General features: G+C 38.8%; 1 long non-coding RNA gene across 1 annotated transcript; it reads right to left on the bottom strand.

Moving 5' to 3' along the window:
* Positions 1–92,532: 92,532 nt before the first annotated feature.
* Positions 92,533–93,886, bottom strand: LOC148676389 (uncharacterized). Its single transcript, XR_015940876.1, has 3 exons — positions 93,774–93,886; positions 93,569–93,647; positions 92,533–92,828 (listed from the first exon to the last, which is right to left on the bottom strand). It is a non-coding gene; the product is annotated as an uncharacterized LOC148676389 (long non-coding RNA).
* Between the last annotated feature and the right edge of the window lie 50,293 nt (positions 93,887–144,179).

Genomic DNA, 144,179 nt, shown 5'->3' with positions numbered 1-144,179 from the left:
CAGATGCAGCCATTCAAAATGCATGAGGTACACCACGGTACCATGCAGTGGGCGTGTCAATCCTAACGCGGCATGACGCAGTATCACGCGTCATATGACATCAAATCGGAAAGTATCCAGAATCACCTTGTAAAACTGCCAGGAGGAGCCAATAAAGCTTAACCTCTCATGTACAGCATTTGAGCTTTTAAATTTAAACTGTGTATTACAGCATGTTAATCATTAGTCATTAAGAAGTTGGTATATTTTATGAAAGCATTATTGCTCAGTTGGGCAAAAGTGCACAACCCACCTTTATCATAAATATTTTAATTATGCAGAAATATTTAATGCATCAAAGCCTTTACCGAAGATATTACTAATAGTATAAATAATGAATGACCTTGGACAAGCATTACGCTTTTCCATATTATTTGTAACCGTCATTTTAAATGAAAATACTTTATTTTTTAATCGACAAAAAGTAACACCACAGCATTTCGTTGATCTAACTAACAAGGATGGGACTTTATCTAGCCAATAGCATAAAGGAATAAATTACTTTTTTGGTTTATTTCTTTAGCACATTTATTTGAACATTTCCATCGATTGTACAAGCACTGAAAAACTGTCCAATCCCTAGTTCGTTGGGCATTTTCTTTTAGTATAACAGACATAAAAACTCCCTTGCTTTTAACAGAGCGTTTCATAATTTCTAACAGCGAAAATTATTTAAACTGCGACACTTATCATTCAACCAGAGCTCAAAACATCACAAGGATCCTCAAGTGCACAACAAAGACTGTATTAAAAGATACTTGTATCAGATACATTAGAATCCAAGCTCTTTTATCTACTCTTTCTTATCTATGCTAAGAATTAGTCTTTAAAATTTATCACACAGTAAAAAGTCAAATTTCTGGGGCATCCGTATACCAGAGATTATGGTACCGCTTCAGAAGGGTGTCAGCTAGTCAGATTCCAGGACCGGAATTATCTCTTTTATAATCGAGAATATGTAATCACGTATCTAAAGAAATTAATAATGATATTAATTTAAGGATCTAAATATCTAAATACATGTATCTATATAGCTGGTAGGATTACTGTATTTCACTTTCTTTGTAAACACGTTTTGTTAACACCCGAATCGCAGGTGGAATCTGTTTTTTGGTCTGTTATGGTCTGTAGCTCAAATCCTGCTTAACTAAAAATTAGACACAAGAAGAGTATTATTGGACAATGTTGTGAGGCTCTGGCGGAATTTCTCTGTAAACTGAACAGTTATAAAGGAGACAGGTAGTGTATCGCTTCTTTTGATACTTGTAAAAAAAACATTCCAATGTTAATGTGACACGGAAGATAATGTGGTGTATTGGTCGTTAGTGAAAAGATTTTATCATTTAATCTCTTTACTGTGCACATTTCAATCCGTTTAGTATTGAATATTTATATGGAATTTTACCACTTAAGGGAAACTTTAGTAGTTAAGCATAAAACGCAGAGGAGCATAACGAAGGTCATAAAGGTCATAAACAATATTAATTTAGGAACATAAACATATAATGTAAATTGTATGTTGCTGTTATTGGTATTTTAAAGAAAAAATACACACCAATACTCAATTTCTCCTACAGTATATTGACATTTTTTATATTTCAAAATAACACGTTCGTACCGTACTGTATGTACAGTACACAGCGGTACCGCAGGTTGAACTGTAGGGCGTAAATCCACCCCAACCCAAAAGCCCAACATATTAATGTGCATTCGCCTGGCGCTGCGCGGTTTTCATCACTCTCTGCGGGAGTGCTGGCTGTGACGAATTAAACCAGTTTCACAGGTATTTTCAAAGTAGAAGGCGGCGAGTCTTCCAGCGAAAGACATCTTCCCCCCTCCAAAACCCCTTTTTCTTGCTTACACTAGTAGTTCTTAATTTTTTTTAAAGTCAATTGTGTGTCCATAATATTGCTATTTTGATATTACTAATTGCTATTGTTACTGAGTAAAATTAAGTTTATTATTATTCTTAATATTGATGATATTCTTCCTCCCAGGACTTGTAAAATTGTTGTTGTTATTGTTGATATCCCGTAAAGCACTTAGAGAAGCATACTGTCCAGCATATTGTATTTCATTGCACTTTGACAGATCGTCTTATAATCACTTGTTGTTAGAATATCCCCCAAGAGGATATTCCCCCCAAGAGGATATAGAGGATATCCCCCAAGAGGTATCCAGGTAACAGTGAAACGGGCGTACAGTCTGGGGAGATCGCCCGTTTTCCATGTAAATAGTTCCCTGGTTCCGCACCCCTTGGTGTCTCTCTCTGTCTCTTTCTGTCTGTCTCTCTCTGTCTCTCTCTCGGGCCCGTGCTCTTGGCAGGGTTGTCTTGTGTCTCTCTCTCGTCTGGGTGGGGGAATGCTGCTGGCGGGTGGTGACGGAGAAGAAATAAAGTGCAGTTTTTAACTCCACAAGTCTGAGTCTCTGTGTTCGTCCTCAACGAACCCAAATTCATTACATTGGTGTCAGAACCGGGAGGATGGACAGTGAACGTCCGATGATGTCGGACTCAGAGAACTGCCGGTTCCGCTCCGGAAAGCCAGAAGGAGCGCTTCACCCTGCCTGCTGTGGGAAGGGCTGGCCACAGCTGGGGTTTATTTCTTCCCCGCCTCACCAAGGGCAGACCCTGCCAGGCCCTCGTCGACACCGGTTTGACCATCACCCTGCTGTGGCCTGTTGTCCTGCCGGGCACCGAGTCAGCCAGACCCCCAGGGCGCTCACCGTGCACTTTGGGGCTGTGAGGGTGAAACACCCCTTCTACCTTGCCCCAGTCCGCGAGGACTGTATCCTGGGGTTGGACTGGTTGCAGCAAGAGGGTGGTTGCCTTGACTTGGGCTGGTGAGAGTTGGTGGGGCAGGGGGAACGAATCAGTCTCGCGGTGGGCGGGCCGGGAGGTGTCCGGGGTGTGTGGGTTGACCGGAGCTGGAAGTGGAGGTGGCAGCGGCGGGCATCACCTGGGACTGTTGGAGCCCCGGGTGTCGGGGCGAGCGTGCCAGAGCTAACTCCCAGGACGGTGAGATAAGTTTGCCCCTACCCGAAGTCTGTAAGGCACTCTGTGCACTGTGGGAGGCCTTGGAGGTGAGGGACGGGGTGCTGCGACTGTGAGTCAACAAGCATACTTTTAGAATTTGAAACATGATCAGATTTTCCCTGGTTCAGAAAAAAAGATCTAAAGTGCTACACCTAACTTTCTTAATTCAATGTATTTAAAGCAGTGAACTACAGTGAACTACTGTAGGTGTAACATAACATTCAGAAATACAATCGAGAATAGTTTCGTGGTGTTTGTTTAGATGAAACGTTCCTAAAACGTATAACGTAACAAAATTAAAGACGATTAAAATCTGTAATCTTTCTTGTACTGTATGTCATCGGAAAGTTTCTGCTTTGTGTAAGGATGGTATCAAAAAGTAATCTTAAGTGGTGAGAAAGCTGTGCTCAATGTATTTAAGGGACTTAAAAGTAAAAGGAGATGCTTCATATTGCTTGACTAATTTTAAAAACTAAGTTATAAATGCAGACGCTCCCTCGGTGCCGCGCCGGGTGTAAATATCAAAATATACATTTGTCCCGGGCAGAGGCCGAAGAGCGCCCGGCTTGAGTGTGCGGGGAAGAGCAGGACATGAGTGAAAGTGGTCAGGGCGGGGTTTAGGAAGGAGTACAGTCTGGGCAGGTATAGATTACACTTTTCTAAAACGTATTTGAAAAATAAAAATGATTACAATCTAATCCTTCCACGTTTGATCCCAAAATCCCAAGAAAAATAAATCTAAGCGGGTAGAAAGCTATGCTGAAAGTTTATTAAGATACTTAGACGACAAAGATACTGTATCAATTTATGTTGCATTAGTCTGATTATGATTAAAAAAACACATATAATTAAACACGTGTTTGCGATTTAAATCAAAACACGATTTAAATCAATATAAATGTTTATATTGTAACGCATACTGTCCAGCCTCCATTTCTCTATAAAAATTTACTCTATTACACACACACACAATAGAAGCAGGAAACAGAAGCAGGGACCGTTGTCAGAAGGGAAGAAGGTGACTATTCATTGTTATCAAAAATGAATTTGATCATGTTGTGATATTTTGAAATATGAAAGTCAATTGATTGTCCATAATATTGCTATACTATTTTTTCGAAGAAATGTTTGTTAAAAGAAAAGTCCAGCACCAGCTGGATTTGAACACACAACCTGTGACTTAGTAATCAGGCACGTAGACCAGTGGGCTACAAGAGAAGTCGCATGAAGAGAGAGGCGAAACAGCCCTACACAGCCCTGTCGCAGTACACGAATATAATCATATCGTTATTAAATTCTTTAGATATGCGATTCCATATTATATTAGCAGAAAAGCTTAAAACTACCACTTTTTCACACGCTATTTCACATGTTACTTAAATACTTCGATGCTTAAAATGTTTAGGGAGAAATGGAATACCGGTGTGTATTTTTCCTTTAAGGTACTGATTCCTGGAATCTGACTGGCTGACACCCTTCTGAAGTGGTTCCATAATATCTGGTATACGGAAAAGAAAGCGTTGATAAAAAAGCCTGGATTCTCATGTATCTCATACAAGTATCTTTAAATACAGTCTTTGCTGTGCTCTTGAGGATCCTTGTGATATTTTGAGCTCTAGTTGAATGATAAGTGTAGCATTTTAAATCATTTTCGTAGTTAGAAATTATGAAACGCCCTGTTAAAAGCAAGGGAGTTTCCGGCATGACGTCAAATGACGCGATTAACCCCGTGATACTGCGTGATACCGCGACACACCCACCGGGGTATGCCGCAAAATACCCCACCCATTTTGAATGGCTGCATCTGTAGGTTGTTGGTTTGGCACCAGTCTGCAAGTTGTTTTATCTCCTCCCTGTAGGCAGTATTATCATTGTCAGTGATCAGGCCCACGACTAGTATCGTCAGCATACTTGATGATGGTGTTTGTGCTGAACTTGGCAGTACAGTCGTGGGTGAACAGGGAGTAAAGCACTGGGCTGAGCACACAGCCTTGAGGGGCACCGGTGTTAAGGGTGAGTGTGTTGGAGGTGAGGTTGCCAATCCTGACAGTCTGGGGTCTGCTGGTGAGGAAGTCTAGGATCCAGCTGCAGAGGGTTGTATCTAAACCTAGAGCCCTGAGTTTGGTAGAAAGTTTTATGGGTATGATGGTGTTAGATGGTGTTAGATGCTAAAGTCAATGAACAGCATTCTTGTATAGGTGTTCCTTTTATCCAGGTGGGTTAGTGTGATGTGTAAAGCTATAGAGATTGCATCCTCTGTGGAGCGGTTTGTGCGATAGGCAAACTGGAGAGGATCCAGTGTTTTTGGAATGCTGGCTTTAATGTGTGGAATAAGTAGTTTTTCAAAACACTTCATTATGATGGGGGTGAGTGCAATAGGGCGGTAGTCGTTCAGGCATGTGGGGGCTGATTTTTTCGGTACTGGCACGATGGTGATCATCTTGAAGCAGCTAGGTACAGTGGCCTGGGCCAAGGACAGGTTGAAGATGTCGGTACAAACATCAGCTATCTGCCAGCCACATGTTCTGAGTACCAGGCCAGGGATTATGCAGCTTTATGTGTGTTCACTCTACTTAGTGATTTCCACACATCTAGCTTGGATAGTGTGGGGGGTGGGGTGGCATGGGAGTCAGTGGTCCAGGTGGTTGGTTCAGGGTTTTGAGCTTCGAAGCGTGTGTAGAAGGTGTTAAGCTTGTTTGGAAGAGAGGGGTCAGTAGCGCTTACAGGGCTTGTTTTGCTCTTGTAGCTTGAGATTGTATTTATGTCTTCCCAAATGTGTCGTGGGTTAGCGTTGGTGTTGTAGTGGTGTTCTAGCTTGGATTTGTACTGTTTCTTGGCAGATTTTATGCCAGCTCTTAATTTTTTCCTAGCCCCTCTCATTTCTTCCTCATTACCAGATTTGAAGGCTGCATCACGGGCTTTGAGCAGGGAGCTGATCTCAGTGTTCATCCAAGGTTTTTGATTCATGAGTTTGTGTATCTTTTTAACGCTCACCAGATCATCAGCACATTTGCTGATGTAGCTAGTGACTTCTGATGCATACATGTCAATATCAGTGTGGGATCCATGGGAGGCTGCATCTTTGAACACACTCCAGTCTGTGCACTCAAAACAGTCCTGCAGCATTGATTCTGCCTCTTTGGTCCATGTTTTTACAGTTATAACTGGAGGTTTATTGCGTTTGAGAAGTCGTCTGTAGGCTGGAAGTAGGAACAGGGAGATGTGGTCAGATTGTCCAAGAGGGGGGTGAGGTACTGCTTTGTAAGCACCGGGTACATTAGTATAAACAAGGTCAAGTGTGTTGTTTCCCCTGGTGGGGCAGTCAACGTGTTGGTTGTAGCTAGGCAGAACTGATTTCAGATTTCCCTGATTAAAATCACCTGCAATAATAAAAACACCATCAGGGTGTCCTGATTCTTGATTACTAATAGCTTTGGATAGCGTTTTGACTGCTTCCTTAGCATAATCATTAGGAGATATGTATATAGCGGTAATAATGACCGATGTGAATTCCCTAGGTAGGTAGAAGGGTGGGCATTTTACTATTAAATATTCTAAGTCGACTGAACAGTGGATCGCGATTTCTGTAGTATCTCTGCACCATACTTGGTTAACATAAATACACAGACCTCCTCCTTTATTTTTAGACAGCTGTTCTGTCAGATTGGAGAGTTAAAAAATCATCCAGCTGAATGGCGGAGTCTGGTATGTTGTTGTGAAGCAACGTTTCCGTAAACACAAGAGTGCAGCAGTCTTTTATTTCCTGGTGAGTAGTGAGCCTGAGTTGTATTTCGTCCAGTTTGTTGTCTAGAGACCGTACGTTAGCGAGGAACAGGCTGGGTATAGGTGGTCTGTTTCCGCTGTTCTTTTAGTCTTATTTGCAGCCCGGATCTCTTACAGCGTTTCTGTTTGCGGCGCTCGCACTGCTTCCGCCGTCTCCTCTCCCGGCGGTCACGGTCAGGTGGCTCCGCGGCTTCCGGGTCTGCGGTGTAGAGGATGGACGAGCTGATGTAATCCAGGTCGAGCGAACTAAAGGAGAAAACCCTGCAGTTGTTTCTGATGTCCAGTAATGTTTTCCGGTCGTAGGAGAAGTAAGCTTCAGTGTTTTGAGTAAATAACGTGACAAAAAACATAAGAATAACGAACAAAAAGCACCATTGTTTGAGAGCTAATGAAGCCGCTGCGTCCATGCGCGCCGCAATCTTGTAGCCATCACAGAGTTTGCACACAGAGCAGTGTTTACTTGAACATGGAGATGCCATACTGAATAATTCCTACACACAACCATTGCAGCGGAATTTGCATCGTTTGGCAGGGCTTTGATTCATACAAGTGGTGGTGGATTAGGAGACAAAATGTATTTACATTGGGTTGCTGTAAGTGAAGCACTAAAAAGCCCAAAGCTCTACTTATTATTTTACAAGAGAATGCTCCTGACAAGCTGTACATTATGCTTCTCAAAGCACTTTACAGGGTAACAACAACAATAACAACAACAATTTACAAGTTCGGGGAGGTAAAATATGATCAATATTAATAATTATAAATAATAATAATAATAATATAATAATAATAACAATAATAATAATAAACTTTATTTTATATAGCGCCTTTAAAGGTGGCTCCTCAAAACACTTTACAGGATAACAACAACAATAACAACAACAATTTACAAGTTCAGGGAGGAAAAATATGATCAATATTGATAATAATAATAATAAACTTTATTTTATATAGCGCCTTTAAAGGTGGCTCCTCAAAGCGCTTAACAGGATAACAACCGATGAAACAACAGTGGCTGGGGGTTGAAAATACCTGTGAAACTGGTTTGTTTACAATGTACTGTAGACACAGAGTGTTACACCAACGAATTAGCATGTTAAAGCGATTCCATTGATGAGCCGGGCGCGATAATTGTTTTGTTCCTTGATATCTGATCTGCAAGGCCATTTGTCTGAAAAAATTAAAGTATTTTAATCAAGATTCCCTTATAAAATTAACGTGAAACAAAACAAAAACTAAAAATAAGATACAATCTACAGACATTCACAACATAAACATATCTTAAAACATTTATATATATTGTTAAATTATTACTTTAAATATATACTTTAAGTTACTGAAACAGCCAGTTAATAAAATTGTTGCAATTTCTTTCTTGTTTGGAGGTGGGGATATTCTGACAACAATTGATTTAAAGACAATCTGTCAAAGTGCAATGAAATACAATATTACGGTGGTACCTTTAAAGCGGAGACGACGGAAATAAAGTTTATTATTAATTTGCTGGACAGAGGTGAACATTATTATGCAGAAGACAAAGATAACCATTTACATTGCATTGCCAGATTGTGAATCAATAAAAATATTAAATTAAACATGGGTTTGCAATTTAAATGGAAATGGGGGTGACGGGAACTCTTAATCTAAATAAAAATAAAATAAATAAAACAGGTTTCAATAGTTAACAACCACTTTTTATGCGCGAAACAAGGGTGATTTTTCTTCCTCCTGATCAGTTTAGAAATCTGTGTATGCTGTAAGGTTTTTACTTCCTAATTAAACTTTTAAAATACGCGTTTCAGTATAGTAGCAGCATATGCTCATGTCTTCCTGCTATGTAGAACAGATCAGCAAGTTTTTTTTTTCTCCAATCAGAGGGGTGTCAGATGGTGTCAGCCAATCACCATTCTGAAGCCATACCGTAATCTCTAGTATAGGGGTAGCCCAGAATTCTGTCGCATTTTCATTTTAGGAAATTATGAAACGCTCGGTTAAAAGCAAGGGAGATTGTCCATTATAGTGGACATAAAAGCAAGAGTTTGCTGCGGTGTTATTGGAAACCCAATTTTAACACAAATCGCCGGCATTATATCCTAGAAGACACAGGCCGGCGCCAGTGGGAGTGTAAAAGAAAATGCAGATGAACTAGGGATTGGAAAGATCTTGTACAATCGATGGAAATGTTCAAATAAATGTGCAAAAGAAAAAAAAATCATTTATTCCTTTATCATATTGGCTAGCTAATGTCCTCTCTTTGCTAGTTACCTGTGGCTGTGTTTGCGTAGCAACGAGTGACTATATTGTATTACTGTGTTGCAGTATATGAATATAATTATATCGTTATTAATTTCTTTAGATACACGATTCCATATTATATTAGCAGAAAAGCTTAAAACTACCACTTTTATACACGCTATTTCACATGTAAGTTAAAGACTTCGATGCTTAAAATGTTTAGGGAGAAATGGAATGTGTATTTCATGGTGTGTATTTTTTCTTTAAAGTACCGAGACCAGCCATATACTGTAATACTGTATGTTTATTTTCCAAAATTAATCTAGTCTATGGCCTTCACACGCGTTATGCTCCTATTCTTTTTATGCTCAGCTACTAAGATTTCCCTTCAGTGGTAAAATTCCACATAAATATTCAATACTAGAACGGGCACAGTAAAGACATTTAAATCTTTCTACGACCGATCAACACACCACAGGTGCCCCTGTCGGTCAACCAATCACGTACCGCGGTATTGCGCATCATCACACGTCAAGATGCACGATGACGTAGCCAATTACCCGCGGTACGTGTCTGTGCCGCGCACTTTGAATGGCTGCATCTGTATATACTGTTATGTTGTACATGCAGTAATACATAATATGAAATAAACTGTAATACTCTAATACCATGACCTCCATAATATCTCTCTTGCATTTGTCTGTCTTGCTGTCTGTACTGCTAACTCTTGCTGTGAACTCCTTAGTAATAGTGTGTGTGAGGAGTTGAGGTTTGACCAGCCTGTTCAGCCTCCGATATTCTGCAATCCCTTTAAGATAAGCGAACCTTACTAAATACTTTATACGTATTTGTTTCTCTTTCTTTCATTCATTAAGATATTACCAAATTTCTGAACTTACCTGTTAGTCTTCAGGAACATTTGACTGATACTGTATAAATAGGGGCACATTTATGTTATTTGCAATGAGGTTACATTGTATTCCAACAGCACTTTCTAAAATTTTCACAAAATGTTCCTTGAGTAGTAATCTGAGGGTTGTTCATACTTGTGGTTATCTTCACTCTCTACCATGTTTAAGCTTCTTCACCAAGTCTAATGAGGCAAAGCTTTATATTTCTATGGGGTATCTTTGCAGTGCATCATATTTTGAAAAAAAAATGTAATGACTGCACATTGCTTAAACTTTGAAAATCCCTTTTTTGAGATGATAGAAATTATATTTATTCATGTTTCAAATTATACTGTACATATATACAGTATGCATCTTATTACCATCTAACAATGTGTGTTGGAATTAACACAGTTTTACATTTTGCATGATATCAATTTGACATAATCTCATCAAGTCTGCAAAGCTAAGGCTATATGAATTCAATAACAGATGCTCAACAGACAGGTCTTTTTTATGGGACTTGGATCAGATATCGACATTCCATTGTTATAATTTTATGAGAGAACAAAAAAAAAACATGAAGATCAAACGATCAGGCTTGTAGTATTATCTATCTTGTTTTTTATAATGGAATTTTACAGATGAAATGTCATTAAAAGGTCTTAGGAATTTTACCTCCAGCCCCCTTTCCCTTGGAAGGGTGTTTCATGACCTTATGTACAAACAATTGACAATCATCTTGTGACACCTTCAAATTATACTCAGGATCAACAATAAATAATGCAAATATACAACAGAGCTGGTCATACTCAGACATTGAGACTATATAAAAACACCTACCTCATTCAGCTCTTCAAAACCCGACTGTACTTTTTAATAATTTTCATCAGTTTCCTCAATTTCACTTGAACATAATGTGATATTGGCCTACTTTCATTAACAGCAAAGTTTTTTCCCTTTGTAAATTTCAATATCTGTAGACTAGTTGGCACTTTTGGCTGTTGAATAGTCATTTCAATTAAAAATATATAAAACTAAATAAATATTAATGAAATATGTGTTAATGATTCAATCTTACTGGAAAACTGTTCTTTATTAAAACAAATACATGCAAAAATGATTATGGAGTATTTATTCAAAGAACATGCACAATTTATGTGAAATAAAACAAATATATATATATATATCCAAGTGTTTGTAACTTAAAGAATCTCAGTTCTACAGGTTGCAGATGTATATTTTCAGTGGTTTGTAGTAATATATCCAGTGTCAGTTATATAAGGAGATATGAACAGATACAGCATGTTACAAAGCATTAAATGATGATGTAACTAAAGCAATGCTTTTTGCAAAACTAAAAATCAATATGTTCAAGTAGGTAGCTGCACCAGCACGCGTAGGCTGCAAAGCAACAGGTAAAGGTTTATTCCATGCTGAAAAGAGAAGGAAAGAAACATAATGTTTTGCTGAAATGTTGTTTCTTTTCTTCTCTTGAATGAATATGTTTTTTTCCCCTACAATGGGGTCAAAAGAAATTATTATTATCATTGTTTTCACCTTGAAATTGACTGTAAGAGATTTTGACCTGTTTTGTTGGTATCTATATATATAATACAGTATGTACAGATGCAGCCATTCAAAATGGGTGAGGTATTTCGCGGCATACCCCGGTGGGCGTGTCACGGTATCACGCGGTATCACGCATTTCACGTGTGTCACGTGACTAACTATCCGGCGTCGCCTTGTAAAACCGCCAGGGGGAGCTTAACCTCTCATGTACAGCATTTGAGCCTTTAATTTTGAACTGTGTATTACAGCATGTTAATCATCAGTCATTAAAATGTTGGTATATTTTATGAAAGCAAGATTGCTCAGTTGGACAAAAGTACACAACCTACCTTTATCAGAAATATTTATGCATCAAAGCCTTTACTGAAGATATTACTAATAGTATTAATAATGGATGACTTTGGACAAGCTGTATACTCAAAGTATAATTTCTTTAGCACATTTGTACAAGCACTTGGAATCTGTCCAAGCCATACTTTGTCAGGCATTTTGTTTTACTTCAACGGGCATAAAAACTTCCTTGCCTTTAACAGGGCGTTTCATAATTTCTAGCTACGAAAATTATTTAAAATCATTCAACTAGAGCTTAAAATATCACAAGGAAAAATACACACCGGTATTCCATTTCTCCCTAAACATTGTAAGCTTCGAAGTCTTTAACTAACGTGATACCGGAGTCAACAAGCATACTTTTAGAATTTGATTAAAAGGGAATATAATATGGAATCCCGTATCTAAAGAATTTAATAACGGTATGATTATATCCGTGTACTGCGGCAGGGCTGTGTAGGGCTGTTTCGCCTGCCTGCTCATGTGAGCTGTCTTGTAGCCTACTGGTCTAGGTGCGTGACTACCAACTGGCAGGTTGTGTGTTTGAATCCAGCTGGTGCTGGACTTTTCATTTTTATTTATTTATTTTTTAATCGCATAACATAAACATATTACCGTATGCAAACTGTACTGTATACAGTATGTATATGTATATTTAATGTCTTAACTGTGCCCGTTTAATTGAATTAAAAAAAAAATTTAACACGAACATTAAGCTGTTTACATCTTCCACCTGAGAACAGTCACCCGTTGCTACCCAACGCAGAATGGTGATTGGCTGACACTATCTGACACCCCTCTGATTGGAGAAAAAAGACGTGCTGGTTTGCTATACACACTGTACCAGGAAGAGGATTTCTTTCTATTCAAAACGTGTATTTTAAAAGTTTAAGAAGTAAAAACCTTACAGCGTACACAGATTTCTAAACTGATCAGGATCGTTATCTTTGTCTTATGCATAATAATGTTCACCGCTCTGTCCAGCAAATTAATAATAAACTTTATTTTATATAGCGTTTTAAACGAATAAGTAATTAGATTGCTCATAAACCTAATCACTTGCTTTTTCTTTTTATTTAGGCTCAGATTTCAACTATAGATCGTATTATTAATAACCATAATAACAACCAACCAACAAAAACAACCATATAAACATAATGGTGGTGCTGGACCTTCCAGTTTTATTTATTTTTTAATCGCGTAACATAAACATATTACCGTATGCAAACTGTACTGTATACAATATGTATATGTATATTTAATGTCTTAACTGTGCCCGTTTAAGTATTGAATATTCATATCTAATTTTACCACTGAAGGGAAATCTTAACATAAACATACAGTATATGGCTGGTCTCGGTACTTTAAAGAAAAAAATACACACCGGTATTCCATTTCTCCCTAAACATTGTAAGCTTCGAAGTCTTTAACTAACGTGATACCGGAGTCAACAAGCATACTTTTAGAATTTGATTAAAAGGGAATATAATATGGAATCGCGTATCTCAAGAAATTAATAACGATATAATTATATTCATGTTGCAAAAGAACTGCAACGGACATAAAAACTCCCTTGCATGGTTTCATTACGACCAGAATCGGTCTTGAGATATTTTTAACTTGATTTACAGTATTTGAGAGGTATGTCTTAACACCGATACTACAGTGCTTAAGTACTGCTCACGTATATGTTTCTAGGTTTATATTATGCATTTCATACGGTCAAATTACTTTTGAGCAACTAATAAGAAGCGCGAAACGGTATGTGTTTTACTTTCGTTTTGTGCTGGGACCCGTGGATTGGTTAGAGATATCAAGTACATACAAGTCATTTTTTAAATGTTGTAGTTCGTCTTGAAAAAATGTTACGAGTACATCATCTATCAACAATTACACAGGTTCTGTTTCCATATTGCGGATTTTGGTTACGTAATATTATTTTCTAGATTTCACGTTGTGAATATGATGGGATGTCTGATGGGATGTTTCTAAAAATCCATCCTCTGTAAAACGTCTTCTCTAGTTGTCCTGCATATGTATTCGCTAATGAAGCTGTGTGTTCTGAGCCTGGATCTCTACATTTCTGTATGAACCAGCTTAGAGGGCTAAAGACAGCTTGTGTTTAAATTGAGTGTAAGGCAATTTATGCTTCTAAAGTCATGGTCAGCATTTATCTTTGTACTGTGCTGTAAACTTGTTCTGTGCCAAGTCACATTATTTTATAGCGTTTTTAAAGCGTTATCAAATACGGTGTTACTGTAGTTTACTGAGTCCCATGTCACATGGTCTGTGATTGAAACCTGTAAAACCGGTTTAATTCGTCACAGCCAGCACTCTTCAGGTGTGAGGGTCTTCTGCTCAGAATGAAACGCTAAAATGTTTGTGTATATTCTAATGGTAGTGGGGGCGGGGTGTGTGGGAACAGGTTTGGTTGAAATTGCATTAATCTATGTTCTTCACACCTGAAACATTTTCTCTGAAAGCATTTTCTTCGCAATTTAACCGATCTTGTTACAGCATGTTACAGTTTACTATTATTAACCATATTAATTTTAAGTGCTTAATGTAAAATCTTGTAAAAATATATTTTCATTGTTCAAATATACATTAAGTCTGACTATCATATAATAAGTTAAATACAAAACTAAAGAAAAAATAGGGTTAAATATAATTCAAAATATTTTGCTAACAATGTTAACTGTTTATGAATAATAAAATGTATTAACTAAGGAGTAGGATGGCACAGTTGTTAGTATGTTTTTTGTTTTGTTTCTTTTTCATAAATACAACAGTAGTACCTGATGTCTCAGTGGCTTTCAAAATTAAATTATGCATGCAAACCTGTGAACTAGAAAGATAACTAAGATATCCATCCATTATATTCCATAATATCCATGAAATATATGGCGCTGAAATACAGTATGTGTGACGCATAAAAGACACCAAGGGATTGGGTGAGCTCCCATCACAAAAAAAAAACTGTGAACCTGCACTACAGTGACCACAGTACAGTATGGAGACCAAGGCGTTTTACGGGAAGAGACGGGGTGCTTCTGCCGCCCCAGCTTCCAAAGAGCGAAGGGTAAGCAAATACAGCAGACTTCATCTGAAATACGCGATTACAGCGCATATTACAAGGTATTATTGCCGTTTTGAATTTTAAATTCAATCATAATCATTTCTTCGTAGCCTGTTCTTCAAGAAAACACCGCACGGGCGAAACGATCTACCACCAGGACAGTAAAAAAGAAAGCGGTAAGACGGAAAAAAAGAAAAGTTTATTTTGACTTCTGTTCCGCGACTGATGAATACTACTGTGTGACTTTATTTCTTACATGAATAATGTTATTTTGCCACAGGCCGTGGGTCTCTGCTCTCGGCCACTGGCCAGGGTGCCAACCTGTAGAAGCAGCACCTGTATGGAGACATTTCGGCAGCAGCGGGAGCATTACGACACATTACTGGGGAGGATTGGGAGGCTAGAGTTCCAGCAATCAAACAGTTGAGCAGCTGTCTCCCGAAAAGTGCCTCTCCCCGCCGCGCAGGCTGCAATGCCTGGCGGAAGCTCTGCCCCCCGCAGAGCACACACCGCCTCAGGACACTCCATCCCGGCCTCTCAGTTCACCACCGCGCAGGAATCTGTTGATGCTGTCCCCGCCGGCTATCTCCCCCCAGGAAGCACAGCGGAATTCACAGATGCCAGTGGGACGAATAATTCTCCCAGATGTCCAACTGCTACCCATCACCCAGGAGATGGAGGGTTGTACTTGCAGTGCATCGGCATAGACGGGAAAGCAAGAGCCGACCGCTACGCCGCCCTCGTGTTTCGAAATCTTGTGACTTTTGAAATTTACTGGGGGTGGACCATGTCTGTAAATTTCGATGGGTCCAGAGGCAAAAGTGCCTTGCCTTGCAATCTCCGGGAAACCATTAGTACGATGGTGAATCGGAGATTCTCAACCCTTGCTGCGTACGACTGGAAAAGAATTCGTGATCGGATCAACGAAATGCTTCGTAGGAGGAGGCGGTCTTTTCCTCTTGTCTAACAGTCTATCCACAAACAAAACATTCCTGTTAGACAAGAGGAATTGAAAAAAAAACAATTTTGTCAATGAAAACCGGTGTGTGTGTCTCTCCCTGCTGGATGTCCCTCTCACAAACTGCTGAATGAATAAAATAATTTTATTGAAAACGAGTTTGCGATTGTCTGGTCTTTAAATTCTTGAGATACGCGATTCCATATTATATTCCCTTTTAATCAAATTCTAAAAGTATGCTTGTTGACTCCGGTATCACGTTAGTTAAAGACTTCGAAGCTTACAATGTTTAGGGAGAAATGGAATACCGGTGTGTATTTTTTTCTTTAAAGTACCGAGACCAGCCATATACTGTATGTTTATGTTAAGATTTCCCTTCAGTGGTAAAATTAGATATGAATATTCAATACTTAAACGGGCACAGTTAAGACATTAAATATACATATACATATTGTATACAGTACAGTTTGCATACGGTAATATGTTTATGTTACGCGATTAAAAAATAAATAAAACTGGAAGGTCCAGCACCACCATTATGTTTATATGGTTGTTTTTGTTGGTTGGTTGTTATTATGGTTATTAATAATACGATCTATAGTTGAAATCTGAGCCTAAATAAAAAGAAAAAGCAAGTGATTAGGTTTATGAGCAATCTAATTACTTATTCGTTTAAAACGCTATATAAAATAAAGTTTATTATTAATTTGCTGGACAGAGCGGTGAACATTATTATGCATAAGACAAAGATAACGATCCTGATCAGTTTAGAAATCTGTGTACGCTGTAAGGTTTTTACTTCTTAAACTTTTAAAATACATGTTTTGAATAGAAAGAAATCCTCTTCCTGGTACAGTGTGTATAGCAAACCAGCACGTCTTTTTTCTCCAATCAGAGGGGTGTCAGATAGTGTCAGCCAATCACCATTCTGCGTTGGGTAGCAACGGGTGACTGTTCTCAGGTGGAAGATGTAAACAGCTTAATGTTCGTGTTAAATTTTTTTTTTAATTCAATTAAACGGGCACAGTTAAGACATTAAATATACATATACATACTGTATACAGTACAGTTTGCATACGGTAATATGTTTATGTTACGCGATTAAAAAATAAATAAATAAAAATGAAAAGTCCAGCACCAGCTGGATTCGAACACACAACCTGCCAGTTGGTAGTCACGCACCTAGACCAGTAGGCTACAAGACAGCTCGCATAATCAGGCAGGCGAAACAGCCCTACACAGCCCTGCCGCAGTACACGGATATAATCATACCGTTATTAAATTCTTTAGATACGCGATTCCATATTATATTCCCTTTTAATCAAATTCTAAAAGTATGCTTGTTGACTCCGGTATCACATTAGTTAAAGACTTCGAAGCTTACAATGTTTAGGGAGAAATGGAATACCGGTGTGTATTTTTTTCTTTAAAGTACCAAGACCAGCTATATACTGTATGTTTACGTTCCAAAATTAATATCGTTTATGGCCTTCACACGCGTTACAGTCTGCTCCTATTCTTTTTATGCTCAGCTACTAAGATTTCCCTTCAGTGGTAAAATTCAATATCTACAACGGGCACAGTAAAGACGTTTACAGTAAGTCTTTCTACGACAGACCAACGGACCATGAGTGCCCCTGTCGGTCAACCAATCACGCACCGCGGTACAGATACCGCAGGTATGATGACATGGGGTACCGCTCACTTTGAATGGCTGCATCTGTACAGTGTGGTGTTTTCTTATTTAGTCTGAAATATTTATCAGGTAAGATCTGTTCAACACACATTTGTATATATGAGGGAAGAAAGGTAAAAAAACAAACCTGACATATCACTAGGGACTGATTTTCAAAAGTAGCACCCAAAGAGAAACTGCTATAGGAAGAAGATAATTCAGCATACAATGAATTCTTTGGTGTAATAGGTGCTTTTTGTACCTTTTTTCCTTTTATATTAAGCGAAAAGAAAAGCTCATGAAGTAAAAACATTAGTTAGTACAATTAAAGAAGGAGAACAAAACACCATTAGCTCTAATTCGTTAAGGGACATGTACTGTATGTCATTTCTCAGCCTATCACCAGTTTTGCACAGCAGAAAACAAAATATATTTTCTTTGGCTAGAAAAACTCAAATAAGTCATTGATTCTTATCATCACTAAGAATGAGAAATGATAATTATTTCAACCAGTAGTTATTATACATAAGGCTTATGCATATTATACAAAGTATAAGGCTTCACAAATGGTTAAACAGTATTATACTGTATAAAATAATAGGGTCAGCATACAAAAATTGCTGCTTATGTATAATACTGTATATACCTATATATTAATTATATCTTTACACAAAGTGTGTAGGGAATAACTTATATTTTAAATGGGATAGTATGGTACTGCATGCTGAGTTTCTATCTCATTTTTGCACTGGATAATAACAGCCTAGGTTTCTTGCTCCTCTTCAAAAACTGAATAAACCACAGTGGTTTCCCCTCAGAACATGAAACTTGTCATGATCCTTCACAAACATTATACTTCTTGTGTTGTCATTAATCTCATGTACAAAATTATTTTACCTGTAGTATTTTAATACTCATTTTATGGAAGAGTATTTTAAGTGCAATATTATTATGAAAATAATGAAATAATAATGAATACATATAAAGCTGATTTTTAATCAATCCATTTTAAAAGACCCTTGTGTGAAAATCTAACAATGTTATAAAATTCTGAAAACCTTTGCCATTGATCCAAAGTCATTTTTCACATTAGTACAAGTTTAAGTGGTAGACCAATCACTCTTTAAAGCAGACATCTTTTTGACAACTTATGATGACATTTTCCACCACAGGGTACATATCAATAAAAATCAAATAAATAAAAAATATTGCCTCTTCAGTCTTTCTAATTTCTTTCTTAAAGTTCTCATGCCTTTGACCCATGAACTTTTTTTTCTGTATCACTCAGCAAGATTTATAGTAGAGCATTATGTCGATGTATACAGTTAATTTTTTTGTCAGTGTGATATTGTAACATAACATACAGCCAGCTGCAATCAGGGAGCAGGGAGATCACCGGCATTATGCTTCACAGATCACAGGATTATTAATTTCAGCACAAAGCTGTTGCTAAATAATTTGCCATCTGCCCCTACTCCATAACCAGATTGATTTGCATGTTAACGATCAGTGTCTTTTTGACTTCTCATCCATTACAATACATGATTATCACCGTGTGCACCCCCCTGTTCATTGTGAAGGGAAAAATAGGCAGACACATAATCACAAGAACCAAAAAATGTCGGGAGGTCACAGATTCTTCAACCCCCAACGCCTTTTATTCCATGAGAAATATTGCAGGAGAACCCACCCACATGGATTTTAACACAAATGTTTTTTTTTTTTATGATTGCTACCTCTTTAGTATTTAAATAAACCATAACTAAATGTCTCTTCATCTGACATTCCCTCGCTGTTTCATCTTAATTCCTGTTTTGGTATGATAAAGACCTCTTAATCACAGTATTTTTCCTTAATTATAGAATCTGTAAGATATACCAAATATTATTAAAACAGCTAGAGGAATTGACATGATTTTCCTATATGAAATATTGGCAGATGCACAGTCTTTAATCTTAACACTACTAAAAGAAAAAAACAATCTATAAAAGAAGTTAGGGCTTCTTTTATAACTTGCACATTTCTTTAAAAATACATTAAAGAATCAATGGATCAGGAGACAATGACAATACTGAAAAAGCAGAGGAAAACCTTTTCTAAACTGAGAAACTGAGCTGAGCTTCTAACAGGGCTTACTGAGCTTAGATTGGAAAGCATAGTAATAAAGTTTATGCCTTTTGTTCACCTATTATTAGCTGGGTCTGACTACAAGGATTTGGCGGGTACCTTAAAGAAAAATTAGCAAGTTATTGAAAAATACATCTTAATACTTCCACATGTAATGCTGCATGTAATGTCTGTTTAATTAACATATATTTTACACCTAGGACTTTGACTAGGGTATATAAATTAAGCCTTAAACCACATTTTTTACCATGAAACCATTCCTTAAGGACACAACTGGAAAATAAATCATTGTACATTCAGGACTGAATATAGGACTTTGGAACAGAGATTTAAGGTGTAAAAGCTACCATATTATTCAAGCAGAATCTCTGTAATCTTCCTAGACACATCTTGAATGAGATTATTAAGAACAATACAATAATAAGGCACATGATCAGGTTTAAGACAGTCTTTACTAATAATTCGGTATTATTTTCAAGTTAATTATGGTTCATTCTGCAATCTCATGCCAAGCTTATCTCTCACGTGCACTCAGCCAAATGCAGCTATTCCTTGAGGCAATCCTACATGGGATTGAAGGCATTCCAAAAAGAAATGTAAATTGCTAAATTACCTTTGCTCTGCACATGGTATGGGGGAGATAGAAACTAAATAAAGTCATTTAATAATATTAACTGCAGAATTATTAAGTGCACACATGTACTTGTTTATTATGTGAATAGGTGAGATAGTAATAAAGCGAATGAAGACAGATAGGTAGGGAGTACTATAAAATCCAAACAAAATCTGTCTTTATGTTCTTTACTGCTGAGTTTTTAGTTCAGGAATCTAAGGGGTGATAATAACCCAAATAACTTTACTTTCAACTGATGGAAAAAGTAAAAAGTACCTCAGGGGTACAATCCACATAGTAAAACAGCACCTTTATGACATTTTAATAGGTTTATGGGTATTCAATTATACTCAATTCAATTCAACTTTATTGTCATTATACTTACACAGGTGCATACTATAACGAAAAGTGTTTCTCATTACTCAGGTCACCACTCAGGTGCAGTATATAAATAGGACAGAAAATAAGACAATAGATAGTAACACAATAACAATAACAGTAATGTGTAATAACATAACATAAATAACATGTAATCAAGTAATCAAAACTGTGCAAAATTCCGCAAACAGAGAAAATAGAACAAAAACAGTGCAAGGTAATTCTTGGAACAGTGCAAAAATAGTATGGTTAAAAATAGTATGGTTAATTAATAAAAATTAGGACCGGTACAGTTTTACTGGGCTATCGAGGGGACAGTATAATTTTGGCTTACATGTGTGTGTAGTGGTGTAGGAGTACAGTCATTGTGGGTATAGGAAGACGTTAGGAGAGATCATAATATGATGGGAGGGAGTGGGGGCATTACCAACTTGACAGCTCTGGGGAAGAAGCTATTTCGGAGTCTAGTTGTGTGTGACTGGAGTGACCGGAACCTTCTCCCAGATGGTAGGGGAACAAACAAGTTATGACTGGGGTGAGTGGGGTCAGACATAATTTTGGTGGCTTTTTTAAAACTCCTGGTGTTGTATATTTCCTGGATGGATGGTAATGCACTGCCGATGATGTGTTGGGCAGTTTTGACCACCCGCTGTAGTGCCTTACGGTCGGATGTGGTGCAGTTGCTGTACCAGACTGTGATGCAGCTGGTCAATATGCTCTCCACCGTACATCTGTAGAAGCTGGTGAAGATCTGTGGATGTAGGTGTATTTTCTTCAGCCTTCTCGGGAAGTACAGCCGCTGTTGTGCCTTCTTGATGAGACTGGAGGTGTTCAGTGTCCATGTAAGGTCCTTAGAGATGTGAACACCTAGGAATTTGAAGTTATTCACCATCTCCACCGCAGACCCTTCAATGTAGATGGGGCAGTTTTCCTTGTTTCCTGAAGTCAACAATCAGCTCTTTGGTTTTGCTGATGTTGAGACATAGGTTGTTGGTTCGGCACCAGTCTGCAAGTTGTTTTATCTCCTCCCTGTAGGCAGTCTCATCATTGTCAGTGATCAGGCCCATGACTGTGGTATCGTCAGCATTCTTGATGATGGTATTTGTGCTGAACTTGGCAGTACAGTCGTGGGTGAATAGGGATTAAAGCAGTGGGCTGAGCACACAGCCTTGAGGGGCACCGGTGTTAAGGGTGAGTGTGTTGGAGGTGAGGTTGCCAATCCTGACAGTCTGGGGTCTGCTGGTGAGGAAGTCTAGGATCCAGCTGCAGAGGGTTGTTTCTAAACCTAGATCCCTGAGTTTGGTAGAAAGTTTTATGGGTATGATGGTGTTAAATGCTAAGCTAAAGTCAATGAACAGCATTCTTGTATAGGTGTTCCTTTTATCCAGGTGGGTTAGTGTGGTGTGTAAAGCTATAGAGATAGCATCCTCTGTGGAGCAGTTTGTGTGATAGGCAAACTGGAGAGGATCCAGTGTTTTTGGAATGCTGGCTTTAATGTGTGGAATAAGTAGTTTTTCAAAGCACTTCATTATGATGGGGGTGAGTGCAATAGGGCGGTAGTTGTTCAGGCATGTGGGGGCTGTTTTTTTTTTGGTACTGGCACGATGGTGGTCATTTGTTTGGAAGGGAGGGGTCAGTAGCGCTTACAGGGCTTGTTTTGTTCTTGTAGCTTGCGATTGTATTTATGTCTTGCCACATGCATCATGGGTTAGCGTTGGTGTTGTAGTGGTGTTCTAGCTTGGATTTGTACTGTTTCTTGGCAGATTTTATGCCAGCTCTTAATTTTTTCCTAGCCCCTCTCAGTTCTTCCTCATTAACAGATTTGAAGGCTGCATCACGGGCTTTGAGCAGGGAGCTGATCTCAGTGTTCATCCAAGGTTTTTGATTCGTGAGTTTGCGTATCTTTTTAACGCTCACCACATCATCAGCACATTTGCTGATGTAGCTAGTGACTGCTGATGCATACATGTCAATATCAGTGTGGGATCCGTGGGAGGCTGCATCTTTGAACACACTCCAGTCTGTGCACTCAAAACAGTCCTGAAGCATTGATTCTGCCTCTTTGGTCAACATGTTGGTTGTAGCTAGGCAGATTTTCCTGATTAAAATCGCCTGCAATAATAAAAACACCATCAGGGTGTGCTGATTCTTGTTTACTAATAGCTTTGGATAGCATTTTGACTGCTTCCTTAGCATTAGCATTAGGAGGTATGTATACAGCGGTAATAATGACCAACGTGAATTCCCTAGGTAGGTAGAAGGGTGGGCATTTTACCATTAAATATTCTAAGTCGGGTGAGCAGTGGATCGCGATTTCTGTAGTATCTCTGCACCATGCTTGGTTGACATAAATACACAGACCTTCTCCTTTATTTTTACCAGAGGTAGCTGTTCTGTCCGATTGGAGAGTTAAAAAATCATCCAGCTGAATGGAGTCCGGTATGTTGTTGTGAAGCCACATTTCCGTAAACACAAGAGTGCAGTAGTCTTTTATTTCCTGGCGAGTAGTGAGCCTGAGTTTTATTTCGTCCAGTTTTTTGTCTAGGGACCGTACGTTAGCGAGGAACAGGCTGGGTATAGGTGGTCTGTTCCGCTGTTCTTTTAGTCTTATTTGCAGTCCGGCTCTCTTTCCGCGTTTCTGTTTGCGCTCGCACCGCTTGCGCCGTCTCCTCTCCCGGCGGTCACGGTCAGGTGGCTCCGCGGCTTCCGGGTCTGCGGTGTAGAGGATGGACGAGCTGATGTAATCCAGGTTGAGCAAACTAAAGAAGAAATCCCTGCAGTTGTTTCTGATGTCCAGTAATGTTTCCTGGTCGTAGGAGAAGTAAGCTTCAGTGTTTTGAATAAATAACGTGACAAAAAACATAAGAATAATGAACAAAAAGCACCATTGTTTGAGAGCTACTGAAGCTGCTGCATCCATGTGCGCCGTCATCTTGTCTTCATCATATATATATCACTTAAGCAGCTATGAAAAGATTGAGTAAAGTTTAAAGCCTCTTCTTGTTCTTAATGAGCATGCTGAATTAGTTTCCAAAAAATACTATGCTACCGTAGTGATCACAGAGGTAACCTAATTTATACTTCAGCAAGAAGTGACACAAGAAATACACAGTTACAGATGAAGCCATTCAAAATGTGCGGTAAAACCCTGTACTGTGTGAAATTATCTGCAGTTTAGCGCCTTATTCCACAGTACGTGATTGGCTGGCCAAAATGACCGACAGGTGGCACTTGTAGTGCATTGGTTGTTAGTGAAACAATTGCTTCACTTAATCTCTTTATTGTGCATGTTTAAATCCTCTTAATATTGAATATTAATATGGAATTTTACAACTAAAGGGTAATTTTAGTAGCTGAGCATAAAGAGAAGAGGAGCATAACATGTCTGAAGGTCATAAACGATATTGATTTAGGAATATAAACATATTATGTAAACCTTATATGGCTAGTATTAGTAGTTTAAATAAAAAATACACACCAAAATTCCACTTTCTTCAGAAACATTTTAAGAATCAAAGTCTTTCATTAGGTTACATACTGTGGTTAATTTGGAAAAGTTTTTACGAGCTCTTTCTGACTATATTAAGTTTATATAGTTCATAAAAAGTTGTATGTTTTAACCCTTTCTAGGAACACTTGTGCTCGTTATCGCAGTAAAAAAAACATACTTTTTAGAATTTGATTAATAGGGAATATAATATGGAATCGCATATCTAAAGAAATTATGATATAATTATATTCAAATAGCTCAAATTATTACAGTAGTACACTTTCTTTGTAAACATCTGCATCAATTTGACTCATACATCCGCGATTATTAGAAATCTTTTTGCCTGCCATTTTCAGTTATAAAGGAAAAAAAGAGGAAAGAGAACACAAAGTTTCGGCCGTGGAGCCTTCTTCAGGTGTCACACCGAAACGTTGTGTTCTCTTTCTTCTTTTTTTTCAGCATGGAATAAACCTATTACTTGTTCCTTTGCAGCCTACACATGCTGACGCAGCTACCCACCTGAACTATTTTCAGTTATAGTTCAAGTTGTCAAGTGGCACGTTAGTGTAATGGCTTTGGCGTATGGCTCGCATGCTGGAGGTCGATGGTTTGAACCCAGCTCTTATCATGAGTTTTCTATTAACAAATAAACATTTCTTTGAAAAACTAAAATAGTAAATATTATCGACACTATATTGAATTGTTTGATATTGCTAAATATCACAACACATTCAAAGTTAAGTTTTCAATAATAACTAATAATTTCAAACTGCTTGTATTTTAAAATTGTATTTTGTTCTGGGTGATTTGTCAGTTTTCACAAACTTCAATTTATTAAATGTCTATTTTAGGACAGGGTGTTCCAGACCTTTTCTATGAATACTTGCGCTTGTTATCGCAGTAAAAAAATCATACTTTTTAGAATCCACTTAATAATAATAATAATAATAATAATAATAATAATAATAATAATAATAATTGCTTACACTTATATAACGCTTTTCTGGACACTCCACTCAAAATGCTTACAGGTAATGGGGACTCCCCTCCACCACCACCAATGTGCAGCATCCACCTGGATGATGCGTCGGCAGCCATAGTGCGCCAGAACGCTCACCACACATCATATTATATTATTTCAGGACAGTTCCAGACTTCCGTATGCCAAATGATCTTTATATTCATGATTATTTGTTAATCAGTAGATAATTTAAAATAGAACATTTTCTAACACAATAATTTCAGCAATATACCAGACATTTTAAAATTGCAATTTAACAAGAGGTTACCAATTTAGATTTATAATTCCAGAATGTACAGATGTAGCCATTCAAAACAAGTGGGCGATACCGCATTATTTTCCGGTTCGCTTGACGCAGTATACCGCAAGTTACACTACACTAATACCATATATTCTCGCATAACGCCGCATGAAACCGCATGATACTGCCAATAAAATAATAGTATCCTGAATTTCCGCAAGGTGGAGCTAATAAAGCTCAACCTATCATGTTTGAGCTTTCGCCATCTAAGTCTTTACCGAAGATATTACTAATAGTATTTACAGTATAATGAATGACCTTGGACAAGCTGTAAACTCAAAGTATTGCCCTGGTCCACATTCTTTTTTTTCATTCACCTTTGTAAAAGTAACACCACAGCATTTCGTTGATCCAATCACGCATTTGTTTCCAATCATGCAAATCAAAGTACAGTCATTTTTGAGAATCTCCGATTCACCATGCCTTTCACATGCTCATAGAAGATATTGATTTAAGAACATGTATACTGTACTGTATACAGTATGTATATGTATATTTAATGTCTTTACTGTGCCCGTTTAAGTATTGAATATTTATATGGAATTTTACCATAACGTGTGTGAAATCCATAAACGATATTAGTTTTTGAACATAAACATACAGTATGTAAACTGTAAATGGCTGGTCTCAGTACTTTAAAGAAAAAAATACACACCAGTATTCCATTTCTCCCTAAACATTTTAAGCATTGCAGTCTTTAACTAACATGAAATAACATGTGTATAAAAAGTGGTAGTTTTAAGCTTTTCTGCGAATACGCTCGATACCGGAGTCAACAAGCATACTTTTCGAATTTGATTAATAGGGAATATAATGTGGAATCTAAAGAAATTAATAACGATATAATTTAGTTTCTGTCAAAGCGCAATGAAACCTATAACTTGATTCTTATGGACGCCCGGTCCCGCCAGGGATTAAAGAAAAACATGGAATCGCGTATCTAAAGAAATAACAGTATACAGTAACTTTGTTCATGCAAAAACAGTAGCATGTTACATTATTAATTTGGGTGTCTCCTCTTGCCAGAAAGCGCTAAATTGCATTTTGAGTGTGGTTTTTGACATTTTTTAAATTACAACCCATACATAAGCTGATACTGTTTAGACTTTTAATTATTTTAAACTGTATTACAGCAGCACAATGCACAATGCAACGTAAATCGCTACCTTTGTCTTCTGCATAATAATGTTTAGAAATAAGAAATAAGATTGCTCATAAATGCGCCTTATGATAAGGTTGTTTAATGACAAAGTATTGTTTATCTCATGGCTAAATAGTCAAGTCTAGCAAAAAAGAGAAAACATTGACTTTATTTAAACTCCAGCGAAAGTATTAATGGTTTTTAATTATCATACTTTTATGGTACATGACTTTACTAAAATGTATTTAAAAATAAAAACGATTACAAACGCCAGCGGAGAGAGAGAGACACACACAGTTTTTCATTGTCAAAAAGTAATTGTTTTTTACTTTGTCAGCACCCAAACAAACGCAAACGCATTTTAAATAAAATGCTTTTATTCATTCTTAATCAGACTCACATTCCCGAATTTCCCCTGCCCAAGTCAAAAAAGGGAAATTTTAGTAGCTAAGCATAAAATGCAGAGGAGCATAACGAAGGTCATAAAGCTCATAAATGATATTAATTTAGGAACTTAAACATATTATGTAAACTGTATGTTGCTGTTATTGGTATTTTAAAGAAAAAATACACACCAATACTCAATTTCTACCTAAACAGCGGGAGGGGGGAACAAGCTGCCCAGCCATGTGGAGTGCTACAGAACCCCAAACAGACAATACACACCAAATATTTGACCAAGATATCCAGTCACAGCTGTATGAGCTCCACCACTAAAACTCAAAGTATTACACTGGTCACACTATTTTTAACGACTTTATTTTTTCATTGACAAAAAGTAACACCCACCACAGCATTCCGTTGATCTAACTAACAAGGATGGGACATTAGCTAGCCAGTATGATAAAGGAATAACTTTTTTGTTTATTTATTTCAACATTTCCATCGATTGTACAAGCACTGAAAAACTGTTCAATCCCTAGTTTGTCAGGCATTTTCTTTTACTATGACAGATATAAAAACTCCCATGTTTTTAACAGATCGTTTCATAATTTCTAACAATGAAAATTATTTCGACACTTTTATCATTCAACGAGAGCTCAAAGTATCACAAGGATCCTCAAGAGATCAACAAAGACAATAGAAAAAGATATGTGTACTGTATAAGATACTGTCCATGGGAATCCAAGCTAATTTATCCACGCTAGTCTTTAAAATTTCTTCATTACACAGTTGTAGCGGCAATGCTTGTTAATAAGACAGAATTAAGCGTTGGTATGCTGTCCTAAATGAGGCCCCATCTCACCCTCCATCTCTGTGGTGCAGCCACAGAGAAAGAATTCATGCAGGCTGATTTAAGATGTTTTCTTTTGATAAGGAACAGCTCCCAGACGGGGATGCACTTAGCTAAGCCTGGCTATCATGATCAATGGTCATCCATTGGCACCTATCTGTCTAGGGAGTGCCGAAAGGACATCTGGACTGCATTCTTAAGTGTCAAGAGTAAGTGACTTATATCTCACCTTGACCAACCAATCAGGGACTGGCAGGGCGTGGTAATACCACGTGGGTCTCCAATGCCCGCCAAACTCTCAACCAATCAGCACACATCTGTGTCTTGGTCAAAAAGGGAGCGCAAGCTCAGATCGGGGCTCTCCTCGGCCATTTTCGCGCATCCTCAGAGACTATCACGTGACAACTGCTGTTGTCTGCAAAAGGACTTGGACTTTGTTCTAAGCGCGAGGCCGAGGATCCCGTACGTACTCAGAATTCTACCAACGTGAATGCTCCGCTTGATCAACGGCAGCCTACAGTTGGACCCTCGTTGACAACCTGAATAGCTTATTCAGAAGCAGCGCTGGACTGGGAACGAACCAGCTTCTTCCCAGGCAAAGGAGTGACTTGTGAGGACTCGCGGTCACACTCTGTGCATAGAGACTTTCTACTAGCCAGCCGGACTGCTACATTGCGTCTCGAGAATTCAATTGTACCTCAAAACAAGTTGTTATCAATTTAATTCATGAGTAATGTATTTACTTCCGAGTTTAGAGTAACAGTGGGTAATAACACTGATTAGCGATTTGGTAACCGAACGATATATATTGACATATATTCTCTGTTGTGTATCTCTTTGTGTTTGCATCTCTTCGAGATTATATACCTTGTATATTGATAACCCTCACAGTAAGGTCTGCCGCTCATATCCAGGCAGACTAGTATATGTTTGGTGCACAATTTATATTAATAAATGTATCTCGTGTATTGAACCCGTGTGTGTGCGTTGTTAGTTGTTTTGACGATTGATTTTCTGAAAGCCCCAACGAACAACCTCGTGATTACTGCTACAATTAATAATTGTCTCAGTAAACCCATCAAACCACTACACAGTGAAGTCAAAATTCGGGATGTGCCTATATGTACATTGGGCAAACGTTCCGAGGTGAAATTCTTCCAGCACGGGGGTACCTTTAAAGCGGAGACGACGGCACCGAATATTTTTGGTGCGCCCTCTCTTTAAAGCCCTGGCCAAATATGAAGACAGTATGTACAGTTATAATTCAAACTGAATTAAAAACTACACATCCCAGTTACCATGGTAGTGCTTGTGATCATTGCGTATAACCAACGAAACAGGGCGAAAAATCAGTCACATGACTTTGGGGCTGAGTTTCGAAAGCTTAACCTATCAGCAAGACAGCAAAGACATTTTTCCAAGAAAATTTAGCCTTTGTCACAAATGAAACCACTAAATAAAGACATAAATATAGAAATGGACAATTAATTGACTTTTATATTTCTAAATATCACAACATGTTCGAATCCAAGTCATTTTTAATAACAATGGGTAAACTGGGTAAACTATCACAAAGCTTTAGAGAACTTAACATTTTTATTATCAACAAATTGTAAATACGACGTTTACATTGGCGTTATTAATTTTTCACTTGAGTATATGGAGAATTGTGAGAGCAGGCCCCCCCTCTTAGGCTACATTTTTATTAAGAAATGGAGGCTGTATGCGTTACAATATAAACATTTACTGTCAAACTTTAAATCAACAGTTGATTTAAAGACGATCTGTCAAAGTGCAATGAAACACAATATTGTTGTTGCTGTTATTGTTGTTTTTATCCTGTAAAGCATTTTGAGAACCCACCTTTAAAGGCGCTATATAAAGGCGCTGATTCTTATGGAATGTGTTTTCTTCTTTTTTTTAACATGGAATAAACCTATTACAGTACTTGATTCTTATGGATGCCCGGTTCCGCCGGGGATTCAAAATAAAACATGGAATCACGTGTCTAAGGAAGTAGCAGTATAACTATATCCATGCACAAACAGTAGCATGTTACATTATTAATTTGGGTGTTTGGGTTTTGACTTTTTTTTTATTTACAACCCATACATAAGCTGATACTGTTTAGACTTTTAATTATTTTAAACTGTATTACAGCAGCACAATGTGCTTTTTCACGAAACCTAGAGTAACGAAATGTCTTGCGTTGTACAGCTTTTCAGCTAAATATATTTATCGCTTACACCTAACACTTGAGGTGCCTGACAAAAACTGGTTGAACAGCTCTGTTGGAGGTTTGCAGATCAGATCAGATTCCCTTCCCCCCACAGAAAGACAGACTTATTAGTTGCTATTCACTGCGCGGCAAGCAGCTCCAATTTCAGGCGTAAGCGATAGATCCCAGTTTAGCCGATCTTGTTACAGCATGTTACAGTTTACTCTTATTAACCATATTAATTTTAAGTGCTTAATGCCATGCACGAATATTCTTATGTCCATATCTTCGCAAGGGAATCAGTGCGAATTGTAATACTAATTAAATGACCGCGGGCACTTTCCACCCCCTCTGACAGCAGGAACATAACCCATTCTCAGCTCAGCAGCTCATTACAATAAAGGGTGTTCAAATCTTTTGCTGCCTTTTACTGCCTCACAAAGCTTTCGAGAACTTAACATTTCTATTATCAACAAATTGTAAATACGACGTTTACATTGGCATTACTAATTTGTCACTTGAGTGTATGGAGGATTGTCAGCTGTCACTGAGAGCAGTTAATTAAATGTATTTTTTGATTCACAATCAGACAAATGCCACAAAAATTGTTATCTTTGTCTTCTAAGAATATTAATAAACTTTCAGCATAGCTTTCTCCCCGTTTAGATTTATTTTTCTTGGGATTTTGGGATCAAACGTGGAAAGATTAGATTGTAATCGTTTTTATTTTAGAAAAGTGTAATCTATACTGAAAAGCTCTATTTATTTATTACAACTCGGTACTTATATTAATGGAGTTTAGTTGATACTGTTTAAACTTTTAATTATTTTAAATTGTATTACAGCATTGTACACATGCTTAAAAGAGGAGAAAACGCAAGCCTTCTTCAGGTGTGAGGGTCTTCTGCTCAGAATGAAATGCTAAAATGTAATGTAGGCTCTGAATGGGTTCAATTATGATTTGGGCTTGATTAAGGTCACTGCCTTTCATCCAAAATCCTGCTTGAATCTTTCTAAACTAAAATTTAGACACGAGAAGGGGCTCTGGTGAAATTTCTCTTTTTTTAATTTATCTTTTTCTTGGAAAAATCTTACCCGCTGCAATCCGGGCACAGAAGGATTAAAAGAAGCCAGACAGGCAGGGGGAAGAGTGAGTTCTAAATAAAGAGGTATCCAGGTAACAGTGAAGGTAACAGCCGCAGATGTGGCCTACTTAGCCCGCCAGGGTTACCCTACTCTCCCGGAGGAGGCCCACCGGGAGATAGCGCTCCAGGTGTTCCTCTGGGCCCTGGCGCCGACTGAGGTGCAGTGCCACGTGATGCTGGGCGCGCTGGTCCTCTTGGAGCAGGCCCTGGCTCTGGCTGAGCAGGCTGATGCCGTATTCGAGGAGACCGGTGGGCACCAACGGAGGGGCGCACGGGTAATCAGATGAGGAGGAGTGACGATGGCTGGTCATCTGCCACCGCTGTGGGGAGAGGGGACACATCGCACGGGAGTACCGGGCGCTGGAGCCCTGGGGACTCCGGAGGCCGTCAGGAAATGGGAGGGCGTGGCTTAAAGAGAGGAAGGCCGCACTTGAGCGATGCTACCCCCACTCCAGAAAGCCAGAAGGAGCGCTTCACCCCGCCTGCTACCGTGGGAAGAATTGGCCACAGCCGGGGCTTATTTCTTCCCTGCCTCATCGAGGGCAGACCCTGCCAGGCCCTAGCGACACCGGTTCGACCATCACCCTGCTGCAGCCTGGTATCCTGCCGGGCACCAAGGCAGCTGGACCCCCAGGGCGCTCACCGTGCAATTTGGGGCTGGGAGGGTGAAACACCCCTTCACCCCTTCTACCTTGCCCCAGTCCATGTGGACTGTATCCTGGGATTGGACTGGTTGCAGCAGGTGGGTGGTTGCCTTGACTTGGGCGTGAGGGATGGGGTGCTGCGCCGGGGGTGGCGGGTACCCTCCAGCGGCGAGGTCAGGTGGCAGTTTGTGGTGTTGCGGTCGCTCTGTGGGGCAGTTCTTCAAGCGGTGCCTCTACAGTATGCTTATCTATTGTAGTGCATTCGCCCCCCTCTTAGGCTGCGCAAATGATCTTTTAGATTTTTATAGAGAAATAGAGGCTGTACAGTATGCGTTACGATATAAACATTTACTGTCAACCTTTAAATCAACAATTGATTTAAAGACGATCTGTCAAAGCGCAATGAAACCTATAACTTGATTCCTATGGACGCCTGGTCCTGCCAGGGATTAAAGAAAAACATGGAATCGCGTATCTAAAGAAATAACAGTATACAGTAACTATGTTCATGCACAAACAATAGCATGTTACATTATTAATTTGGGTGTCTCCTCTTGCCAGAAAGCGCTAAATTGCATTTTGAGTGCGGTTTTGGACTTTTTTTTTAAATTACAACCCATAAATAAGCTGATACTGTTTAGACTTTTTTTTTAACTATTATAGCAGCACACTGTGCTTTTTCAAGAAACCTAGAGTAACGAAATGTATTTTTCGTTGTACAGCTTTTCAGCTAAATACTGTATATTTATCGCTTACGCCTGACATAAGAGGTGCCCGATAAAAACCGGTTGAACAGCTCTGTTGGAAGTTTCGTGAAAAAGGAGGTTTCGTGAAAAAGCTACAGGAGTGCCAATCATAATCGTTTTTATTTTTAATCTTTCAATGCAGATGGCTGGTGGCATGTTCCATAAGAGTACAGTAATTAAAAACCATTAATACTTTCGTTGGAGTTTAAAGTTGATGTTTTATCTAGGGGCTGCTCGCCTGCGTCTGAATAGCGACTTCTAAACTGTGAAAACATGTGTCTGTCTTTCCGTAGGGGGAAGGGAATCTGATCTGCAAGGCCCTTTGGCTACAAAAGTAAAAAGAAGGTGCTCGTTCTCTCTCTCTTTTGATTATTACATCCAATAATCAAAAATGACACAATAAACATAATAACCATAATAACAACCAACCAACAAAAACAACCATATAAACATAATACCAACCAAAAACATAGATAACAACCACAATACAAAATCAAATATATCAAACCATTAAAATAAAACTGTCTTCCAATTATCAACAAATCTCAATATCTTGTACGAATTATTCGAAATACAAATCAAAAACAGCCCGCAAACTCTCTCAAATTCTTCCAATTATCATAATCCCGCCCCCTTTGCAAAACCAAACCCTCCTCCCATTCCAGTTTATCCTCTTGATCATAAACAAAATCCATCTCAATTTTCAACATAAAGCATTACACAAAATCAATACCTCAACACTCCATACTCAACAACGATAATTCACAAACAGCCAGAACATGTAACTCCACATTCCCAAATAGACCTCATTTCCATAGCACCGCCCCTTATGCAAAACCAACACCCCTCCCCTGTTCTAGTCAATTAAGCTTCCCCCTCTTTCACTTCTTTTTCCTCACCTTCAACCTTACTGCTCCCCCTTCACTCTCACCATCTGATTAAGAATGAATAAAAGCATTGTATTTTTGTCTGGGTGCTGACAAAGTAAGCAGTCTCTCTCCACTGGCGTTTGTAATCGTTTTTATTTTTAAATAAATTTTAGCAAAGTCATGTATTTTAAAAATCTTAAGATTTCTATATTTATGTCTTTATTTAGTGGTTTCATTCACAAAGGCTTAACTTTCTTGGAAAAATGTCGTTTATGTAAACCATGTTTGCTATTAATTCATTTAGGGCTAGAATATGTTCATTGTCTTCCAATGAAAGAAGGGTTCCTTTCGCTGTAGTCGGGAGACATTAGAAGCTTGCCACGCCCGGACTGTTACACCAACGCATTAGCATGTTGAAGAGATTTCATTGAGGAGCCTAGCATTCTTAACTAGTAAGTACTGTACTTACTGGGTTTTGGAGGGGGGGAGTTGTCTTTCGCTGGAAATCTCGCCCCCTTCTACTTTGAAAATACCTGTGAAACCGATTTAATTTGTCACAGCCAGCACTCCCGCAGAGAGGGGGGTTGTACTTGTAGTGCATCGGTATAGATGGGAAAGCCAGAGCCGACCGCTACGCTGCCCACGTGTTATGCTCTTCGTTAATGTCTAAGCCGGAACACATTATATCTCATTTTGTATTTCTTTAAAAAAATAATAAAATCGTTTGCCCAGCCTAACAGTATTGTTGTTATTGTTTTTATCCTGTAAAGCGCTTTGAGGAGCCACCTTTAAAGGCACCATATACAATAAAGTTCATTATTATTACTATTGTTAATGTGCTGGACAGAGAGGGGAACATTATTATGCAGAAGACAAAGATAGCGATTTACGTTGCATTGTGCATTGTGCTGCTGTAATACAGTTTTAAATAATTAAAAGTCTAAACAGCATCAGCTTTATTTATGGGTTTTAAATAAAGGGGATTTAAACGCGATTTAGATCAATACAAATGTTTATATTGTAACGCATAGGTGACTATTCATTGTTATTAAAATACAAGCTGGTTGCAGCGCGGTGACAGTACAGCCCTCTACTCCCCTGCGCATAACAGGGATGTGGGCTGCATGGGCTTAAAAAGATCTGTAGCTCAGCCGGAAAAACATCTGTTGAGTGACACAGGAGACCTGGGTTTGAGCCCATGTGGCAAAGGATGCACAGGAGACCTGGGTTTGAGCCCATGTGGCAAAGGATGAACCGGGACAGGAGCAGCGAGAGCACAAGCCCAAGAACCTGACTTTGTTACAATATTATTAATAAAATATTCCATATTGCATTTAAATTGGAATGTTTTTACAAATATAAGAAGAGGCGATACACAACGTGTAAATATAACCATTTTCCCTCCTTTAACTTAAAGAATTGCTTGAAGAAATCCTAAATCGTGAAACCATCACTTATAATAAATCATCCAGATACACACACTCACACCATAGCCAACAATAAGCTATAACAGTGGACTATTTTTATATATTCGGCTATGTAAGAAACAAAGTAATTCTCTGATCGGGCTTTGAACCGCACGGGTGCAGCGCACTACATGACAGTCCATTGCCTATTACCACTACAAGGACAATAGAAGTTTTTTTGAAAAAAGAAACTAATGTCAAAATGTTTATAAAACGTCCAATTGTGATACTTTAGCTGCTTAGTTACACGATTCCATATTAATATAACTATCAAGTAATGTTAAATCACTACAACATTTATCTTTTCACAGTAACAGCAAGTGGTGTTCTTACCACGTATTCTAAGAAAAGGATAAAACATTATAACTTTTTATGACGTACAGAATATAAGATTAATTTATGATAAAGGTGGAAGGTTGTGTACTTTTGTCCAACAGAGCAATCTTGCTCTTATAAAATATACTGACTTTCTAATGTTTAATAATTAACCTATTGTAATACATAGTTTAAATTATGAACAGTCTAAAGAGTATTCAACTTAAATTCTTAATTGGAAAAAGATGGTCCCTCCCCAGGGACCAGGATTTGACACCGGGCGTTTTCTGGTGACAGCTCAAATGCTGTACATGAGACTTTTAGCTTTATTAGCTCCACCTGGCGGTTTTACAAGGTGCTTCCGGATACTTTTATCCTATTTAAAAAACCATGCGGTATATTGCGCCACGTCCACCACATTTTAACGTGGCTTACCTTGCTCATTTTGAATGGCTGGATCTGTAATTCGAAATGTTGTTAAGTGTTTATCAGGCACATTATGGTGCATGAAGCTCCAAAATATTGCAAAATCTACTACCTGTATCTACAGAACTATGTAGAAATATAAGGTTACATTAACTTTACAGTGAACACAATTTGTTAAATTTGTTATAAATGTTTTTAATGTAAATGTTTGAAAAATTAAGACAGTAATGTCATTAAGAAGTCTTAATTTTTAATTTGTTGTAGTAATTGATGTTTGCTACGTTTTCTTGTTTAGTACCACCCTTGTAATGCCTTCCTCCTCTCAAATATTCAATTCAGAAGTCCAGAAGTCCCTATGCTTGTAACAACATCACAGCTCTCAGCAGGTATGTTTAATAACTCAAAAGTCATTTTTTCCCTCACGTAAGAAAATGCCTTATTATTCTATGTAAAACGTTAATCCTTTCACAAGGGTTTGGTGCCATTGCCGGGAGGGAGAGAAATTAATATCTGGTAAAATTTCCTGCATTATAATATCAGATTAAGTAAAAATTGTTTTCCTTTGAAAAAATCTAAGTGTTCCTGGAGTATAGGAAATTTGCCACTTCATTTTCCTTAAGTTTCTATTTTGAATAGAAGTAATTAAAAACCAAGAATTTCTCAGCAATGTATTTGAAGACATAAGAGATGACAGAAATATACTAAGTTTCCCATGGCAGTGGAAAACAAAATAGTCTGGCATAAGTCAGAGTACATAAAAGGAAAATGGAAACATAATTAGGTTTCAGTCACTTACTGGAGGTCAGGGCCCACATTATTTTTTCTGTCATGTCAGAAAAAATTCCACTAAATAGGGGTCCAGAAGGTAAGGAACTTCCTGTCATTTTGTAAATAACGGTTGAAAAAGTAGAAAGGGAAGGTCAAATGGGACAGAGCTCACTTTCTTCACAGATTCAAGCCTCACAGAAGGTGGCTGCTGCTATCTGTAATTGTTAAGAAGACAGCAACATTTGGGAGTCACCCACCCTAAAACAACAGAGCATACAAAAAACAATTTCTCTCTGTATAGTGCCCACAGTTCTACTATTTCTCATTCATAATTGCTGAGCTCTGACCAGTGAATTAAATGAACAAGAATACAGAATAAGAACAATGCATTAAATGGACATCACTGCATGGTGCTTCACAGTTCAGATCATCATTTGAAAATGGGGCCAGGGGATATAAAACAATACTGTTTGGATTGAGCGAGTGTTGTCTTACAAGTATAAAGGGCACAACAGGGAGAGACATTAATAGAAAAGAAGAAAAACATTTGGAGACAACCATTGGGTAAAGAAAATACCTTGTAAGATTATTATTAATATTATTATTATTAGTAGTAGTATTTGGGATTGACAGATACCCTTATCCAGGATTTATAATGTTTAACAAAGACTAAATTCAAATTAAACAAATACATATACATGCAAGTACATGCAAGCACACACTGCTGCGTAAAAAACCTTTACATTTAAAGTGTGTTTCCTTTGTGAAAATAAATTGTTAATTTTCTACTGAATCTTAGCCAATTTAATCTAAGCTAAAAACATTGTGTAGAATAACCATTCATATTCCATTAAAATGTTTGTATTAGCATATATATTAGCATTGTTAGAAAAAATAATACAAAGGAACTCTAACAATGGAACTACTGATTTTGGTGCTTGGGTGTCTTTATCAAGATAACAGATTTGCATAATCTAGATAGTATAAATTGAAATTAATTATCCAATTAAAGAAATTCAAAATTAAGTAGAAGAACAACATGGAAAGAAGATTATCTGTAATCAGTTATCAAAATTATCATATGCACTATTAATACATTAACATTTAATCTTACATTTTTGCACTTCAAAACTCCTACAGCAGTCAAATTAATTAAATATACAGAATACATTATGAGTCTTCCAGTGAACTTTTTTCTTCACAGAAGAAGAAATTTGATGTGCATTTTCTCTGTTTGGAAGCACTTCTTAAACAGTAAAATGGGTAGATTGTGTGCTGAAGAATATGTGGAGCACAATAAAATGCCTTTTACCCAGTTAGAATGAATAACCAGCCAGGTTAAAGTGGGAACTGAAAGCTCCCAAGAGAAATATTGTATGTGTATATTACTGGTCATAGTTAGGAATGTCAAACTAAGAAACTCTATTAAGGGCAAAACAGCAGTCTTTATATGCACAAAAAGGTGGAATGAGAAGTTGTAAAACAATTATATCAACTATTGTGATATGAATGAACAAAGTCCCAAGTAATATTCATACCCATGATATACACGTCATCAAAACAAAGTTGCTGTGAATTGTGGGAAATTCACAAAATAAAATACAAATTTATATCACATTTACTGCAATTTGAAAAAAAATATTGAAGTAAAATATATAAATTAGCATTCTAATTTATTTCTTCTCATTAACATGTACATACTGTATTTAAATGTTTTCTTGGATTTCTTGCAACATTCTTTATATATCAAATAGACACGGGGGAAATTATGATTCATCATATTCTTATTTTGTTTGAGAAACTAAATTTGAAATTTAAACACTAAACAGGAATAAACAGATGGAGGACAGAAAATGTGTCATATTGAGAAAACATAATCCACATCTTGCTGTGTGAACTGAATAACCCAGATTTTGTGTTAAGATCCATATTCTGTGGGTGTCATTGAAATGAGGTAGAACAGTTATGTGAAACAAAATAAAAAAGACAACAAAACTGATAACTTTAGAAGTTTCTGAAAGTATTGAAATAACTCATAGAAAAAGGTAAAATTACATAAAAGAATATGAAGAGTCTTTACCTAATTTTAAATAGCCTTATTTTAAAGTTGTGTAGGGGAGAAATACATTTCTAGGTCTGCTTTTAGTGAGAAGTTGGATCTTAGTCTACACGTTAATCTATATCTCTGCTACAAAACAGCTTATTCTGTTAAAGCTGTGAGTTTTACAGCTGACAATGGGCATAAACTAGCAATAGCCAGACATAATCAAATTAATTCCTCAAAGGAAATGTCTCACACCTAAAATATGAAATACTATTTTTCATACATATTGTACAGTAAGTGATCCAAAAAGGTTGGAAATACATTTAAAACTTAAATTACATTCTTAAACATATTTCAGGTAGACAATAACGTTATATATTTCACATATTCAAATATATGTGTATCTAAAAATAGGAATTTATGTATTTATGATTTAATTTCAAATGTATTCAAATAATTTTAATGTACTTCGTAATATTTTGCATAATCATTTAATATAGCAGGTATATAACATTATGTCAGGCATTCCTGCATGTAGCCCAAAGGAAATAATGTCAATCTTTTTCAACTATTCATTGGTTTGTGGTTGCATCTACAAACAGAACAAATAAAGTAATCACAGTAAAATGATTTTAAAATAAATAACTTTAGAAAGAAGAGAAGTACATTGCAATTATAATATACCTACTTATTTAAAACTTATATTTGTATCAAACATAAATAACAAAATGGAAATTAGAGAAAATGAATGTTAAAATATAATACAATAGAAATATTTTTTTCTTTCACTTTTCTTTTTATCATCTTTTCTCTTTTATCAACAGAGGGCAGACAAGTACCATAAATTGTTTAGCTGCTAGAGTTTCTGCAATTAAAATTAAATATGAAGATTATCAACTGTTTAGATAAGTGTATGTGGGCTTGGTAGATAAATGCTTGTGTGTGCTGTTTCCATGATTTACAGCATGGTTTGTATTTAGCTACTTTAGAATGAATAAAAACAGAAGTAATTATTCTTTTTAATGGTTTTTCACATACTCCAAAAGCATTTTGAAAAAAAACTAAAGCAATTATGAAATACAGAGAAGGGATACATTATTTTATGCAGTGCAGTTCAACTGACTAATAAATAAAAAAGTAACAATAATTATATAGTGTAAATATATTTGAATTATATGTGTACACAAGGTACACAAACAGAACATAAAGAATAGGCTTTGAAATATGGATTCCTTTCCAGCAGCTGAAGTTACATTTCAGTAGGCTAAAGTAAGCAGCAACCTAATAAATATAATCAATATAAAGTATGAGCTTTAAACCTGACCAGGATGTGTAATACTTATATTGACTGTGATAAATAGCTAGAAAATGCAATGTCTATTTCTTTCAACATACTGTAGATCTAAACTAAACTTAATTTTTTGCAAATGAAACTGAAGCATATTTTCAGATGGAACAAGAAATAGAACCTAATATAAACCTATAACCTAACCTATAAATCAGACATTGTCATACTTTGTAATATCATAGACAATTAAAATTAAGTATAGTAACTCAATAAATTGTTTTTGTAGGTTTTATTTTCTTTAATATACAGTGCCTTGCGAAAGTATTCGGCCCCCTTGAACTTTTCAACCTTTTGCCACATTTCAGGCTTCAAACATAAAGATATACATTTTTTATTTTATGTGAAGAATCACCAACAAGTGGGACACAATTGTGAAGTGGAACGAAATCTATTGGATTTTTGAAACTTTTTTAACTAATAAAAAAATGAAAAGTGGGGCGTGCAAAAGTATTCGGCCCCTTTACTTTCAGTGCAGCAAACTCACTCCAGAAGTTCAGCGAGGATCTCTGAATGATCCAATGTTGTCCTAAATGACTGATGGTGATAAATAGAATCCACCTGTGTGTAATCAAGTCTCTGTATAAATGCACCTGCTCTGTGATAGTCTCAAGGTTCTGTTGAAAGCGCAGAGAGCATCATGAAGACCAAGGAACACACCAGGCAGGTCCGTAATACTGTTGTGGAGAAGTTTAAAGCCGGATTTGGATACAAAAAGATTTCCCAAGCTTCAAACATCCCAAGGAGCACTGTGCAAGCGATCATCTTGAAATGGAAGGAGTATCAGACACTGCAAATCTACCAAGACCTGGCCGTCCCTCTAAACTTTCAGCTCAGACAAGGAGAAGACTGATCAGAGATGCAGCCAAGAGGCCCATGATCACTCTGGATGAACTGCAGAGAACTACAGCTGAGGTGGGAGAGTCTGTCCATAGGACAACAATCAGTCTTACACTGCACAAATCTGGCCTTTATGGAAGAGTGGCAAGAAGAAAGCCATTTCTCAAAGATATCCATAAAAAGTCTCGTCTAAAGTTTGCCACAAGCCACCTGGGAGACACCCCAAACATGTGGAAGAAGGTGCTCTGGTCAGATGAAACCAAAATCGAACTTTTTGGCCACAATGCAAAACGATATGTTTGGCGTAAAAGCAACACAGCTCATCACCCTCAACACACCATCCCCACTGTCAAACATGGTGGTGGCAGCATCATGGTTTGGGCCTGCTTTTCTTCAGCAGGGACAGGGAAGATGGTTAAAATTGAGGGGAAGATGGATGCAGACAAATACAGGACCATTCTGGATGAAAACCTGTTGGAGTCTGCAAAAGACCTGAAACTGGGACGGAGATTTATCTTCCAACAAGACAATGATCCCAAACATACAGCAAAATCTACAAAGGAATGGTTCACAAATAAACGTATCCAGGTGTTTGAATGGCCAAGTCAAAGTCCAGACCTGAATCCAATCGAGAATCTGTGGAAAGAGCTGAAAACTGCTGTTCACAAACGCTCTCCATCCAACCTCACTGAGCTCGAGCTGTTTTGCAAGGAAGAATGGGCAAGAATTTCAGTCTCTCGATGTGCAAAACTGATAGAGACATACCCCAAGCGACTTGCAGCTGTAATCGCAGCAAAAGGTGGCTCTACAAAGTATTAACGCAAGGGGGCCGAATAATTTTGCACGCCCCACTTTTCATTTTTTTATTAGTTAAAAAAAGTTTCAAAAATCCAATAGATTTCGTTCCACTTCACAATTGTGTCCCACTTGTTGGTGATTCTTCACATAAAATAAAAAATTTATATCTTTATGTTTGAAGCCTGAAATGTGGCAAAAGGTTGAAAAGTTCAAGGGGGCCGAATACTTTCGCAAGGCACTGTAAGTGTATACTGCGTAGACACTTCACATTATAATAAGCAAGTCTCTAAAACAAAAAGCTTACAAAAATTACTCATATTTTATGACTTTGAAACTTTCTGGTTTTGTCTTTAGACTGATTGTTGCCCAAAGCTAATGGCTTCTGGCAGAAAACTAAACTGCTATCAACTTTATAGTGTTGGTTCTGGACAATTTTGTCATTCATTGTGGGTTTGGCTATACTTTGTTGAGAGAGAGAATGTTAGGCAGAAATTTAGTGGTTTGTCATGATCCAGAATTGAGAACCCTAGCATTACAAAACCAAGCCATTTTCAGAATGTGGTTTAGAGAATATGAGTGCACTTGGGAAAAATCTCTTGCACATAAATTCCTAAGATTGGTGTCTTAGAAAGTCTTAGGAAAATTGCATTTTGTGCTACAATTAATCATATGTTTCAACTATTTCTTTAACAACATGGAATTCAATAAACTTCTTAAATTAGAATAGTTTTAATCAGTCAGAAATGAAAAGATCCTAAATAATTTTAACTTATAACTTAACTTATAACAAACCTAAATTAAAAGTGGGAAGAAGGAAAATGTTTACATTTAATTTGTTTTTTCTTTGTAAACATCTCTGTTCTTAAATATCTACTTCTAGTTTGTAATAAAATGAGAGATACTGTAAGACAGTAAGTATTACACAACAATAATGCTCAGTTAGGTACAGTATATACTGTACTCTGATACTGTATCTTCATAGCTTTTACAATAGAAGGACAGCATTATGTAATCATTTCATAAACACAATACTTTTATTTTTAATGTTTTGTAGGCCTTCTATATGTATTAACACAAAACAATGCAAAACAAAAATAAATGTGCTTCACACTGGCAGGCTGGATTTATTTAATATGAAGCTGAGAACATGAAAGATCAGCTAAAAGGTTTGAAAAGTACAACAAAATCCAGACGTGCATCTTCACTGCAGTAGGGACTTATTAATGCAACCTCAACTGCTGTCCACCTATTTTTTGAAAACGCTAAGGACTGCTGAGTTCAGCACTGCATTACATAGACATTATAAAACCACATGCTTTATGGGTTCCACAGTTCCACAGCCTGACATAGCTGTCATGCTGTTGTTTCTGCCATAAAACTATTTGCATTCTTAGGACTTCATCTTTCTCAGTCTTGCTTGAACCTTGAAGTAAAACAAATAATCAAGGAATAGATTTTATGAGAATAAATAAGAAAAGAGTATGTGTAATTTCTCAGATACCGATTTCTTGTTTTTTGCAGGAGTATGCCTCACTTCATATATTTTATTATTTTCCCATTCAAAACAATGCTTATTTATTAATCCCTAGTGACTCAATTTAGTTGAAAATGTCTACAGCGACAGTAGTGAAAACTTTACCCCTTGATATTACTGTACAGACAACTCTTGAATTGATTCATTTCTGAGAAGATGAAAAGAAAGAAACTTAATGATATTGACTTCTCTTTTTTCAAAAAACAAAACAGCCTTTAAACAAATTTTCTTTTTTGGTAACCTGATTTTCATTTAAAGTATTGAAGAAAGATGTGAAGACGGGGGTTTGAATTTAATCCTTTCTGTAGGGGGTTTAGACTTCTAAGTCACAAGCTGGGGTTTATGGCAGGAAAGGGGGTTAACTGATAAGGATTGCAGATGCAAGCTAGGAACCCCCCTGGGTGTAATCTTAAACTGACCATTTGTCCAGAACATCGTAAACTGGCCAAATACTATGAACCCCCCTCTTTATCATCAGACCGAGTGACGTCAGAAACGGAGAAGAAGACACTATATAACCCAAAAGTTTGTAACAGTACGGGGAACAATACTTCGGTTTTGTTGTTTCTTGCGGGAAACAAGACTTCGGCTTTATTGTTCCTTGCATGCAATAAACTAATCTGTTTTACTTCATCTCGGGATCAAGAACCTTATTTCTTCTGTTACAACAGTATCAAACAGAACAAATTTTGAGAAAGGTACATAGATAACAGTATTTCTTTCCTCAACCCCCTCCATGCCATCAGTGGTTCCCCTTTTCAAAATGCCAGGCAGAAGATGGCCAAAATACAATTATGTGTAGGTAATAGACAAAACATGCAAAAAGACATGTTAGGAACACATCAAGCCTCCATTGTCTTCATCCCAGCACTATGAACTTGTGTTGTAGTGAGCTCCAAATAAGTATTCTCAATACAAGAAGCCACTGATGTCAGGGTAAGAAATTAAATTCAAATTCAGTTACAGGCAATGGCATGTGGTGTACTTTGAGTGCAGATCTTCTCTACATGCTTGGAAACCCCTCCCAACAACTAGTCAACTTGCCAATTTACTGTTTATGTTTATCAAGGTGTACAAGCACATACACACACAAGCCACAAACACACACTATCATCAGACCATTTACTCACTTTGCAAAATGGAAAATCACAAAAATGCTGGACAAAACAATGCCGCAAGGCAACAACCAAAACAAATACAACAACTTAGGCACTTAAAAATTTTCACTTGTATATTTCTTGAGCTATGTACAGTATACAAAATAAATGACAGGTAGGTGAACAGTCAACCTCCAGCAGACAACTTTATTTTGCCAACTGACAGCTACATTAATGCTAAATGAATTAGAAACAATATTTTTACAGCTTTAGGTGACTGAGAAGTGTTTCTTGGATTTTAGATAAAGTTTGTGACATTTGGAAGAGTAAACACTTCTAGCTTCAAAGCAGAGATGTTTGCTGAGGTCTGGGGGGGTCCCTTGAGCAGAAACAATTGTAAAGTTTAGCTCCATAAGTTGTGGGTCAAGGAGCAGTACTGACACACACAATATAAGATCACATTAAGAGCACAAAGAAAAAAAGGAAGAAGAAGGAGAGGAGAGATAAGAGTCTGGAGGAGTTGGAATTTGAAGTCTGCTCCTGGCCAGCGCCCCTACTTCATGATCATCCAAACAAAACCTGACTTGAGTATGTGAACCTTTAAGAGAGAGCTTGCTATTCTGTAATTTTAGGGAACTTGGGTTTTCTGTTTAAAAGATGCCTCGGTTAGAAACATTTTTTCTGTTTGTAGTGCATTTTTAGAATAGGGCACCCAGATGCCATTTATGTTGTGGCATCCGGGTGCAGAGAGAGAGATTTAACTGCAAACTGCATTGTATTTAGTTAGAAGGCAGCTTATCTCCTGTCTGGCTTCTGTAGGCATTAAGAGTTTAATGCTTAGTAGCAGTCTGGGGTTTTCTGGGTGACCAGAATGTTAAGCCTCTGAAGCACCTTGTTTATAAATACTGTAGAAAGAGTAAGTTGTGTGTTGTATGTTTTGTTGTGTGTAGTATAATTTGTGTCATTGTAATATTTGTTTAACCAAGTGTGCCTGGATTATTACTCCTCTCAAAAAAGCTGTGCCAGAGAATAAAGATAAATAATTAATCATAACCCCAACTAAGAGACACATGAGCTCTTTGTTCTCTGGCACAGGTTTGTAAAAAGATTATAAATAATGCACACACATTGGGTTAAACAAATGTTTATGTTAATAATTTCAACAATAACACTACATATTGTAACGCTTACGGCCGACAAGCACTGTGTGTAAAAGCCGGCGTACCAGAGCGGGTGACGTCACCGCCCTTCCCTGTGATAGCAGGACCACAGCTACTGGGCTGTGTAGAGATCTCTCTTTAGCTCACGGGGCTAGGTCGCTGCAGAGAGACGCGGAAGTCCTGGGTTCGAGCCTCCAGTCGGGATGGGGCCGACCAGATGCGGCAAGGGCGCCCGCCTGAGCCCCCGTTGCGTTACATTGGTGTCAGAAGCAGGGTGGGATAGCCCTTCGCCGGGGAAGGCGATTTAAGCGGGGGAGAGTGTAACGCTTACGGCCGACAAGCACTGTGTGTAAGAGCCAGCGTACCAGAGCGGGTGACGTCACCGCCCTTCCCTGTGATAGCAGGACCACAGCTACTGGGCTGTGTAGAGATCTCTCTTTAGCTCACGGGGCTAGGTTGCTGCAGAGAGACGCGGAAGTCCCAGGTTCCAGCCTCCAGTCGGGATGGGGCCGACCAGATGCGGCAAGGGCGCCCGCCTGAGCCCCCGTTGCGTTACAATATGCTAAACAACACAACATAAACATAGATTAAACATGTTAGACTATGTACAAATTAACAAATAAGGGGTCCCAGAGGCCTAGTCTTAACCACCCAGAAAACACCCAGACTAATACTAAGTATATAACTCTTTTAAATAGCCCACAAAGGCCTAAAAAGAAGAAAGCTGCCTTTTAAATCAACAGAATACGTACTGTGGTGAAATCTCTTTGCAAACTCAGATGAAGCAAAATGAATGGGAACCTATTCCCCTATTCCATAAAATCCCCTCCTCTTGCCTCTTATATTATTTTTCCTTCTTTACTTTATCCTGGTCTTCTTCTGTACATGACTGGTTTATATTGTCTTCCTGGACTATTGATTGACTCTTAATCATTTACCTAGAACTTAATAAAGGTAAACCATGGTAAACTTTAAAATTGCTTTGATCACTGAATCTAGGACCCGTACATCTCAGCAAACATCCCCTTGCTTTGAACTGGAAAATGTTGACAGTAACCAGGTTTCACCCATTGTATTTAGCGTAGCGGCCAGGCTTATTAATAATACAGGAATTAAGTTGTCTGCTCCCTTGCCAGTGTCTCTCTCCCTCATCTTAGTGGTGCTGGACACAGATAGGCCATTCCATTTGGTTCAGATTTAAGACGTTTTTCTATCTGATAGAGTTTCCTGATAAGGAACAACTCCCAAGGCTGAGATTCTCTAGCCACCCTAATAAATGTTCATCTCTGGCACCTTACTGTGTGGGAGATTCCAAGGGAGAGTCTCATCCAAGGTTGTTTAAAACTCTAATTTCAGAGAGCATTGTTACTCATCCTCCACCTCAATCAGCCAATCAGGAACTGTAGTTCCTCCAGATAAAAGAGGCAGCATAGGGCTCAGAAGGTGCCCATCCAGGACATTCTCAGACTCATCTCAGACAATCATTTGACGGCCAGTGTGTCCGAGTGCCAGGACTTTACTTTGTCCTAAGAGTTGAGCCCGGAGGTTGCCCACACGTAACCAAAGGATCCGCCCGAGGTTAGCCCAGCAGCAAGCCTCGTGAACCGCCAGTAACCCACCGCAAATTCTCGCCTGATCAACGAGTGAACCACGGTCAGAACTGTCGACAGCTGAATCTCAGTATTCAGGACTAGCATTACATCGAGAACAAACCATTCTTCTTCCTGTCTAAAGAGTGTGACTTGCTTAGACCTGCAATCACTTTTCGTGTGCACAATCTCTGCTAGTTCACCCAGGACTAACTACCTGGTCTTCAGAGAGTCACTGCCAGTGCACTGCAGCAGGAATCTCTCACTCCTTCTCCCACACGTCATGCCATTCCAGGACTGCCTGGCACCCGGCCAGAGGATGCCGATTGGACGCGGCAACAGCCTGTTGCCGTTTCTTTGTTTCTGCTGGAGATCTGAATCCACAGAGATTGGATGAGTATTCAACATTCTGGATTACAGCTCGAGAATTCAATTGTTAACTCAACCCCAGTTGATATCAATTTAAATCCTATGAGTGACATACTTGCTTTTGAGTACTGTAGAAGTTGTAATCAAAGCTTATTAATTAAACGGCATAAATGAATGGTATACTGAATGTATGTCTCTCTTGGTTTGTAGCTCTTTGTGATTTAATATATACCTTTTGTATTCTGCTTACCCTCACTATAAGATCTGTTATGTTTATATGCACATTTTATATATTAATAAATGTATTCCCATGTATTAGTATCCATGTGTGTGCGTTGCTGAGTTATTCTGCAAGATCGGTTTTCTAATAACCATCAAAGAATAATTTTGTGACTTACTACTACAATGAATAACTGTCCCAGTAAATGCACAAAACCCCTACAGTAAGGACAGATGTTGTTTGACCCCACTGAACAGGTCTTAATTTATCATTGAATGATATCCTTGAAAAGGGCTTTGCAATCAAATTATTTGTGATAATTCTCGCACATTATTTGTCATAAGTTATCAACATAACATAAATGGATGTTAATATAAATCCATTGAAAGAGCTTGAGCCTGATTTGGACGTAAACATGTACAACCCCTTCTCCAAATCATGGAGCAAGTGCAGACACCCTGTAGACCCTTACTACAAATTCAAAATCTGATTGGATTTTATTGTGATCTATATATATTGTAGAAACATATATAGTGACATTGCAAGACCCTTCTGAAAAGCAACAGAAGATGCGCAAAGCCAGAACCACAGTTAGAAAGCTTCTCTGTGTCAGTGTCGTTCAGAGACAACACACTGAGTTGATGCTCACCCACTTACACACTGTAAATCCTTCTGCCATAAAAACAGGTGATATTGGTTTAATGTTTGTATGTTAATATCTGTAATTATTATATTATTTATTTAATATGACTTGAAGATTTTTTTTTTTTCTTGTTTTGCCACCCCTTCTCAGAAGGGTTCGAAGGTGCTGACTGCACACTGTTGGTTATAGGAGATGCAGGAATTCACAGCGCAGTTCAGCAAAGGTTTGAAATGAGTTTTAATTTGTTATGTAAAATGCATTGGAGAACTGGAGAATACCCAAGAAGACACATATAGTATAAAGTGCATGCTGTAATGCATTGAATTCATTTATTTTCAGAAGATTTTATATTCTGAGTATAGGCTTAGTATCTCTTTAGTGTGAACATGAATTGGTGTTTAGAAGTGGTCATTGCATATGCATCAGAACCTATACAAAGGTTTTTCCACACATGTCACAATGGTTATTTTTGACAACAGCTATCCCCGCGTTTCAGTTATTCAAAAATGTCACAAACAAGAGGTGTCTGTCTCCCTAAATTTAGAAACCCAGATCAGGTTCCACACAGTGATCATATCTTTTTAACTGTGATCACACCAGTCAATTCGATCTGTTTCTACCACTGCAATTAAGTGCTGAGTAGAGTCATCATCTAGAAAGAGTACCAGTAATACCTATTTAGAATGACAAAGAAGTGACCTGTTTCCTAAATTGACTATATATGAACACTTTAAATTACTGTATAAAAAGGTACTCACAAATCCATCTTGACAAAGCACACACAGGTGGTGGGGGACTTTTTAATATATTGACTACAAAGGGTCAAATGCAAAGTGAAGTTTAAGAGATTATTCCATGATTATATTTTCTGGGGGCAGAATTTATACTGTTTTATGCCAAATGTTGTCTAAGGAAATAGCTAGTCTCCATTCCAAATTGCAGCCACTGTTTGTGGGTTTGAACGAAGCCTGTAATAAAATTTAAACAGAGGAAGCCAATCCCTTTGTGTTGCCCTTAAAGCCAAGCTACTGTATATATTAGCTACTGTATGTAAAAACTTTGTACCCCTGGGTATAGATATTCTTTGCTAAACAGATATGTAAATACAAAAAGAAAAATAGTACGTGTAGTAAGTAATAATATGTAAGTTTGAAGATTATCAAGATTATCAGAAGAGGTTTAAATTCCATTCTTTAAAAAAATAAACCATAACACACGAGTAGTTTTGAACTAAAAATGACTGCTTCACTTATCCCATTAAGAAGTGATTTTTTTGCACATTTTCTGACTTGCCTTTTTGCTCTGTCATCTTGTAAACAGCAAAATCATTCCATTGAGGGTGATACAGAAAGTGCCACACATTCCACTCCTTAACAATTCAGAGGAGACTGTGTTTCATGAAGTCACTTAAAATAAATACCTGATTTTTCTTGTTACTTTTTTCAGTAGGACAGAAGCAATAAAATTACCTTTAAAAATAACAAATGTTCCCATATGGCATTCCAGCAGTATCAGGCAGTATGATGCATTCCAAGTTGCAGTTAGGTTTTAGGTGTGTCAAATGTATATTTGCATATATATTAAAATACATATGTTGAAAAATGTTATTTTATATTAAGGAATGGGTATGTCTATAAAAGCCCTTAAAATTAATATAGTTTTCTTAATTATTCTCCATTCACACTTTATTCTCCATTGACTCTGTATAATTTTACTGTGCATAACAGATTGGGAGGCATGATAGACCATCCTATAAGTGTGAAACTGTTTTTCTATAAACTGTTTTTACATAGAAGAAGATGTCAATTACGCTTACCAAAAGTAATATAATATTTCCCCAAATTAAAATCAGAGTACCTTAAAAACATATCAGTCTTTATATTTTCACTTTATAGTTTCTCATAAATGGTAATATTAATTATGAGCTCTATTTATGACACCCTCAGATATCCCTTATTTTCTGCATTCTAACTACTGCTATTCCATATCCATTAAGGCATTATGAAAGCAGGAAGTCTGACTTTTTCATTGATATAGTAATATGAAAGAACCAGGAAGACCTTTCCCAGTTTGTAGCCCTGACAGTGGCCCACAAATATGCACAGTACACTGAGAAACTGAAGATTTCCTGAACCTTCCTGAATGCCAAAAATCCAAAGCTTCTGAACAGTTACCTGGTACCCCCTCTCACACATACTGTAGGTATTCAATCTTTCTTCATGATACAGATGTAGTTGATATTCAAAAACATGGAAGCCAAAGACAGTTAAAGCTGAAAGTGAAATAGAAGCAATGCACTCCATTACTTCAGTGCCACATACAGTATACAGTATGTATTCTTGCTGCAATGCTGTAGGTGCTGACAATGGCAAATTCATTACTGCAAAATGTGCATGTTCGTAATGTGTAGGATGATAAATCTAATTAAGGATTTAATTAGGAGTAGCTGCATAATGCAGGACAATGGACAGTAGCTCAACATGTGTATATTAGCTTGTGCATGGAGGTAAAGTTACACACGTTAAAGAAATGACTTAATAATTAGGAACAAGGAAGTACTTTGCAGCTCAATACTGCAATATAAGCATGATAGTGTGGTTGGGTCTTGGGGGCTGGACATAGAAGCATTGGATCTGTATGTGAGATACAACACTGTGTTATATTGCTGGGGAAAACATGTTTGATGGGTAATTTGATGTTATAAGGGACTGGGCATTGAAGTAATTGGACATGACAGTATTTTAATTAATCATGGGATATGAGAGTCTGGTTGTGTATTAACGGCTGGGTCAGAGCATTTTTCTAGATAGTAGGGACTGAGCATGAGACTTTAGCCTGGTATTAGGGAATGGCAAACAGGATGTTTGGGTATTAGGGCTGAGGCTAAAGCGTCTGGTTGGATATTAGTGACAAGACAAAAATGTTTGGCGAGATATTAAAGATTTGATCAGTCATAGGTTGTGATTAAGGTAAAAGCTCCTTAAAAGTATGAACTTTAGTAAATCTGTCTTTAGGTGAATTATAAGATGCATGCATTTGGCTGCCTGCTGAACAGATGCCAGGTGATAAAGTGGCAATAGGACTTACATTGTCCTATATATATATAGACAGATATTGACTAAGAAGAACTAGATATATAGAAAACTTACAGTTTTAAAAGAAATGAAATTGTGCTGTGACATTTCTCACACAAGGTAAGATTAATTGAGGTGCTAAAAATCCTAAAAAATCTATATAGACAGTTTTACGATTTGCCCACTTGTGGCATGATAAATTATATGGTCCATGAAAGAAAGGCTGACAAAATATTAGGATTTTCATTCTATTTTCAAAAACAAATAAAGACTCATTTGTAGTTCATTATGCAAGTCAAGTAAAATCCTGAGAGCTAAGTTAAAGTAATTGTGCTAATCTTTCATTAAAGAATCAGTTGAGTCTGTGTTAAAGTTGGTGTTTGTATCTTATGAGAAAAAAAACACTACTGTTATTTCAGCCATTGGAACTCATGTTGCCCCTGTTGAGCAATGGACAGAAAAAATAATTATAAAGAAGAAAGCTGTAAGCATAATCTTTCCTTCTGAAGGAAATGTCTTTTATCTTTAAGGACAAAAGTGCATGTGGACAGATGCCTACAAAATAGAATATATGGAATGAAAACAATATTATTCCATTTGCAAAAAAAATTGATAATAATACATACGTTCTGGAATTATAAATCTAAATTGTAACCTCTTGTTAAATTGCAATTTTAAATTGTCTGGTATATTGCTGAAATTATTGTGTTAGAAAATGTCCTATTTTAAATTATCTACTGATTAACAAATAATCATGAATATAAAGATCGTTTGGCATACGGAAGTCTGGTACTGTCCTGAAATTATATAAACCTTTCTTTGATAAGAAGTTGGCACTCCTCCCCACTGATAGCTGTGGTGAGCGTTCTGGCGCACTATGGCTGCCGTCGCATCATCCAGCAGGATGCTGCACATTGGTGGTGGTGGACGGGAGTCCCCATTACCTGTAAAGCGCTTTGAGTGGAGTGTCCAGAAAAAGCACTATATAAGTGTAAGCAATTATTATTATTATTGTAGTTTTTGTGGTTTTAGTTCTGAGGTGGAGATTTTAGTTCTGGGTTTAGTAGGGTTGTTTATGTCTTGTGATCCATATGACTCGATACTGGGCAATCTGATTTTTATTATGTTTCCTCTTGTACAAGAAGAAACGTGATTAGAATGATTAATTTTATGCCTATAATATTCAAATTTATAGTATGTCCATATATGATCACATACAGATGCAGCCATTCAAAATGCACGGTAAAACCCGCGGTATGGGAAAGCCACCGCAGGGCACCGCGGTAAGTGATTGGCTGGCCAAAATGACCGACAGGGGCACTTGTGGTGCATTGGTCGGTAGTGAAGAGATTTAATTTAATCTCTTTACTGTGCACATTTTAATCCGCTTAGTATTGAATATTTATATGAAATTTTACCACTAAAGGGAAATTTTAGTAGCTGAGCATAAAAAGAAGAGGAGCATAATGCATCTGAAGGTCATAAATGCTATTAATTTAGGAACATAAACATTACTGTATGTAAACTGTACTGTGTATGGCTGCTCTGGTAGTTTAAAGAAAAAATACACACCAGTCTTCCATTTTTCCCTAAACATTTTAAGCATGAAAGTTTTATGAAACGGTACCCAAATATACCCAAATAAATAATTATTTAACACAAAAATTAAGCTGTTTACATCTTCCGCCTGAGAACGTAGTCACCCGTTGCTACCCAACGCAGAAACACAGCCACTAACTAGCAAAGAGAGGACATTAGCTAGCCAATATGATAAAGAAATAAATGATTCTTTTGTTTATTTCTTTTGCACATTTATTTGAACATTTCCATCGATTGTGCAAGCACTTAGAAAAGGCCGTTTTCCATGTAAATAGTTCCCTGGTTCCGTACCCCGCACCAAACAAATTTATATTTTTAAATATCACAACATGATTGAATTTAAGTCATTTTAATAACAATGAATAGTCACCGATGTGTTACAATATAAACATTTATATTGATTTAAATCGCGTTTAAATCGCCTTTATTTAAAACCCATAAATAAAGCTGATACTGTTTAGACTTTAAATTATTTTAAACTGTATTACAGCAGCACAATGCACAATGCAAAGTAAATCGCTATCTTTGTCTTCTGCTTAATAATGTTAACCTCTCTGTCCAGCAAATTAACAATAATAATAATAATTATAATGAACTTTATTGTATATGGCGCCTTTAAAGGTGGCTCCTCAAAGCACTTTACAGGATAAAAACAATAACAACAATAGTGTTAGCTGGGCAAATGATTTTTTTTTATATATAGAAATACAAAATGAGATATAATAATGTGTTCCGGCTTAGACATTAACGAAGAGCATAACACGTGGGCAGCGTAGCTGTCGGCTCTGGCTTCCCAACTATACCAATGCACTGCAAATACAACCCCCCTCTCTGCGGGAGTGCTGGCTGTGACGAATTAAACTGGTTTCACAGGTATTTTCAAAGCAGAAGGGGGCGAGATTTCCAGCGAAAGACACCTCCCCCCCTCCAAAACCACCCAGTAAGTACAGTACTTACTAGTTAAGAAAGCTAGGCTCCTCAATGAAATCGCTTTAACATGCTAATGCGTTGGTGTAACAGTCCAGGCGTGGCAAGCTTCTAATGTCAACCCAACTACAGCGAAAGGAACCCTTCTTTCATTGGAAGACAATGAACATATTCTAGCCCTAAATGAATTAATAGCAAACATGGTTTACATAAACTACATTTTTCCAAGAAAGTTTAGCCTTTGTCACTAATGAAACCACTAAATAAAGACATAAATATAGAAATCTTAAGATTTTTAAAATACATGACTTTGCTAAAATGTATTTAAAAATAAAAAAAAAATATTATAAACGCCAGCGGAGAGAGAGAACAGGGGAGGGATGTTGGTTTTGCATAAGGGACGGGGCTATGGAAATGAGGTCTATTTGGGAATGTGGAGTTACATGTTCTGGCTGTTTGTGAATTATTGTTGTTGAGTATGGAGTGTTGAGGTATTGATTTTGTGTAATGTTTTATGTTGAAAATTGAGGTGGATTTTGTTTATGATAAAGAGGATAAACTGGGATGGGAGGAGGGTTTGGTTTTGCATAAGGGGCGGGATTATGATAATTGGAGGAATTTGAGAGAGTTTGCGGGCTATTTTTGATTTGTATTACGGATAATTCGTACAAGATATTGAGATTTGTTGTTGTTTTGTTGAGATTCAACTCTGCAAGTCTGAGTTCATGTGTCCGTCCTATCCGAGCCCGAAAGTATTACAATATGTATCTTTATAGCAGGTGGTGTACAGCTTTTTTAGTATAGATTACACTTTTCTAAAATGTATTTAAAAAATAAAAACGATTATAATCTAATCTTTCCACATTTGATCCCAAGATCCCAAGAAAAATAAATCTAAACGGGGAGAAAGCTATGCTGAAAGTTTATTAAGATACTTAGAAGACAAAGATATCAATTTATGTTGCATTTATCTGATTGTGAATAAAAAAACACATATATTTAAACACGCGTTTACGATTTAAATCAAAACGTGATTTAAATCAATATAAATGTTTATATGGTAACACATAGGTGACTATTCATTGTTATTAAAATGACTTAAATTCGATCATGTTGTGATATTTAGAAATATAAAAGTCAATTTAATTGTCCATAATACTGCTATTCTATTTTTTCAAAGAAATGTCGCAGTACACGAATATAATATAATATATTTTCTTTAGATACGCGATTCCATATTATATTAGCAGAAAAGCTTAAGACTACCACTTTTTTACACACTATTTCACATCTTAGTTAAAGACTTCGATGCTTAAAATGTTTAGGGAGAAATGGAATACCGGTGTGTATTTTTTCTTTAAAGTACTGTAGCGGCGAGGCTTATTAATAAGAAAGAATTAAGTGTTCTGGGCTTTCCCAAATGAGGCCCCATTTCTCTGTTCATCTCTGTGGTGCAGCCACAGAGAAACTATTCATGCAGGCTGATTTAAGGTTCCTTTGATAAGGTTTCCTAGGACAGCTCCCAAAGGGGGATGCACTTAGCTAAGCCTGGCTATCATGATCAATGGTCATCCATTGCCGCCTATCTGTCTAGGGAGTGCCAGATGGACATCTGGACTGCATTCCTAAGTGTCAGGAGTAAGCGACTCATATCTCACCTTGATCAACCAATCAGGGACTGGTAGGGCCAAGTAACCCACGTGGGACTCTGATGCCCATGGAACTTTCAGCCAATCAACGAGCTGAAGTTCCTCCAGGTAAAAACAGGCAACACAGAGAGCCTGAGAGATTCAGAAGGGATTCAGAAGAGATTCAGTGAGATTCAGAAGGGATTCAGGAGAATTCTGTGGACTTTTCTAAAGGGAATTCAAAGGAGAATTCCAGGGCAGGACGGCCCAGGAGCAGAAGGCTCCCAAGGGCAGGACATTCTCGCAGCGCGCCTCCTGACCATCCGAGGCAGCAGGCCTCGTGAACAGGTCGGAACTGTGGACAGCTGAATCACTATTCAGAACTAGCTCTCCATCAGGAATGAACTGGTCCTCTTCCTGACTTGCTGGGACCCACAGTCATCTTTTTTCCTGTGCGCAAACTTTGCTAGTTAAAGCCAACACTAACTAGCCAGTCAATGAGCATCTGCAGCGCACCATCGCAAGCCGCACAGCACAGCCTGGCACACAGCCAGAGAGCGCGGATTGGACAGCAATAGCCTGCAACTGTTTCTTTGAGCCCACAGGAGATCCCCAGAGATCTGAATTGGATGAGTATTCAACTTCAATACATTACAGCTCGAGAATTCAATTGTTATCCGAACCATTTGATATCAATTTAATTCCTAAGAGTTATGTACTTGTTTTGAGTATCTAATGTAGAAGTTATAACCAAGTTCATTTATGAAACGGTCTTAATGAATGATATACTGAACGTATGTCCTCTTGATATGTGTAACACTTTGTAACTGATTGAATATATCTTTTGTATTCTGATAACCCTCTCGATAAGATCTGTTAGGTTTATATGCATATTCTATGTATTAATAAATGTATCCTCGTGTATTAGTACCTGTGTGTGCGCATTGTTTGAGTTATGTTGCATGGTTGGATTCTAAAGCCATCAAAAGAATCAACTTTGTGATTTACTGCTACAATTAATAATTGTCTCAGTAAATGCCCAAACCCTACAGAACTGGTGCCTTCAGAGAGCCACTACATTACATTTTGGCTATGGCAACGTTACATATTTGGCGTCCCTGGGCCGGCTATGATTACAGTACCGATTCCTGGAATCTGACTGGCTGACACCCTTCTGAAGTGGTTCCATAATATCTGGTATACGGAAAAGCGTTGATTTTATGAAAAATCAATTAAATTATGAAACGCTCTGTTAAAAGCAAAGGAGTTTTTATGTCCGTTGCAGTGAAAGAAAATGCCTGACAAAGTAGGGCTTGGACAGATTCCAAGTGCTTGTACAAATGTGCTAAAGAAATTAGCAAGAAAAGTAATTCCTTTATCATTCCTTTATCGTATTGGCTAGCTAATGTCCTGTTTGTCAAAGAAAAAACTAAAAGTATTTTCGTTTAAAATGACGGTTAGAAAGAATGTGGACCAGCGTAATACTTTGAGTTTACAGCTTGTCCAAAGTCATTCATTATTAATACTATTAGTAATATCTTCGGTAAAGGCTTTGATGCATAAATATTTCTGATAAAGGTAGGTTGTGTACTTTTGTCCAACTGAGCAATCTTGCTTTCATAAAATATACCAACTTTTTAATGACTGATGATTAACATGCTGTAATACACAGTTTAAATTTAAAAGCTCAAATGCTGTAAATGAGAGGTTAAGCTTTATTGGCTCCTCCTGGCTGTTTTACAAGGTGATTCCGGATACTTTCCGGCATGACGTCAAATGACGCGATATACCTCGTGATACTGTGTTTTGATGCGACACACCCACTGGGGTATACTGTGAAATACCCCACCCATTTTGAATGGCTGCAGCTGTACAACCTATACTGAGGCAGCTGTTTCAAATTCTTTTAATTGAATTTCTATTATAAAATGTTTGGATAACTTTTTGTATCTTAATTATTATATGTCTGAGGTCATGTTCTTGGGTTCCTTCCTTAAGATTCATAAAAACAAAACTGCAACCTTGTCATTTGACATCTGTGTTTCAGTATGAAACCAAATTGAAATTTAGGGGAGATCTTCAATCTTGGTTTGACTATTGAACCTCATCTTTATAATATAAGGAAGGTCTTTCTTTGAACTATTACTTGTTGTAACATTTCTAGTGTTACAGTTTCAGCATTTTTTCTTGGCTCTCCCAGCATTAATTTATTAACAGATTAACAGCATTAATGCAATTGAAATTTTCATAGATTTTATAAACTGAAAAGGAAAAATGAAAAGTGTTGTGTTGTGGACGTATGGTGACCTCTTAGGACTGGAAAAAAATGCTATTGCATATTTTAAGATACACATTACATTCTAATTTCAATTACCCTCAACTTTATTTCTACTGTATAGCACTGACAGAAAAAGATATATATTTTTACTGAACTTTTGATTCCAAGTGTAATTGTTTCCTGTGGCTATCAACTGTGGTAAAACATTACCCTAGAACTGTGAGGGTAGCCCCCCTTCCTGAACAAGTAAATATTTCTTAGTTAAAAAAAAAGTATCCAACTCATAATACTGAATTAACACTACTTCACCTAAATCTTGAGTATCCCTAAAAAATAGGGTTCTGTTGTTAAAATATGATTAATCGCATTTAGATTCATATCCTGTACATTTTTTTTAAATTTGACCGCCCTTTTTTGACCATAGATCCACTTGAGCAAGCCAGTGACTCACCAAAGGCACCGAAGCATAATAATGGGACAGGAGTCTCAGCACTTTTTTGGTGAGTTTAACAGTGAAAATGATATTTGCTCAAGATTGTTGGAGGTGGGTAAGATAAGAAGCAAACTTGACCCCTTGAAGAAAATAGGCCATTTGCCAGTTTACTAGTAATGATATTTTTGATAGCAAATGGAAAAAAAAAAGTTTTTAATTGAAAATTTAATATATCAGGCTCTGTGATGCAGACATTTTTGCTTTTCTCAAGTTGGCTTTGGACTCAGCATTCACCACATATTATGATGATAGATACTATTATTATAGGGTAAGAAAAAATCAGCGGCTATCACTAACACTTACTGCTTGGTTTGCACTATCGTGGGAACTGTAACGAACAGTTCTTTCCGGACCCTATGCGGACGACACAATCCGAAGAAGTGGGGAAACACTGGGGAAACGAAATGCAGGAATGCGGGGCTGAAGACAGGAGGGCGTGTCCAAGGTGCACTGGTGCACGGGGGAGGTGTGGCCGAGGCGAACAATCCAAAAGAGTAATCCTTAGAGAGTATCCAAACAAATGGGTAAGTCCAAAACCAGGAGATCCATCAAAACACGGAATTAAAACCAGAAGTCGGGTCGGAACCGGCGGACAGGGAACAGGAACGGGAACAGAGATTAAAACCTTAACGGGACCAGGCGCTTCCAGGTCCCGGACTCGCACGATACAGAAATCAGATGCAGAGCCCGGATGAGCGTCAGCGCCTGGCTTTTAAGGTGGGCTGGGAATAGGAATCAGGTGCGCAGAATAAAGTCTTAAGTGAAAGGGCTGGAGCACCCTTAAGGAGGGGGGACTATAATCGTGACAGGAACAACAGCAATTAAAAATAAACAATAAAAAACACCATTTCAGTGAGATGGGTTTAACTGTTTAGTCGAGGAAAGCAAATGTGAATTCATTTTTTGAGCCTTGATACAATTCACAACAGAGTCTAACAGATTTTAAATCATCAGGTATTTTCTTGACGGCAAAGGGCTTGCGGTTGATGCTGCAGTGCGTCCACTTCATATCTGGAGCAACCTCTCTAATTCGTGCAACTAAACTGCTGTGTCTGCTTGTCATCGCTCTAGCATCAGCTGTACAAACTCCAACGCATTTATCCAGTTGATTATCTCTTTGATAAATTCATTCATAAGCTAAAATATATGTTCTCCTGTAGTTCCTGTTGGTAGCGGCTTACAGAACAGAAAGTACTCATGGGACCTACCCTCAAACTCGAATCTAACGTAAATGAGCAAATTGGTCAAATCAACGATATCTACAGACTCATTTAATTGCCGTGAAAAGCATCTGCTCATCTTAACGCGCTCTATCAGCGTACTTTTGACATCATCAACCATATCAGTAGTTCTATGAGTGACTGTGTCTTTCAGAGGGGGCAGCAGGTCAAGCTGTTTAGCAGCTTTTCCTCCACACATAATTCATGTTAGCTCTTTTGCCAATGGTAAACAAAGTTCTTCAAAAATAGTATGGGACTTACCTGCTTTAGCAATCCGCAAGCTTGCATTTTTCCCCATTCCCCATTCCCTCAGACGTTAAAAGAAATTTTTATTTCATGCGCATGGGAGCGAAACACAGAGACGCTCTGTGTGTTTTTCTCAAATTAACCTAGAACAGTTCTTAGATATTTTTCTGTTATTTTTCGCTTTCCCGTGCTCACAAGATTGCCAGTGTTCCAAAAGCATACACATTCTCCTTCCTCCCTATTTGCTGAAGATTTTTTATTGAAACATAATTCGTCACTTACGTTCATAGTACACTTTTCTATGCTTTCCTGTGCTTACAAGATTGGCATTGTTCCAAAATCAGGCCTCCCTATTTGCTGGAGATAACTTTTTTAAACACAATTGGTCACTTACATTTGTAGCATGCATTCCTATAGAATGGTATAGAATTACATAGTATCTCTTGTGTCCACTCAAGTATTAGCGCACGCTGTATAGTAGTACATACAGATGCAGCCATTCAAAACAAGGAGGCGATACCGCATTATTTTGTGGTGCGCTTGACCGTAAATTCTCGCATAGTACCTCATAACACCACGTGGTACCGCAAGTAAAATAATAGTATCCGGAATTTCCGCAAGGGGGAGCTAATAAAACTCAACCTCTCATGTTTGTGCTGTCACCATCAAAGTCTTTACTGAAGATACTACTAATAGTATTAATAATGAATGACCTTGGACAAGCTGTAAACTCAAAGTATTGCCCTGGTAAACATTCTTTTTTTCATTGACTGTCTTTGTAAAAGTTACACCACAGCATTTCGCAATCACGCCTTTGTTTCCAATCATGCAAGGTACAGTAATTTTTGAGAATCTCCGATTCAACATGCCTTTCACATGCTCATAAAAGAGATTGATTTAGGAACATAAACATATTACTGTATGCAAACTGTACTGTAGACATTATGTATATGTATATTTAATGTCTTTACTGTGCCTGTTTAAGTATTGAATATTTATACCACTGAAGGGAAATCTTAGTAGCTGAGCATAAAAAGAATAGGAGCATACTGTAACGCGTGTGAAGACCATAAACGATATTAATTTTGGAACTTAAACATACAGTATATGGCTGGTCTCGGTACTTTAAAGAAAACATACACACCAGTGTAGCGGCGAGGCTTATTAATAAGGCAGAATTAAGTGTTTCGGAGCTTTCCCAAATTAGGCCTCATCTCTCTGTTCATCTCTGTGGTGCAGCCACAGAGAAACTATTCATGCAGGCTGATTTAAGGTTCCTTTAATAAGGTTTCCTAGGACAGCTCCCAAAGGGGGATGCACTTAGCTAAGCCTGGCTATCATGATCAATGGTCATCCATTGGCGCCTATCTGTCTAGGGAGTGCCAGATGGACATCTGGACTACATTCCTAAGTAGTTCAGGTGGGTAGCTGTGTCAGCATGCGTAGGCTGCAAAGGAACAAGTAATAGGTTTATTCCATGCTGAAAAAAAGAAGAAAGAGAACACAATGTTTTGGCCGTGGAGCCTTCTTCAGGTGTGAGAGAGACAGGGCAGTAGGCAAAGGTAAAGTAGCGGGAGAACAAAGGTTGGGAGGGAGGAGGAGTGAGAGGCGGGAGCAGGGGACAGAAAGAGAGGCCAATCAAGAGGTGTGAAGTCAGAATGGGTGCAGAGAGGTGTGAAATGAAACTTCCAATGAATGGAGAAAATTAAAAAGAACAGTAATCTGTCGTTAAGGGAAGGGAGAATGTGTGATCCTAGCTGCAGAATAATTTTAGTTTCGGTGGTCTTTCTGATGTATGAGTTCGGAAAACCATCTTTGAGAACACAGACGGAGAGATTAGAGTGGTCGTGGCCGTCAGAGGTGAAATGAGAAACAATGGGCTTGGAGAGATCTTTAATCTTCACAGCCCTGACGTGTTCTCTGAAGCGGTCTCCGAGTCTCCTTCCTGTTTCTCCAATGTAGATGGCTGGGCATTTACTGCAAGAGATACAGTAAATAAGGTTGCTGGAGGTACAAGATGCTGTCTGGGTGATCCGGAATTGTCCTGAGGGGCCTTGAATGAGTGTGGTGGTGGCTGTGTACTTGCAGGTGATACAGCGAGCTCTGTTGCAAGGGAAAGTGCCTGGTGTGGATGGTTGTTGAGGGTGGTCAAGGGAGCTGTGAACAAGGAGGTTACGCAGATTAGGTGGTCAGCGATATGAGATGATAGGGCGATCAGAAAAGAGGGGCCCAATGGAGGGATCATCCTGTAGGATGGAAAAGTTGTGGTTAATGGTCCTGGGGATAGGAAGTGTGTTAGGGTGGTAAGGAAGCACCAAAGGAATGCGGTTGTTACGGCGGGAGTTCCTGATCGGGTTGATGGTCTGGGGGGTGTTTTTGGCTCGGGCAAGGGCCCTGTCAATCACACTGCTGGGGTATCCTCTGTTGATGAAAAATGAGTACATTTCGAGGGCTTGGTTCTCGAAGTCGATGTTGGCGCTGCATTGTCGTCGTAACCTAAGGAACTGTGAAAAAGGAATAGAGTTTTTAGTGTGGTTGGGGTGAAATGAGCTGTACAGGAGGTAGCTGTGTGAATCCGTGGGTTTGTAATAAACTGAAGTGGACAGTCGGGGGTAGTTGATAGACAAGTGGATGTCTAGAAACGGAAGAGTGGTGGAAGATATGTTAACCGTATATTTGAGGGACGGGTGGAAGTTGGTGAAATGGTGCAGGAAGAATTCAAGCTGATCGTTGGAGCATGTGGCGACACCGACGCAGTCATCAATATATCGTGTAGGAAGCAAAGAAGCGTTCTTCTACCCAGCCGACAAAAATGTTGGCATAGCTGGGTCCCATTCTGGTGCCCATGGCAACTCCACTGACCTGTTGGTATAAAATATTATTGAAAGAGAATGCGTTCAGTGTGAGGACCAATTCTGCAAGGCGTACCAGGGTGTGGGTAGGTGGATCAAGCACTGTGCGTTTTTCCAGCGTGTGCTTGAGGGCTGTAAGGCCGTCATTATGGGGAATGACGGTGTACAGAGATGTGATGTCCATGGTAAAAATGTGGCATTCGGTACCCTGAAATTGGAAATCATTGAAAAGTTGGAGCGCATGGTTGGTGTCTTTGATGTATGAGGGAAGATCTTCAACCAGCGGTCTCATGAGGCTGTCGAGAAAGGCTGAGATGTAAGTAGTTGGACAGTTACATGCTAATACGATGGGGCGCCCAGGGGTGTCCGGTTTGTGGATTTTGGGGAGGAGGTAAAATTGAGATACCTGTGGATGTTCCATGATGAGCCGGTTCGCCTCCTGGGGAGCTCGTTACTGCTGATAAGAAGGGAAATGGCGGATACCACTTCCTTTTGGTAGTCAGTGGTAGGGTCCTGTTGGAGAGGGAGGTAGGCAGAAGTGTCAGTTAGTTGTCTAGAGGCTTCAAAGATATATAGATCCTTACGCCACACCACAACAGCACCTCCTTTGTCCGCTGGTTTGATGACGATATCATCCCTATTGCGGAGAGACTGGAGCGCCTGATTTTCTCCTTGGGTGAGGTTAGACCTATGTTTACTGGGTATAGAGAGTGCCTTGGGAGCTTGATTAGTGCATTGGTTGATGAAATAATCAACTGGTGGAAAACGGCCAGAGGAGGGAGTCCAACAGCTCTGTTTGGGATTAATGTTGTTAATGACATCAATAACGGGGTTGTTATCAGCTGCCTGTGAAGAGGAATTGTCGGCAAAATGTGCTCTGAGACGGATCCTGCAGTAAAAGCAGTTAAGGTCGACATTGGTCTGGGGGATGTCCAGCTTCCTGGGAACTGGTACAAAACTGAGCCCTTTGCTGACGAGGGATCGCTCATCCTATGAAAGGGAAAGGTCAGAAGGTATGGTGACAACAAGGTTAGGGTTGGTGAGGGTGTCCGGGGTGTTGATGGTTTTCTTCTGTAGAAGATGACTGAGTTTCTTTTCCTTCTCTGTAGTGAGAAACTGGTAGAGTTTAGAGTTGAGAGATCTAATGAGGTTAGTTATGAAGGGAAGATGATGTGGAGCTGTCAGCCGTAGAAATTAATTAGCCTCTTTGATGTTGTTATCGGAAAGGATAATCTGTTTTTTGAGGGAGAAAATGGTAGAGAGCATTAGTTTCCTAGAAAATTGTTTTAGAAGTCTCTGAGTGTTACTCTGGGTGGTATTTTAATACCTTTTCTTTTGACTCTGAAACCACCCAGAGTAACACTCAGAGACTTCTAAAACAATTTTCTAGGAAACTAATGCTCTCTACCAATTTGGTTCCAAATCTTGAGATGGGTATGGCTACCAAAGCTATCCATTGGCTGTGTCTAAACGATTCAACAATGAAGGATGTAAAGCTACTTACGAGCAGAGGGAGGTTAATGAACCCCATGAAGAGCAGGTGGGAAGTAAATGGCTGGTCAGCACACCACATTTAACTGTCACCATGACTTGTGACAGGCATGATACAGCTACCACAATGCAGCTACCTAACCAAATAGTTTTCCTGCAAGTTCCCAAGGAGGCCACAGTGCTCTTGAACTTAATACTGTACTGTCTAGAACCAGACAACATAAGACCAAACTTGAGGTCGTGGATGCCTTCAGGTGCCACACTAAGGAATTGGATAGAAATCCAAGAAACAGTAAGCCCTGAAGAGGTACAGGTAGTTGAGTTTGCTTTAATGGAACAAACCTTCAAACCACCCTAGCAGATACCCAACACAGGTGTTGTGGTTTATCGGGGGGCTGGGAACAGGAACTGGTGTTATTTTAACACTGCTGCCGGGTAGCTGGATCATGACTGACAATGTACTCTGAATGATGTACTCTCACATCAAGATGTCCTCTGGGTAGCATGAATGAGTCAAAGGTAGCATGTCAAAAGAAAGGAAGTGACTTCTCCCCAAATATCTACTGCAGAGGTATCAGATATTGACAGTGAGCTTCCTGATGTGTAATTCCTAGACTTAGATAATGTCTCCTACCGTGTTTATACATACTCCAGATGTTATTCATCCTGTTTGTTCCCAATGCTGGTTCCGGTATGAATTCTTGAGGAGTAATGTGGACATTTAAGGTTAATGTTCTAATGGCAAGGGACATCACTTAACTCTGTTTTGTTTTGAAGGCAACAACGCCTCAGGACCTCGTGACCTTCGAAAAGGGGGGATATGTAGCGGTGAGGCTTATTAATAAGGCAGAATTAAGTGTTTCGGAGCTTTCCCAAATTAGGCCTCATCTCTCTGTTCATCTCTGTGGTGCAGCCACAGAGAAACTATTCATGCAGGCTGATTCAAGGTTCCTTTGATAAGGTTTCCTAGGACAGCTCCCAAAGGGGGATGCACTTAGCTACGCCTGGCTATCATGATCAATGGTCATCCATTGGCGCCTATCTGTCTAGGGAGTGCCAGATGGACATCTAGACTGCATTCCTAAGTGTCAGGAGTAAGTGACTCATATCTCACCTTGATCAACCAATCAGGGACTGGTAGGGCCGAGTAACCCACGTGGGACTCTGATGCCCATGGAACTTTCAGCCAATCAACGAGCTGAAGTTCCTCCAGGTAAAAACAGGCAACAGAGAGAGCCTGGGAGATTCAGTAGGATTCAGAAGAATTCTGTGGACTTTTCTAAAGGGAATTCAAAGGAGAATTCCAGGGCAGGACGGCCCAGGAGCAGAAGGCTCCCAAGGGCAGGACATTCTCGCAGCGCGCCTCCTGACCATCTTGAGACTCAGCCCGGACAACCACGGAACGGCCAGTGTGTCCGAGTGCCAGAACTTTCCTTTGTTCTAAGAGTCTAGAGCGGAGGTTGCCAGAGAGTAACCAGAGGATCCACCCGAGGTTAGCATCAGCAGCAAGCCTCGTGAACAGGTCAGAACTGTGGAGAGCTGAATCACTATTCAGAACTAGCTCTTCATCAGGAACGAACCGGTCCTCTTCCTGACTTGCTGGGACCCACAGTCATCTTTTCTCCTGTGCACAGACTTTGCTAGTTAAAGCCAACACTAACTAGCCGGTCAGTGAGCATCAGCAGCGCACCGTCGCAAGCTGCACAACACAGCCTGGCTCCGAGCCAGAGAGCGCGGATTGGACAGCAACAGCCTGCAACTGTTTCTTTGTGCCCGCAGGAGAACTGAATCCCCAGAGATTGGATGAGTATTCAACTTCAATGCATTACAGCTCGAGAATTCAATTGTTATCCCAACCAGTTGATATCAATTTAATTCCTAAGAGTTATGTACTTGTTTTGAGTATCTAATGTAGAAGTTATAACCAAGTTCATTTACGAAACGGTCTAAATGAATGATATCCTAGCACTGCTGGAGAAGCACTGTCAGACCTGGGCGCTGACAGTCAATCTGGACAAGACCAGAGTTATGGTTTTCCAGAAAAAAAGCCAGATGTCAGGGAAACAGGTACAAATCACACTTAACAACAACACATTAACACCTAACAATGGGTGCAGGGCCGAATTAGGCCAGTACGCACTATTGTTAAACATACAGATAAGAGTATTAAAGTATTGGTTTTAGTATTAGCCGTACAGAACATTAAAGTGCCAGTAGCAAGGGCTAATTGCACTATGGACCACACAAAGAAATGTAAAATAGTCTTCTTCAGGTGTGAGGGCAGGAGTGGATCACAGCAGGAATACACAGCAAATGAAAACAAAAAACAGGGCAGGTGAGACGAGTATCCAAACAGTGAGTGATCAGAAAAAGGAAACAATTTTTTAACTTCCTGAAAAACAGGTAATAATTTAACAATACAGTATGTGCAAATGTTTCATGATATGTCGCTGTTGTGAATGTCTGTAGAGTGTATCTTATTTGCCTGTCCTGACTGGTGCTGCTCATCCAGCTGTGTCTGGAGACACAGGCCCGGGTATCAACCAGGGTATTGGCTTGTTCCCCCCTCCCGCCCCTCTCTGTGTACAGTAGAGTCTCCTTTTCTGACTGGAAGAGCTCATACAGCTGTGTTTGTCCATTGAAACTCATCAAAAAAGATACACTCACCAGAGCTTGTGCAACTTCTGTATAACTAAAAAAGACCTCTTCACTGTGCAAAAATACAACCTTTATAAGTTTGTGCAGGTAAATAATTTCTATTAGGAATGATTTTTTTAATCTATCAATGTTAGATTAAAAAAAACACATTGCCCGACGAAAAAGCATCTTGCATCACATTGCTTGAAAAATAATTTTATTTCGAGAAACTGGATAAGTAATTCAAGCGTTTTTTAACTTCCTGAAAAACAAGTAATAATTAAACAATACAGTATGTGCAAATGTTTTATGATATGTCGCTGTTGTGAATGTCTGTAGAGTGTATCTCATTTTTAGTTTTGTAGGCAAAGGGCCTTGCAGATCAGATCAGATTCCATTCCGCCCAGGGAAAGATAGACAAATGTTTTCACAGCTTATTAGTCGCTATTCAGAGGGAAATGCGGTGAAGTCACTGCGCAGGCGAGCAGCTCCTATAGAAAACATCAACTTTATTTAAACTCCAACGAAGTATTAATGGTTTTTAATTACCATACTCTTATGGAACATGACTTTGCTAAAATGTATTTAAAAAAAACCGATTATGATTGGCACGCCTGTAGCTTTTTCAAGAAACCTCCTAGAGAGAAACCTCCTTTTTCACGAAACCTCCTACAGAGCTGTTCAACCCGTTTTTATTGGGCACCTCTTATGTCAGGTCGTAAGTGATAAATATATTTAGCTGATTAGCTGTACAACGCAAGACATTTCGTTATTCTAGGAGGTTTCGTGAAAAAGCACATTGTGCTGCTGTAATACAGTTTAAAATAATTAAAAGTCTAAGCATCTTCTTTAGACATCCAATTACATGTTTTTTTTAATCCCTGGTGGGACCGGGATTAAATAATTTAGGTAAATAATTTCTATTAGGAATGATTTCTATTAGGAATGATTTTTTAATCTATCAATGTTAGATAAAAAAACAGATTGCCCAACATTAAAAAAGCATCTTGCAACACATTGCTTGAAAAATAATTTTATTTCGAGAGACTGGATAAGTACTTCAAGTGTTTTTTAACTTCCTGAAAAAGAAGTAATAATTTAACAATGTATGTAACACATTTGCGTTTGTTTGGGAGCTATATTACTTTATGTATTCTTCATATATAAGATATAATGATGTGTGCCTGCTTACACATTGCATGATTTTAAAAGCTATAAAAACAGGTTTCGATTCGTGTCTTTTTCACATTATCTGGCCAGCCCTGTTTTGTCAAAGAACCAGAGATCATCTCGCTTTCAGAGGACAGCACAGACTCAGAAGGCCGCAAAGATACTACAGTAGCAAGGGCTAATTGCACTATGGACCACACAAAGAAATGTAAAATAGTCTTCTTCAGGTGTGAGGGCAGGAGTGGATCACAGCAGGAATACACAGCAAATGAAAACAAAAAACAGGGCAGGTGAGACGAGTATCCAAACAGTGAGTGATCAGAAAAAGGAAACAATTGTTATGCCCGGCTTTTTGACGCAATTTTTATTTAACTTGCTAATGTATCAGAGACATTTCCTTGCGTATTGTGTTTTAAATAAGATAGGAGTGTCTTTCCCATGTATTAGCTCATCTGTATGGTGCAAGTTTATCTGTTTATCTGTTTATCAGACTTCAAGCTGCACTACTGTATCGCTTTGGTAAGGAGATGGACTATGGCCATAATCACGAAGACTCTCTCACAGTAAAAAACAATCATGAAGACTCTCTGACAAAGTAAAAAACAATTACTTGAAAAACTGTGTGTGTGTTTCTCTCTCTCTGCTGGCGTTTGTAATATTTTTTATTGTTAAATACATTTAAGCAAAGTCATGTACCATAAAAGTAATGTAATTAAAAACCATTAATACTTTCGCTGGAGTTTAAATAAAGTCGATGTTTTCTCTTTTGGCTAGAGTTGACTATTTAGCCATGAGATAAACAATAGATTGTCATTAAACAACCTTATGTTTATTAATCTTCCTTGTTATGCACAGTGAGAATGATAATGTAATCAAAGTATGCTTGTTTGCTCCGCTATCGAGGGTATTCACAGAAAAGCTTAAAACTACCACTTTTTATACACGTTATTTCACGTTAGGTACTGTAATACTGTATGTTTATGTAACAAAATCAATATCGTTTATGGCCTTCACACGCGTTATGCTCCTATTCTTTTTATGCTCAGCTACTAAGATTTCCCTTCAATGGTAAAATTCCATATAAATATTCAATACTAAAACGGGCACAGTAAAGACATTTAAATCTTTCTACGACCGACCAACACACCATGAGTGCCCCTGTCGGTTCAACCAATCACGTACCGCAGTATTGCGCGTCACGATGCGCGAGGACGTAGCCAATTACCCGCGGTACGTGTCTGTGCCGTGCACTTTGAATGGCTGCTTCTGTATATCAACTTTATAAGAAGCACATTAAAACCATAACCCACCGTAAGTCACCAAGTTAAAGACTTTGATGCATAAAATATTTATGAAGGTAGAATACTGTTGTGTATGTTTTCATATTTAGCTATCACTACCATCTAATGTGCGTACATTAGGTTACTGTATGCATTACATTACAGTACTGTTTTGGTTACCAAATTTGACCTTTGGATTTTCATAATATAAATGTAAACCTGAAAAAGGCACATCAGGTTCACAAGATACAGTTTAATACAAAAGTCTAAAGAGTGTACAACTTAAATTCTATAATAAGAAAAGGATTGTCCCTCAGCATTGACTGGGACTCGAAACTAGGCATTTTCCAATGACAGCCTAAAAGCACCACATGCCCCGTTAAGCTTTTACATCTCCACTTGGCGGTTTTACAAAGAACTGTAGTCACATTACTGAAAATTGTTAAAACGCTGCGGTTTCCCGCGGTCTACTACAATCTTGTGCAGCCACTGAAGTGTGTAGTACTGCAGTATCTCTCGTAGTAGGGGGACAGAGATATTTTGCCCATGGGTAACACAACAGAAGTTCCGTCTCCTTTCTTTTTGGAAGATCAAGTAGCAGGGATTGAGTAATCCACTGTGGGACCTAATTTATTAACAGGCAGCAGACTCAGAAATGGTGAGTCTCAAATCAAACTCTCCAACTGACTAGACCTTATTCAACAGCAAACCCCTCCCACTGCCTGCAGCTGCTGAAAGCACCTGTGGACTCTCTGATTCAGACTCCTAAAAGCCAGCCTTTAAATTTCCCAAAATCTACAGGACAAAATAAGTGGTGCAAGTTAGAAGCTCCTTGCTTCACATTTTGGCTAATGTTCCTGTTGTACTTTGGAGAAAAAATATTATTTCTTTAATATTTAAAGCAAATAATATGTATATAGTTTTTGACACCTTAATTAATCATATACATGTCACAATATTTATATGCAAATACAAGAATATTAATAATACATGAATGAACATGAATTAGCAAATATTGGTAACACACAAGTGTATTTAAGTAACAAAAGTATTCCTGTATGCATTTTTAATCTCTGTAATAGTGAGAAGGTTATTAGGAAGTCTGAAGTAATTGCTGAGATTGAGACAGAACTTTCTGTTAATTTGCTACATTAAGGCAGCCCTTATTAAACTGGAAAAACGGTTGAAAGTGAGCCAATGCTTCCATATTTTGGGATCTGTATACCCACAGCACAGAATTACTTATAGAGGAACAAAGAGCCCAAGGCAAAACCTTCTTAATTAAAGAACAGGAAATCTTTTCTAGAGGAGAAAATTATTTGGGATGGAGTTGAATCGAAAATTAACACTGATACATCAACTATGATTAAACAGGCTCCCAGACATGTGCTGTATCAAAATCAAGGGGATATAAACAAAAGTATAGCTCAGATGGAACATCACACAATGGCCTGAGGAAGGCTAAAGTAGGTCCGTTTTATAAAAGAATGGCTCCACCACAAAACACTCAAGTGAACTAAGTGCAGTTTATTTACAGTGCTCCCCATTCCCGACACCCCCCAGAAAAGGAACAAAAATAAAACAATAAAATCCCCCCCTCTTCTCATGCATGTGGTTTTAACCATCTCCATAAATACACCTTTAGAGGGGTTAGGTTTGGCCTTCTGAGGCCACCATTGGCTGACCCACCCTGGAAATACCAATACCAAACAAAGAGTATCATTCATTTTGAGAGTGCTCACTCCATTCACACCACAATACTCATTTATACCCATATGTAAGTGTTTGTTTTATGTAAATGTATGTGAAATAAAGTAATAGCAGTTACAAGTCAAGCCCCGAGTGTGCACCTTTCTCAGTCTGGATCGTGGTCACCAACGCCCACGTTTCCAGAAAAACCTGCCTCAAAGGTACCATCTCACTTCATTATTTTATATCACAAAAACAACAAAACGTTTACAGAAAACCTTTTATTAACCAAAAACTGTAAAAATTGTTTTTCACAAAACAACTTTTAGAAATTGCATTAGAACGTCCATAAGGCCACACGTGTGCTATCCCCAGTGTGGTCACACACGTCCGCGGTGTAAATCAATATCTTTGATAGCTTCATAATTTTAATCGTTTTTTACCAACAAAACCATAAACCCATGTTTTCAATCGAAAAAGGACAACTGGAGCCTTTAAAAAAACGTGTTTTTTTTTAAAAAACAAGACAATCGATCACAAAGTCACTTTTTATCTGATGATGAACTTCCAAACTTCCAATATGCATTGATAACGTAATCAATAAGTCAGCGAAACAAGACCACAAAAGCAAAAACCAGCAAAAAAATATATATATCCCATGTTTTTACCTTATTCTGAAGCATAATATACAGATGCAGTCATTCAAGGCGCGGTGGTCTAAGTGCCCATCTTACAAATCTAAGTGACTTGTAAGAGAGAGGTCGGCTGTTCAAATCCAGCCAGCACCACAACTTTTCTTTTAACAAACATTTCTTTGAAAAAATTATATTATGGACAATTAATTGACTTTATATTTCTAAATATCACAACATGTTCGAATCTAAGTAATTTTGTAATAACAGTGAATAGTCACTTTCTTTCCTTCTGACAACGGTTCCTGCTTCTGCTTCCTGCTTCAATCATGTGAGGATCCCTTTAGATCTTCCTTCAGATTTAAAAGGTTATTAATAACATCTTCGGTGTTGCATCTTCCCAGTGTAGCTGATCTTTTGCTGCCCACGCATGCTCACACAAGCTCCCTGGGTAGACTATCACAAAGCTAAGAGAACTTAACATTTTTATTATAAAAAAATTGTAAATATGATGTTTACATTGGCGTTATTAATTTTTCACTTGAGTGTATGGAGGATTGTCAGCTGTCACTGAGAGCAAACCCCCGCTCCAGGGTGCACAAATGATTTTTTAAATTTTTGTAAAGAAATGGAGGCTGTACAGTATACATTACAATATAAACATTTACTGTCAAACTTTAAATCAACAATTGATTTAAAGACGATCTGTCAAAGTGCAATTAAATACAATATTGTTGTTGTTATTGTTGTTTTTATCCTGTAAAGCGCTTTGAGAAGCCACCTTTAAAGGAGCTGTATAAAGGCGCTGATTTTTATGGAATGTGTTTTCTTTCTTCTTTTTCTCCGCATGGAATAAACCTATTAGTAGTATAAAGCGACACCTTTCATCAAACTTTTTTGACAGGTGCCACACCCCCTTTTTCAGCCACTGGGAGTCCACGGTTGGCGGATCGTATCTTTAAGGGGCAGATGTCCTGCCTTCCCCCACCGGTCGGGCCTGTGCCTCAGGGTCCAAAACCCCAGCCACCACATCCCTCGATTTATAAATAAGTGTATGAAAGTGTGTACTAGGGTTGGAAGGCGACAATGTCTGTCGTGGGGTTGAGCACGCTCTATTATAACCTGGGAATCTGGGAATCTGGGAGTTACGGCGGCGTACTCCTAAAAAGCTACAAACGGATGAGGGAAAATAATTTCTTAACAGGACCTTCCAAAATTTTCTCAAACGTGAAAATATTGAACATTTCGTTACAGCCAGCGATGTGAAGGCTAGTGTGGTCGAGAGGTTTAACAGAACTATTAAAACAAAAATGTGGAGGTACCTGAGACACAAAAACACCTTTTGATATATCGAATTCCTATCAGATCTTATTTACTCTTATAAACATAGTTGCCATACGACTATAAAACGAACCCCGGCTTCTGTTATGGCCGACAACTCCCTTGAGGTGTGGAGAAAGGTCTATGACAAACACTTTAAGAGAAAACTGTCAAAGTTTTCATTTAATGTGGGTGATCGCGTGCGGGTGTCCAAAGTAAAGGGAGTGTTTGAGAAGGGATATGAACAGACCTTCACAGACGAAATTTTCATTGTCAAAGAGCGGACCTCGGCTCTGAGACCCTATTACAAACTGCAGGACTATGCAGGTGACGACATTAAGGGCTCCTTCTACGCTGAAGAGCTACAGAAGATAAACCCCAATGTTGAGAACGTCTACCGCATTCAAAAGATTTTAGCAGCCAGGGGGCGTGGCAAAAACAAACAACTTTTGGTAAAGTGGCGCGGCGGAAGCGATAAATTCAATAGTTGGGTAAAGGCTTCTGAGGTCCGAGACATATAGAGGTGGTGAAAAATGAACCCCAATGGCTTCTATGTTACGCTGGCCAGTAATTCATCCTCAAAGATGTTTCCAAAGAACACCAGTGCGTGCTTCACAGAGCATCAGCAAAGGCGATTGACCTGGAGGGGGGCTGGAAATGGAGCCTGGTCGAGCTACACTATCCGCATACACTAAACACGTTTGATGAAGACGAAGTTTTTCTGTTCGTCAGCAAAGAGATCAAGACTATATGGACATGTACCTTACCTAGAGGGTACAACAGCAACATCGAGCAGCTCTTGCATGAAATGAAACGGTTAACAAGTTAAAGTCTTAAATACAACCCCATTAGCAGGTCGGTAAGGATTGTTGGTGTTAACCGGTTTGTTATACATGTGCATAACCGTCTGGCGAGGATGTTGGGTTTCAAATCAGGTGTCGGAAGTGTAAAATCACCGCACCCCATCGATATGACTGGCGGATTTAACACCATGTATATATACACAGATATCATAGAACACCAGTAAATACGCGATGTCTACGCACCGCTTTTGCGTTGTGTGCCCTTCAGAGGCATGGATGGTGAATTCGTCACAGTATTGTACGACAAGCCCCATTATGTGCCGGTGAGCATTTTAACAACATCACTATTGAAATAAAGACAGATCAAAATGAGCACTTGTCATTTGCATTTGGTAAGGTCATCGTCAAGTGGCATTTCAGACCTGTGAAAGCGACAAACATCTAAAAGGATGACGGTCATCAACAGCTACGGGGATCCTTCTTCGTATACATACAACTACAAACAACAGGCTGGTCTACAGTGTAAAGACATAAAAAATAAAAGAACGGCTAAGAGAAGACAGTCATCTCATAAAAGCTTCAGGTCGACCAAGAAGAGGGCTGTGACACATCGCAATCAACGAGATACGAAACGAGACATATTTTAAATATGGCTTTTGTTCATGGTGGGTCTGCAGAAGTCGGAGCTAGACACATTTCAATTAGCGCCTACCCAAACAAGCATTGAGAAAAGCTTTTACATAGAAGTCCCACCCCTCATGGCCCTAGAAGAAAACGCACCTCTGGAGTTGCCTCCATTGCCTCCGTCATAGCCAACGGAGAAGATTATTTAGATTTAAAAAACACGCTGCTCTATTTGACCTGTAAAATAACGTAAGCAGACAGTCGGGACATTGATGCGGCAGCCCATGTGAGTCTGGTGAATTACCCCATCGCTACCATCTTCAGCCAGGTTGACATCAGCGTAGGAGACCTGTTGATCAGCCAGAGTAACAACTGTTATCCTTACAGAGCCTTTATAGAGTCTGTCCTGAACTACAGTGAAGAGATGCTGAAGACGCAGTCTTCAACCGGGCTCTTTTACAAAGACACAGCCAGGCAACACGAGTCCACAATTTTGGATGGACTCAATCAGGGGTTCTGAAAAAGAGCATCATACATGACGCAAAGCCAAAAACTGGAGCCCCTGGGTCACATTCACGCAGACCTGTTTTTTTAGGACAAACTACTACTGAATGGTGTTGACCTTAAAATAAAACTCACGTGCAACAGAGATGCTTTCTGCTTAATGAACAACGTCGGAGAACACAAACTGAGCATACTCTCGGCATCTTTGTTTGTGAAAAGAGTCAGAGTGTCACCTGGGGTCAGACTGGGACACGCTGAAGCACTCCTGACGGCCAACGCTAAATACCCCATAGACCGCGTACAGATGAAAGTCTTCAGTCTGCCTGCAGGGAGCCGTGTGTGTAACCAAGAAAACCTCTTTCTCGGGCAGCTACCCAAAGTGGTAATTTTGGGGTATGTGGACAACGCAGCATTCAGTGGGAGTTTTACACAAAACCCCTTCAATTTTAAACACTACAACGTTTACTTTCTATGTGGATGGTGAACAAATCCCCACTAAACAGCTTCAACCAGACTTCCAGAATGGACATTGCGTCCGTGAATATTTTAATCGGGTGGAAACATCCGGGAAGCGTCTGAAAGACACGAGGAGTATGCGCACGGTTACACATTGTTCGCTTTCAACCTCAGGCCCGACGACGAGTGCACAGGTCTAGCTACCCACAGTTACTACAGTTAACATCGTTGTGTACACTCTGTTCGACAACGTGATAGAGCTTGATATGAGACGTCAAGTCATTTACGACTTCAGCTAAAAAACACGGGAGGCCACACAACCTACACATAAAGATGAACACCAAACAGCTGGAAGACATTCTAACCCGAGACCACTACAACCGAGACAGTTTTCTAGGTGTTCCCCAGTGATGCACTGCCGGTCGAGAGACTGGCGTGGCGCCCTCTGAGTTTAATAGTTAATACTCACCCACATGGCCGCCCCGGTGAACACTGGCCCGCTATTTACCTACCCAATGACGACGGAGCAGAATTTTTCGATTCCTACGGGTTTTCACCCGAAGCCTTTTTTCTTCCCCAAGAACATTATTGATTTCTTAAACAGAAATATCAATTCCATATTTTACAACAACAGACCATTACAAGATTCTTTTGCAGTGACCTTCGGACTACATTGAATCTTTTTTCTATACCATAGATGTAAAGGCTTATCTTTTAGAAACATAATAGAACTTTATTCTATGAATGCAATCCAGAATGATTGCATGGTTTAAATGTTTTCTGAAAAATCGGCGACGTGTGAGACGAAGACTCCTGTACCCTTTTAAGCCATTTGAAAATACGAATGTTCAATTATGCGGGTGCTTACACCAATTTAAAACGTCATAAATGTTAATCGTCCGTCTAAAATAAAAATGAAATCGAACCATTTCATTGTCTGTGTAGCGGCGAGGCTTATTAATAAGAAAGAATTAAGTGTTCTGAGCTTTCCCAAATGAAGCCCCATCTCTCTGTTCATCTCTGTGGTGCAGCCACAGAGAAACTATTCATGCAGGCTGATTTAAGGTTTCCTTTGATAAGGTTTCCTAGGACAGCTCCCAAAGGGGGATGCACTTAGCTAAGCCTGGCTATCATGATCAATGGTCATCCATTGGCGCCTATCTGTCTAGGGAGTGCCAGATGGACATCTGGACTGCATTCCTAAGTGTCAGGAGTAAGTGACTCATATCTCACCTTGATCAACCAATCAGGGACTGGTAGGGCCGAGTAACCCACGTGGGACTCTGATGCCCATGGAACTTTCAGCCAATCAATGAGCTGAAGTTCCTCCAGGTAAAAACAGGCAACACAGAGAGCCTGGGAGATTCAGTAAGATTGAGAGGAGGATTCTGTGGACAATTCTAAAGGGAATTCAAAGGAGAATTCCAGGGCAGGACGGCCCAGGAGCAGAAGGCTCCCAAGGGCAGGACATTCTCGCAGCGCGCCTCCTGACCATCCTGAGACTCAGCCCGGACAACCACGGAACGGCCAGTGTGTCCGAGTGCCAGAACTTTCCTTTGTTCTAAGAGTCTAGAGCGGAGGTTGCCAGAGAGTAACCAAAGGATCCACCCGAGGTTAGCACCAGCAGCAGGCCTCGTGAACAGGTCAGAACTGTGGACAGCTGAATCACTATTCAGAACTAGCTCTTCATCAGGAACGAACCGGTCTTCTTCCTGACTTGCTGGAACCCACAGTCATCTTTTCTCCTGTGCACAAACTTTGCTGGTTAAAGCCAAACATAACTACCCGGTCAGTGAGCATCTGCAGCGCACCGTCGCAAGCTGCACAACACAGCCTGGCACACAGCCAGAGAGCGCGGATTGGACAGCAACACCCTGCAACTGTTTCTTTGTGCCTGCAGGAGATCTGAATCCCCAGAAATTGGATGAGTATTCAACTTCAATGCATTACAGCTCGAGAATTCAATTGTTATCCCAACCAGTTGATATCAATTTAATTCCTAAGAGTTATGTACTTGTTTTGAGTATCTAATGTAGAAGTTATAACCAAGTTCATTTATGAAACGGTCTAAATGAATGATATACTGAACGTATGTCCTCTTGATATATGTAACACTTTGTAACTGACTGAATATATACCTTTTGTATTCTGATAACCCTCTCGATAGGAATGTTAGTTTTATATGCATATTCTATGTATTAATAAATGTATCCTCGTGTATTAGTACCTGTGTGTGTGCATTGTTTGAGTTATATCGCATGGTTGGATTCTAAGGCCATCAAAAGAATCATTTTGTGATTTACTGCTACAATTAATAATTGTCCCAGTAAATGCCCAAACCCTACAGAACTGGTGCCTTCAGAGAGCACACTACATCTGTGTGGTTATTATTTTAAAAAGAACATAAAATATGAATTAAAATCAATACAATATTTTTATTATACATTTGCGGTTATATAAAGTTATATTGCTCAAGCTTTTTATAATACACTTTATTTTATTACGAACATTTTTAATGTAACTATATTGCTCATGCTTTTTAATATACATTTCAAGTCAAGTCATTTATCACAAACACACATACCCTCAGGTGAGAGAAAAAATGTTACAAAGACAACCATGTGGGTTTAGGTATTAATGATCGTCTCCTTTCTGCGGTTATCTTAGAGACCGGGTCGCGGGTCAACATCTCTACCGGGTGTTTTAAAGTTTTGACAGACGCTGCACACCCCAGCGGGGCAGACTTGAGTTTTTCAAGTAGCTCTCGGTTACCAACGTTGGCTAGCAAGGTGACTGGCACCTTGATTTCGGCCATTGCCTCCATAAATACATCCCAATCTTTGGGCTTCTTACCGGCCGCAACTGGTTGCTGCTGCGTGAGAGCCCTGACAAGATCAATCATGTGAGATCCCTCAACGGGTGCCCCCTTGTACACAAATTCTCCTTTTTCATTCCAGGCTATTAAAGGTTCATTGCGGGCCATAGTCTTTAACAATATCTTGGCATTTCTCTGGAACCGCTGAGACACGCTGTCCAAAATCTACCCAAAGTCAGCGTCGCTCGATGACGGCTGTTGTGGTAATGTGCATGATAGCTCGACGGGTGCATTTTCCGGTAGTACAACAGTTAAAGTCCCCTTTTCAGAAGTCTCCTGGCGTACTAAAGTCAAATACAGTTGTAACACCTGACTGTACAATTTTTCTTTTTCATATTCGGCCAGATGTGAGTTCTGTAGCATGTCTCTCATTTTATCATCCAACCGGCGGGTTGTTATTTTTCTTACATTGCTTTCGATGCCGGACTGCTCTCGGAGTTGATCGAGCCGTTTCTGAGGTACAAGGTACATTTTTTCAGCGTGCTCTATTATTGACATTGTAGAAGCCCCTTAATCAATGGTACTGCATTGCTCAACAGGGTCCCGATAAAACCGCCGTACTGGTTCACCAAGAGTCTCTTTCTTTCAAGAGAAAGACCCTTTCGACTCAAAGTCTTTATAAGCTTACGCTTTCTCTTCAGGGTCCCAAACTGCATTAACAGATAACGGTATGTTCCCTTTCAAGGTATTCAAGGTTTAGTGTGCTCTCACGAGGCACCAGTTCTGTAGGGTTTGGTCATTTACTGGGACAATTATTAATTGTAGCAGTAAATCACAAAATTATTCTTTTAATGGCCTTAGAATCCAACCATGCGATATAACTCAAACAACGCACTCACTGATATATTTAAAACCACGTAAAAATGCTCTTCATGCAGTAGAACAAAAAATATTTTAGAATTTGGCGGTGTGGGACCCGTTGTAAAATATTTCCAATCACCCTGATTGTGGTACCAAATTTTAATGACCACCTTTAAATGTTTTTCAAAAGCTGTAATGTCTGACAAACTAATTTTCTGATTCTCTGGAAAACCCAACTCTTTGTGCATTAGTTTAGCGCCCTGTAACATTTCCTTATCAGTACAACCTTAATTTCCGAAACACAGAATACCCCCCGTGTAATGTAAGTCTATCAGGTACGCTTTTTTCCGAGCAATAATCCTGCTGTACAGAACGGATTTAAATCCGTAAGAGTTAATCTGTAAGAGGTCTGAGATGTGGTTTAAAAAATCGGCATCATTTAATTCTCCGGGGCCTCTTCTGCATGAGAACAAGGGTTTGTTAAACCCACCCGAAGACAAACGCAGCTGTACAAAATCATTCACCCCTATGTTTGGAGAGAGTTCATCCAATATTCTCTGGACTGCATCATGCACAGTGTCTATAGCCTGTACATATGACATTATTCTGTCAAGTTTAACAAAACGAAATTCTTCATATTGTTGCTCTAAAATTATTATAAGACCGGTTATAACTACGTACAGATGCAGCCATTCAAAGTGTGCGGTACAGACACGTACCGCAGGTAAGATGACACGGGGTACCGCGGTGCGTGATTGGTTGACTGACAGGGGCACTCGTGATCCGTTGGTCTGTCGTAGAAAGACTTACTGTAAACGTCTTTACTGTGCCCGTTGTAGATATTGAATTTTACCACTGAAGGGAAATCTTAGTAGCTGAGCATAAAAAGAATAGGAGCATACTGTAACGCGTGTGAAGGCCATAAACGATATTAATTTTGGAACGTAAACATACAGTATATAGCTGGTCTCGGTACTTTAAAGAACAAAATACACACCAGTATTCCATTTCTCCCTAAACATTGTAAGCTTCGAAGTCTTTAACTAACGTGATACCGGAGTCAACAAGCATACTTTTAGAATTTGATTAAAAGGGAATATAATATGGAATCGCGTATCTCAAGAATTTAATAACGGTATGATTATATCCGTGTACTGCGGCAGGGCTGTGTAGGGCTGTTTCGCCTGCCTGTTCATGCGAGCTGTCTTGTAGCCTACTGGTCTAGGTGCGTGACTACCAACTGGCAGGTTGTGTGTTCAAATCCAACTGGTGCTGGACTTTTCATTTTTATTTATTTATTTTTTAATCGCGTAACATAAACATATTACCGTATGCAAACTGTACTGTATACAGTATGTATATGTATATTTAATGTCTTAACTGTGCCCGTTTAATTGAATTTAAAAAAAATATTTAAAACACGAACATTAAGCTGTTTACATCTTCCGCCTGAGAACAGTCACCCGTTGCTACCCAACGCAGAATGGTGATTGGCTGACACCATCTGACACCCCTCTGATTTGAGAAAAAAGACGTGCTGGTTTGCTATACATACTGTACCAGGAAGATGATTTCTTTCTATTCAAAATGTGTATTTTAAAAGTTTAAGAAGTAAAAACCTTACAGCGCACACAGATTTCTAAACTGATCAGGATCTTTATCTTTGTCTTATGCATAATAATGTTCACCGCTCTGTCCAGCAAATTAAGAATAAACTTTATTTTATATAGCGTTTTAAACGAATAAGTAATTAGATTGCTCATAAACCTAATCACTTGCTTTTTCTTTTTATTTAGGATCAGATTTCAACTATAGATCGTATTATTAATAACCATAATAACAACCAACCAACAAAAACAACCATATAAACTTAATACCAACCAAAAACATAGATAACAACCACAATATAAAATCAAATAATCAAACCATTTTACTCTCGCAAAGTCCTCCAATTATCATAATCCCGCCCCTTATGCAAAACCAAACCTTCCTCCCATCCCAGTTTATCCTGTTTATCATAAACAAAATCCACCTCAATTTTCAACATAAAGCATTACACAAAATCAATTCCTCAACACTCCATACGCAACAACGATAATTCACAAACAGCCAGAACATGTAACTACACATTCCCAAACAGACCTAATTTCCATAGCCCCGCCCCTTATGCAAAACCAACATCCCTCCCCATGTTCTCTCTCTCCCCTGGCGGGGGATAAATAAATAAACATAAACGTTATATTAAATTTATTATATTTATTATATTTATAATAAAATAAATTTATTATTTATTAATACGGGATAAATAAATAAACAACGGGTTTAGAAATGAGTTATTTCAAGATGAATAAGAAAACATACACGAAACATGGTTTCATTACGACCAGAATCGGTCTTGAGATATTTTTAACTTGATTTACAGTATTTGAGAGGTATGTCTTAACACCGATACTACAGTGCTTAAGTACTGCTCACGTATATGTTTCTAGGTTTATATTATGCATTTCATACGGTCAAATTACTTTTGAGCAACTAATAAGAAGCGCGAAACGGTATGCGTTTTACTTTCGTTTTGTGCTGGGACCCGTGGATTGATTAGAGATATCAAGTACATACACGTCATTTTTTAAATGTTGTAGTTCGTCTTGAAAAAATGTTACGAATACATCATCTATCAACAATCACACAGGTTCTGTTTCCATATTGCTGATTTTGGTTAGGTATTATCAAATTCAGTGGCGCTGTTAGTTTACTGAGTCCCATGTCACATGGTCTGTGATTGAAACCTGTAAAACCGGTTTAATTCGTCACAGCCAGCACTCTTCAGGTGTGAGGGTCTTCTGCTCAGAATGAAACGCTAAAATGTTTGTGTGTATTCTAATGGTAGTGGGGGCAGGGTGTGTGGGAACTGGTTTGGTTGAAATTGCATTGGAGATCTATGTTCTTCACACCTGAAAGCATTTTCTTCGCAGTTTAACCGATCTTGTTACAGCATGTTACAGTTTACTATTATTAACCATATTAATTTTAAGTGCTTAATGTAAAATCTTGTAAAAATATATTTTCATTGTTCAAATATACATTAAGTCTGACTATCATATAAGTTAAATACAAAACTAAAGAAAAAATAGGGTTAAATATAATTCAAAATATTTTGCTAACAATGTTAACTGTTTATGAATAATAAAATGTATTAACTAAGGAGTAGGATGGCACAGTTGTTAGTATGTTTTTTGTTTTGTTTCTTTTTCATAAATACAACAGTAGTACCTGATGTCTCAGTGGCTTTCAAAATTAAATTATGCAATAAATAACCACATGTAAGACTCTGATGCTTAAAATGTTTAGGGAGAAAGTGGAATACTGGTGTGTATTTTTTCTTTAAACTACCAATACCAGCCATATACAGTCTGTAACGTAGGGATTTCTATATGTCTTTATTTAGTGGTTACATTAGTGACAAAGGCTAAACTTTTAGCTTCAGTAACGTGTACATATCTCCCCTTTTTATAAAACGACATGGTTGAAAACTGTTCCAGAGCCACTGTTGTTTCACCAGTGAAAAGTACATCATGAAATGCCTCTCCCTGTTCAATCCACTGGAAAAAAGAAAAGGAGCATAAAGCTTCTGATGGTCATAAACGATATTCATTTAGGAGCAGCATCAGAGGTATGTTTTTAACTGCACTGCATTGGAGAGAATACCATAGTGTGTTTTTTTTTTTACTCCCTGGCGGAAACTGGCTTCCAGAAGAATCAGTATGGCTCAGAGATTAAATAAAACTTCACTCGCACCAAACAAATGTATATTTCTAAATATCACAACATGATCGAATTTAAGTCATTTTAATAACAATGAATAGTCACCTATGCGTTACAATATAAACATTTATATTGATTTAAATCGCGTTTAAATCACCTTTATTTAAAACCCATAAATAAAGCTGATACTGTTTAGACTTTCAATTATTTAAAACTGTATTAAAGCAGCACGATACACAATGCAACGTAAATCGCTATCTTTGTCTTCTGTGTAATAATGTTCACCTCTCTGTCCAGCAAATTTACAATTGTAATAATAATGAACTTTATTGTATATGGCGCCTTTAAAGGTGGCTCCTCAAAGTGCTTTACAGGTTAAAAACAATACTGTTAGGCTGGGAAAACGATTTTTTTTTAAGAAATACAAAATGAGATATAATGATATGTTCCGGCTTAGACATTAACGAAGAGCATAACGCGTGTACTGTATACACTGCAAGTACAACCCCCCTCTCTGCAGGAGTGCTGGCTGTGACGAATTGAACCGGTTTCACGGGTATTTTCAATGTAGGAGGCGAGATTTCCAGCGAAAGACACCTCCCCCCCCTCAAAAACCCAGTAAGTACAGTACTTACTAGTTAAAGGCTAGGCTCCCGACTACGGCGAAAGGAACCCTTCTTTCATTAGAAGACAATGAACATATTTTAGCCCTGAATGAATTAATAGCAAACATGGTTTACATAAAAGACATTTTTCCAAGAAAGTTTAGCCTTTGTCACTAATGAAACCACTAAATAAAGACATAAATATAAAAATCTTAAGATTTTTAAAAGACATGACTTTGCTAAAATTTATTTGAAAATAAAAACAATTACAACCGCCAGGGGAGAGAGAGAACAGGGGAGGGATGTTGGTTTTGCATAAGGGGCGGGACTATGGAAATTAGGTCTATTTGGGAATGTGTAGTTACATGTTCTGGCTGTTTGTGAATTATCGTTGTTGAGTATGGAGTGTTGAGGTATTGATTTTGTGTAATGCTTTATGTTGAAAATTGAGGTGGATTTTGTTTATGATAAACAGGATAAACTGGGATGGGAGGAAGGTTTGGTTTTGCATAAGGGGCGGGATTATGATAATTGGAGGACATTGCGAGAGTAAAATGGTTTGATTATTTGATTTTGTATTGTGGTTGTTATCTATGTTTTTGGTTGGTATTATGTTTATATGGTTGTTTTTGTTGGTTGGTTGTTATTATGGTTATTAATAATACGATCTATAGTTGAAATCTGAGCCTAAATAAAAAGAAAAAGCAAGTGATTAGGTTTATGAGCAATCTAATTACTTATTCGTTTAAAACGCTATATAAAATAAAGTTTACTATTAATTTGCTGGACAGAGCGGTGAACATTATTATGCATAAGACAAAGATAACGATCCTGATCCTGATCCCTGTTTTGAATAGAAAGAAATCCTCTTCCTGGTACAGTATGTATAGCAAACCAGCACGTCTTTTTTCTCCAATCAGAGGGGTGTCAGATGGTGTCAGCCAATCACCATTCTGCGTTGGGTAGCAACGGGTGACTGTTCTCAGGCGGAAGATGTAAACAACTTAATGTTCGTGTTTTAAATAATTTTTTTAAATTCAATTAAACGGGCACAGTTAAGACATTAAATATACATATACATACTGTATACAGTACAGTTTGCATACGGTAATATGTTTATGTTACGCGATTAAAAAATAAATAAATAAAAATGAAAAGTCCAGCACCAGCTGGATTTGAACACACAACCTGCCAGTTGGTAGTCATGCACCTAGACCAGTAGGCTACAAGACAGCTCGCATGAACAGGCAGGCGAAACAGCCCTACACAGCCCTGCCGCAGTACACGGATATAATCATACCGTTATTAAATTCTTGAGATACGCGATTCCATATTATATTCCCTTTTAATCAAATTCTAAAAGTATGCTTGTTGACTCCGGTATCACGTTAAAGACTTCGAAGCTTACAATGTTTAGGGAGAAATGGAATACCGGTGTGTATTTTTCCTTGTGATATTTTAAGCTCTAGTTGAATGATAGGTGTCGCATTTTAAATCATTTTCGTAGCTAGAAATTATGAAACGCCCTGTTAAAAGCAAGGAAGTTTTTATGCCCGTTGAAGTAAAACAAAATGCCTGACAAAGTATGGCTTGGACAGATTCCAAGTGCTTGTACAAATGTGCTAAAGAAATTATACTTTGAGTATACAGCTTGTCCAAAGTCATCCATTATTAATACTATTAGTAATATCTTCAGTAAAGGCTTTGATGCATAAATATTTCTGATAAAGGTAGGTTGTGTACTTTTGTCCAACTGAGCAATCTTGCTTTCATAAAATATACCAACATTTTAATGACTGATGATTAACATGCTGTAATACACAGTTCAAAATTAAAGGCTCAAATGCTGTACATGAGAGGTTAAGCTCCCCCTGGCGGTTTAACAAGGCAACGCCGGATAGTTAGTCACGTGACACACGTGAACTGCGTGATACCGCGTGACACAGCGACACGCCCACCGGGGTATGCCGCGAAATACCTCACCCACTTTGAATGGCTGCATCTGTATACGCTCCAGGAAAACTAAGGGGTCTCTATTTGCACCGACACCATCACCAACCTGATTCACATCGTTCATCACAACCGGTTCTTCGTTTTCAAAGTTACCGCCATCCTGTTCTGCTACAGCACCACAGACCGCTAAGTTATTTTCCACCAATGCATTCTCATTGTGTGGTTTGTGTGCCCTTGGGAAATCTGATGCCTCTCTCTGAATCTTTTACATGCTTTTGCCAGTTTAATTCTTTTCTTAACGTACAAACGCTTGATGTTGGCAAGAGGTCGGTCTTTTATACACTTTTTAGATCGCATGTTTAGTCACTTATCACTGGGGATCTTTGCCAATGAACCATGAAATAGTATTATCAGGTTTTGAAAACCAGCGTTTAGAGCACCATCCTCTTTAGAAAAATAAGTCTAAAAGGCTAGCAGCGTAAGCCTGAATCGGTTTTGGAAACAAGGAATGTACACTTGCTAAAGCCGCTCTAAGACACTCTAAATCTCACTTTTTATCCACCGCGTTCATGCTCACCGTTGATAGTAACTGTGTAATATACCGCACTGAATCTAGCACATCACCAAATGCCAAGTCTCTAATTGCGTTATTTCTCTCCAAAGGCTTGACACGTTTGGATTTGGTCAGTGTATTAGCAGCAGTCTTCGACGCTGTCAGCACCTTAGGCCTGACGTTTCCTCCACATTTTTTTCACCGCTCGTCGATACATCTGCTTTGTGAATAAAAATAAAAGACTTGTTAATACAACACCAATGCACCATATCTCAAAATCAGAAAACTCCGCTAACTGTTAATTAGGTTAGGTTAACTGCATATAGACACAAGACGCAGACCAGTCAAGTTTTAGCTTTAAATATGAAGTCTTAAAGGCTAAGCAGTTTTAAAAATAAGACTTTTTAATACACCAAAACGTAAAACTATGTGAACTAGGATCTTTCAACTAATTAACATTCAAACAAAATAAGTAACTGTTGCAAGAAGTGGTTTATACCACATCTTGACCTCGCTTAAATTAAATTAACCTTTGGTTGCTGATTTGAAACGTTTTGAGTTCACTGTTTCGGTTGACATCTTTGCGGTCCGTCGTAGTTTATTTTTTGAAGGTTCGTGTTCTGCACGGAGAGCGAAAATACCATTAGTGAAAAAACTCAACACCCCAAATTACCAAAATTTGGGAATTTTTATTAATTAGTTATAGACACCTTTAAATGTTAAAAGAATGTTTTATAACATGGCACAGACAATTCTTAACTAATACTGACCTCTTCTCCCAGGCGATCTAGTAATATGCTCAGCACCCTCTGGAATAACGTGAACATCTGCCTGAGTCTCAACAAGATGGTGAGGTGGTATTGAAAAGCACAAACGAGGTTTTTTAAACGTGTATCGACTCATTCCCTCACCAGCATCTGTGAAATAGACACACGCACGTATTGATGTGGAGAAAGTGACCGTGTGTCTTTAAGACGGACATGGCCGTAAAGCGTTATTCAAAACATTGTCGTAATTACTCACTGGCGTTGCTGTGTATTGCCGTAACTGGTCGTTTGACAGCTGTTGAACCCACGACCTGCACTGTTGTTTTCGTTGCATCTAATGGAAAAGAATGGATATGTTCAGTCACTGCCACATTACTGAACAACTCCCTTGTAATTCCATTACAATAATTCAATATTGCATAATATACAAATATTATACAACGTTTTGCATACAGATGCAAAGTTAAGAACATTTACATTTTCGTAAAAGACATGTGGTGATTATAAATTTGAAAACTTTACATTCATATAAACCTAAAATGTATATACAAAACAGCATTAAAAACAAAAGAAAAACTATAACTCCTATATCTGTCCATTTATTGTCACTGTTAATTGTACCCTGCTTAAAATTAAAAACTTTTATGAACTTTCGCTATGAGGTCAACATCCCTCAATTTCCCTCAGTCCTCAGTCCCCCAGGACTCCGGATGTCTAATTGACCGCCTGTGTTTGCCAGATAAAACCATACATTGACTCTGCATTCCAGAGCCATTAACAGTCGTGACACCAACCCCCACACGACTCCCAAAGATCTCTATTATATTATTTTATAACTTATTATGAATTTTAAAATATAAAGAACAACACCACATCATTTGTGTCAAACTTTTGAAAAGCTGTCGCGAATGTTTTATTAAAAATAAGCTAAATGTGTCTTATTACTGTAGCGGCGAGGCTTATTAATAAGGCAGAATTAAGTGTTTCTGAGCTTTCCCAAATTAGGCCTCATTTCTCTGTTCATCTCTGTGGTGCAGCCACAGAGAAACTATTCATGCAGGCTGATTTAGGGTTCCTTTGATAAGGACAGCTCCCAAAGGGGGATGCACTTAGCTAAGCCTGGCTATCATGATCAATGGTCATCCATTGGCGCCTATCTGTCTAGGGAGTGCCAGATGGACATCTGGACTGCATTCCTAAGTGTCAGGAGTAAGTGACTCATATCTCACCTTGATCAACCAATCAGGGACTGGTAGGGCCGAGTAACCCACGTGGGACTCTGATGCCCATGGAACTTTCAGCCAATCAACGAGCTGAAGTTCCTCCAGGTAAAAACAGGCAACACAGAGAGCCTGGGAGATTCAGAAGGGAAGATTCAGTGAGATTCAGTGGACAATTCTAAAGGGAATTCAAAGGAGAATTCCAGGGCAGGACGGCCCAGGAGCAGAAGGCTCCCAAGGGCAGGACATTCTCGCAGCGTGCCTCCTGACCATCCTGAGACTCAGCCCGGACAACCACGGAATGGCCAGTGTGTCCGAGTGCCAGAACTTTCCTTTGTTCTAAGAGTCTAGAGTGGAGGTTGCCAGAGAGTAACCAGCAGCAGGCCTCGTGAACAGGTCAGAACTGTGGACAGCTGAATCACTATTCAGAACTAGCTCTTCATCAGGAACGAACCGGTCCTCTTCCTGACTTGCTGGGACCCACAGTCATCTTTTCTCCTGTGCACAAACTTTGCTAGTTAAAGCCAACACTAACTAGCCAGCCAGTGAGCATCTGCAGCGCACCGTCGCAAGCCGCACAGCACAGCCTGGCACCGAGCCAGAGAGCACAGATTGGACAGCAACAGCCTGCAACTGTTTCTTTGTGCCCGCAGGAGATCTGAATCCCCAGAGATTGGATGAGTATTCAACTTCAATGCATTACAGCTCGAGAATGCAATTGTTATCCGAACCAGTTGATATCAATTTAATTAAAACTAGTATACTTTAGATTTTTTTTTCTGAACCAGGGAAAATCTGATCATATTTCTCTATAACAATAATAAAAAACTTTTTTTTATATATCACCTTTAAAAGTCGCATCTCAAAGCAATACAGTTGATGTAAAAACAGTTAAAGTACCACAGATTACAAAGTAAATACATATAAGAAAGACGAGCAGTTAGAGGTGCTACCAAAATTAGAAAATGAAGCAGATACAGACACTAAGTCTTCTGAAAGAAAGGTTTTGAGGTTAGATTTAATGCACTCAGGGTACGTGACTGATATCACTGGGGATACAAATTGAGAGCTCTGGAGTGTGGCTAGAGAAGGTCCTGCCACCCACAGAATGTAGATGTTCTTGAGGACAGCTAGAAGGCCAGAGTCAGACGGACAAAGGTGGGGAGTAGACAGATAATAAGCCATATACTGTAGGTACTGAATGAAGATTAGGATTTTGAAATTTACTCGAAACCTGATAGGTAACCAATGCAAGGACTTGAAGACAGGTGTAATGCATCCCTGATAGGATTCTCGCTGTCATATTCTGAACATATTGAAAATTGCTCAGTGTGGATTTAATTTCCCCAGTAACAGGATGTGCATTTATTAATTCTAGAAGAAAAGCCTTTCTTGATTTCTTTAGTTCTTAGTTTCTCTAGTTCCCTTTTAAATAAACTATTATTCCACAATGCAGAGTATTACATGGCCAGTATTTACATATGATATTTGTGATTTAAAGAAATTAACACAAGCAGCTTTTGGGGATTTAAGTGTTGGCTGAGTTATTGCAGGACAAAAGACTAGAGATGTTGGTAAGAAAAAGATAATTTTGGGAAAGCTGAGGAATACACTGATAACAAGAACACTTCCTAATGGGGTTAGGCATCCTTTTGATGAAGATGATGAAGTTAACAGACTGTGTTCACATAGATACTGAAATGAGGATTGTATTTTAGATTTTGTGTAGTTGCTAGCATTGAACTGTGTGTTGGATGCACATGAATTGAAGGAATGGGCAAACATAGCTGATGCGGATCCACAGAGCCAGCATATTAAGATGTTATAATTAGAGGCAATTTGTTTAAATAACTAGGTATGGATACTGATGTGCAAGATAGGTGGAAAGGCTGTTTCCTTAAGCCAGCACTATAAAATATGCTTCCATTTCATAGTGGGTTTCTAACACTGTGTATAGTTTCATCCACACAGTGCCTTTACTTCCATCCATTTCTAATCTCTTTATCCAGTACAGAGGATTTGGAGCCTATCCCAGTAAGCAACAGACACAAGGCAGAATACACCCTGGACATAGCGCCAGTCCATCATAGGACAGACAGACACAAACACACACACACCAGGGCCAGTTTTCCCATAAACAAATTAACATTCCAGTATGTTTTGGAGTGTGAGAGGGAGTCATATCACACATATGGAGAAAAACCATGTAACCCAGAGAGAACATGCAAACCCCACACACACAGTATGGCAGGAATTGAACCTAGGACCCCAGTGCTGCAATATAGCAATGCTAACCACTTTGCCACCATTAGAAATGGATGGATATCTTAGTTATCTTTCTAGTTCATGCATAATTTAATTTTGAAAGCCACTACTGGTACTACTGTTGTATTTATAAAAAAAACACAACAAAAGGCATACTAACAACTGTGCCATCCTACTCCTTAGTTAATACATTTTATTATTTATAAACAGTTAACATTGAAACAAATATTTTGAATTATATTTTACCCTAGTTTTTCTTTAATTTTTTTATTTAACTTATTATATGATAGTCAGATTTAATGTATATCTGAACAATGAAAATATATTTTTACAAGATGCGGAGGAAAGTGCAACAATTTATTATAGTGCTAAATTTAATATTATCGATTACTAATAGTTTATGCTAACACCTAACTTTCTTAATTGAGATGTATTTAAAACAGTGAACAAAGTGTAACATACCATTCAGAAATACAATCGAGAATAGTTTTGTGATGTTTGTATAGATGAAACGTTTCTAAAATGTATAACATAACAAAATTAAAGACGATTAAAATCTGTAATCTTTCCACTTGTAATGTCATTAGAAAGTACAACAAGTTTCTGCTTTGTCTAAGGATGGTATCAAAAAGTAGTCTAAGTGGTGAGAAAGCTGTGCTTAATGATAATTAAGGGACTTAAAAGTAAAAAGAGATGCTTCATTTTGCTTGATTAATTTTAAAAACTAAGTTATAAATGCAGACGCAATTGGTGCCATTAAGCAGAACGTTCACTCTGTACTGCTGTTCACTCGGTGCCTCACCCCTCTCTGACAGAGCGCAGTGGGCGGTATGCTATTTTCAGAGCCTCTGATTGGGAAAAAAAGACCTGCTGATCAGTTTCACACAACAGGAAGAGAAAAGAATGGGATTTTTTATCTTCGAAATGTGTGTTGTCTTTATGACTTTCGTGTATTTTAAACGTTTAATTAAGAAGTAAAAACCTTACAGCGTACACAAAAATTCTGAGCTGATCACGAGGAAGAAAAATCACCCATTTTTCGTGCATAAAGAGTGATTTTTAACTCTCTAAACCTGTTTTTATAGGTTTTAAAGTCGTGCAATGTCTAAGTTAAGCAGGAACACATCATTATATCTAATTGTTTATTTCTTTTTAAAAAAATTTAAAAATCGTTTGCCCAGCCTACTTTTAGCTGTCAATCATTGACTCAGAAGGGGTAATCAATCAGTTTCTTATCAATGCTCCTTTTTTTCACACCAGAAGGCAACTCTGAGGTTTTGTTTTCATTGCATAACAGCAGATAAAGGCTCTCTAGCAGTGTATAAAGGTTTTTATAGCAATTGCAATGGTTTTTATTCTTATTTTAAATATTTTTATGATTTTTTTTATTATAGGCGTGAAATTTCATTCCAGGTCCAGTCTTCACAAAACATGATATAGAATTTTTTCTAATTGATCAATTTCTCCAATACAAATCTGTATACAAGCTAGTAGTCACCTAGAATAAGGTTCTCAAATCATTCCCAGGCCTTTGACATGCATATAGTTGAAAAAGATGACCTCTGAAGACCAAAAAAACATTTTCACCTGCTTTTTGGGGGTGTTTTTTTTTCATATGTTTGCCTGCTGAGTAGACACATTAAGAGATATAAGATATTTGACTGGTCACACAAAAGCCAAAGGGGTTAGCTTCAATTTAAGACCTGAATCAGGCTACTGCTATGTTCTGCTTCAGAGACATAACAAATTGTTTTAAGGGGAGGAAATTCCAGATGGACTTTGGCTAAATGTGTCACTGGGATTAAGAGGACTTATCTAGCAACTGCTCAACAAAAGGTGTATGAATAGTGTATTTCCCATGCTACTTGTACCTCGTGACAGGCTCCTCTGTCACATGGAGGCACATGGGATGATACAGCCCTCAGTCACTACCTGGGCATCATTTATTGTATCAGTGTGAAAGAAAAATGGTAGAACTCTTTCTGGTTCTGTGTGGTTTTCAAGATTGGACTTCAAAAGCATTTACTAGCAAGTAGAAATGGAAGGGAAAGATAATGAAAAGACTACTCTTACAGCTGGAACAGAACAGCGTGCTCTATTATAACCCTAGGGAATCGGGGAGTTACGGCAGCGTGGGGAGTCTGGTGAGGGCCGCGAGATCCCAGGGTGTGAGTGGCACCAGCCGTGGCTGGGTGGCCGAGTGGTTGACCTTGACAGCAAGTCTCAAAAAACATCAAGGGCATGTAAGCACTCACACACGCACAGTGATCGCATAAAGTCTCACGGAAAGAACTCATAGGACAAATAGCATGTGAAATGTGAACCACTTTATTTCATCAATAGGTTTTCAAACACAGAAACATCGTAGTACACACTTTTCACAAACGTTACAGACTCCTGTTTGCAAGCATGTGAAATGCAAACCACTTTATTTCATCAATAGGTTTTCAAACAGAAACATCACAGTACACACACGTTACAGGCTCCTGTTTGCAATCAACAATTAAATGTTGGTGCTGAAAATTAATTCGGTACACGTAACCACCACCCCAACATTGCTTAGGAACTTTGAGGCATCTGAAAAAGCATTTATAATGCCCTTCCGCTCCCGATGTCTAAAACCATGCGAGCATTGGGTGATTCGATCTAGCAGAGCAAATAAATTTGCCTGCGTAATCAGCGGGATGGTGTTACCACAGGTTCTGTGCAAAACACGTTGTATTTTGGAATACACACTGCAGAAGCCACCAGGCTTCTGTTTCTGATCTGAAAACATCAGATCTGCAATAATTTCACTCATGTTCTTGACATACACATCTATCTCTTTTACAAATTTAAGGACATTAGCATTCGACTCTTTGTTTTTCATATCAAGCTTTGTAGAAAGAAGTGTGTAAAGCACTCTTTGTAAGAATTCAGACGTATTCATTCGAAATTCTTCATTCTTTGGACGATGGCACACCCGGGTCTATAAAACAGAGTGAAAGCTCTATTCACATGGCGTGTATTTCACATTTTACATAGATCTTTTTTTTTGCGTCTGTAAAAATAAGAATAATGTTTCTTTTGCAATGCATCACAAGTCACGTCTACTAATTTTTCATCTAGCTGTTCAAGTATGGAGTGTACATGCTCGTATTGTGAGCAGTCATCAATTATGTTTTTCAACAAGTGTTTTATGCTCCGCTCTGTGTCATTTGTAATGGTGTACGAATCCAGACACCTGGTGATGTACAGAACAGCCGATAAAATTCGGGCTAAACTGAGAGACTTACAAATTTCTAAAGCGGCAAACGTCACATCTTCAAACCCATCTGTGTAGCCGACAGACAGGCATGTGTGACCCCGTTGTCCGGGGTGGTCAATAAAACAGGCCGGGCATTCATCAACCAGTACCCCCTTTAAACAGTGTTTGAAGATGCAATAAACTACTGCTTTCACAATCTGGGCCATAACACCGGGCTCATTAGGGACATTTTTAGCTAAACCTGGTTGTGCATCATTATTATTAACATTTTGACGAACACACAAACATAAACACGAAACATTCAGGCATGATGGTAGTTTGAAGATTGATGCGTCGACCTCTTCGTTATTCTATTAAAGGAAAAAGAAAAGGAAGGCTTAACAAAATAAAGACATGCTTTGTACCTAAAATATCCTTCATTTAATGTCTCTTTTGTGTTAGGATTTTTCATTAATATTTACCATTTGTAGCGCTGTTTCATCATCACTCCCTGGCAGTTCTTCAATACCAGGTTCCCCATCCGAACTCACACGACAGGCGCTGTCACACGTCACAGAGGGCGGGGTTGGCTTTTGCTAAAAAGAAGACCAAGTATTAAAATGACATACGCTAAGCGCCGATTGAAACAACAATTCCACGATCAGAAAAAATATTTTAGCAGCCTACCTCTTCACTTTGTAGAGCAGAGGAACCTGATGTTTCTCCACACAAAGAAGCCATCTTTGTAGCTACCAACACCGGGATGGTGTCTGACAGCTCCAGGGACATGCTGTGCCCCTGTCAAGCCGGAGGGTTTAAGAATATGAGCCAATGGTGTAACCACGCCTACATAACACAAGACATTTTTCAATTGGTTGTGGTGTTTTAGAACAACCAGCCGCATCTCTCCCCCCCCCCCCACACAAAGCCACGTGTTTTATCGAGAGCGAAAAGTATTCACTTATCAGCTTATAAGTTGTGTTTTAAACTTTAAAAGTATTAACACACAACACAAACATAAATGATGTGTTTGCCCAGAAAATAATTTTTTTTCATAGAAACTTTTTAACACGCGTGGATTGGTCTTAAAGTTATAAAATAATTAAATAAGATACATTTAGCTTATTTTTAATAACACATTCAAGACAGCTTTTCAAAAGTTTGAAATGAATTTCCACGCACCGCACGTGTAAAAGTCTTTAAAAGTATTAACAGGCAACAAATGATGTGTTTGCGCAGAAAAGAAACTTTTTAACACGCGTGGATTGGTCTTTAATAAGACACATTTAGCTTATTTTTAATCACACATTTGCGACAGCTTTTGAAAAGTTTGACACACATGATGTGGTCTTGTTCTTAATATTTTAATGGACTGGTCTTAAAGTTATAAAATAATTTAATAGAGATCTGTGGAGGGGTCGGTGTCACGACCGTTTAAGGCTCTGGAATGCAGAGACAATGTATGATTTTATCTGGCAAACACTTGCGCACCCCTTTCTGGAGTCCTGGGGGGAGGAATGCCGCTGGTCAGCAGGGGTGGGGGGTGCTAAATTGACCTCTTAGCGAAAGTTCCTAAAAGTTTTAAATTTCAAGTGGGTACAATTAACAGTGACAATTAACGGACGGATATAGGAGTTGTAGTTTTTCATTTGTTTTAAATGCTGTTTTGTATATATATTTTAAAACATTTTTCTTAATAATATTCTTAGAGGTCCGTTGCTGATTCAATCACAGACACTGGGACACATTTTCACCACGTTTTAACAGCTATGAAATTTAGACACAGTTGTATGTCTTAAAATAATATAGATTTTAACATTATATTGGTCTAAAATGTTTTTTAAAAATGTTTCTTAAAATAATTTCTACAGCCCAACACGTGCACCCCCCATGATACCTAAGGTTAAAGGATTTAGGGGGGGAAACATGCAGGAAACATGTTTCTTAAAAGTGGATGTTTATCGGGGGTACATTAAGAACCCTCTGATATAACGTGAACATCTGGCTGGATTCCAAGTCTTTGAGTCTCGCGTTATCGACTAACTTGTCAGAATGGATCACACCGATCACATTCAACAGTCTGAAGACGCTTTATTTACGGACTTAACACTACTCGATTTGATAGACGAAGACGAGGATTTCCAACATTTCCCAGGTATGTATATCTGGCTTATTGTGAGATAAAATTACAATGTCACGGTGCGTGTCTCATGTTGACGTGTTGTTAGCTATAGATGCAAAACATTGTATAATATTTGTATAATATGCAATATTGAATTATTTTAATGGAATTACCAGGGAATTGTTCCGTAATCTGGCAGTGGCTGTGAGTATCCATTCTTTTCCATTAGATGCATTGAAAACAACAGTTGTAAAAAGACCAGTTACGGCAATACACCACAACGCTGGTGAGTAATTATGACAATGTTTTGACTAATGCTTTATGGCCATGCCCGTCTTAAAGAAACATGGGTACTTTTTCCACATTAAAACACCGATGTGTCTATTTCACAAACGCTGGGGAGGGAACGAGCTACATGTTTAAAAAACCTTGTTTGTGCTTTAAAATACCACCTCAAAACCTTGTGGAGACTCAGGCAGATGTTCACGTTATACCAGAGGGTGCAGAGCATATTATCAGATCACTTGTGAGAAAAGGTCGGTATTAGTTAAGAATTGTCTGTGCTGTGTTATAAAACATTCTTTTAACATACACATTTAAAGGTGTCTATAACTAATTAATAAAAATTCCGACCGTTTTCTATTTTTGGTAATTTGGGGTGTTGAGTTCTTTCACTAATGATATTTACCCTCTCCGTGCAGGACCCAAACCTTCAAAAAATAAACTACGACGCACCGCTAAGACGTTAACTGAAACAGTGAACTCAAAACGTTTTAAATCAACAACCATAGGTTAATATAATTTAAGCGTGGTCAAGATGTGGTATGAACCACTTTTTGCAACAGTTACTTCTTTTGTTAGAATGTTAATTCGTTGAAAGTTCCTAGTTCATGTAGTTTTCTGTTTTGGGTTATTAAAAAGTCTTATTTTAAAACTGCTTAGCCTTTAAGACTTCATATTTAAAGTTAAAAACGACTGGTCTGCGTCTTGTGTCTATATGCCATTAACCTAACCAATTGCTAGTGGCGCCATCACTGTCTTAAAGGAAACCGGTGTAACAACATCAACATGGCCTGGTAACTTGTTCCATTCACCCACAGCCCTTTGTGTAAGAATGCGCCACATGTGTGGCGTTTTTATCCTAGTTAACGTAGTTTTCTGATTTTGACCATTTAGATTGCATTGGTTGGTGTGTTGAAAAGTCTTTTGTTTTTATTTTTATCCTGGTTAGCATCGTTTTTTGATTTTGAGATATGGCGCATTAACGTGGTATTAAAGTCTTTTATTTTTATTCACACAGCAGCTGTATTGACGAGCGGTGAAAAAATTGTGGAGCAAACATCGAGCCCTAAGGTGGTGACAGTGTCGAAGATGGCCGTTAATATGCTGACCAAATCCAAAAGTGTCAAGCCTTTGGAGATGAATAATAACGCAATTAGAGACTTGACGTTTGGTGATGCGCTAGATTCAGTGCGGTATATTGCACAGTTACTATCAACTGTGAGCACAAATGAAATGGATAAAAAGCGAGATTTAGAGCATCTAAGAGCGGCTTTAGCAAGTGTACATTCCGTGTTTCCAAAACCGATCCAGGCTTTCGCCGCTAACCTCTTAGACATAATTTCTACAGAGGATGCAGCTCTAAACTCAGGATTTCAAAACCTGATAAAGCTATTTCATGGTTCATTGGCAAAGATCCCCAGGGATAAATGACTAAGCATGCGGTCTAAAAAGTGTTTAAAAGACCGACCTCTTGCCAACATCAAGCGTTTGTACGTTAAGAAAAGAATTAAACTGGCAAAAGCATGTTTGTTGAGACGTAAAAGTTTCAGAGAGAGGCATCAGATTTCCCAAGGGCACCCAAACCACACAATGAGAATGCATTGGTGGAAAATAACTTATAAATAAAAAAAATAAATAAATAAGCGGTCCGTGGTGCTGTAGCAGAACAGGGTGGCGGTAACTTTGAACACGAAGAACCGGTTGTGATGAACGATGTGAATCAGGTTGGTGATGGTGTCGGTGCAAATAGAGACCCCTTAGTTTTTCCTGGAGCGTATACGTAGTTATAACCGGTCTTATAATAATTTTAGAGCAACAGAGCAATATGAAGAATTTTGTTTTGTTAATCTTGACAGAATAGCGTTGTATGTACAGGCTATAGACGCTGTGAATGGTGCAGTTCAGAGAATATTGGATGAACTTTCTCCAAAATAATGATGAATGATTTTGTACAGCTGCGTTTGTCTTCGGGTGGTTTTAACAAACCCTTGTTCTCACGCAGGAGACGCCCTGGAGATTTAAATGCTGCCAATTTTTTAAACCACATCTCAGACCTCTTACAGAGCCACACAGAAGTTCTCACCGATGACAGCCTCCGATTAGTGGTGACGATAGTAAGGAATATGCAGGGGGAAGCCCGCAGAAGATTTAAATCCGTTCTGTACAGCAGGGTTATAGCTCGAAAAAAAGCGCACCTTATCGACTTACATTACATGGGGGGTAATCTGTGTTTCGCCGGGAGTGTGTACGGTTTGTTAAATGAAGATTGTACCGATAGGGAAATGTTACAGGGCGCTAAACGAATGCACAAAGAGTTGGGTTTTCCAGAGAATCTGAAAATTAGTTTGTCAGACATTACAGCTTTTGAAAAACATTTAAAAGTGGTCATTAAAATTTTGTACCACGACCAGGGTGATTGGAAATATTTTACAATGGGTCCAACACCGCCAAATTCTAAAATACTTTTTGTTCTACTGCATGAAGAGCATTTTTACAGATCCTTTTCAGTTTGTGACCATCGCTAGTGTCTGCATGGTCATGTTCAGACTTATGTTTTTACAGGAAGAGACAATAGCGTTGCTACCCCATGACAATTACCACCACCAGCAAAAATGATTTTCTACACCCAACATTCAATGGCTTAAGTACATCGAACACACAGAGCACGTTAAAATCCAACATGCGTTAACCACACCCGGTGAGTTCAAAGTTGGACCATATTTTCTGGATGGTTATGCTGTAATTGACGGAGTGCAAACAGCCTTTGAGTTCAACGGTTGCTTTTTACACGACTGTAGCGTTTGTTATTGTGAAAACGATTTTTTTCTGCTGACAAACACTACATTTGGTTTGATGTACAGAAAGACGATGGTGAAAATTAATTTTGTCAAAATGAGAGGTTTTAACGTGAGTGTTTTGTGGGAGCATGAGTTCAGAGACATGCCTGTTGAAAATGGAGACTTGGGTAAATTTCTAGCAGTTGCACAGTTAGCAGAGCCTCTGCAACCGCGCAATTCGTTTTGGGGGAAGAACAAATGCTATCTGTTTGCATTACATTGCACAACCCGGTGAAAAAATTCATTACTATGATTTCACCAGTCTGTATCCGTTTGTGAACAAACCTAAAAAATACCCACTGGGACACCCCAGAATAATTTATAACAACTTTAAAACAGTATTTCTGTTTAGCGAAATTGACAGTTTACCCACCCAAACGTTTGTATTTTCCAGTTCTACCAACCAAAATTGTCAAAAAACTGTTTTTCACACTGTGTCGCATGTGTGCTGAAAGAAAACAGACCACTCCCTGCGAGCACAGTGATGAAGATTGCGCTTTTACTGGTGTCTGGTGCAGTCCGGAATTACAGACGGCCTTAGATCTGTAGGTAAAATTTACAAAATTTGGCATTTCGAAAAGTCCTCACACGATCTTTTTTCTGACTACATCAAGCTGCATCTGAAAGGGAAACAGGAAGCTTCGGGGTTTCCGAAGTGGTGTACTGATGTCGCGAAACAACAAAGATATATCAGCGGATATTATGAAAAAGAGGGTGTCCGAATGGACCCCAGCAATATTAAAAAGAATCCGGCCGAAAGGCAGCTTTCAAAAATTGCCTTGAACAGTTTGTGGTGCAAGTATGGGCAAAGAGACAATTTACCACAGACCACCATTGTGAGAAACCCTGATGAATTGTTCAGGTATTTATTTGCGCCTTATCATGAGGTGTCAGCCTGTGAGTTTATCGATGAAAACACAGCCTGTGTTATGTGGAAACACACTAAAGACCACTATACAGGCCATTCAAACACTAACATTTCCATTGTTAGCTTTACAACAGCCTATGCCCGCTTGGAGTTATACAAGCTGCTAAATGCTTTGCAAGGCCGCTGTCTGTACCACGACACAGATTCCATTATCTTTGTGAGCCTGGGGGGGTGAGTGGATTCCGGAACTGGGTGACTATTTGGGTGAGCTGACCAGCGAAATCGATGCTAGACAACACATCACCGAGTTTGTATCAACAGGGCCCAAGTCATATGGATACAAGCCTGTTTAAAGGTGAAAGGTATTACACTCAATGTGAACAATTTTGAAAAAGTTAACTGTCTGCGGGACTTGGTTTTTGATTATGGCGTTAACCCTTATGCTGAGTGCCGGGAATTAAAACACATTTCTATTCAACAGCCGATGATCGTGCGTGTTAAAAAGGATTGGCGCATTGAGACCCGGTCCTTAAAGAAAACCCAGAAGGTGGTGTACAACAAGCGGGTGCTGCAAGAAAATTTGACATCGTTGCTCTACGGATATTAACATGATGGATGTCAGGTTAAAACACCACTTTTCATGCATTTTGTCCGGACCCTCGAATTGCGTTAAAAGTTATTTTATAAAACAACTCTTGGAGAATGGCATTACTGTTATGACTCGTAAACCCTAAAAACATAGTCTGGTGTTACAGCTGCTGGCAACCTCTATACGCTGAGCTGCTTATGATATTTCCATACATTCAGTTTATAGAAAGGCTACCGATATCGTTTTCCGACTACTGCCACCTGAGAGAGTAAATTTGATTATAGTTGATGATTTGATGGTGTCTGCGTGCGAAAACAATTAGATAGAAAAAGCTTTTACCAAATCCGTACACCACAGAAACCTTAGCATCATGTATATCGTCCAAAATGTGTTCTGTCAAGGCCGGAAAAGTAGAACCATAGCGTTAAATACAAAGTACATGGTGCTGTTTCTAAAACCCTAGAGATAAACTACAGATTACAACCCTGTCCTGGCAGATGTACCCCGGTAAAGCCAAATTATTTTTGGAAGCGTTTGATGACGCTACTAAAAACACTACTAAAAAACCTTTCGGTTACTTGTTGGTGGATTTAAATGCCGACGCCCCAGATGACTATCACTTGCGAACAGGTCTTTTCCCCCCAGATGTAACCAAGGCTTATGTATTTAAAAAATCTAAAACTCGGTGATCTCGCAACCATAGACTCCAATCGACATGTCTTCACGCGTTTGGAGAAACCTGACTGTCTTACATTTTCTGGTAAAAGCCGCCCCCAATCAGCGGAAAGCTATTCTCTGTGGGGCTTCAAATGATCTTGTACGGGCCATAGCTGAAATCGCCTTGAAAAACTTGAAAGGGTCCGGCGTCGAAAGCGATGTAAGAAAAATAACAACCTGCCGGTTGGATGATGAAATGAGAGACATGCGTCAGAACTCACATCTGGCCGAATACGAAAAAGTGAAATTGTACAGTTAGGTGTTACAACGGTATTTGACATTAGTACGCCAGGAGACTTCTGAAAAGGGGAATTTAACTGTTGTACTACCGGAAAATGCACTCGCCGAGCTATCACGCATGTTACTACAACAGCTGTCATTGAGCGACGATGACTGTGGGTATATTTTGGACAGCATGTCTCAGCGGTTCCGGAGAAATGACGAGATATTGTTAAAGACTATGGCCTGCAATGAACCAATAATAGCCTGGAATGAAAAAGGAGAATTTATGTAAAGGGGGCACCCGTTGAGGGCTCTCACATCATTGATCTTGTCAGGGCTCTCACGCAGCAGCAAGCAGTTTCAGATTGTAAGAAGCCAAAAGGTTGGGAAATATTTATGGAGGCTATGGCTGAAATCAACGTGCCGGGCACCTTGCTAGCCAATGCTGGTAACCAAGAGCTACTTGAAAAACTCAAGTCTGCCCCAATGACTTGACTTGAAATGTATATTAAAAAGCGTGAGCAATATAGTTACGTTAAAAATGTTTGTAATAAAATGGCTTGGATGTAATGTGTATTAAAAAAAGCTTGAGCAATATACAGATGCAGCCATTCAAAATGGGCGAGGTATTTCGCGGCATACCCCGGTGGGCGTGTCGCGGTATCACGCGGTATCACGCAGTGTCACGCGGTGTCACGTGATCGATTCTAAGTCATTTTAATAACAATGAATAGTCACCTTCTTCCCTTCTGACAACGGTCCCTGCTTCTGCTTCCTGCTTCTATTGCGTGTGTGTGTGCAACAGAGTAAATTTTTATAGAGAAATGGAGGCTGGACAGTATGCGTTACAATATAAACATTTATATTGATTTAAATTGTGTTCTGATTTAAATCGCAAACGCGTGTTTAATTATATGTGTTTTTTAATCATAATCAGGCTAATGCAACATAAATTGATACAGTATCTTTGTCTTCTAAGTATCTTAATAAACTTTCAGCATAGCTTTCTACCCGTCAAGATTTATATTTCTTGGGATTTTGGGATCAAACGTGGAAGGATTAGATTGTAATCGTTTTTATTTGTCAAATACGTGATTGTATTTCTGAATGTTATGTGACACCTACAGTAGTTCACTGCTTTAAATACATCGAATTAAGAAAGTTATGTGTAGCACTTTAGATCTTTTTTCTGAACCAGGGAAAATCTGATCATGTTTCTCTATAACAATAATAAAAAACTTTATTTTACATATCACCTTTAAAAGTGGCATCTCAAAGCAATACAGTAGATCAGAGCGTGTAACATGGGAGTCAGGAACCTAACCCACAGCGCCACCGGCAAGGTCACATGCAGAGTGCTGAAAAAGCACTACAGAAACATTATCAACAGACAGCGTGTACTATTCTTGTGTTGCGGTACATGAATATAATTATATCGTTATTAATTTCTTTAGATACGGGATACCATATTATATTCCCTTTTAAACAAATTCTAAAAGTATGCTTGTTGACTCCGGTATCACGTTAGTTAAAGACTTCGATGCTTAAAATGTTTAGTGAGAAATGGAATACTGGTGTGTATGTTTTCTTTAAAGTACCGAGACCAGCCATATACTGTATGTTTAAGTTCCAAAATTAATATCGTTTATGGCCTTCACACGAGTTACAGTATGCTCTTATTCTTTTTATGCTCAGGTACTAAGATTTCCCTTCAGTGGTAAAATTCCATATAAATATTCAATACTTAAACGGGCACACTAAAGACATTAAATATACATATACATACTGTATACAGTACAGTTTGCATACAGTAATATGTTTATGTTCCTAAATCAATCTCTTTTATGAGCATGTGAAAGGCATGGTGAATCGATTCTCAAAAATAACTGTACTTTGCATGATTGGAAACAACTGCGTGATTGCGAAATGCTGTGGTGTTACTTTTACAAAGACGGTCAATGAAAAAAATAATGTGGACTAGGGCAATACTTTGTGTTTACAGCTTGCCCAAGGTCATTCATTATTAATACTATTAGTAATATCTTCGTTAAAGACTTTGATGGCGACAGCTCAAACATGAGAGGTTGAGCTTTATTAGCTCCACCTTGTGGAAATTCCAGATACTATTATTTTACTTGCGGTATTATAGGATAATTTATGGTAACTCGCGGTAGACTGCGTAAAGCGCACCGCAAAATAATGCGGTATCGCCCGCTTGTTTTGAATGGCTGCATCTGTATATAGTGTGTTGTTATTTGTATTGTTCTATTGTTTTTTATATTGTGATACAGTATATAATTCTACTTTAAACTCCTGCATGAGACAAGAACAGGGATATGTGTAACTATCAGTTCTTTCCGGGCCCTGTGAGGATACAATAGGGAAAAAAAGTCATGCAGGAGAAGGGTCTGGAGACGGGGGGCGTGTCCGAGGAGTGCGGTGTCCAGGGGGAGTGAATCCAAGGCGAACAATCCTAGCATATATTCAAAGGGGAAATCCAATACGGGGGATCTTTGACTAAGCTAAATAATAACAAAGTACATTTGATATGCCCACAACTATGTAAAATAAAATGTCCCTTGTGATTTTATAAAAAACAGGGTAGTTGCTGTCAAAATATTTTTAGTAAAGGATTAGCAAGAATTACACAGCAAATGTGTCCTTTATCCTTCTGTAGAGCTTGATTATATAGTAATAATCATGTCTATACATAGACAAACTCATATTTGTGGAACAATAAATAAGACAACTTTAAAAAAATACAATGCTACTCAAAATACACTATAAATGGATGTTTATAGTCATTTACAGGTGTAGAAACTCACAGAATAAACTGAGTACAACATCTTAACCAAGACTAAATCTCCCTCTCTAAATAGATTCTTACAAAGTAATGGGAATCAATTTCTACCCATGCATTACTTTTAAACAGCAGCAATTTTTAGCTTGCTGTTTCTACAATAAAGGAAATTTCAATTTACCAGCCATAAGACAGGAAGCTCTCATATAATAAGAGCATCAGTATTCTTTCAGTGTTCAGGTTTGCTGAAAAGTGATGAAGCTGATGGGTACTGCCTGTTACTATATTTTTATGTTCCATTCCTGTTACTTGCCTAATGACATCATTAGGAATGGCATTATTGAATATTTATTCTTCAATATGTCTGTTTTAATAGTTAAAGTGAAATTAAATTTAAATTAACAGGACTCCTTTGATAATCAGTAACATTTGCTATTTTTACCCTCATGGTCTTCTGACCATTGATTAAATACAGGACTATAATATACTTTGTTTTAAACCTTCAAAACAGTGCAATTAAGCCAGAAACTTCAACATTAATCTAATCTCAGCTGAAACTCAACTGCCCTTCTTTCCATAACACATTTTATTTCAGCAGTTTGTCAAATTCTAATGACTAAATGAGCCTACTAATGTAAAGAGATATTTTACTTAATGCATTGGTGTTAACTTGCCTGGCTGAGAAGATTACATTGCTTGATGGAGATCAGTGCTGTCACATCCCCCAGTGGGGGAATGGAGGGGAAGTGTGAAATTAGAATTTGATCTTCTCCGGAACTTCTGTTTATTCTAGACTTTTAATTTTAAATCAATTATTTTGTAACTTTGTATTACAGCATGTTAATCATTAAACACGTTTTAATACAATTATAAGAATTAAACAAAAACATACAGATGCAGCCATTCAAAATGAGCGATGTATGCTGTGGAACAACACAGTGGGCGTGTCGCATCACAACACGTCATATCTTGTCATACCACATAAAACCGCAGCTATGATAATAGTAATTAATTAATTGCTTGCTTACACTTATATAGCACTTTTCTGGACACTCCACTCAAAGCGCTTTACAGGTAATGGGGACTCCCCTCCACCACCACCAATGTGCAGCATCCACCTGGATGATGCGATGGCAGCCATAGTGCGCCAGAACGCTCACCACACATCAGCTATCAGTGGGGAGAAGAGCAGAGTAATGTAGTCAGTTCATAGAGGGGGATTATTAGGTGGTAAGGGCCTATTGGAAATTTGGCCAGGACGCCGGGGTTACACCCCTACTCTTTTTGAGAAACGCCCTGGGATTTTTAATGACCACAGAGAGTCAGGACCTCAGTTTTATGTCTCATCCAAAGGACGGTGCCTGTTTACAGTATAGTGTCCCCATCACTATACTGGGGCATTGGGACCCACATGGACCGCAGGGTGAGCACCCCCTGTTGGCCCCACTAACACCTCTTCCCACAGCAACCTTTGTTGGGAAAGTTTTTCCCAGGAGGTCTCCCATCCAGGTCCTAACCAGGCTCACACCTGCTTAGCTTCAGTGGATTGCCAGTTGTGAGGTGCAGGGTGATATGGCTGCTGGCCTGAAGTATCCGGAATCACCGCCAGGTGGAGCTAATAAAACTTAACCTCTCATGTACAGCATTTGAGCTGTCACCAGAAAACACAGAGTTTCCAATCCCGATCACTGCTGAGGGACAATCTTCATCCAATTAAGAAAAGTTGTATACTCTTTAGACCAGTGGTTCTCAAACTTTTTAGACCAAGTACCACCCCTGATCAAACCAAAGCATTCAAGTACCACCTACAAGTCATCTTTTCATAGGAACCCCAGAAATTCTCAATGACCAACATGAGTGCATGTGCGCACACACTCACATACACATATAATAAATATTATAATAATAAACTTTATTTGATATAACGCCTTTAAAGGTGGCTTCTTACAGCATTTTACAGAAGAAAACAGGAATAACAACAAATAAAAATAAACAATAAAAAAGCACCAATTCAGTGAGAGGGGTGAGCCTGTTTAGTCAAGCAAAGCAGATGTGAATTCATTGTTTGAGCCTTGATACAATTCACAACAGAGTCTAGCGGATATTAAATTGTCAGGCATTTTCTTGATGGCAAAGGTCTCGCGGTGGATGTTGCAATGCGTTGTTGTAACAGAAAGAATAAGGTTCTGGATCCCGAGATGAAGTAAAACAGATTAGTTTATTGCATGCAAAGAACAATAAAGCCGAAGTCTTGTTTCCCGCAAAAAACAACAAAACCGAAGTATTGTTCCCCGTACCAGTACAAACTTTTGGGTAATATAGTATCTTCTTCTCCGTTTCTGATGTCACTCGGTCTGATGGTAAAGAGGGGGGTTCATGGTATTTGGCCAGTTTACGAGGTCCTGGCCAAATGGTCAGTTTAAGATTACACCCAGGGGGGTTCCTAGCTTGCATCTGGAATCCTTATCAGTTAACCCCCTTTCCTGCCATAAACCCCAGCTTGTGACTTAGAAGTCTAAACCTCATACAGAAAGGATTAAATTCAAACCCCCGTCTTCACATCTTTCTTCATTCCCCCCTTATAAAATACGGCATACGTCAGTGTAGCCTATTTTTATACATACAATGTCAGGGCAGATCTTTCCTTTCTAGGTGAACAGGTATGTATTGCCATGACATTGTATGTTCCACGGTTATAGCAAGATGTGATACATGTTTTTGTGCACGTGATGATTACAATTACACATATAAGCAATACTATTCCAAATAGTTCCAAATAAACACTGTAAAAAGGTTCCACCCCAGGCCCCAAACACAGACTTTACCCAAGACCCAATTCCCCAATTTTCAGTATAATAGTCCTGATAATTCTGTCCCTCATTGTAAATGTGTTGGGTCAGATCTGAGATGTGCTCAGAATTATCAGGAATATATGTGCAGCATTCAGTGCCAATTACTGCACAAGTTCCTCCTTGGGCCGCCAGTACATAATCTAAAGCTAGTCGGTTCTGCATGGCCACTGTTCTGAGGGCTACCATCTCATCATTAACAGCCTTCAGACTAGATAAGGTAGAATTTGCTAATTCCTCTAAAGTCGAGGCCATTTGAATTAACTCTCGACTGAAGTTCATGCCGGCTTGTGGAAATATTATACCTAAATAATATTCCCAATCAGCCAGTGGTCTGTGGTTAGGTCCGAAGGGGCTGTGGGTTTGAGCATGGATATGAGGAACCACATATCCTAAATAACATGAGCCAGACCACTGGGCTGGCAACCATGGGTAGGCTCGTTTTCCACAAATGAAGTATGTTCCGTTTGGAGCTCCCCATGCCTCTGAAAATAAGAAGCTTATACCGAATTGTGGGGTGTGCCGATCCCATCCTGGAATTTGGAAGGTAGAGGTGGATATATCTGCAGCGATGGTAAGGTTGCAACGACTCCATCCAACCAAGTGCAGACCATAAGTGTGCTGAAAACATATGTTTCCCTCACGTTCCTTATTTAGAGTCAGGTATGGTGGTGTATGGCTTCTGTTATATTTAGGAGCCTAAGAGCCTGTGAAACTCGTGGGCTCTAAGCCTCGCTCCTGTAGATATTGTAATGTTGTGCAGGTTAAAGTAGTGTTATGGCAACCCCCATAGTTTGTCATATTAAAATCTCCTATATTATCTCTCCAAATGATCATGCCTATGACTTCCTCGAGACGCCAAGGAATGGCCCCCATAGGAAGTCCTCCCTGTACATATTTGGGTAATGTGGCACACACCCAGCAGGCACTTTGGTTGGTTTTCTTGGCTGTCAGATAGGAGAGGCCTAAAAAGGAATTAATTCCATGTTCTCCTTTGTGGGAGTGATGTTGATTAATCCCTGTGGAACATAGTCCTACAGCAACCATTAATGTTATTAACAGAAATGATTTCATTCTGAGTCTGCAACTGGGGATGAGGCTCGTCGGCAGTGTGACGCGTGGATCCAGCGATCTTTTCCTTCCACTCGAACCGCAGACTCGGTTGTCAACAGGATCTGGTAGGGTCCGTCCCACCTGGGCTGGAGAACCAGTGAGGAAAATGTCCTGATCCACACCCACTCTCCTGGGATGAGGTCGTGTCCTCCTTCAGGTGGTGGTCCCCACTCCTCCAGGACCTGCTCGCGGGCTCCTTGGGTGGCCTCTGTCAGCAACTTGCAATAGTAGAGGTAGAATGGTTGATCTGTCTGAAGAAACCCCAATGCAGGAGCCTGTAACAGAGCTTGTTTTAAATAATTAAAAGCGTGTTCAGCTTCAGGACTCCAAGCAATAGGATCAAGGGACCTCCCTCCCCCCTTTAATAGGTCTGTAAGTGGTTTGGCCCTTTCAGAAAAAGCATCAACCCAATTTCTATTGAAATTGCACAGACCCAGAAATGATCGGAGCTCTCTCACCGTATTGGGACTAGGGTGTGTTCGGATTGCCTGGGCCCGATCTTCTGTCAATTCCCTTTTTCCCTGACTAATCTTCTGTCCCAAGTAAATTAAGGTGTCTAGGCATAACTGTGCTTTGCTATAACTAGCCTTGTGTCCTTTTTTAACCAAATGGTCAAGAATAATTTGGAGGTCCTTCTTGTGGGTTTCCTCGTCAGGAGACGCGATTAAAATATCATCCACATATTGGATAACGACGGAGGACACTGGAGGCAACTCCTGGAGATGCCTCCGAAGTGCCATGTGATACACGGTGGGGCTGTTATGAAACCCCTGTGGTAACCTGGTCCAAGTATATTGTTCTCCATCTACAACAAAAGCGAACCAATCTTGTACCTCTGGGTGTAGAGGAACAGACCAGAATCCATTAGCCATGTCAATTACTGAAAACACCTGGTGCTCAGGGGTCAGCAGTTGAAAAATAGCAGAGGGATCTGCTACCAAGGGGGTGAGACGGTTGATGTGTTGATTAGCTTTTGAGTAATCAACTGTGAATCGCCATGCTCCGCTGGCTTTCTTTACGGGCCATATTGGACTGTTACTTGTACTATGTGTTTTTCGTACAATGCCTTGAGCCAATAGTTTTTGTATTACTGGTCAAACCTCTTCCTCCGCCTCTTTGTTGATTTTATAAGGCTTTGTGTATGGCGGGGATTTCCCAGTAAATGTGGTGGGTTCCATATCCAGAAGCCCGCATTCGTCCTTATCCATAGTCCAAATTGAATGCCCTTTTAGTTCGTCTTTTTGGAGGGACCAGATGTTTACCTCCACCCTCTCCTCATGTACGGTTAATGTAACCCCTTGTAGGTATTTCAGAGCATCCCATCCCAACAGATCTGGGGTAGGTCCTACCCACATGACAGCATTAAATGTTACCTCCCCATCTCCTAGTCTAATCTTGAGTTTTTGAGTTTCTCTGAGTGTTATTCGATTGCCCCCTACACCAGTGGCCTCCAGCTCCCTCCCTGTGAACATGACACCACACCGTTTAGCTGACTGTTCAGATAAACAAGATAATTGAGCCCCAGTGTCCCATAAAAGTGACATTTGAATCCCATTAATCGTGCATTGTAATTTGAGTTCTTTTTCACTCAGCTCCTGAGATAGGCGTAGGGAGGCCACTAGGGGGAGTCCTAGTTTAAAAGATCCCTGATAGCGCGTTTGTCTGCTTCGCTCAAATCCTGTAATTGTGACAACAGGCTTTTTTGCCCCTCTCGATTCGAGGGATTGAAAGGGGGATCGCGGTATTTTCCAATCCTGCCTTCACTGGCTAATCGCTTTTTGCAATTCTTTTGCCAATGTCCGAGATTTTTACAATAATGGCACCAATTTGTAATTTCGCCTTTTGGACTTAGTCGGGTGTCAGGGCCAGCTCCACCCTTCAGTACGGGGGGTGTCCACCCTGTTTGTATTGCCCGCACCTTAGCATACATATTTCTTTCGATTTGCCGTGCCGTTTTAACTATTTCCTCAAACTGTTTGTTCGTATCTTGTCCTATTTCGGGCTCTTTTAACTGAAAGGCTTTGGCCATATCAGGCTTAAGACCGCCCAAATAAATGTGTTTAATCACAGCAGAGGCGTCGCTATTCACATCATCTTCGTCACTTAGTCCTGAGCATTCCAGCCAGACTGTGACGAAGCGGTCAGTGAAGTCAGCCACATCCTCACTTTCTTTTTGCTGACACGCAGATATCTTTTTCCAATCTGTCTTTGGTGGATAATGTTGTTTAAGCCATCGCCAAACCCATTCCCATTGCCCTCCCCTGCCGTTATCCTCACACAATTGTTTAAGTTCTCCGACACGCTTTTCCCCTGTCCTTCTGAGGATCATAGCGGCAGTCAGGGTGGAGATACCATAAGTATCTTTTAATTCCTGAAGCGCACTCCAGGTTCGTGCATCCCTAATTTTGGGTGCGGTACTTCTCTAGCCCACCGGTCAATATCCTCTGGTTTTGGATTTGATCATATTGGGGGTTCAGGGAAGGTAGGTGCGAGAACGGACCCCCTCGGCGGGGTGCGAGACGGAGTTAGAGTAGCGCTGTCATCAACGGCGCCAGCCCCTGCTACATCAAGTCCTTTCGCACTTCGAGTGAGAGTACAGATCTGCGGGCACCCTCCCTCTAACAGGGGAGACCCTAATCTGTCTTTATCACACTCATACCAAGTGTTATCCCAATCAGACCCCCCATCTCCATATGGCCACTGTGGGAATTGATCCCAATTATTTTCGTTTCCTGCCTGTTTGTTCCCCTGTGGGAGAACAGGATATAACTTAGTCGCCGGCTGTAACACATTAACCAGTGCAGCGTGACCAGGAACTAATTCCTTCTTTAGTTTCTCATTCTCCTGTACTGCCTCTTTTAGCTTTTTTTCTAGTTCCTCTTTTGCCGCGAATATATTATCTTTCCTCTCATTTAACGCTTTTATTTTTTCTGTGAACTCCTTCTCTTTTTTATCCCATTCTGATTTCTCCTTCATGCTAATCTGCCACCTCAGGTGTCGGCCGATCACCAGGGCTGCAGCTAAATCTTTGTTTTTGTTCCAATGTTCATACACTTTTTTACAGGCATCTTCGCCCCAAACTCCTTCTGACAGACTCAGCTTCTTCCTATATTTTTCTTCCCTTTCAGTTAACTTACACTTTTCCGATATGTAATCAGATACTTCCACCACTTTCTCAAACACCCAATTAGCACACATGTTTGGTTTCTTTAAGATTTACTTTTGTCATGTGTGAGGTAACAGCTCATTCAGTAGGGGGATGCTTTCACTTGGAAAAACCTGTGCATTACTGCACTCATTCGGCTAAGGGCGTCTGTTACCTCCAGATCTAAATGCCTCTCAGAGACTTTAGAGAGGACTTACACCACACTGTTCACAGGTAAGGAACGAGACCTCGAAAACCCCCTTTCTTAATCAGTAATTCACCATCCCCAGAACGCCAGCATCGCTGCTTTTGCCCCGGGGTGGACTTACACACTGAGCTCACTCAGGGCGATTCTCGGATCTCAACGTCCTTTAAATCCTGCTACTTAATGCTTTGCTCTTTTATTATGAGGTGTGTTTATGTTAGTGTCGTGCGTGTGTATATGTATTTCACAAACAAGGAAAACACCAAAAACATACATATATATATCTCCTACTTCTGTTTCCTTTAAAACAAAAAACCATGCCACGCCAATCCTTGCACGATCAAGGTGTAGCTAATCTCAGGACCCCGGGCGCAATTAAGGCCCACACCAATCCTGGATTATACGTGCATTTAATGCACCACTCAGCTCCAGAACCCCGGGCGCAATTAAAGCCCACACCAATCCTGAGCCTCAGAACTCCGGGCGCAATTAAGGCCCACACCAGTCCTGAATTACATGCATTTAATGCACCACTTGCTCCAGAACCCCGGGCGCAATTAAGGCCCACACCGATCCTGAGCCTCAGAACTCCAGGCGCAATTAAGGCCCAAACCAGTCCTGAACTTCAGAACTCCGGGCGCAATTTAGGCCCACACCAGTCCTGAACTTCGCGGTAAAGGTCCAAAACCCGTTCAAAAACTCCACGCGCAATTAAGGCATACACCAGCTTCGAACGCTTGTACACAATACCGCGGATTACCTGCTAGACCAAATTCTGGGCTTACAGCAAACCACCCATTACATACACCGGTGTCTTCCCCGGGTCAGAGGAATTCAGGGACTCACGTTTACTCCGTCATCTCGGGTGATTCTCACAGGGAGCAGAGACTTCCCAATCGGTCAGAGAGAGTCGTGACTTTTAAATAAAAGAGGAGTCCTTACCTCTTAGTAATGTGCGCGCTGACCATCTCTCCTGCCGATGGGAAGTTCTGCGCCTTCTGGAGCATCCGCCGACTACGCCAAATTAGTTGTAACAGAAAGAATAAGGTTCTGGATCTCAAGATGAAGTAAAACAGATGAGTTTATTGCATGCAAGGAACAATAAAGCCGAAGTCTTGTTTCCCGCAAGAAACAACAAAACCGAAGTATTGTTCCCCGTAACGGTACAAACTTTTGGGTTATATACAGATGCAGCCATTCAAAATGCGCGGTAAAAACCCGCGGTACGGTAACCTACCCACAAGCCACCGCGGGGCACTGGAGGGTACCGCAGGGCAAGTGATTGGCTGGCCAAAATGACCGACAGGGGCACTCGTGGTGCATTGGTTGGTAGTGCAAAGATTTAATCATTTAATGTCTTTACTGTGCACATTTTAATCCGCTTAGTTTTGAATATTTATATGGATTTTACCACTAAAGGGAAATTTTAGTAGCTGAGCATAAAAAGAAGAGGAGCAAAACGCATCTGAAGGTCATAAACGATATTAATTTAGGAACATAAACATTACTGTATGTATGTAAACTGTACTGTGTATGGCTGGTCTTGGTAGTTTAAAGAAAAAATACACACCAGTCTTCCATTTCTCCCTAAACATTTTAAGCATGAAAGTTTTATGAAACGGTACCCAAATATGCGATTGCTGTATAGAATGAATTTTAATTAAAAAAAATTATTTAACACGAACATTAAGCTGTTTACATCTTCCGCCTGAGAACAGTCACCCGTTGCTACCCAACGCAGAATGGTGATTGGCTGACACCATCTGACACCCCTCTGATTGGAGAAAAAAGACGTGCTGGTTTGCTATACCAGGAAGAGGATTTCTTTCTATTCAAAACGTGTATATTAAAAGTTTAAGAAGTAAAAACCTTACAGCGTACACAGATTTCTAAACTGATCAGGATCGTTATCTTTGTCTTATGCATAATAATGTTCACCGCTCTGTCCAGCAAATTAATAATAATCTTTATTTTATATAGCTTTTTAAACGAATAAGTAATTAGATTGCTCATAAACCTAATCACTTGCAATTTCTTTTTATTTAGGCTCAGATTTCAACTATAGATCGTATTATTAATAACCATAATAACAACCAACCAACAAAAACAACCATATAAACATAATACCAACCAAAAACATAGATAACAACCACAATACAAAATCAAATAATCAAACCATTTTACTCTCGCAAAGTCCTCCAATTATCATAATCCCGCCCCTTATGCAAAACCAAACCTTCCTCCCATCCCAGTTTATCCTGTTTATCATAAACACAATCCACCTCAATTTTTAACATAAAGCATTACACAAAATCAATACCTCAACACTCCATACTCAACAACGATAATTCACAAACAGCCAGAACATGTAACTACACATTCCCAAACATACCTAATTTCCATAGCCCCGCCCCTTATGTTCTCTCTCTCCCCTGGCGGTTGTAATTGTTTTTATTTTCAAATAAATTTTAGCAAAGTCATGTATTTTAAAAATCTTAAGATTTTTATATTTATGTCTTTATTTAGTGGTTTCATTAGTGACAAAGGTTAAACTTTCTTGGAAAAATGTCTTTTATGTAAACCATGTTTGCTATTAATTCATTCAGGGCTAAAATATGTTAATTGTCTTCTAATGAAAGAAGGGTTCCTTTCGCCGTAGTCGGGAGCCTAGCCTTTAACTAGTAAGTACTGTATTTACTGGGTTTTTGAGGGGGGGGGGGGTGTCTTTCGCTGGAAATCTCGCCTCCTACTTTGAAAATACCCGTGAAACCGGTTCAATTCGTCACAGCCAGCACTCCTGCAGAGAGTTGGGTTGTACTTGCAGTGTATACAGTACACGCGTTATGCTCTTCGTTAATGTCTGTGAAGTTTTATTTAATCTCTGAGCCATACTGATTCTTCTGGAAGCCAGTTTCCGCCAGGGAGTAAAAAAAAAACACACTATGGTATTCTCTCCAATGCAGTGCAGTTAAAAACATACCTCTGATGCTGCTCCTAAATGAATATCGTTTATGACCATCAGAAGCTTTATGCTCCTTTTCTTTTTTCCAGTGGATTGAACAGGGAGAGGCATTTCATGATGTACTTTTAACTGATGAAACAACAGTGGCTCTGGAACAGTTTTCAACCAAGTCGTTTTATAAAAAGGGGAGATATGTACACGTTACTGAAGCTAAAAGTTTAGCCTTTGTCACTAATGTAACCACTAAATAAAGACATATAGAAATCCCTACGTTACAGACTGTATATGGCTGGTATTGGTAGTTTAAAGAAAAAATACACACCAGTATTCCACTTTCTCCCTAAACATTTTAAGCATCAGAGTCTTACATGTGGTTATTTCGAAAACGTTTGTACGTGCTCCTTCTGACCATGTTACTGTTTACTGTTACTGACCATATTAAGTTTAAGTGCCTGTGGGCACTTTTCCTGTCCGTGGGGGGTGGACCGTCTTTCATTAAAAGGTTAGTCTGTTCTATTCTGAGAATGTAGAGGGGGTGGAAAGTGCCCGCGGTCATTTAATTAGTATTAAAATCTTACTTACTTACTTAGTAAAGGCTTTGATGCATAAATATTTCTGATAAAGGTAGGTTGTGTACTTTTGTCCAACTGAGCAATCTTGCTTTCATAAAATATACCAACATTTGAATGACTGATGATTAACATGCTGTAATACACAGTTCAAAATTAAAGGCTCGAATGCTGTACATGAGAGGTTAAGCTCCCCCTGGCGGTTTACACGTGATACCGCGTGATACCCCGGTGGGCGTGTCGCCGTATGCCGCGAAATACCTCACCCATTTTGAATGGCTGCATCTGTAGTATCTTCTTCTCCGTTTCTGACGTCACTCGGTCTGATGGTAAAGAGGGGGGTTCATGGTATTTGGCCAGTTTACGAGGTCCTGGCCAAATGGTCAGTTTAAGATTACACCCAGGGGGTTTCCTAGCTTGCATCTGGAATCCTTATCAGTTAACCCCCTTTCCTGCCATAAACCCCAGCTTGTGACTTAGAAGTCTAAACCTCATACAGAAAGGATTAAATTCAAACCCCCGTCTTCACATCTTTCTTCAGCGTCCATTCATTTCTGGAGCAAACTCTCTAATTCGTGCAACTACTGTATCGGCTTGTCATCGCTCTAGCACCGTCTGTACAAACTCTGACGCAATTTAATCCAGTCGATGCCATTCTCTTCAATAAATTCATTCAGAAGCTGAAATATGTGCTCTCCTGTAATTTCTGTTGGTAGTGGTTTACAGAACAGAAAGTCCTCATGGCACATGCCCTCAAACTCGTACAGTATCTAACGTAAACAAGGAAATTGGCCAAATCGACTACAGACTCATCTAATTGCAGTGAAAAGCATCTGCTCATCTTAACGTGCTCTACCAGCGTACTTTTGATATCATCTGCCATTTCAATAATTCTGAGTGACTGTGTCTTTCAGAGAGGGACAGCAGGTTGAGCTGTTTAGCAGCTTATCCTCCACTCATAATACGCGTCAGCTCTTTTGCCAACGGTAAATAAGGTTCTTCAAAAATAGTGTAGGGCTCACCTGCTTTAGCAATCCGGAAGCTTGCATTTTCCCCTGTTTCCGTTTCAGGAGTCTGTCTCAAAAGTTAAAGTAAGTTTTTATTTCATGCGCATGGGAGCGAAACACAGAGACGGTGTATTTTTCTCAAATTAACCTAGAACAGTTCTTAAATATTTTTCTGTTATCTATCACGCTTTCCTGTGCTCACAAGATTGCCAGCATTCCTAGCACGCATTTCTATACATTCCTGTGTTTACAATATTGGCATTGTTCCAAAACATGCACATTCTCCTACCTCTCTATTTGCTGGAGATACGTTTTTTTAAAATACAATTGGTCACTTACGTTCGTAGCACGCATTACTATAGAGTGGTATAGAACTGCATTGTAGCTCTGTGTCCACTCAAGTATGCTGTATCGTAGTATGTAGTCTGCGTATTTGACACGTCTTATGAAAACCCGTCCCGATTTTTCAGCGCACACAACAAAGTTCCAGGGTCATATGGCGTACCAGCTGGCGGCGCTCCGCATTACCACTCCTGGTACGCGTATCACAGTTTGAGAACCACTGCTTTAGACTTTTAATTTTAAACTGTGTCTTACAGCATGTTAATCATTAAACATTAAAAAGTTGGTATATTTTATAATATTGGACAAAAGTACACAACCTTCCACCTTCATCATAAATATTTTAATTATGCATAAATATTTTATGTATCAAAGTCTTTCACTTGGTAATTTACATCGGTTCTGGCTTTAATGTATTTATTCTAACATTGTTAATGTAGCGTTTTCGGGTTCACGTGGGTATGCACCCTCGCCGCTGCTGCCTCAGGTCGGCCCCCCACCGCTGGGGACTCAAACCTGGGCCTCCAGCGTCACTCAACAGGGAACCAGAGAGCTGAGCTAACGGCGGCTAAGGACTTGGCTATCCACAGGGAAGGGCGATGATGTCACCGCTTGTAAGCCCGTTCGCAGAACCTACAATGCCGGCCGTATGCATTACATTAAGCTTATATTCTGTAATTCATTAAAAAATGATAAAGTTTTATCCTTTTTCAAGAATACGTACAGTACAGTAGTAAGAAAATCAATTTGTGTAGCGTTTTCACGAAACCTCCTAGAGTTATAAAAACACTTGCTGTGTTTACAAAATACATTGTAAATGTTTTTACAGCCTTCACTATGTCATTTTTGTCATTTTTTTGACCACGCACAAATATTCTTATGTCCATATCTTCGCAAGGGAAACACAGAAAGCCTTCAAACCAAAAGCATTTTAAAGACCTCTCCTTTTGAAAGTTTTCACAGCCTCTACATAAAACTATTAGTGAGCTAATTCTCTTTTTGTAAACCTCCGTTTTTCCATCGATGCATAATTACGCACTTACTGGAACCCTGGGGGACCGATGTGTACACTAATTCACAACGTGAGAAATACTGATCAATACGGCTTCGTGCAAAAAACCCGTGTATCACCATAGGAAGCAGAACAGCGCAGTCTCCAATTACCCAGACTGTAAGCACAGGAATAAAGCTTTGTTTGATTTCTGAAACCCTTTCTTTATGTCCTGTTTTCATTCAGGTAAAGGTCAACTATATACAGATGCAGCCATTCAAAATTGGTGGGGTATTTCGCGGCATACCCCGGTGGGCCTGTCGCGGTATCACGCGGTGTCACGCAGTGTCACGTGGTTAATCGCGCGTCATTTGACGCTCTGCCAGAAACTATCCGGCGTCACCTTGTAAAACCGCCAGGGGGAGCTTAACCTAATGTACAACATTTGAGCTTTTAATTTTGAACTGTGTATTACAGCATGTTAATCATCAGTCATTAAAATGTTGGTATATTTTATGAAAGCAAGATTGCTCAGTTGGACAAAAGTACACAACCTACCTTTATCAGAAATATTTATGCATCAAAGCCTTTACCGAAGATATTACTAATAGTACTAATAATGGATGACTTTGGACAAGCTGTATACTCAAAGTATAATTTCTTTAGCACATTTGTACAAGCACTTGGAATCTGTCCAAGCCATACTTTGTCAGGCATTTTGTTTTACTTCAACGGGCATAAAAACTTCCTTGCTTTTAACAGGGCGTTTCATAATTTCTAACTACGAAAATGATTTAAAATGCGACACTTATCATTCAACTAGAGCTCAAATTATCACAAGGATCCTCAAGAGCACAGCAAAGACTGTATTAAAAGATACTTGTATGTATCAACGTTTTCTTTTCCGTATACCAGATTTTATGGAACCACTTCAGAAGGGTGTCAGCCAGTCAGATTCCAGGAATCGGTACTTTAAAGGAAAAATACACATCGGTATTCCATTTCTCCCTAACGATTTTAAGCATCGAAGTATTTAACTAGCATGTGAAATAGCGTGTGAAAAAGTGGTAGTTTTAAGCTTTTCTGCTAATATAATATGGAATCGCGTATCTAAAGAATTTAATAACGATATGATTATATTCCTGTACTGCGACAGGGCTGTGTAGGGCTGTTTCGCCTCCCTTTTCATGCGAGTTCCCCTGTAGCCTACTGGTCTATGTGCCTGACTACCAACTCACGGGTTGTGTGTTAAAATCCAGCTGGTGCTGGACTTTTCTTTTAACAAACATTTCTTCGAAAAAATAGAATAGCGATATTATGGACATACAATTGCCTTTTATATTTCAAAATATCACAATGATCGATTCTAAGTCATTTTTGATAACATTGAATAGTCACCTTCTTCCCTTCTGACAACGGTCCCTGATTCTGTTTCCTGCTTCTATTGTGTGTGTGTGTGTGCAATAGAGTAAATTTTTATAGAGAAATGGAGGCTGGACAGTATGCGTTACAATATAAACATTTATATTGATTTAAATCGTGTTCTGATTTAAATCGCAAACACGTGTTTAATTATGTGTTTTTTAATCATAATCAGGCTAATGCATTTCTACATTTCTGTATGAACCAGCTTAGAGGGCTAAAGACAGCTTGTGTTTAAATTGAGTGTAAGGTAATTTATGCTTCTAAAGTCATGGTCAGCATTTATTATTGTACTGTGCTGTAAACTTTTTCTGTGCCTAGTCACATTATTTTACAGCGTTTTTATTGCGTTATTAAATCTGGTGGTGCTGTGTGTTAGTTTCCTGACTCCCATGTCACATGGTCTGTGATTGAATCCCATGAAACTATGACTTTATTTTTTAACAAACATTTTTTTTGAAAAAATGAAACATTTCCCTTGGTCAGAGATTAAATAAAACCTCACTCACACCAAACAAATGTATATTTCTAAATGTCACAACATGATCGAATTTAAGTCTTTTTAATAACAATGAATAGTCACCTATGCGTTAAAAAAAATATATTGATATATTGATAAATTTATATTGATTTGAATCGTGTTTTGATTTAAATCGTAAACGCGTGTTTAAATATATGTGTTTAAAGGCAATATACTGTATAAAAGCGCTGATTCTTATGGAGTGTTTTGCGCTGGGGATTCAAAAAATTTATTTTAAATAAGCAGATAAAGCTTAGACTAACTGTATTCAAAACTGTATTACAACAGCACATTGGACAATGCAACGTAAATTGCACAAATGCACTAGGAATCTGTCCAAGCCCTCCTACAAAAATGATTTAAACTGCGACACTGATCATTCATCTCTAAATAAACTTTATTTTATATAGCTTTTTAAGCGAATAGGTAATTAGATTGCTCATAAACCGAATCGCTTTTTCTACATAAACACAGCGTGATTGCTCTCTGAAAATGCTTTTCCTTTATATTTAGGCTCAGATTTCAACTATAGATCATATTATTATAAACTTTCTTGGAAAAATGTATTTTATGTAAACCATGTTTGCTATTAATTCATTTAGGGCTAAAATACGTTCATTGTCTTCCAATCATGTCGAGTTGACATTGGAAGCTTGCCACACCCGGACTGTTAAAACAACGCATTAGCACGTCAAAGCCCATTGAGGGTATTGAGCCAGTATTGGCTTTAGTATTAGCCATACAGAACATTAAAGTGCCCCTTTTCCATTCAGCCGGTGCCTGAGCCGCTGTGTCCTATCTTCTGACAGTCACCGTTGTGAATGTCTGTAGAGTGTATCTTATTTTTAGTACTATATTTTTGTATTATATTCCCTATTAATCAAACTCTAAGAGTATGTATCGGCTTGTCCCCTCCTCCCGCCCCTCTCTGTGTACAGTGGAGCCTCCTGTCCAGCCAGCACATGTCCACAGACATTCACAACAGCGACATATCATAAAACATTTGCACATATAGTTAAATTATTAGTTGTTTTTCAGGAAGTTAAAAAAAACACTTGAATTACTTATCCAGTCTCTCGAAATAAAGTTATTTTTCAAGCAATGCAACAAACGTCGGGCAATGTGTTTTTTTTAATCCAACATTGACAGCCACATCTTAAATCTTGTCAGTCAGGTCTTTTTTTCTCTATTTGAATTGTGGTTTACACATCGCATGACTTTAAAAGCTAGAAAGACAGGTTTCGATTCACATTAGCTTGCGAGCCTTGTTAACAAAAAAACTATTAATAATGTAACATGCCACTGTTTGTTCATGAACAAAGTTATACTGAGATTTCCTTAGATACGCGATTAAAAAAAAAAATTGAATCCCCGGCGGAACACATTCCATAAGAATCAGCGCTTTTACAGTATATATCGCCTTTAAAGGTGGCTTCTCAAAACGCTTTACAGGATAAAAACAACAAGAACAGCAACAACAACAATATTGTATTTCATTGCACTTTGAAAACCAAGTAATAACTTAACTATACGTGCAAACGTTTCATATGTTGCTGTTGTGAATGCCTGTGGAGTGTATCTTATTTGCCTTGAGTCCTGGTTATCTCTCTCCCCCTCCTCCCTCTCTCCCTCAATTCAATTCAATTCAAGGTGTTTTATTTGCATGACAGATGGGTACAATCAGTGTTGGGTATGTATATTTTGATATTTACACCTGGCGCTGCACCGAGGGAGCATCTGCATTTATAACTTAGTTTTTAAAATTAGTCAAGCAATATGAAGCATCTCCTTTTACTTTTACGTGTTACAGTATGCTCCTATTCTTTTTATGCTCAGCTACTAAGATTTCCCTTCAGTGGTAAAATTCAATATCTACAACGGGCACAGTAAAGACGTTTACTGTACTGTAAATCTTTCTACGACAGACCAAAGGACCACGAGTGCCCTGTCGGTCAACACGTACCGCGGTACCCCACGTCATCTTGCGTCATGATGCGTGACACCGCAGCCAATTACCTGCGGTATGTGTCTGTACCGCTCACTTTGAATGGCTGCATCTGTACACAACACTGCTGACAGCAGAAAAAATCCTATTTTTTACTCAACAGCACCCATGATGTTCAAACCGATTTTTTACACAGAAAACTGACACAGCTTTGCGTGAATCTCTTTTTCTCATGCTTTTATTTAATGTGGCACTAAAAAAATGTGGCAGAAAAAAGTGAACCCTGGTTTATTAATAGTGAAATGTAACGTATGTTTGAACACAGTCTTGCAAATTAATGTTTTTACAAGACGTGGAAGTGCAACAATTTATCACAGTGTGAATTTTAATACTAATTAAATGACTGCACTTTTCCTCCCCCTCTACATTCTCAGAGTAGAATAGGCAAACCTTCTAATGAAAGACAGTCTCCCTTTCCCCCATGGACAGGAAAAGTGCCTGCGGGCACTTAAACTTAATATATACTTAATATGATCAGAAGGAGCACGTAAAAATGTTTCTAAAATAACCACAAGTAAGACTTTAATGTTTAGGAAGAAAGTGGAATACCAGTGTGTATTTTTTTCTTTAAAATACCAATACCAGCCATATACACTTTGTAATGTAGGGATTTCTATATTTATGTCTTTATTTAGTGGTTACATTAGTGACAAGGCTAAACGTTTAGCTTCAGTAACACGTACGCTGTATGGCATACATGTTTGTAATGAAAATATATTGTTGATAATATTTATTGTCAGTAATAATATCAGTAGCAGTAGAACACTTCTTATGGGTGGTCGACCAGGAGTGTGCGAGGAGCCAGACTGGTCAGGGCACATGCCAGAGACCAGCCCAAATGTAAAGTGCAGGGCAGACTGCAGGAAGACCAGTGCAAAAAGTACAGTAAGTGTCTGCCTGCTTCTAGTAGACTGGAGTAACTACAAAAGTCGCAGCAGTGTTTGGCTGCCGACTGGTACAGGCTGGAACTGTCAGTGTGGGCTGAAGCAGAGACTGGCTTGCAGGGAACTAGAGATGCTGTGGAAGTTGCAACAACCTAGTGCGGAAACTGGAGAGCCTGCATCTTGAGCCAAACAGGACAGAGCATTCATCATTGGGATGGTTTACTGGGAACACATCAGAAGTGAGGAAAAGAGATCGAGAGAGCCAAGCGCATGCAGTCAGGATGGATTGATGCTAATTGCCTCTTGATTTGAGGCAGAGAGAAATGGCTGAGATTGTCACAGTGGGCTGCTGCAGTGAGTGGCTGTTAGATGCTGAAACAGTTGCTGCAGAGGTAGATTGCTGACTGGAGTAGCAGCTGTTATGGTCACAGCATAGGCTGATGGCCCACTTGGCCAGCCAGTAAAGACTTGCTGTTGACTAGGATAGCGGCTGCTATAGTCACGCAGAAGTTGGCATCCAACTGTGAAAGTGGCTGGCTGCTGACTGGGATTGACGACACTGAGCAAGTACTCATTGTCCAAGGCTTAGACTAGTTCAGGGATCCGCTAACTTAAAAGGGTGTGCTAGCATGTCCAGCGAGGAGTGATCAGAACAGTATTGCCAGTGAGAGATCAAAGATTCAGTGGCAGTCAGGAATTATTGGGTGCATGCTTAGTGGGAATAAAAGTATGGACAGAAAGCCAACCCGACCACATCTTTGATCCATGGGACAGCTGTGATTCCTTGTGGGAATGCTTTTATTCTTCCTGGGTAGCTGCAGGCTGTGAGCTGCTGCTGGCCTGCAGTGTGACAAACTGTCTTCCTTTGTGAGATCCACTGGATGTGCTGTGTAATGGATCTGCTTACATAATACCTGCCAACTGTTGCACACATACAGATGCAGCCATTCAAAATGCGCGGTAAAAACCCGCGGTACAGTAACGTACCCACAAGCCACCGCAGGGCACCGGAGGGCACCGCGGTAAGTGATTGGCTGGCCAAAATGACCGACAGGGGCACTCGTGGTGCATTGGTTGGTAGTGAAAAGATTTAATCATTTAATGTCTTTACTGTGCACATTTTAATCCGCTCAGTTTTGAATATTTATATGGATTTTACCACTAAAGGGAAATTTTAGTAGCTGAGCATAAAAAGAAGAGGAGCATAACGCATCTGAAGGTCATAAACGATATTAATTTAGTAACATAAACATTACTGTATGTACATAAACACTGTGTATGGCTGGTCTTGGTAGTTTAAAGAAAAAATACACACCAGTCTTCCATTTCTCCCTAAACATTTTAAGCATGAAAGTTTTATGAAACGGTACCCAAATATGCGATTGCTGTATAGAATGAATTTTAATTAAAAAAATTATTTAACAGGAACATTAAGCTGTTTACATCTTCCGCCTGAGAACAGTCACCCGTTGCTACCCAACGCAGAAACACAGCCACTAACTAGCAAAGAGAGGACATTAGCTAGCTAATATGATAAAGAAATAAATGATTATTTTGTTTATTTCTTTTGCACATTTATTTGAACATTTCCATCGATTGTAGAAGCACTTGGAAACTGTCCAATCCCTAGTTCATCAGGCATTTTACTGGTCTGGCGCCGGTCTGTGTCTTCTAGGATATAATGCCAGCGAACTCTTGTTTTTATGTCCACTATAACAGACAATCTCCTTTGCTTTTAACCGAGCGTTTAATAATTTCCTAAAATGAAAATGATTTACTTTATTTCCCTCACGGGATCAATAAAAGTATCTACAGTATCATCTGTCTAAACTATGGGACAGAATTCTGGGGTCTCCCCATACCAGAGATTATGGTAGGGCTTCAGAATGGTGATTGGCTGACACCATCTGACACCCCTCTGATTGGAGAAAAAAGACGTGCTGGTTTGCTATACATACTGTACCAGGAAGAGGATTTCTTTCTATTCGAAACGTTTATTTTAAAAGTTTAAGAAGTAAAAACCTTACAGCGTACACAGATTTCTAAACTGATCAGGATCGTTATCTTTGTCTTATGCATAATAATGTTCACCGCTCTGTCCAGCAAATTAATAATAAACTTTATTTTATATAGCGTTTTAAACGAATAAGTAATTAGATTGCTCATAAACCTAATCGCTTGCTTTTTCTTTTTATTTAGGCTCAGATTTCAACTATAGATCGTATTATTAATAACCATAATAACAACCAACCAACAAAAACAACCATATAAACATAATACCAACAAAAACATAGATAACCACAATACAAAATCAAATAAATCAAACCATTATACTCTCGCAAATTCCACCAATTATCATAATCCCGCCCCTTATGCAAAACCAATCCCTCCTCCCATCCCAGTTTATCCTCTTTATCATAAACAAAATCCACCTCAATTTTCAACATAAAGCATTACACAAAATCAATACCTCAACACTCCATACTCAACAACGATAATTCACAAACAGCCAGAACATGTAACTCCACATTCCCAAACAGACCTCATTTCCATAGCCCCGCCCCTTATGTAAAACCAACATCCCTCCCCTGTTCTCCCTCTCCACTGGCGTTTGTAATCGTTTTTATTTTCAAATAAATTTTAGCAAAGTCATGTATTTTAAAAATCTTAAGATTTTTTTATTTATGTCTTTATTTAGTGGTTTCATTAGTGACAAAGGCTAAACTTTCTTGGAAAAATGTCTTTTATGTAAACCATGTTTGCTATTAATTCATTCAGAGCTAAAATATGTTCATTGTCTTCTAATGAAAGAAGGGTTCCTTTCGCCGTAGTCGGGTTGAAATTAGAAGCTTGCCACGCCCGGACTGTTACACCAACGCATTAGCATGTTAAAGCGATTTCATTGAGGAGCCTGGCCTTTAACTAGTAAGTACTGTACTTACTGGGTTTTTGAGGGGGGGAGGTGTCTTTCGCTGGAAATCTTGCCTCCTACTTTGAAAATACCTGTGAAACCAGTTTAATCCGTCATAGCCAGCACTCCTGCAGAGAGGGGGTTGTACTTGCAGTGTATACAATAGATGGGAAAGCCAGAGCCGACCCCTACGCCGCCCACGTGTTATGCTCTTCGTTAGTGTCTAAGCCGGAACACATCATTATATCTCATTTTGTATTTCTTTAAAAAAAAAAATTGTTTGCCCAGCCTAACAGTATTGTTGTTATTGTTTTTAACCTGTAAAGCGCTTTGAGGAGCCACCTTTAAAGGCGCCATATACAATACAGTTCATTATTATTACTATTGTTAATTTCCTGGACAGAGAGGTGAACATTATTACACAGAAGACAAAGATAGCGATTTACGTTGCATTGTGTATTGTGCTGCTGTAAAACACTTTTAAATAATTAAAAGTCTAAACAGTATCAGCTTTATTTATGGGTTTTAAATAAAGGCGATTTAAACACGATTTAAATCAATATAAATGTTAATATTGTAATGCCTAGGTGACTATTCATTGTTATTAAAATGACTTAAATTCGATCATGTTCTGATATTTAGAAATATAAATTTGTTTGGTGCGAGTGAGGTTTTAATTAATCTCTGACTAAGGAAACGTTTCATTTTTTCAAAGAAATGTTTGTTAAAAATGAAGCCAGTGGGATTTGATCACAGACCGTGTGATGTGGGGGTCAGGAACCTAACCCACAGCGCCACCGGCAAAGTCACGTGCAGTGTGCTGAAAAAGCACTACAGAAACATTATCAAAAGACAATGTACAGCGTGTACTATTCTTGTGTTGCGGTACATGAATATAATTATATCATTATTAATTTCTTTAGATATGCGATTCCATATTATATTTCCTTTTAATCAAATTCTAAAAGTATGCTTGTTGACTCCGGTATCACGTTAGTTAAAATACTTCGATGCTTAATGTTTAGTGAGAAATGGAATACTGGTGTGTATATTTTCTTTAAAGTACCGAAGACCAGCCATATACTGTATGTTTAAGTTCCAAAATTAATATCGTTTATGGCCTTCACACGCGTTGCAGTAAGCTCCTATTCTTTTTATGCTCAGCTACAAAGATTTCCCTTCAGTGGTAAAATTCCATATAAATATTCAATACTTAAACGGGCACAGTTAAGACATTAAATATACATATACATACTGTATACAGTACAGTTCGCATACGGTAATATGTTTATGTTCCTAAATCAATCTCTTTTATGAGCATGTGAAAGGCATGGTGAATCAATTCTCAAAAATTACTGTACTTTGCATGATTGGAAACAACTGCGTGATTGCGAAATGCTGTGGTGTTACTTTTACAAAGACGGTCAATGAAAAAAAGAACGTGGACCAGGGCAATACTTTGAGTTTACAGCTTGTCCAAGGTCATTCATTATACTGTAAATACTATTAGTAATATCTTCGATAAAGACTTTGATGGCGACAGCTCAAACATGAGAGGTTGAGCTTTATTAGCTCCACCTTGCGGAAATTCAGGATACTATTATTTTATTTGCGGTATCATGCGGTTTCATGGGGAGCTTTGCGAGAATATACGGTATTAATACAGTAACTTGCGGTATACTGCGTCAAGAGCACCGGAAAATAATGCGGTATCACCCGCTTGTTTTGAATGGCTGCATCTGTAGCTTTCTTAACGCGAGAAGTAATACCATAAGTAAGTACTACTACTGTAAGCATAAAAAAAGTGGGTTCTGGAGAGGGGGGAGGTGTCTTTCGCTTGGAAGATTTGCCCCCTTCTACTTTGAAAATACCTATGAAACCGGTTTAATTTGTCACAGCCAGCACTCCCACAGAGAGTGATGAAAACTGCACGCTGCCAGGCTCGGGTGGATTTACGCCCTACAGTTCAACCTGCGGTACCGCAGTGTACTGTATATACAGTACGAACACGTGTTATTTTGATATATAAAAAATGTCAATATACTGTAGGAGAAATTAAGTATTGGTGTGTATTATTTCTTTAAAATACCAATAACAGCAACATACAGTTTACATAATATGTTTATGTTACTAAATTAATATCGTTTATGACCTTTAAGACCTTCATTATGCTCCTCTGCGTTTTATGCTCAGCTACTAAAATTTCCCTTTAGTGGTAAAATTCCATATAGATTTTCAATACTAAGCGGATTAAAATGTGCACAGTAAAGAGATTAAATGATTAAATCTTTTCACTAATGACCAATACACCACATTATCTTCCGTGTCACATTAACATTGGAATGTTTTTTTTACAAGTGTCAAAAGAAGCGATACACAACCTGTCTCCTCTATAACTTTTACAGTTTACAGAGAATTCCGCCAGAGCCTCACAACATTGTCCAATAATACTCTTCTCGTGTCTAATTTTTAGTTGAGCAGGATTTGAGCTACAGACCATAACAGACCAAAAAACAGAATCAACCTGCGATTCAGTGTTTACAAAACGTGTTTACAAAGAAAGTGAAATACAGTAATATTACCAGTTATATAGATACATAGATTTAGATATTTAGATCCTTTCATTAATATCATTATTAATTTATTTAGATACGTGATTACATATTCTTGATTATAAAACAAATAATTCTGGTCCTGGAATCTGACTGGCTGACACCCTTCTGAAGCGGTACCATAATCTCTGGTATACGGATGCCCCAGAAATTTGATAAATTTTAAAGACTACTTCTTAGCGTAGACAAGACAACGTAGATAAAAAAGCTTGGATTCTCATGTATCTGGTACAAGTATCTTTTAAAACAGTTTTTGTTGTGCTCTTGAGGATCCTTGTGATATTTTGAGCTCTGTTTGAATGATAAGTGTCGCAGTTTAAATAATTTTCATTGTTAGAAATTATGAAATGATCTGTTAAAAGCAAGGGAGTTTTTATGTCTGTTATACTAAAAGAAAATGCCCGACGAACTAGGGATTGGACAATTTTTCAGTGCTTGTACAATCGATGGAAATGTTAAAAAAATGTGCTATAGAAATAAACCAAAAAAGTTATTTATTCCTTTATCCTATTGGCTAGCTAATGTCCCGTCCTTGTTAGTTAGATCAATGAAATGCTGTGGTGTTACTTTTTGTCGATGAAAAAATAAAGTCTTTTCATTTAAAATGATGGTTACAAATAGTGTGGACCAGCATAATACTTTGAGTTTACAGCTTGTCCAAGGTCATTCATTATTAATACTATTAGTAATATATTCGGTAAAGGCTTTGATGCATAAAATATTTCTGCATAATTAAAATATTTATGATAAAGGTAGGTTGTGTACTTTTGCCTAACTGAGCAATCTTGCTTTCATAAAATATACCAACTTTTTAATGACTGATGATTAACATCAGTTTCACACCTGAAGAAGGCTCCACGGCCGAAACGTTGTGTTTTCTTTCTTATTTGTTTCAGCATGGAATAAACCTATTACTTGTTCCTTTGCAGCCTACGCATGCTGACGCAGCTACCCACCTGATGATTAACATGCTGTAATACACAGTTGAAATTTAAAAGCTCAAATGCTGTACATAAAAGGTTAAGCTTTATTGGCTCCTCCTGGTAGTTTTACAAGGTGATTTCGGATACTTTCCGATATGATGTCATATGACGCGTTATACTGTGTCATACCGCCTTAGGATGCGACACGCCCACCGCATGGTACCATGGTGTACCTCACTCGTTTTGAATGGCTTCATCTGTATATATCTTACAGTATTAAGCATCGATTCTTCCTCTTCTTTTATTTCCCAGAATGCTAACCAAGGGGTGAGTTCTCTGTCATGGTAAAGCTGTGTGTCAACAAAGAGTTTATCCACAATGATAACTGCACACTTCCCCTTTTCCAGAAATTGTTTTCTAATTTTGTGTCTCTTTGTGTCTCTATTTTCCATTCTGGTCATTAAGGCCATAGTCTGTTCCTTTCCTTTACTTTTAACAGGTTCTTTGTTTATAATGTTCAAACGTTGGAATAATTGGTCATGGGCAATGAAATATTATTCCTTGTACAGTTATAATACTATACTGCATGTTGGGCAACTGATTCTTTCAGTGTTTTTAAAGAAAATCCAACATAAGAAACAATACACCTAAATTAGACATTGCATGACTTTAAAAGCTATTAAAAGAGGTTTAGATAGCTATAAAACACTTTTTATGCATGAAAAATAGGTGGTTTTTCTTCCTCAATATCATTTTAGATTCTTTGTGTACACTAAGTTAAAATAAAGGTTAATTCCAAGCTGTAAAGACAAGACTTGACTTGTTTCCTCTATAATTCTTCAGCTTACAGCTCATTCCTGGTCATTCGTTATTAATATTATTAGTAATATACTCCTTATTGCATTTAATTTGGAACATTTTTACAGGTATAAAAAGAGGCGATACACAATGTGTCATTCGTTATTAATATTATTAGTAATATACTCCTTATTGCATTTAATTTGGAACATTTTTACAGGTATAAAAAGAGGCGATACACAATGTGTCTCCTCTATAACTCTTCAGCTTACAGAAAAATTTTCACAGAACCACACAATATTATCCTTGCCCTTCTTGTGTATTAATTTCCAGGGAGTAACCCTATAACAAAAAGGAACAGCATATCAGTCCTTAATTATGGTTATACAGTACATACCATGTCTGATGGAGTTTCAGCATTCACTTTCCTGTAATCTGTGATGTCACATCAATGTTTGGTACCAATAACCTAAGAGGGAATTCACAGACTTGATTGTTTGAACTAAACCAAGAACCAGAAAATAATGTACACTACAGATGCAGCCATTCAAAATGAGTGAGGTACGCTGTGGTAGAAAGCAGTGGGCATGTCGCAATTTAACTTGTTATAACGTGTCATAACGTGTCATAACATGTCATACTGTATTATACCGCAGTTATGATAATAGTATCCAGAATCACCGCCAGGTGGAGCTAATAAAGCTAAACCTCTCATGTACAGCTTTTGAACTGTCACCAGAAAACACCCAGATTTGAATCCCGACCACATCACATATGTGTAAGTTTGTTTCACTGCTTGTTATGCGACTGTGTCAGTGGTGTGATGGCTTAAGGGACTGACTTATAAGTGTGAGGTTGGGTTTTCAAATCCAGCAATTGCTATGAGTTTTTTTTAACAAATAAACATTTCTTTGAAAAACTAAAATAGCAAATATTATGGACACTATATTGACATTTTTTATATTTCAAAATATCACAACATGTTCGAAACTAAGTCATTTAATAAAAACAATGAATAATTTCAAACTGCTACTGATATTATTACTGACAATAAATATTATTGACACTATATTGAATTTGTTTGTCTTTTTAAATATCACAAAACATTCAAAGTTAAGTGATTTTCCATGAATACTTGCGCTCATTATCACAGTAAAAGTAACTCATACTTTTCAGAATTTCATTATTATTTTGTAAACATTTTTACATGCTCCTTCTGACCATATTGTTTATATACTTTCTGAGAAAAGTGATAGTTTTTCTGCGAATACGGTCACTATCGGAGTAAACAAAAGCATACTGTTAGAATTTGATTAATAGGGAATATAATATGGAATCACGTTATCTAAAGAGCATGCTTGCCTGCATGGTGACATAACCACATTTCCCTCTGAATAACTACTAAATAGGCAGTGAAAACATTTGTATGTCTTTCCATGGGGGGGAGGGGGACTGTCTTTCAATGGAAGGTATGCCTATTCTACTCTGAGAATGCCCGTGGTCTGATAAACTTGTGTTAACAAAAACTACAGTACGCTTAAAAGTTGTTAAACCGGTTTTTATTTATTTTTCGGCACAGCCTGCCTGCTAGAGCACCACAATTCACACTCAACCACATCACAGTTCACAGATCAGTCCCAGTGTGTGAGATACTGCTGTTTGATCTGTGCTTGATCTGAGCTTTAATAGAGAGCTTATCTCTATTAATATATTAATATCGAGTGGTATTAAATGCAACTTTTTTGTATAGATGACATTTTTCAAAAATGTATTTAAAAATAAAAATGATTACAATTGGCACACCTGTAGCTTTTTCACAAAACCTCCTAGAGTTACGAAAACACTTGCTGTGTGTACAAAGTACATGTGACTGTTTTCACAGCCTTCACTATGTCATTTTTAAGCCATTTTTTTTACCATGCTCGAATATTCTTCTGTCCAAATCTTTGGAAGGGAAACACAGAAAGCCTTCAAACCAAATGCATTTTAAAGACCACGACTTGTGAAAATCTTCACAGCTTACACATAAAACTATCAGTGAGCTAATTCTCTTTTTTTAATCCTCTGGTTTTTCCTTGATGCGTAATTATGCACTAACTGGAACCCGAGGGGACCGATGTGTACACGTGCACAACGCAAGAAATACTGCTCAATACGGCTTGCGAAAAACCCTTATATCACCATAGGAAGCAGAACAGAGCAGCCTGATATAGCCGAAACGTTGTGTTGTCTTTCTTCTCTTTTCAGCATGGACTAAACCTATTACTTGTTACTTTGCAGCCTACAGTATGCATGCTGTACGCAGCTATCCACCTGCATTAAACCTATTTCACTCAGTAGTTCAAACTAAGTGTAAAGTTCTAGGAGGAAAAAAAGTCTCCATGGCAGCACATCTGCAAAAGAAAGCAACCGGTTTGACATGTACAGTAAAATGTGACATCTCTGGAGCGTCGAGTATATATCCAACAGTGTGAGCTCATTTGCAAGGTTATTAAGGTTGATTGAGTTTCTACTGTCCCCTGACAGGAACCTGTGTTTCATTGGAAGACAATGAACCTATTCTACTAGTACGTGAGAATATAATATAAATACACCAAGGGACTGGGCTGAGTTCATATTACAAATAAATCCACTAGCCTGCAATACAGCGGCCATAGTATAGAGACAAAGACTTTTTATGGGAAGAGACGTGGTGCTTCAACCTGTGTGCCTGTGTGTGTTAAATAAGAGAGTGTGGCATTACTTTTTGTCAATGAAAAAGTGTGCGTGTCTCTCTGTACTCAGCTGTACTGAAAAATAATTAATTAAATGAGTGCCTGAGCACTGTGTCCGTCCTATATAATAATGCCACAATATTATAAATGCCCTTAGGCTGGGCAATGCATTTTTTTATTTTTTTAAAAAAATGATGTAATAATGTGTTCCTGCTTGACTTAGAAATTGCATGACTTTAAAAGTGATAAAAACAGGTTTTGAAAGTTAATAACCACTTTTTGTGCACGAAAAATGGGTGATCTCGTCATCAGATCTTCCTTGGAAAAATATATTTTCTTACCCGCTGCGATTCGGGCACGGAAAGGGTTAAAAAGAAAGTCAGACAGGCAGGCAGGGGGAAGGGTGAGTTGTGAAACTGTTATCTCTCCTGGATAAAGTGATTAGGAATTTATACCTGTGAAAAGCGTTCCAATTTTAATGCGATACAGAAGACATTATTCATAAAAAATAATCTGAAAATTACTGAAAATTTATAAAGGAGACACGTTGAGTATCGCACCTTTTTACACTTGGAAGAACATTCCAATGTTAATGCAACACTGAAGATATTATTAATTACCTTTTAAATCTGAAGGGAGATCTAAAGGGATCCACATGGCACAGGTCCCTGCTAGCTATTCAGAGGGAAAGACTGTGACGTCACCATGCAGGTGAGAAGACACACCCTATAATATCAGGCGTATGCATAAAATATATTTAGATCTTTGAATTAATATCATTGTTGATTTCTTTAGCCTCACAACATTGTCCAATAATACTCTTCTTGTGTCTAATTTTTAGTTAAGCAGGATTTGAGCTACAGACCATAAAAAAACAGAATTCAATTTTTTCACATATTGATGATAATGATATCAGTAGCAGTTTGAAACTATTCGTTGTTATTAATAAATGACTTAGATTCGAACATGTTGTGACATTTAGAAATATAAAAAAGTCAATAGAGTGTACATAATATTGCTATTTTAGTTTTTCAAAGACGATTAATTGTTAAAAGAAAAACTCATGGCAATAACTGGATTTAAACACCCGACCTCACATTTATAAGTCAGTCACTTAAGCCATCACGCCACTGATGCAGTTGAAGGCATCCTCTCACGAGGCACCAATATATGTAGGGGTTTTGTACATTTACTGGGACAATTATTAATTGCAGCAGTAAGTCACAAAATGATTCTTTGATGGCTATTAGAAGACCAACCTTGCGGGATAACTCAAACAATGCGCACACACAGATACTATTACACAAGAATACATTTATTAATGCATAAAATGTGCATATAAACATAACAGATCTTATAGTGAGGGTTAGCAGAATACAAAAGGCATATATTCAATTACGAAGAGTTACAAATACCAAGAGGGACATACATTCCGTATACCATTCAGTTATACCTTTTCATAAATGAACTTTGGTTACAACTTCTACACTAGATACTCAAAAGCAAGTACATCACTCATAGGAATAAAATTGATATCAACTGGGGTTGAGGTAACAATTGAATTCTTGAGATTTAATGCAGAATGTTGAATACTCATCCAATCTGTGTGGATTCAGATTTCCCGCTGACAAAAAGAAAAGTGCGGCTGGCGGTGTGGGAGAAGGAGGGAGAGATTCCTGCTGCGATGCGCTGCTGATGCTTTCTGAAGACCGGCTAGTTAGTTCTGGCTTTACTAGCAGAGTTTGTGCACAGGAGAAAAGTGACTGCTGGTTCAAGCAGGTCACACTCTTTAGGAAGAAGACCGGTTCATTCCTGATGTAGTCTAGTCCTGAATACTGATATTCAGCTGTCCACAGTTCCGACCGTAGTTCACTTGTTGATCAGGTGAGCGTTCACGGTGGGTTCACGAGGCTTGCTGCTGGGCTAACCTCGGGTGGATCCTTTGGTTACGCGCTGGCAACCTCCATTCTCAACTCTTAGAACAAGGTAAAGTCCTGCACTTGGACACACTGGCCGTTACGTGATTGTCCAAGCTGAGTCTGAGGATGTCCAGGAGGAGCCCTGGAGTCCTGTGCTACGGTCACACCTGGAGGAACTACGGTCGTTCATTGGTTGAAAGTTTCATGGGCATTAAAGACCCACATGGGGTTAACCTGCCCTACCAGTTCCTGATTGGCTGAGGATGAGTAACAATGCACTTTGACTTTAGGGTTGTAAACAACCTTGGATGAGACTCTCCCTTGGAATCTCCCAGACAGTAAGGGGCCAAAGATGACCATATATTAGGGTGGCTGATGAATCTCAGCTTTGGGAGTTGTTCCTTATCAGGACACTCTATCAGCTAGAAAAACACCTTAAATGTGAACCAAATGGAATGGCCTCTCTGTATCCAGCACCACTGAGATGAGAGACAGAGGCTGGCAAGGGAGCAGCAAACTTAATTCCTGTAATTTTAATAAGCCTTGCCACTACACAATCATGTGACAAGCAGTGAAACAGCCATACACAAATCAATAGATATGTGTATATACTACTGTTTGTGCTACAGTACATGAATATAATTATATCGTTATTAATTTCTTTAGATACGCGATTCCATATTATATTCCCTATTAATCAAATTCTAAAAGTATGCTTTTGTTTACTCCGATATCGAGCGTATTTGCAGAAAAACTTAAAACTATCACTTTTCTCAGAAAGTAATGTATATAAACGTACAGTAACATGATCAGAAGGAGCATGTAAAAACGTTTCTGAAATAACCACATGTAAGACTTTGATGCTTAAAATGTTTAGGGAGAAATGGAATACTGGTGTATATTTTTTCTTTAAAAGACCAATACCAGCAATATACAGTTTACATAATATGTTTATGTTCATACATTAATATTGTTTATGACCTTCAGATGTGTTATGCTCCTATTCTTTTTATACTCAGCTACTAAAATTTCCCTTTAGTTGTAAAATTCCATATAAATATTCAATACTAAACAAATTAAAATGTGCACAGTAAAGAGATTAAATGATTAAATCTTTTCACTACTGACCAATGCACCACGAGTGCCCCTGTCGGTCATTTTGGCCAGCCAATCATGTACTGCGGTACGGCGTGGTGGTTCGTGCATAGATGTGTGCAGTACTGGTTTGTGCCGCCATCTTTGAATGGCTGCATCTGTATATCACTTTCTGCAATGCTTCTAGCTTAGCAGGATTTACATGATAAGCACATTGTTTAATTGGGGTGGCAGTACCCATGTCTATATTGGTGTATGGGACAGGTTTCAGACAGAGCGCTGTCCAATAAATTTAACTGTGTCTTCTTATTTCTGTTTCATCTAAATGAGGCAAATAGAAAGTCAAATCAGTCAGGATCCCGGAGTTTAATAAGCGAGGGCTTTGGTCTTAAATATTTTACGTAACAAGACCATCCATATCTAGACAGTGTACACTAGTAAACAACAGAGTGAGTCACTGGCTCACTTAAAGGTGTAACATGTCTGTTTTCACTGAGATGGTACGGTTTCAACATTTTGATAAGCTGTTCTCTAGTTACTGGCAATTGTAAAAATAAACATTCTGTGAAGAAATCCTTAATCATGAAACCACCATTTATACTAATTCATCCAGATACACACACTAACGCCAGAGCCAGTTTTGCCAGAAACAACCTACCAGTAATTCTTTGGGCTGCACAATACTGTACAGTACAATGTATGGTTCAAAGTTTTAAAATTAAAGTTACATTTTTTGCTGATAACTGGTTGCTGAAGTTTGGATTAAGACAAAATATAAATTTTTTCAATGCAGATAAAATAATAAAATATTTTTTATTATATTTGGCTATGATAGAAAAAAACGTAACACTCTGGGATGTGAACCGCCTGGGTGCCGCATGCTATATTACAGTCCATGAGCATTTTATTGTCCATTACCACTATAAGAACAATAAAAGTTAAAAAAAACTAATGTCAATTTTTTTTAAATAACAAGCAGTGTTCTTACAATGCATTCTTAGAAAAGGATAAAACATTATAGCTTTTTATGAAATACAGTATATACATTTCATAATGTTAGAACGAGCATGTTAAAACTTTATCAAAATACCCATGTGACAAAGTTAAAAACTTTGATGCATAAAATATTTATGAAGAAGGTGGAATATTGTTTTAGCTACCAATACCATCTACTGCATGTGCCTTAGGTACACATTACATTATATGTCTGTTTTTATTTTCACCTACCAGAATTTAACTTTTCTCAAAGTATATGTAAACAATGTGGCACAGTGAGTTCTCAACAAGCTACAGTATAACAATAAAATCTTTTTATATATTCAACTGAGTAATTTTGTTTTATTATACAGACATACTTTTTAATTAATTTAATATTTAACATACTGTAATACACAGTTTAAAATTTATAAAAGTCTAAACGTGACTTACATTTTATAATTAGAAAAAAGATTGTCTCAAGGAGCTCAGCATTAACCGGGATTTGAAACCAGACATTTTCTGGTGACAGCCCAACTGCATTCATACTCCACGTTAAGCATTCACTGCACCACCTGGCGGTTTTACAAAATAATGCACTCCAGAAACAGATTTTTGTTTTAAAAAATGTGGTGTATAATGTTGCGCTGGGCATGTGTGGCACAAATTATTGCATTATCTGGTATGCATTCTTAATGGCTGGATCTGATTTTGATTAGCACCTTGCATTTCAAAATATTCCAAATCACTTTACAAAAAGGAGGGAATCCACTTCATCCACCATTGAAGTGTGACATCCAAATTGTTAACATGTAACAGTGCAGCAGCTATTACACACCTGCAACTGTGCTACAAAACAGAACCAGTTAGAAACTGAGAAATTTACATCTGTGACACCTCCATGGAGCTTGGCAACACAGCTGTGTTTTGGTTAGGCCTGTCCTCTAGCTATGGAAGAATCTTAGGTTAGAAGGAAGGGTAAAGGGAAAAAAAACTGTATTCTTATAACACAGATTCCTTCAAGCAAAGGTGAATATGCCTTTTTTGTAATTTCCATAAATTCTGGGTCACCCATCTGTTAAACAACACATACTAAATCAAAGATTAACTTTGTTGTAAACACACCAGCACTCTTTGATCTCCAAACACAGACAAACAACCTTTCCAGCCCCACTGTGCTATGCTTTAAGTTGAGGCTTAATTAATAGGGGTTGTGCTCAACAAGCAGCACGTGGACAATTAACCCTGGGATCCATCCCAATTAACTTAAATAATAATAATAATAATAATAATTGCTTACACTTATATAGTGCTTTTCTGGACACTCCACTCAAAGCGCTTTACAGGTAATCGGGACTCCCCTCCATCCACCATAATGGGGATTATTAGGAGGCCATGATTGGTAAGGGCCAATGGGAAATTTGGCCAGGACGCTGGGGTTACACCCTTACTCTTTAACAGCAACAAGGAAAAGAGGGAAAATGCAACTAAAGTTCAGACTATTACATAAGGTAACTAGGATGCTAGGCCCACAATAGACCCCATCCACAATTTAACCCCATATTTTATCATATACTGTATTTTAACTCAAGAAAGGTAGGTTTGACCATATAGGGTCCCTGGCCCTGGTTTTGGAAATTGATCATTAGACAAGACTGCTACCAACTGGTCCAGCAATATGTATAAAAATAGCAACCTTGTTTTCCTTGAAGTTCATCCATCCCAGAAATGATAAGGAAATTGCTAATGCGATGTCATGGTTAATCAAGTATTTTATTCTTGTTTCAAAACACTTCTAAATTAAGGATAAATGTCAGTGTTAAATCTCTAAAAAATAAAGAAAATTTAGATTACGTCTGGGTTGAAGAAAGATGTGAAGACGGGGGTTTGAATTTAATCTTTTCTGTAGGGGGTTTAGACTTCCAAGTCACAAGCAGGGGTTTATGGCAGGAAAGGGGGTTAACTGATAAGGATTGCAGATGCCAGCTAGGAACCCCCCTGGGTGTAATGTTAAAACTGACCATTTGCCCAGAACATCGTAAACTGGCCAAATACCATGAACCCCCCTCTTTACCATCATACCGAGTGACGTCAGAAACGGAGAAGAAAACACTATATAACCCAAAAGTTTGTAACAGTACGTTGAACAATACTTCGGTTTTGTTGTTTCTTGCGAGAAACAAGACTTCGGCTTTATTGTTCCTTGCATGCAATAAACTCATCTGTTTCACTTCATCTCGGGATCAAGAACCTTGTTTCTTCTGTTACAACAAATTTGGCGTAGTCGGCGGATGCTCCAGAAGGCGCAGAACTTCCCATCGGCAGGAGAGACGGTCAGCGCGCACATAACTAAGAGGTAAGGACTCCTCTTTTATTTAAAAGTCCCGACTCTCTCTGACCGATTGGGAAATCTCTGCTCCCTGCGAGAATCGCCCGAGATGACGGAGTAAACGTGAGTTTCTGAATTCCTCTGGCCCGGGGAAGGCACCGGTGTATGTAATGGGTTGTTTGCTGTAAGCCCAGAATTTGGTCTGGCAGGGGTTCCGCGGTATTGTGTACAGGCGTTCGAAGCTGGTGTATGCCTTAATTGCGCGTGGAGTTTTGAACGGGTTTTGGACCCTTACCGTGAAGTCAGGACTGGTGTGGGTCTTAATTGCACCCGGAGTTCTGAAGCTCAGAACTGGTTTGGGTCTTAATTGCACCCGGAGTTCTGAGGCTCTGAATCGGTGTGGGCCTTAATTGCGCCCGGGGTTCTAGAGCAAGTGGTGCATTAAATGCACGTAGTTCAGGACTGGTGTGGGTCTTAGTTGCACCCGGAGTTCTGAAGGTCAGAACTGGTGTGGGTCTTAATTGCACCCGGAGTTCTGTGGCTCGGGATCGGTGTGGGCCTTAATTGCGCCCGGGGTTCTGGAGCTGAGTGGTGCATTAAATGCACGTATAATCCAGGATTGGTGTGGGCTTTAATTACGCCCGGGGTCCTGAGATTAGCTACGCCTTGATCGTGCACAGATTGGCGTGGCGTGGTTTTTTTTTTGTTTTAAAGGAAACAGGAGTAGAAGAGATATATGTATGTATGTTTTTGGTGTTTTCCTTGTTTGTGAAATACATATACACACGCACTACACTAACATAAACACACCTCATAATAAAAGAGCAAAGCATTAAGTAGCAGGATTTAAAGGACGTTGAGACCCGAGAATCGCCCTGATTGAGCTCAGTGCGTAAGTCCACCCCGGGGCAAAAGCAGCGATGCTGGCGTTCTGGGGATGGTGAATTACTGATCAAGAAAGGGGGTTTTCGAGGTCTCGTTTCTTACCTGTGAACAGTGCGGTGTAAATCCTCTCTAAAGTCTCTGAGAGGTATTTAGATCTGGAGGTAACAGACGCCCTTAGCTGAATGAGTGCAGGAATGCACAGGTTTTTCAAGTGAAAGCATCCCCCTACTGAATGAGCTGTTACCTCACACACGACAAAAGTAAATCTTAAAGAGACCGAACATGTGCGCTAACTGATGGTTTGAGAAAGTGGTGGAAGGGTCCGTTTAAATATCGGAAAAGTGTAAGTTGACGGAAAAGAAGGAGAAAAATATGGAAAAAGCTGAGTTTGTCAGAGGGAATTTGGGGCGAAGACGCCTGTAAAGAAAGCATATATGAGTATTGATTGGCAAAAGCACAAGCATGTAGCTCCCACCCTGGTGCACGGCCGGCACCAGTAGTGGCAGATACATGACGGAAAAAAAATAAATTGGGATGTGACTAAAAAGTGTGTTTACGGGGAAAATAAAAACCCGGAAGAAAATATACTTTACTCGCTACGAAAGAGTATAGGAAAAAAAAGCTAAAAGAGGCAGTACAGGAGAATGAGAAACGAATTAGGAATTAACTCCTGGTCACGCTGCACTGGGTAATGTGCTGCAGCCAGCGACTAAGTTATGTCCTGCTCTCCCACAGGGGAACAAACAGGCAGGAAACGAAAATAATTGGGATCAATTCCCTCAGTGGCCATATGGAGAAGGGGGGTCTGATTGGGATAACACTTGGTATGAGTGTGATAAAAACGGATCAGGGTCTCCCCTGTTAGAGGGAGGGCGCCCGCAGGTCTGTACTCTCACTCGAAGTGGGAAAGGACTTGATGTAGCAGGGGCTGGTGCCGTTGATGACAGCGCCACTCTAACACTGTCTCGCACCCCGTCGAGGGGGTCTGCAATCGCACCTACCTTCCCTGATTTCCCCCATACGATCAAATCCAAAACCGTAAGATATTGACCGGTGGGCTAAAGTACCGCACCCGAAATTAGAAATGCAGCGAACCTGGAGTGCGCTTCAGGAATTAAAATGATTCATGTAGGAGTAAAACAAGAATACAGCACATTGTATTACGAAGAGAAAAATATATTCTCGATGTATATGTGTGTTTTATGAATTTGTGTGCCGGCATGTATGTGTGCAACTGTGAGTTTTGGTCTACTAAATGACGGTGTGAGTGTGTTTAGTCAGCGGGACTGGCTAGAGACGTAACTACAGAGACTTGACGAAAATCAACTTAAGGAGATTGGAAAATATAAGAGCGTCTGAAACGTATAAGTACAGTACAGGTGGACGTAAAAGTAGTTAAACAGTTTTTGTATTATTATAAATTATTATAAATTGTAATTTATACAATTAGTTGTAATAGTGGAAACAATTTGGTTTTATTCGAATGTCTCGAAACCAGACATGCTGAAACGCTGTAGGTTTAGAATCGAGACTGGGGAGAATAACGTCTTGTGAGAAAATCTGTTTACCTAACGATTAGATCCTGTAAATCCCTTGTAGCCTCCCTAAGTCTGTCCCAGTCCAGTGGATAAAAATGTACTGTTAATGGAGTGTTGGTTTTTCTGTAGGGGATACTGGAGCACTACTGTCCTGCTTGTTTCACTCCTCTGTTCAACAGTGTACTATAGAGCAATGTATATGGGAAGATGGCAGGAGGCCACAGGAGTATTGGGACAGCAAGTTTTACTTGCCGAGTACCAGATTTTAATGGGTGGTTTGATCCCAGATCTATTGGGTTGAAATATTATGCATTACAAAGAATGACTATGCAGAACAGGGTATCACGTGGCTTCAACTGGCTGTGATCACTCAGTATGTTGATGGTATTCTGAGTGCTTCCCCTGACGAGGAAACCCACAAGTCTGAGTTGCTTCAGCTTTAGAGTGTCTAATAGAAGCAGTTATGATAAGGCCCTTTTGTGTCTAGCATTGTGGAATTTTAACAGGGCCTGGGTAATATGTTTTTTTACAGGGTGAGCACAACTCTTAACGGATCTGCTTAAGGGGGGAGTGCAGTACAAGGACAAGATTGCCTTGGTTCCTGCAGCAAAAGCCGCCTTTAATAATTTGAAACAAGTTCTCTTACAGGTGCTGAGACTGGGGTTTCCTCAGAGGGATCAACCATTCCTTTGTATTATTGCAAGTAGCTGACAGAGGCCACCCAAGGAGCCCGCGAGCAGGTCCTGGAGGCGTGGGGACCACCACCTGAAGGAGGGCACGACCTCATCCCAGGAGAGTGGGTGTGGATCAGGAAATTTCCTTCACAGGTTCTCCAGCCCAGGTGGGACGGACCCTACCAGATCCTGTTGACAACCGAGTCTGCGGTTCGAGTGGAAGGAAAAGATCGCTGGATCCACGCGCCACACTGCCGACGAGCCTCATCCCCATTTACAGACCCAGAATGAAATCATTTCTGTCAATAATGATAATTGTTGCTGTAGAACTATGTTCCGCAGGGATTAATGATCATCTCTCCCACAAAGGAGAACATGGAATTAATTCCTTTTTAGGCCTCTCCTATCTGACAGCTAAGAAAACCAACCAAAGTGCCTGCTGGGTGTGTGCCGCATTACCCAAATATGTACAGGGAGGACTTCCTATGGGAGCCATTCCTTGGCGTCTCGAGGAAGTCATAGGCATGATCATTTGGAGGGATAATTTAGGAGATTTTAATATGACAAACTATGGGGGTTGCCATAACACGACTTTAACCTGCACAACATTACAATATCTACAGGAGCGAAGCTTAGAGCCCACGAGTTTCACAGGCTCTTACGCTCCTAAATATAACAGAAGCCATACACCACCATACCTGACTCTAAATAAGGAACGTGAGGGAAACATATGTTTTCAGCACACTAATGGTCTGCACTTGGTTGGATGGAGTCGTTGCAACCTTACCATCTCTGCAAATATATCCACCTCTACCTTCCAAATTCCAGGATGGGATCGGCACACCCCACAATTCGGTATAAGTTTCTTATTTTCAGAGGCATGGGGAGCGCCAAACGGAACATATTTCATTTGTGGAAAACGAGCCTACCCATGGTTGCCAGCCCAGTGGTCTGGCTCATGTTATTTAGGATATGTGGTTCCTCATATCCGTGTTCAAACCCACACCCCCTTCGGACCTAACCACAGACCACAAAGAAAATTGGCTGATTGGGAATATTATTTAGGTATAATATTTCCACAAGCCGGCATGAACTTTCTGAGTCGAGAGTTAATTCAAATGGCTTCGACTTTAGAAGAATTAGCAAATTCTACCTCATCTAGTCTGAAGGCTGTTAATGATGAGATGGTAGCCCTCAGAACAGTGGCCATGCAGAACCGACTAGCTTTAGATTATGTACTGGCGGCCCAAGGAGGAACTTGTGCAGTAATTGGCACTGAATGCTGCACATATATTCCTGATAATTCTGAGCACATCTCAGATCTGGCCCAACACATTTACAATGAGGGACAGAAATATCAGGACTATTATACTGAAAATTGGGGAATTGGGCCTTGGGTAAAGTCTGTGTTTGGGGCCTGGGGTGGAACCTTTTTATAGTGTTTATCTGTAGGAGTAGTATTGTTTATATGTATAATTGTAATCATCACGTGCACAAAAACATGTATCACATCTTGCCATAACCGTGGAACGTACAATGTCATGGCAATACATACCTGTTCGCCAAGAAAGGAAAGATCTGCCCTGACATTGTATGTATAAAAATAGGCTACACTGACGTATGCCATATTTTATAAGGGGGGAATGAAGAAAGATGTGAAGACGGGGGTTTGAATTTAATCTTTTCTGTAGGGGGTTTAGACTTCCAAGTCACAAGCAGGGGTTTATGGCAGGAAAGGGGGTTAACTGATAAGGATTGCAGATGCCAGCTAGGAACCCCCCTGGGTGTAATGTTAAAACTGACCATTTGCCCAGAACATCGTAAACTGGCCAAATACCATGAACCCCCCTCTTTACCATCATACCGAGTGACGTCAGAAACGGAGAAGAAAACACTATATAACCCAAAAGTTTGTAACAGTACGTTGAACAATACTTCGGTTTTGTTGTTTCTTGCGAGAAACAAGACTTCGGCTTTATTGTTCCTTGCATGCAATAAACTCATCTGTTTCACTTCATCTCGGGATCAAGAACCTTGTTTCTTCTGTTACAACAGGGTTAAATGTAATACCTTAAGCAATTTAAAGGCATAACTATGTAGTTCCAAACACTGTAAATAGATTAGATCTTAATCATTTCTTAGGTATTAGTACTCTTCACAGGAAACCAGGATAAGTACTTTGATAAAAATAAAAAGAAAGTGAAAATGTATCAATTTTGTAGAACATTTTGTAGCTGTATGTAATTCAGAATTTTAAAATGAGGACCAGATGTGTCAATTTCATAAGATATCTGCAGTGTGTGATCAAATGTTCCACTGCAGTTTCAACTGTTATTACAAGTCTGCAACTATACCAGCTTGTTTATAGAAGAGATAATCTTGACGGAAGGTTCTTAGAAGGTAGTTCATTTATTGGAAATTTTAGTGGGAAAATATAAGTTTTTATTTAAAATCCAACATTAAATGATATTAGTAAAATGGTTTTAAACATCTCTATGTGAATTTTATTTTACTTTTAATCAATTATGTTTCACATTGTGAGTTAATTTCATTGTAAAGAGCTTTCTGACACCATCAAAGGTTAAGTAAAACAAATATATCCAGCAGATCAAAAAGAAGCAAAATTGTCAGAAAACCCTAAACACATGTGAGATCAAAAGGCTTTTTCCCTGCTATCTTTCAGTGAAGGGCTAGTGAATGGAGATCAGAGGGAAAACAAAGTAAATAGCCTGCAGTTTAAACAGACTCCTGTGTACCCTGAGAGATTCACACAACTTCACAGATGTCCTTTCATTTACAGAGAAATGGACCACCTGGAATGTTTTGCCAAGGAAAAAATGATCAGACAGCACTAATGGTCTTTTATCACACTATCACTGTCCCTTGTTTTTTTTGCAAAACCTTTTCAAACAATGTTAAAGGTTACTACCATCAAAGTAATCCTGGTATCCTTACTAACAATGTTAAAACGATCAGGTTACTGTCAGATTTCTGTTATTTGATTCATTGAGGGTGATCATCTAATTTCAAAATTATGGTATAACCACAACTGCTTAAAGTTTTAATAACACCAAGTAAACTGTTATTTTTATCCTTGGCTTTTATCAGATTGACACTACTGAGAGCAAGTAAAACCGCAATCATTAAATTATAGCACATTGTTCGTGGATATGTCCAACTTATGAAGTGTAAAATGTGGCTGGAGTACCTTGAAATTTTTGGACTTTGATAAGATGATGAAGCAATAGATAGGCATCTCATCCACTAAG

The sequence above is a fragment of the Lepisosteus platostomus genome, chromosome 2 (genome assembly GCF_059453375.1).
Source record: "Lepisosteus platostomus isolate fLepPlt1 chromosome 2, fLepPlt1.hap1, whole genome shotgun sequence".
NCBI classification, from domain to species: Eukaryota; Metazoa; Chordata; class Actinopteri; order Semionotiformes; family Lepisosteidae; genus Lepisosteus; species Lepisosteus platostomus.
Note: the sequence above shows the minus strand (reverse complement) of the source record. Positions and strands in the feature narration are given on the sequence as shown.